This window comes from Carcharhinus amblyrhynchos, chromosome 10 (genome assembly GCF_965287045.1).
Source record: "Carcharhinus amblyrhynchos chromosome 10, sCarAmb.v2.hapA, whole genome shotgun sequence".
Lineage (NCBI taxonomy): Eukaryota > Metazoa > Chordata > Chondrichthyes > Carcharhiniformes > Carcharhinidae > Carcharhinus > Carcharhinus amblyrhynchos.
The window spans coordinates 13,057,484-13,179,379 of NC_137333.1; the positions used below are offsets into that span (position 1 = coordinate 13,057,484).

General features: G+C 40.2%; 1 protein-coding gene, 1 long non-coding RNA gene and 1 other non-coding gene across 3 annotated transcripts; 1 reads left to right on the forward strand and 2 right to left on the reverse strand.

The window, feature by feature from the left end:
- The first annotated feature begins 37,423 nt into the window (after positions 1-37,423).
- LOC145349542 (uncharacterized) lies at positions 37,424-43,378 on the forward strand. Its single transcript, XR_013888084.1, has 2 exons — positions 37,424-42,084; positions 42,195-43,378. It is a non-coding gene; the product is annotated as an uncharacterized LOC145349542 (long non-coding RNA).
- A 4,744-nt stretch (positions 43,379-48,122) lies between these two features.
- Positions 48,123-120,822, reverse strand: rbm26 (RNA binding motif protein 26). The gene is made up of 22 exons (XM_080198133.1): positions 120,702-120,822; positions 108,243-108,361; positions 97,857-97,993; positions 97,650-97,741; positions 95,113-95,303; positions 92,563-92,820; positions 91,873-92,112; positions 89,929-90,072; positions 87,434-87,574; positions 81,951-82,095; positions 77,931-78,090; positions 74,464-74,628; positions 72,494-72,634; positions 71,323-71,397; positions 70,835-70,954; positions 68,066-68,140; positions 65,959-66,126; positions 63,967-64,071; positions 62,653-62,856; positions 60,649-60,735; positions 57,489-57,602; positions 48,123-49,761 (listed from the first exon to the last, which is right to left on the reverse strand). Exons 1-22 carry the CDS (start codon positions 120,758-120,760, stop codon positions 49,672-49,674), a joined length of 3,030 nt encoding a protein of 1,009 aa, XP_080054259.1. The 5' UTR covers positions 120,761-120,822; the 3' UTR covers positions 48,123-49,671.
- Positions 65,397-65,502, reverse strand: LOC145349570 (U6 spliceosomal RNA). The gene has a single exon (XR_013888094.1). It is a non-coding gene; the product is annotated as a U6 spliceosomal RNA (small nuclear RNA).
- Positions 120,823-121,896: the final 1,074 nt, after the last annotated feature.

Sequence of the window (121,896 nt, forward strand, 5' to 3'; positions counted from 1 at the left end):
TTCATTCTGATACTCTCGAGGAGAAAAAGAGGTGCCCACCAATTGACGTAGGCAGGAGAAGAGGATGCTTTGGGCCTGGTTAAATGCAAAGAAAAGGATGAATTAATCAGAGGCAAAGGGACTCAGCTTTGGCAGTCATGGGGAAAAAAAACAATCGTGGAGAATGTCACAGCACTGTGCCAAAGCACCGACTTGCAAATCAATCACTGCTGATTGTAAATCTGGTTTCAGCTATCCAGAAATGCCCTCTGGTAAATAGTTTCTTATCCTGAATGTGTAAGGACAGTTAGAGAGGGGGTAAGGAAGGAAAGGATTGTGTCACTAAGAGGTGTGGAGGCTCGTCTGGTTGAACAGACATTGGTGACCCCGAACTACATGCATGCCTACATGGGTGCTGTCTCCATGCTGGCTCCTCCCAGACTCCCCTATGTACAGTCTATCACCATGTGACTCTCTACGTCATACTGTGGACAGCACTGTTCACCAGTCCCATATTAACTCTTGCTCTGCTGAAACTCTCATACCACATTTTTCTTCCAGGCCTTACCAAGATATATTTACAATACAACTGGGACTTGCTACGCAAGGAGGAGCCGTGGACACCCACATCGTGCCCTCTGTCCAAACCAAGCTCCAGCTAAGGCGCAGGCATGTTGGTGGGCAGGGCACGTTAGCTCAGTTTGGAGTGCACTGTGTTGAGAGCACCACACATTTTTGAGGAGCTGGTGAAGGCAGAGAATGCCTAGGCTGCTGGCAGTCAGAGGGTTGCTGGAGACCAGGACCATGCGGAATCCAAAGTCATCCATCGGATGCTGCAGCATGATGCGTGGGAAGATCTGGCCGAGATCCTTGAGGGTCAGCGTATCATGTTCTCTGTCTTGGAGGAGCCCACACAGAACTTGAGCACTGCATTGACCCTGAGCATGTCGTGCACAGCCTCCTCTGTAGACACAGTGGCAACTGTCATGGACAGGCAGTTCCAGAAACAGAATCAGGGATTTCCTGGGGCTGCTCTTGGACCTGCAAACATTAGTGGTGACCTCAGCAGCTCACTTCCAGTGTGAGAGTTGAAACCATCTCCTTCTCTTCAGGAGATGTCCCTCAGCAAGGTAGACAATCCTCATTTGCTGGAATACAGATGGCACAGGATAGCGGACAGAAGGCTGCATTCGACAGAAAACCTTTGGACAATGCTGGTAAGCCAAAGAGTCCTCCAGAAAACACAGGACATGCAATGAATTGCCAGAAAAACATCTAGAACCAACTCTCACCTACGCACCCACCGACACACAATGCCATAGCTCTGGTCAACTTTTATCCCGTCCTGGATTGAGTTTTAATTGTAAAGGGGATGGTGTGCATAGCATGGCTCATGTATCAACCACTAAATTGTAAATTTCGTACATTTGCTTTTTTAATGGGCTTAATTGCCCACTTAATTGTCATAGTAAGAAGTCTCGCAACTCCAGGTTAAAGTCCAACAGGTTTATTCGGTAGCACAAGCTCTCAGAGTGTTGTCCTTCTTCAGGAGGGTGAGGAATTGTATTCACAAACAGGGCATATATAGATACAAACTCATCATCTTGTAAATTGAGTTTGTGTCTATATATGCCCTGTCGATGAATTTAATTCCTCACTCACCTGAAGAAGGACCGACACTCCAAAAGTTTGTGCTACCAAATAGACTTGTTGGACTTTAACCTGGTGTTGCAAGACTTCTTACTGTGCTTACCCCAGTCCAACCCCAGCATCTCCACATCATTTAATTGTCAGCAGGTGCACTTCTGACACCCGTGTGGGTCCTCAGACAGTAATATGGCATGAAGGTATGATGAAAGCAGGGAAAGCATGGCCAATATTTTCTTGCCCAATTTCACGTGAGTGCTGGCTGACTGTGTGCCCTCTCCCAAAATGTAAAATTCTGGCATGGTCCCCCTATCTAGCAATCATTCGTCAAATGGGGAGACAATGGTCTAGTGGTATTATTGCTGGACTATTAATGCAGAAACTCAGCTAATGTTCTGGGGATCCAGGTTCCAATCCCACCATGGCAGATGGTGGAATTTGAATTCAATAAAAAACACTGAAATTAAGAATCTACTGATGACCATGAAACCATTGTTAGAAAAACCCATCTGGTTCACTGATGGCTTTAGAGAAGGAAATCTGCCACCCTTACTTTGTGTGGCCTACATGTGACTCCAGAGCCACAGAAATGTTGTTGACTCTCAACTGCCCACTGAACAAGGGCAACTAGAGATGAGAAATCAATGCTAGCCAACCAATGATGCCCAAATCCCATGAATAAATAAAAAGTCGTACAGAGCGCCATCACCAGGAAGGACCAACTAAAGCAAGCGCCTTAGTCTTAAGCATTCGCTTTTGGCAGAAATTTGGACAAAGATCTATTTTTATGGGACATTTGTGTCCCAGTTGGTAGCATTCTCACCCCCGAGTCAGAAATTTGCAGGTTCAAGATGTCATGCCTCAACAAGGGCAGGTAATGAATGGACCATTGGCCTACTCAAGATGGAGCTCCATTGCTTGGATCGACTTGGGGGGGGCGGGGGGGGGCACAATTCACAGAAAATCAGTGCTGATGCTCCAGGGCAGTATTGAGGGAGTGCAGCACAGTTGAAAGTTCTGCTCTTCAGATGAGCTGTTAAAGTAACGTTAAACTAATTTGCCATCCACATGGATGCAAAGGATCCTTGGGACACATTTTTGAAGGAGAGCATGGAATTATAGAATCCCTACAGAGCAGAAGGAGGCCATTCAGCCCATCAAGTCTGCACCGACCACAATCCCACCCAGGCCCTATTCCTGTAATCCCATGTATTTCCCCTGCTAATCCCCCTGACACTAGGGTCAATTTATCATGGCCAATCAACCTAATCCGCACATCCTTGGACTCTGGGAGGAAACCAGAGCACCCAGACGAAACCCACGCAGACACAGGGAGAACGTGAAAACTCCACACAGGCAGTGACCTGAGGCCGGAATTGAACCCGAGGCCTCGGGTCACTGTCACAGTGGCATAGTAGTTAGCAGTGCCGCCAGGGGAGTTATCCCCAGTATCCTGGCCACTATTCAGCCCGGGTCATTATCACATTGCTGTTTGTGGGATCTTACTGTGTACAATTAACTGCTGCATTTCCTACATTACACTTCAAAACTACTTCATTGGCTGAAAAGCACTTTGGGATGGTCAGCGACCATTAAAGGCACTATATAAATGGAAGTTTCGAATGCAATAAGGAAGCAATTGCGTTTCTTCTGAGCAATCGTACTAGAATTGAATGTAATCATATTTGAACATGGCTGATATATGGAGTGTCAGACAGAACAACCAAAACAGAAAGAGAGGAAAACGTGGAATAAGTTCCACCTTATTTATCTGCGATATATTTTCATTCTAGAGTCTAGTTTATTATTCCCGAAAACATCAATCACTGGCATCACGCCCAGACTACAGCCTCTTGTACTTACCACAAGTGGGATTGTCTCTGTAGATTTTCCCCATGCTAACATGAAACTCCTTCATCACAAGAGATTACAACTCGCTGTACTTGGACTGTGTGAAGTTGTTGCAGAATAAATGTGGCTGCGGTTCAGAGAAAATAAAACAAAGTAAAAAAAAACACAACATTTGGCAGAAGGGATGGAAACTGACTTTCCACTGGCTGGTTGGCAATGCATGCTTGTGCTACAAGTAAAAGTTTCAAAGCTTATTATATTAATGTCACAAGTAGGCTTACATTAACACTGCAATGAAGTTACTGTGAAAATCCCCTTGTGCAATCTCCACACAGTGACGCAAACCGGGCACTGAACCCGGGTCCCTGGCACTATGAGGCAGCAGTGCTAACCACTGTGCCACCAAACCCACAAATAAAGGAAAAATAGTAAGGAGAAACCCTCACGTCAATGAAGTATGTGATTTAATTTAGATGCGTTGTTTGACAACAGAATATTCCGATCCTTCTGACATCTTTATAATATAAAAACATGCAAATTCATCAAGGGGGCTCTGAGTTGGTGCACGTCTCCATATTCCGAACATGCGGAATTTTCAGACTGCTGAACTGCTGCAGGGGAGAAGGGAGGGAATAGTTATCCAGGATAATTACACAGGCCTAGACATAAAGGTTCTGTGATTTCCTACTTAACGCACTGCTTCACAGATTGGTAATGGTAGCTTCAAATTAGCATTAAAAACGATTTGCCAATTTTTTTTTTCTGTGTGTGCACGCGTGTGGGGTGGATGGGGGCAGGGGGGCTGCTGGTTTATAAACGTTACTCATCGCCGACCACTTTCCTTGCACGTTGCTCTCAGTCTGCCAGGCAGCAGCCTCCCGCGGTGCGCTGGAAAGCAGTGAGAGAGTAATGGCAAGGCCACAAACAATGATTTATTGAACGTATCAAATTGAGAAGAAATAAGCAAAGGGCTAATCTGATTTATGGTTCTAATTTTGTTTGGCTACATGTATACATGGGATTTGTTGTACAGCTGAGAGCAATTGTATGAATTACCTAGAACTGTAAACTTCAGAGGAACCCAAGCAATCAGCACCTCTGTCAATAATAAGTATGTTAAAAACTGTGCACTTTGTCATGGGCTGTAGTGTGTTTACACAACTGCATTACATTCATCATGCGAGGAAAAAGGTCACCAGGAGTAGCAAAAAAAAATGTAAAATTCTATAACATTGGAGCCTTACAATATAAGGCTCGAGGCTAAAAGAGGACATTTTATCTCCTAATTTTCTGCCCTCCACTCTTGATTCTTGCCTGGGTATAATTCTACAGGTGCTGGGTGCCCTCTGGTGTCTTGGCTGTTCAGCGCGTGTGAGTTCAGGCATTTTGAGCATGAGCTGACCATTTGACCTTGGGCGACATCGCAGTTGGTTATGGTGCCATTCTCAGCTGGCAAGCCCGCATGCACACTTCCCTACTTATTGGTCAAGAAGAGATCTTGTTACTCCCCTCTACCTCACAGAGGTAAAGGAAATTGGCCATCACCGCTGTGTGAAAGAGATTTCTAAGGGGTGTCTATATTAATGAACTACCCGCGCCCCATTCTATAAATACTCTTGAGCTGTATACAGGAAAACCTGTCTGACCAAAAACTCCATGCAAACAATTATGCCTATCGACGAGATGTAAATTGGAAACATTTGGACATCGGGATAAATGTCTTTTGTTAATGAAAAATGGGAGAATGTTTTTATTTCTCTTTAATTATCTCACGAATGAAATCCATGACATTTTTATTCTGCACAATAAAATCAATTCAATTTTTATGCAAGTGCACTATTTAACTCCGAATTTTATCACTCTAACTAGCATAAAATGTACAGATTGTAGAAAGCATTATTCAGTCGAAGAATTGAATCATATGATGTCCATGACTCACTCCAGTGTCACATATTGGATTGCAATGTAGTCTCTCAACCTTTGCACATTGTTCCTTCTTTCCTGGACTAGGGCAACACGGTGGCACAGTGGTTAGCACTGCTATCTCATAGCGTCAGGGACCCAGGTTTGATCCCAGCCTCGGGTCACTGTCTGTGTGGAGTTTGCACACTCTGTGTGTCTATGTGGGTTTCCTCCGAGTGCTTCAGTTTCCTCCCATAGTCCAAAGATGTGTGGGTTAGGTTGATTGGCCATGTTAAATTCTCCCTAGTGTCTGAGGATTAGCAGGGTAAATAAGTGAGGTTACGGGAATAAGGATAAGATTGTTGTCAGTGCATACTTGATGGGCTGAATGGCCTCTTTCTGAACTGTTAAGATTCTATCTATTTTCAGAAATAGCCCCTTAAAAATCAAATGACTTTATTTGACAAAATAGGAAGTAAAAATCGAGTAATTTCACTGCTATTTAATCTCCAAGTTAGGATGGCAAATTAAACTTAGGATAGCTCTGACAGAGGGTCACCTGGATTCAAAATATCAGCTCTTTTCTCTCCTCACAGATGCTGCCACTCCTGCTGAGATTCTCCAGCATTTTCTCTTTTGGTTTCCAATTCCAGCATCTGCGGTAATTTGCTTTTATTTAGGACGGCGTGTTTGCTGCAAGATTGTGATGCCAATTGGCTCCTACAGACTAATGCCACAAATACCCACACATTGGAGATTAGTGTCATTGGTAATCTATTCCCTCATTATCATGGCTCATTTTACAACAACCACGAGATTTAATTCTGGCCATATGGAATGCCTGGATGCATTGAGCTTCCAGTGGTGCTCAGGGTAGCAGAATCCTTTAAAAAGGTCCATCACAGGAATCACATTAGTCAGGATTCCCCCTCTCTATAACAGTATCTCAGTCCCAGGACTCTGCTGCAGGAGTTCCTCAGGGTACTCTAATAGACCTAACCATCTTCAGCTGCTTTATCAATGACCTTTGGTCCATCATAAGATCATGGATTTTCACTGATGTTTGTACAATGTTCAGCATCATTCATAAAAAGCATTCCAGGCTCATAGGCAGCAAAGCATATTCAGACTTGGGGAGATAAGTGGTAAGTAACAGTCACACCATATGCGGCAGGCGATGACCATCTCCAATAAAACATAATCTGGCCACCTCCCCTAGACATTACCATCACAGAATACCCATTATCAACATCCTGGGAGTGAACATTGACCAAAAACTGAATGGGACCAGCCAATACCATGGCTGCAAGACTAGGTCAAAGGCTTGGAATTCTGTTGTGACTAATTCACGTCCTGACTCCCCAAACCCTGTTAATCATGTACAAGGCACAATTCAGGAATATTTTCTACTTGCCTGGAAGTGTACAGCTCCAACAACACTCAAGGAGTGCAACACCATCCAGGACAAAGAGCCCATTTGACTGGCACCCATGCACCACATTAAACATGCACTCTCTCCACCAACAAAGTACAGTGACAGCAGTGTGTGCCATACATAAGGTACACTTAGCAATTCACTAAGCCTCCTTCAACAGTACCTTCCAAACTTACAACCTCTACCAACTAGAAGGTCAAGGACAGCAGATATTTGGGAAGACCTTCACCTGAAGGTTTCTCTCTACACTATACGCCATTATTACTTGGAACTAAATTGCCATACTTTCACTGTTGATAGGTCGAAATCCTGGACTTCCTTGCCGAACAGCACCGCGGCACATGGACTACAGCAGTTCAAGACGGCAACTCACCACCACATTCTCAAGGGCAATTAGGGATGGGCAAAAATATTGGCCTCAGCAGTGACACCCATCTGAAAGGTTAAAAATAAACCTCAAACACATGAATCTCAGTAATCTCCAAAATGCATTAAATTGAGCTAAGCGGGGACAAATTGGCGGATCCACAGGAACACCTGAGTGGGTAGAGATCCCACTCTGTTGTGTTATGTTTACAGCTTATATCTGCTTCAATCTAAGGTTTGGGTCAAAACAAATATTTAAAGAATAAAAACCTCTGCACAAAATCTTTGTGCAATTGATCTTTTAAAGCCATCAAAATTTAAACGTATGCCTATTACTTGTCTGGCTTTGTAATTATCCATTTTTGGGGGCGGGGGGGGTGTTCCTTGAGTAAGCTGTTCATGAAATGGTGAGCAGCTGTGAAATGTAGCCAGTTGCATATTAAAAGCAGATCGCAGAATGAGCATATCCAGGTTTATGCTATCCTGCAGGCATTTTGTTCCAACCTATCATTTAGTTTATGCCAGAGTAAGGATTAATGAAGGTACAACTATTTATAATTAAGTCCTACTTAATTTTCATCCAAAGAGCAAAAAGATGTTTCTCGGTCATGATTTGCGATAATCATATACAATTTTGATAGTACCAACAAAACGACCCCAACCCCTTTGCATTGAGCGATGAGCAAATTATTTCTAAACATGAATGTACTGCAAACTATGGTGCGGACATGGTTGCCGGTGTTTACCGGTCTGTTTCCACCATTGTGGCAAAATTGGGCAATGTTTCTCTCTCCAAATTTGTGTAACAACCTTAGAGATTAATACCCTAAATACATCTGTATTACTGTTACTGAATTTGGCACTTTGTGTAAACTGAGGTTGCTTTTCATCATCTAACATTTGCAAGGTAAGTGCCTGAATCATTTTGGACTGGATTATGCTGAAGGATGTGGGATATTTATATTTTACAGTAAAACCTCAAAGATGCAAATATCTGGGAGATTGCAATTTTAAATATGTATTTAGCTTTTTAACTATATCATGAAAACAGATGTGCTGATTGTTTCATTATCCACGTTACTACATGTACTTATTCTAGAAAGCTACCTGATGAAAATTGAAAATGTTGTAAATAAGGTGCAGAAAACAGGGCTTTAATAAGGTGCACAAGATATTTAGTCGATCACTCATCAATAACTAAGAAGCTATACTTGAAGCATGATGTTAAGGCCATTTGTGAACAATGCAGTGGATTGTGCTCAAACTGGAGGATCTCTGCAGGCCATTGAGAATCATAAAATCATCAAATTCATCTATGCAGAAGGAGGCCATTCAGCCCATCAAGCCTGCACCGACAACAGTCCCACCCAGGCCCAATCTCCATAATCCCACCTATTTACCCTGACACTCCCCCTGACCCTAAGGGCAATTTTAGCATGACCAAATCAACCTAATCCACACACCTTTGAACTATGGGAGGAAACCCACGCAGACACAGAGAAAATGTGCAAACCCCACATAGTCACCCAAGGGAGGAATTGAACCAGGTTCGCTGGAGCTGTGAGGCAACAGTGCTAATGATTTGCCACCATGCTGCTCCATTCACACATTCATGAAGCATCATTCATTCCAAAATATGGATAAGTAAACATGTTTGATTCCTCATTCTCCTTCAACCTGCGATGTGAGTGAGTGTGAGATAATTAGTGGGCTAACATAGAACAGTACAGGCCCTTCGGCCCTCGATGTTGTGCCAAGCTTTGTCCAAAACCAAGATCAAGCTATCCCACTCCCTAACATTCTGGTGTGCTCCATGCACCTATCCAATAACCGCTGGAAAGTTCCTAAAGCTTCCAACTTCACTATCACAGCAGGCAGTGCATTCCACACCCCAACCAATCTCTGAGTAAAGAATCTACCTCAAATATCCCTCCTATATCTCCCACCATGAATCTTATAGTTATACCCCCTAGTAACAGTTACATCCACCCGAGGAAATAATCTCCAAACATCCACTCTATCTATCCCCTCATCATTTTATAAACTTCTATTAAGTCACCTCTCATCCTCCTCCTCTCTAATGAGAAAAGTCCCAGCTCCCTCAACATTTCCTCATAAGATCTACCCTCCAAACCAGGCAGCATCCTGGTAAATCTCCCCTGCACTCTCTCCAATGCTTCCACATCCTTCTTATAGTGGGTGACCAGAACTGCACACAATGTTCCAAATGTGGTCTCACCATGGTCCTGTGTAGTTGCAGCATAATCCCACGTCTCTTAACCTCAAACCACCTGTTAAATGGGGTTAAACGCTAACACACTATAAGCCTTCTTCATGGCTCTATCCACTTGAGTGGCAACCTTTAGGAGATCTGTGGATATGAACCCCAAGATCTCTCTGTTCCTCCACATTTCTCAGAACCCTGCCATTGACGCTGTAATTTGCATTCAACTTTGTCCTACCAAAATGAATCACCTGTAACATTTTTCCCATTACCATTCCCTTTGGATTTTGCACATGAAACCTTCTGTCATTTAATCTCTCCTGAGCTCCACCTTATCACAGACCTTTTCTGTTGTACTTCTTTCCATCGTCCCTCCATTCACTTGCCGAAAACCTATAACATATCATATTTCAACTCACTGACCTGAAACGTTAGCGCTGTTCCTCCATCCATGGATGCTGCCAGGCCTGCTGTGCATTTCCAGCTTATCCTGTTTTTATCACACAGAAGGAAAGGACAGATTTGAACAAATGATGCCAAAATAACAGCGCCATGAAATCTGGATTTTATATAAGAGGGAGAAGCTACTGAAATTAAGTTCAAGGTTGTAGAGATAAACATTATACAAATTAAACTGACAACAGAACACGTTCAGTAAGTAAAGATTGCGTACTCCAATTTAAAACCTGCTGCAGTTAAAACTGCCGCCATTAACACAGCTATTACTGTAGCTATTAATGTTATTACTGCAGCCATTAACATATTGTGAATATAGCAACCACATTATTGTAGCTTTGAATGGATTGTTGTGCATGGTAAATGTTTCTGTTCTATTTCAGTTTACCTTAATAATTTGGCATTGGTTGAAATTGTAATATGGTTTTGTTGTAATTTACCACAGGTATTTATGCTCTACACCTATGCTGTTGTTAAGGAAGACTAGCTTGGAACAGTAATATCAGAAAAGCTCACATATTTTGAGCATGCGACCTGAGCAGAAGGGGAATTTTTGGAACAAGAGACGATGGCAAGAAAAGAATACCTGGAAAACATGCACAAGGAATATCTGAAATAGCATGGATGGATCATACCAAAATATGGATTGGCCCCTCTATGGGATGGGCAGTGAGGGCAGCGGAGAATAAACATAAGTGGAGAAATAGTGCGGCCAACCCTCAGAACAATGATGGATGAAAGACGGACGGTTCCGCACCCTAATAAAAACATTACATAACTCTTCCTGGTCTTTCCTTCCAAGAGGAAAGGTTCGTAAATACTTTTCTTTGAATATGCCAGGATTACTAGGATGCTATCATGACTTGATCATTTGAGTTACAAGGAAAGGCTGGATAGACTGGGACTTTTTCCCTGAAGTGTAGGAAGCTTAGGTGTGATCTTATAGAGATCTATAAAATAATAAGGGGCATAGATAAGGTAGATGGTCAATATCTCTTCTCAAAGGTAGGGGAGTCTAAAACTAAAGGGCATAGGTTTAAGGTGTGAGGGGAGAGATACAAAATGGTCCAGAGGGACAATTTTTTCACTCAGAGGATGAGGAGTGTCTGGAACAAGCTGCCAGAGGTAGTAGTAAAGGCGGGTACAATTTTGACTTTGAAAAAGCATTTAGACGGTTACATGGGTAAGATAGGTGTGAGGGATATGGACTAATTGTGGGCAATTGGAACTAACTTAGTGATAAAAACTGGGTGGCATGAACAAGTTGGGCTGAAGGGGATGTTTCCATGCTGTAAACCTTTATGACTCTATGCACCTTTTAAATCCAAATCCTGTTTTTTTTTGCAATGTAATACTAAACAATCTTATTCATGCACAAACAAGTCTAACAAATGACAGACGTGTTAGGTGCCCTGCTGTAGCAAAACCTATTTTTTTAGCAAAAGTAAAAATAAGTGCTAAGTGTGACAAATGGTTCCTGTTAATATTTTAGAGGTAATATTTAGTTCTGGGAAGAATGTAGTCGTGAAGGAAAATTCTGAGTTTTAGAGATTGCCAGAACACCCAATTCAGCAGGCTACCTATATTTGTTTCAGACAGTCAGAATAGCAGAGATGGATCCAGTAAACAGCAGGTGAGCTTACTTATCTGGAGAACTGGAGATATGGAGCAGGATTTTCCGGCTATGCTCGCCCCACGGCCACCGGTGGTCAATGGATCTTCTCCTGATCCAAGTCCCGCCCACTACAATTCCCATGGTGAGCAGGATGGTAAAATTCTGCTTATGATGTCCCCACTGCTTGCAAAGAAGTGCAGTCCAGAGAAAGGTTTTAAGTTGGGAATTACAGCTAAATTAATTTAAAAACCTTTAGTGAACCCTGAAACAATGTTTGGAACCTCAGAAGGTTCTCTGGTTTCAATGCATCAGTGTGTTTGCTGGGAGAGTCATTCCATTGTAGTTTAGAGCAAGTCTCCTTTGCAGCTGACAGAGAAGCCCTGGGAGCTGTTTCATGCAGTTAGGGCTCAGAAGTAGTCCTGGGGAGCTAAGAATGTGGCAGAAAGTCATTGATAAAGTGTTGGAGACCATTAGGACTTGGAGAAGTCTGGGAGGCATTTACACCTGGTTGCAAAGAACAAAGAACAAAACAGCACAGGAAACAGGCCCTTTGGCCCTCCAAGCCTGCGCCACTCATGGGTCCAACTAGACCATTCTTCTGCTCATGTGACTATCCAGATAAGCCTTAAATGATCCCAGCGTGTCTGCTTCCACCACAGTGCCTGGCAGTGCATTCCAGGCCCCAGGAGACTGGAGCTTGGAGAAACTCAAGGGCAGTGCCAGTTTAGTGAAGCTAAAGATCAGTGAAAGAGTTGGAAGTGAGCTAGTCATTATAGGCAAAAATGTAGCTTTGTGGACCCCACAGGTCAGGAGGAAAGATCGAACCATTAGTGAGCAGTCATTCAGAAAGTCTGAATCAGAGCAGCTTTTAAGGGAAGTCAGAGGTTAGATCTTTGATAGTGAAGAGCTGAATTTCTTTTTGAGAGTGTTTTAATGAATCACAGTGGTCACTGACACCTGGGTGGGTTTCTGAGAAATCCAGGCAATCTATCTTGGTTGCATCTACTATTTAATTGGCAGTACAGTGTATTTCAGCTCATTTTATCTCATGTTAATTTTGAATATTAGAGTACACAATAGATATTCTAAATTGTCGGATTTTTCTGACTTAGTAACATTTGTTTTGTGTTTTTTAAAACCCTGGAATATTGTATTTTTATTGGATTTCAAGCTTTGCCTATTTTAAACAAAGAGTTACTAGTCACTAACCAGATCATAACAGCCTTCTTTTTATTTTATTCATTTATTAGTGTCACAAGTAGGCTTACATAAACACAGCAACAAAGTTACTGAGAAAACACCTTAGTCGCCACACTCCGGCACCTGTTCGGGTACACTGAGGGAGAATTTAGCATGGCCAATGTATCTAACCAGCCCGTATTTGGATTTTAGGAGGAAACCGGAGCACCCGGAGGAAACTCATGCAGACGCGGAGAGAATGAGCAGATAGTGACCTGAGCCGGGAATCGAACCCAGGTCCTTGGCATTGTGAGGCAGCAGTGCTAACCACTGTGCAACCATGTTTTAAGCACGGACCTTACTTATCATGAGACTATGGACACCTACATGTTCTTTAAAAAATAATTGTACATTTAAACCTTTCTGCTCACATATAAGTATGCATATAAAAAGGGCCGGAATTCTATGATATCATACACCCTGCCACTGCTACCAGCAAGAACGGAGCACTCAGCCAAAACTCCATTCACAGCAGCGGGGCCGGAGAATCCCAGCTGCAGGAGAATCCTGGTGATGATGTATCTGGTGAAGCTCAATGAAGCTCACCTAGGTAAACAGGAGTCAGCGACCACCAGAGTGGGTTTTCTTTGATATTTACTTCTATTGGTCTAAAATTTTAAAATTTTGTAATTAATTCTTACATGTTAAGTTGCGATTGAAAAAGACCAATGTAAAGCATTGCCCACAAAATGTGTCTTTCAGAAGTGATTCTTAAATAAACTGAAATATTTACAAGAATGTAAGTGTGTCCTGCTTTTAGTTGAGGACTTATCTAACAATCAATGCAGCCTGAGATGTTCAACCTGAGCTAAAGATTCATTCTGCGGCAGGCTTTTGAAAGAAAATACACCGACCAAATACATTCTCCAAAAATCAGCCTTCATCATTCCATCCACAAAATATTCAGGATTTTTATTTAAAGGGGAAGCATCCAATTATTAACAACTGTTGTCAATATGTGAGGGAGAATAGGAAAAGCTAATATTCAGTTTCATTACCACGCGAGCATATTTCGAGGTAATTTAGATCCACACGTTGCATCTTTGGGAACAAAGGGCAAAAAGTGTGACAACTGGCCTGGAAGGTGGGGGTGGGGAGGACAGAAAAACTAGGTCACAAGGATTTCCCTTTTTGATTGTTACCCACTTTCCTCCACCCTGGCTGCCGGCTGAGAAAGGATCAGCCTCAGCTGTGGTCAACAGTGAAATGGCACGTCAATATTTGCAATCTAGGCTAATGCATGAAGGGTAGCCACTGGTGTATTGGAGGGTGGCCATGCCTCTGGCACTGCACAGCACTGTACTGCAGCAAGTCCTTGCGTCCTCGAGAGAGGATGGGAGTGGAGGGAATTTGGTAGGGAATTGAAAAACTCTCTCGATAAAGCAGAAGTCCATTTATAAAGAAATAATTTATAAATAAAACTTATTCCATGAGGGGGATAGATAGAGTGGACGTTCAGAGACTATTTCCTTGGGTGGATGTAGCAGTTACTAGAGGGCATAACTATAAGGTTCAGGTGGGAGATATAGGAGGGATGTCCGAGGTAGGTTCTTTACTCAGAGAGTGGTTGGAGTGTGGAAAGCACTGCCTGCTGTGATAGTGGAGTCGGGCACTTTAGGAACTTTCAAGCGGTTATTGGATAGGCACATGGAGCACACCAGAATGATAGGGATCGGGATAACTTGATCTTGGGTTCGGGTATAGCTCAGCACAACATCGAGGGCCAAAAGGCCTGAACTGTGCTGCACTGTTAAGAAAAATCTGATCAAAAGATGCAGCAAGCAGCACCAATCACCTGTTGTAATTTTTTATTCATTCTTGGGACTTTGACATCGCTGGATGGACAGCATTTATTGTCCATCCCTTGAGGTGATGATTGTGAGCTACCTTTTGAATCACTGCAGTCCAAGTGCTGTGGGTTGACCCACAATGCTGCTAGGGAGAGAATTCCAGCATTTTGACCTAGCGATTGTGAAGAAACAATGATATATTTCCAAGTCAGGGTTGGAGGGGAACTTCCTGTACCTGCTGCCCTTGTTCTTCTATATGGAAGTAGTCGTAAGTTCAGAAGGTGCTGTCTAAGGGTCTTTGGCGAATTATTGCAGTGTATCTTGTAGATGGTACACACTATCATCTTCAGATTCTCACCGTCCAATGCTCTTATCACCACCAAAATTCAATTCCTTTTCCGAGATTTTGCGCTGACCTCCTTCTTTTATTCCAGCTTGCGATATCTAGACTTAGGTGTTAATCTTCAATGTCCAACAGAGTTGGGTTGTACTGCAGGCAGGCAACCTGCTTCATCAGATTACCATCCATTCAGTTGAGAAGAAAATTTACCCTCTTGCCTTCCTAAATCATCAGGATTTTCATAACAATTCAACTTATTGGCGTGGTGAAGGAAAACTGAAGAGAGAGAGAAAACCATGATACTCCTTATAATTATCGGTGGTATCACAAATAAAGTCACTTCAAATTTTTTTGGTGGAGGGTGCAGAATTTCAAAGCATAAAGAACAAAACAGAGTTGCTTTTTAGCAAAATAACTCTAGTCAGGCTCTAAATGCACATATGCTTGATCCACTATAACAGATAAAATGTAAAATATACTAAGCAATTACCAGTTAATCTTGATGTGTAGAAATCTTTATTCAGGTGCAACACTTAGATGTACAATCCAAATTTAAGCAGAAGTAGTCTTTTTAATTACTAGTATTTTTATTACTCAACATACCGAATATTGTCAGCCCAGTAGATATCAGTCATCACTTGTCCACTGAAGATCAGATTGCGGATAATAAAGCATTTTAATTTAAATTCTACTACAGCATGACTGATTAAACAAATGTTGCAGCTAGGTCCATTTTTAAAAGTAAAGAGATACATTAATTTCCTAACAATGTGCAGAAGTTCTGATCTGCATAAACACATTTCTCAGCAATCTTGCTATTTAACAGGATAGAAATATATTCTTACACAATATTCACAAGCCCTGAGGAATCCAGGAGAAAATACACGCCTTCATTAGCCAAATGTATGAGGCAAGACCCTGAGGCGTATAATTTGTTCCTTGTAATTGCTCATTCTAGTCATTAACAATAACGATTTGGCTCTACCCCTTAGTTGCAAATTGTGCTAACTTCACAGTGTTCGCCTTATTGTCCAATAGCCTATTATTGATAGTGGTTTAACAATGAGATATAAACAATTACTCACAATGAATTATTGCATTTAAAAAGTTTAATTATTAGTGACACAAGTAGGCTTACATTAACACTGCAACGAAGCTATTGTGAAAATCCCCCTGTCATCACACCGCGGTGCCTGTTCGGGTACACCGAGGGAAAATTTACCAAGGCCGGTGCACCTAACCAGCACATCCCTCAGACTGTGGGAGGAAACTGGAGCAACCCCATGGGGAGAATGAGAAAACTCCACACCGACAGTGACCCAAGCCAGGAACCGAACCCTGGACCTTGGAGCTGTGAGGCAGCAGTGCTAACCACTGTGCCACCCTATTATTATTTGGCTGTTTAAAAGGTGGAGGGAAATGAATACACAATGACTCTATGAAGATTTTAGCTAATATTTCTAGCAAAGGTTGGGGGAGGGGTGTTCCCAGAATTTTGTCCATGAGTGCATCTTTCCACCAACCGTTAATTCACTTCAGTAGGGATTATGATGGAGCTGCTTGTCCTGAAAGAAGATGGGTGAATTTCACTAAAATGCAGAAAAAGAAAATATATGATGTCGAATTAATCATTTAGCAGCCTGAGTCTTCCATTCTTCTCGAGTCGCTCAAGACCACATGTAATATTCAGGGCTGACTTTGGGTAGCCATGGAGGGAAAGTTGTGACTGCGCAAAGTATATTTGGCCTCTCACAACAACGAAGACCCAGGAATTTACACGGAAACAGGGACTTTAGCATCAGTGGAATGAATACAAACAGCACAAGGCCCTGTTAGAGATAGCTTATATTGTTGTATCCAGCAGACACATATTACTTTAGCCCAAACAAGTAACAGAAAGAAACTGCACATTCACAATCTGAATTGGAGTTTATCAACCGTCGCTTGTTCTATTTACAGAACTCTGTTTTTGTTTCTATTTGTGTACCTGAGAGCTGACAAGGACATCATGAAAGCCCACTTTGGTCTGCATCATCATTTCAAACATACTGGTTTCGTGAGCAATTATTTAAAACAGTTCTCTGGTACGACTGCTAAAAGATGCCCAGATTTATTGTGCTGAAAAGCTTGTCCATCACTGGCTCTTAGCATTGTTGTGTTGGTTACAAGGCAGCTTTGGAGTCTACCATCTAAGCACAATTGCAAATCACTCCATATCTTTAACTTAGATTCCACCCCCCCACCCCTCATTTGTCCCTTGCTCCTTTCCCACACCATTCCCACCCAAAGGGGGAATGTGGGCATTAAGCAGCAAGGACTTTGCCAACCCTATTGTAATCAACCCTACTTTAAGATTTACACATATTTGTTATGGTGGTGCATAATTTGGATTCCCACCGCCCCCCTCCATTCTCCCTCCCCGTACTTCATCCCATCAAAATCTCATCTAAATTTCCCACGTTCGCAGCCGTTAATCAGTCAAGAATGTAAATTAGGAATTTGATCTGTGTGCAGTTTAAGGAAAGATTTTCATTGTAATGAAAATTACAATGTAAAGGAGCTCTTTTCATGCTCCTTGCTAAATCAATGTTTTAAAGTTAAAGTTTATTTATTACCACAAGTAAGCTTAAGTGAATACTGCAGTGAAGTTACTGTGAAAATCCCCCAGTCGCCACACTCCGACAGCTGCTCGGGTACACTGAGGGAAAATTTAGCATGGCCAATGTACCTACCCAGCACATGTTTTGGACTATGGGAGGAACATGCAAACTCCACATAGACAGCATGGTACTTCTATGAAGTTAGTTACAACTTTCAAAATTGTGCAAATTAAGACTGTCCTAATAATGTAACAATCATCCTCTCCGAGGGAGCAGATCAATGGATTTAAGCATTTTATTCAGATTGCACTTGCCATGATTTCAAAACTGGACTCTCCAGTTAGGTTTGGGATAATCTGAGAGTGTACTGTACAAATTCAAGGTGTCTTTTCAACACTTGCAAGCTCCAAATCTATTGAATGCGCCCATGCCCCAAACCACCCAATCTGCAGCCAAATAAGAAACAAAGGCCATCCCTCTATCTTCATCCCCATTATCTTTTCCACCATAACCAACACTCCATCCCATCCACCATTCCCAACCCACACACTTCATCCCATCTTCCACCCGCAGCCACAACATCCTAGTTTCTCTTCCATCCGCGTTTATAGGTCGAGTTTGCAAATAAAATGGAGCATCGCATGCAAAGCACCATCTCTGACCCAGCGTAAGTTGGCTGCGACCTTGCTGTGCATGCAGTTTTTACAACGTTAAGATATTGGAAGTCAGTCCAAAGATGAATAAGTAGCGTGTGGGGGAGGAGAATGAGCTGAAATAAAAGTGATAGAGGTGGACAACACTTTGAACCAAGTGTGAAGCATACAGAGACCATTAAATCCTTCAACCCACAATGAGGAATACCGTAGGAAATCAACTAGTATTTTATTAATATTGCATTACAATAAAACTACTGCATCCCAGTGGTATTATTACTGTAATAGTGGGTGAAGTTTTTAAACGATAAAGTACGTGAGCTGAAAGGTTGGAAAAAATATAGTTGTCCCAGAAAGTACATAATTCCTGAAATTGTCAGCCCTGTTAAGGGCTGAATTAAATAATTGCCAGGCTATGAAATGTTCGCGATTATTGATTTTAATTAGTTGTATGCTGGTAAATTATAGAAGCAATAGAAATCGTATAATTTATTCAAAAGTGACTGTGCAATTTTGACTGTAACCATAGCAAGAATTTACAATGTGAACAATGTTAACAGACACAGACACTAGGAAAGCAATGTTTTGACACAATTCCTCTGTTAATTGAAGATATTCTCCACTAAGAGGATTTAACAGAAAACCAGTTTCAATGCACTGACCTGTTTATATTCACTTCCAGTTCAGCATCATGGAATTATAGAATCCCCACATGCAGAGGAGGCCATTCAGCCCATCTTGCCTGCACTGACTACATCCCAACCAGGCCCTATCCCCAAACCCCACACATTTACACTGCTAATCCCTCTGATACTAGGGTCAATTTAGCATGGCCAATCAGCCTAACCCACACATCTTTGGACTGCGGGGGAAACCGGAGCACTTGGAGGAAACGCACACAGGCATGGGGAGAACGTGCGGACTCCACACAGTTAGTGACCTGAAGCCGGAATTGAACCCAGGTCCCTGCTAACCACTGTGAAGATTGCAATGACATTGCATCAAATACTTTAATACCATTGCAGTTGCATAGTCAATGCAAACTCTTCCCATAGTGAACATGCAGCAATTATTCACAGTACTAGTCATGCATGTACCATTGTGTCAGTGCAGAGTATAAAGTGGGTCATCAGATTTTGGTCTGATTTCAGAATGTAATGGTAGAAAGAAGTTAGCCATTCCACGATGGGGGAGAAAGGGGGCCTAGGGTGTGTGCTATGAAAGCATGGTAGACATCATGTAGTCTAATTCAAGTTTCTGCAACCTCAGTGCAATACTACGGCAGCCAGAGAGATTATTATTGTAATAGTGGGTGAAGTTTTCATAGCCTGGCAATTATTTAATTCAGCCCTGAACAGGACTGACAATTTCAGGAATTATGTACTTCCAGGGACAACTATATTTTTTCCAACCTTTCAGCTCACATGCTTTGTTTTAAAACTTCACCCACTATTACAATAATAATGATGACTGTAACTACTGCACCTAGGTAGTGATCTAGGTGTGACCCCACGGCAGCCAGAGAGATTCTTCAATAGCTAATTTTCCACAAGGAAGAATCCAGCTCCAACTATTCAAACAATCCCAATATATTTAAAAAAAACTGCTTTCTCTACAAACAATAGAATTTAAAGCTATGGACGTGATTGAATAGGTCATTGAGATAGGGCATTAATATTACTTTTAGGTTGAGGCTTCAAAAGTTGTTCCAATAACAAAAAAGAGAGAGATTTGCATTTAGTCAGCATCTTTTAGGCCCAGAGGTGGGCCGCTGGAAACCGAGAAAGGATCTCTGGGTAAATTCTCACTGTCCAACAAACTGATCCTGTTCAAAAAAAAACACAGGATGTTCTGTTTATAGCACACATTTTGTAAAAGACAGTATGACAATGACACTTGATTTGATTTGATATTGTCACATGTATGAGTATACAGTGAAAAGTATTGTTTCCTGCGTGCTCTGCAGATAAAACATACCGCTCATAGAGAAAGAAACGAGAGAGTGCAGAATGTACTGAAGTCATAGCCAGGGTGTAGAGAACGATTAACTTAACGCAAGGTAAGTCCATTCAAATTCCATTCATAGCCAGCATAAGGACTTTACATATGGAGGAAAAGCTTAGTATTACCTGATACAATTCAAGTTACTTGCACTTTATGAAAGGAAAGGGTAAGAATTAGGAGAGAGGTGCAGTTTTAAATGTACAGTAAATCCCATTCAAATTGTGACTGTAGCAGCAGTATCGCAGCCCACCTGATCATGGACTCTGCCTGAGTCTCGGATTTCCCGCCACGAAAGCAGGCTCTAACCTCAGAGTTTGACAAGAATCATCATTATTTCACAATCCAATGGGGAGACAATGGCCTAGTGGTATTATTTCTAGGCTTGGTGGCACAGTGGTTAGAACTGCTGCCTCCCCACGCCAAGGACCTGGTTCGATTCCCGACTTGGCTGACTATCTGGATGGAGTTTGCATGTTCTCCTTGTGTCTGCATGGGTTTCCTCCGGGTGTTCTGGTTTCCTCCCAAGTCTGGAAGACATGCTGGTGAGGTGCATCGGCTATGCTAAATTCGCCCTCAATGCACTCAAACAGACACCAGATTTTAGTGTCTTGGGGACTTTCACAGTAACTTCATTGTAATGTTAATGTAAACCTACTTGTGGCCAATAAATAAACTTTAACTTTTAACCCAAAAACTCAGCTAATGTTCCAGCTTCAAATCCTGCCGCTGACGCTTAGTGGAACTTGAATCCGATTTTAAAAATCTAGAATTAAGAATCTACTGATGACCATGAAACTGTTTTCAGAAAAAAAGTATTAAAAACCCATCTGGTTCACTAATGTCCTTGAGGGAAGGAAATCTGCCATCCTTACCTGGTCTGGCCTACATGTGACTCCAAAGCCACAGCAATGTGGTTCACTCTCAACTGTCCTCAGACAATTTGAGATGGGCAATAAATTCTGGCCAACCAGCGACACCCATGTCCCACGGATGAATAATTTTAAAAAAACTCTGTTTTCTCATCTACAGAAAAACATTTTACTGTTGAGTCAATTTTAAAATGAGATGATGTCTGAAAAACAGGAAAACCATTGAGACATTTTATTTATTTAAAATTACAGCAGTACGTGAGAAAGCATAATCGACACATTAACCACAGACTCCAATGGATGCAGCAGAATGTAGTTATTGATGTGACATGTCCCACCTATCTGGGAGGTTTATTGATGGGATGGTAACAGAGAGGGATAATTGGTGACTGCCCTATTCAGTTTCCACCTAAAAGCAGCACATTATCTGGCTAGCACTGCATTCCAAAAGGTGCATCTTAAATGAAAAACCTGTCACAAATAAATGGCAAGTCCATTATCTATGGCAGGCTGACGCACAGTAAATGAGGGCATTGCTTGATTTTGAACATTTGATTTGAACGTATATGTTGACAACAGGAGTTTGCAAAATACTGACACCGATTTCTTTTGTGCAGGAATATGCCTGCGTGTTTAGTTTGGCTCAGGAATAGCATTGCTACCTCTCCAGATGAAATGTTTTGCATACAAGCCCCATCTGTACAACAGGAGCACGAAACCTAGGGTGAAACTTTGATAGAAGTCTGGTGGGGGTTGGAAGCATTATTAAACCCTGTGTGCCCTCTTGTGTGACGGTTGAATGTCCACACAGCACTGCTTTCAGAATGGGGAGCTACCCCAAGGTATTTAGGACTCAATCAACACCATTTAAACAAAAAAAACTAACTAGTCATTTATCTCAATGCTGCTTCATTGTGGGAAGTTGAATAAATTGGAAAATGGATCTGGAATGGACCCCCTTACATTTAATATACTGTGTAATGTTAATACACAGCGGAAAGATTGTACTTCATTAACATTCCATGTGATGCAAGTTGCAAGGGACAGCCAGTTGGTAAAAGTGGGTCGCAAGAAAAGAAAGTTTGAAAAACATTTTGTTAGGCACGAGCAGCACTCCAGAGTGCTTCACAGTAATTAATTACTTTTTGAAATATAATTATGCAGGCCAACAAGTCAACATCCCACAGTTAGTTTTTTTTTGTTTAAAATGGTGTTGTTTGAGTCATAAATACCTGTTAGGGTAACTCCCCATTCTGAAAGCAGTGCTGTGTAGGCATCTAACATTCACACAAGAGGGCATATGGGGTGTAATGATTCTTCCAACTACCAGATCCGTATTAAAGTTTCACCATAGATTACATTCTCCCATTGTGCAGATGGGACTTGAATGCAGAGCCCTTCATCTAGAGAGTTAATAGTGCTATTCCTGAGACAAGCTAAACACACACACAAAATCATAGCCTGCTGCCTGTTAGAGCACCTGTCAACTTTCTCCATTGGAAATCACAATTAATTTGATGCATTCTATGGTGATCCGTGAACCTGTTATAAAAGGAAACAAAAAAAAGGGCCATAGCTTTGGAGGTCCCCAGCATTGAATTTGGGAGGGGGGGGGGATACCCCAAAGACCCCAAATCCCTTGGGGAACTTTGTGGGTAAGCAGTTTGCACTGCAATTGCCCAGAAGAGCAAACATCTCCTGAATAATTGCCCAGTGCCGCAAAACATCCAAAAATGTGATTTAAATCACAAATTTCAAATGATTGAGGATTCATTGCTTCATTCACAAACCTTTATGGGAATGTCTGCCTAGCTGCAATCTACGTAAAACTTTCTGAAAGCTTGGCCAAATTATAGTTGACAGGAGGTGACTATTGGCAACCTTTTGCGTCTAAAAGAAAGATTAGTTTTATCCTAAAATAAAAACAGAAAATGGTGATAAAAAAACAGGAAATGTTAAAAATTCTCAGCAGATCTGGCAGTACATATGGAGAGAGAAACAGAACTAACATTTCAGACTGGCGGCCTCTTATCTCGCAATACTTATGAGTGCATTCAGTATTGTCTGTCTATATTTCATACTTTCAACATCTGCAGAATTTAGCCTTCATGTTGAGTAGTATTCATCCAGTTTCCAATGTGTAAATCTAACACTGAGCACCCATGATTTGTAATCGCACCCAGCAATGCGGGTTTGGAAATGAAAAAGTCCTCCTGAGTTTATTAAGTGGGCTGCTCTTTCAAGATTCAGGCAAACCCATTTGTCAGCACAACTCACCACAAGAGAATCATCAGAGGTCGTCACACCATTTATGTTTGTGGGCCCCGTGCGCCCTCTTGTGTGGATGTAAAATGTCCACACAGCACTGCTTTCAGAATGATACCCTAACAGACATTCATGGACTCAATCAACGCCATTTAAAAGAAACAAACTAACTGGTTGTTCGTCTCGATATCGATCTCCTATTTTTGAGGTGCTCGGCGTGTGATGACGTGACATTCATAAATGACCAAATAACCAAATCGTAAAGTGATCTGTTTGCACACCCCTCCCTGCACAACTGGATTGAACGTGATCTCTTGGCTATCTGAGACATCACAAACACATTCTGAATTCTTCAGATCGCCCCTGCAATGTGACATTCATTTTGGTTGCAATGTTAAAATTGTAAAGTAAAACAAACTAATATATATCAGATACAAATGTAAAATAAACTAATCCAACTACAAGTAAATGAAAAATGCAAATCCATTTAAAATAAATGTAGGATATTAAAAAAAACATATTAAAGTGTAGTTAGTCTTGTCTCAGCTAAGAAAAGATTTATTTTTCCTCTACTCTGTCAGCCATACAGATCTGACTTAGATGATTATCTAAGAAACTACTTTCAAGAAAATATTTTAAGAATAACATAGCCATTATCCAACATGCTCTTAGGGTTCTTTGTTTTCAAATTCTTGAAAGATCAGTTAATTTTTTTGCATATACAAGTGTCCTCAGTAGTCTGGAGGCCTTGCATTTTAAGGCATGGAATAAACCCTACAAATCTTTAAAAGGTGCATGAAGCAGTGACTTACACATAGCACTCAAGTGGTGAGAAGAATCAAAATGTCACTTTATTTTTGTCTGGTAATAGAATACATTTTTTCAGCTTATGTAACATATAAGAGAAATAAAAACTTTAAAAGCTTAACTCCAATTAAACAAAATGAAACAAAAGGATGTGAGGGGAGGGAAACTATCACAGAATCTTACAGGGCAGAAGGAGACCATTCAGTTCATGAGTCTGCACTGATAACAATTCCATCCAGACCCTATCCCAGTAACTCCACATATGTACCCTACAAATCCCCCAAACACCAAGGGGCAATGGAATGCCAATGGCTCATCATATATCAACCAAACAACATGAAAGTGGTGTGTAGAAATGATACAGGGACACATTTTGAAGAGAGTCTTACAAACTTTTGCAGTGCAGTACACCTTTCTTGGGAAAACATTGCAACTACCCAACCCACGTGGAGGCGAGCATTAAAATGTGGTTCAGCGTGTTTTAAGGACCATCAACTGCAACATCCAGCTTGCCCAGAGGAAGATCAGAAGGGGTTCAGCTGCATAAACTCTTTCCCTTCCCCCACTGTCACCCTGCTGCCCAAAGCACCAATGGGCCAGTTCTGTGGAAGCCTATTCCAATCTCTTCAGTCACAAGGCGACCCACAGAAGACAATGGAGTCACTTACAGCTTAGATGTAACAAGGAGTGTACAACTACTTCCACCCAATTAGAAGTGAATTACTGACCCCAGAGGTCTGAAACGGAGGAGGAAAATGCTGGGAGGACACTACAGGCAACTTTGCATCTGTGCAGAGAATAGACAAATAGATGCTTCAGGTATAGACTCATAACAGTATGGTGGCACAGTGGTTAGCACTGCTACCTCACAGTACCAGAGACCCAGGTTCAGTTACATCCTTGGGTGACTGTGTGTGGATTTTGCACAATCTCCCCATGTCTGCGTGGGTTTCTTCCCACAGTCCCAAGGATGTGCTGGTTTGGAACATTGGCCATGTTAAATTCTCCCTCAGTGTCGGACAGACACCGGAATGTGGCGACTAGGGGATTTTCACAGTAACTTCATTGCAGTGTGAATGAACTAATAAACTTAACTCAGAATTGGAATACAAGAACTGACAAACAGATTAAAACAATTAGAAAAAAGATTCAGTGAGCGAGACCATCTCAGTTCTCTAATGGGCAACAATATTAACATATTAAAGAAAATAATATAAATAAGTAATGAGTGGTTTTCATTATGGCAGGAGTTAAGGAACAATAGAAATATTTAATATGCTTGCAGTGTTAACTCTATAAATCTAAACTCATCTAAAGCACTGGTTCCTGCATCTCATCTCTCAGGTTTTGTTCAACTGTCACCTTTACGCTCAATAATCTATATTGGCTCCTAGTTGAGCAACATCTCAGTTTTAGAATTCTCATCCTTGGTTTTCAAATCCCTCCATAGCCTAGCCCCTCCCTATCTCTTTAATCTCCTTCAGCTCTGCAATCCTCAGAAGTATTGACACTCCTGTAATGTTGGTGACTTGTGAATGGGATTTCAATCACACCACAGTTGCTACCTGTGCCTTCAGCTGCTACAATCCCAAGTTCTGGAATTCTCTCTCTCAACCTTTCCACGATTTTCCTCCTTTCTAATGCTGCTTAAAAGCCTCCTCTCTGACCAGGTTTTTGATATCTGTCTAAATGTCTCCTTGCGTGTTTCGGTATCAAATTTTGTCAGATGTGACAAGTGGTTTGGAATTTCTTATCACCTTAAAAGGGGGTAGGTAAATACAAGTTTTTGAAACACAACAGCTATATGTTATTGAATATAAATCAAACCTGCTTGGACTTGGCTTCCTCGGTTCCATGCGAGACAATGAGCAGCAAGACTCTGCAATCTGGTACATCACATCTCTTTGACCCAGTTCAGGTGATGTCTCACATTTAGAAGGCCCCTCTTCAAATGTACTACATGAGCTTGTTGGCTGCCTTCCATTTGTGCCCATTCTACTGACAACGTGGTAGGGTGCATGTCCGAGAGGTGAACTACGTCCCTTGCTAGCTTCAGTCATCTCTCAGTCACAAATAAAACAAAGGACATTCACAAACAAAGAGAAAAGCTACTGGTATCCTTAAATAAGGGCAGCACGTTAGCGCAGTGGTTCGCACTGCTGCCCCACAGGTTCAATTCCAGCTTTGGGTGACTGTGAGTGGTCTTTGCATGTTCTCCCTGTGTCTGTGCGAGTTTCCTCCCACATTCCAAAGAAGTGCAGGTTAGGTTGATTGGCTATGCTATATTGCCCCTTAAATGTCACAGGAACTAGCAGGGTAAATAGATAGGGTGGGATGGGGGCCTGGGTGGGATTGTGGTTGGTGCAGACTCAGTGGGCTGAATGGCCTCCTTCTGCACTGTAGGGATTCTAAGATTAAATCTTATTGGATTAGGAGATAGCTATTGGTCCCATGGTTCACCAAGGTCTCAGATGTCCTGTTGACTTTGCCACACTATCTTGAGCTTGTACTCCAAGCAATTTGAGGTGGAAAAGATTTGAGGTGAAGAGTCAGGAAGAAATATCTAAATGGGGCATGCTGAGAGATGTCCTGTCCAGTGGATTTTGGACCAATATATACAGATATTAACACAATGAAAAATAAATTGGCATCTGATCACAGAAAAGATTATGTTTCATTCACATTTAAGTGTGTAAACTACTGTCTCCAATAACACAAATTAACCTTCCACATACTCCACTAAAGAAACCTCATCATTTCAGTACTTATTACAAATTATCATGCCATTCTTAACTCTAGTTAGAACCCTCTGCAGCTGCAAACACACAAGGGAATTCTCCAGCTAACACTATAGACAGGGAAAAGGTCATCCAGTGAACATTATACACTTACAGTAATGTTTATTTTTCAATTCCATTAACATTATGTAACAATTTACTACCATCATAAAATGGAAAATAAGTTAGACAACGTCTGATGAGACAACATTTAATTAATTTTATTTTATTTAAGTGCACATTAAAACAAACAAATCCTCTTAGCCCTAACAAGGAGATATATGGGCATGTAATTCTCCCAGCAAAAATGCGCTCATTATCCAAGACAGAAGTGATCTATGAGTTAATGACAGAACAGTCACTACTGATGCCTACCAGCACTTCATACTTCCAATTTCTGGTAATTAAGTCATGACATCCTTGTTAGGACCTCTAATTGCAGCTAGCTAATTAAACCAACTGACATTTTGTGCTGAATGAGGGCTGAGGGAAGTCAGAATAGTTGGGATTTTAAACAATCACTTTTAATTATGACCTCCCTGAACAATCAGATGGTACTAATCAAAGTCTATGCACAATATGCACTCAAGTACACCAAGAGCCTTTTAATAGGAACAACCTTGCAGTGAGAAAAACATTTCTTTTTTCCAACAGTTTCTATGGAAAAAACAGTACCACACAGCGAGTTTATTAAAGAGAAAGTGATGAAGAGTAATCTGGCCCATGTCTGTCACTTTATGTAAAATCACAAGAGGGTGTAAAGCACTTTGATATTATCAGGCGGCACAGTGGTCAGCACTGCTGACTCTCAGCACCAGGGATCCAGGTTCAATTTCAGCCTCGGGTCACTGTTTGTGTGAAGTTTGCGCATTTTCCCCACCTCTGCATGGGTTTCCTCCGGGACCTCCAGTTTTTTCCCCACAGTCCAAAGATATGCGGGTTAGGTTGATTAACCTATGCATTGTGGGACACCATGGGGCAATTAAGCATGGCCAGAGGGATTAGGGGGTAACTGTGGGGTTACAGGGAAAGGGCCTGGGTGGGATTGTTTTCGATGTAGACTTGATGGGATGAATGGCCTCTTTCTGCATTGTAAGGATTCTATCCTATGATTATCTATTGATAAAAATGTCCTAGTTAAATTGCCATCGTTGATAAGGAAAAAGTGCTATTAATTGTATCATCTTAAAAAGTCATACTCATTTGTTTCTCTAAAGGCAGAATGATTATTTAAAACTGAATAACACCCCTCTGGAAATTATTTTCATATACTACATGGCTATTTGCACAGAATTTATTCATGGGTAACTTACTGCATTTGCATGTACTAGCAAGCCTTCAAAAGATGACATAAGCAGCATTATGTTTGATTAATTCTGGTACCAGTGAAATCATTTTGGACACAGGTTAAATGAACTAAATTAGCAGCATTAACACTTGCAACCACTTCACAATGATCTCTTTGTGAAGCGACCTTTAAAAAAAATTATTATATAACGGAGTTTTAGTTTCACTTTTCTTGTTTGTAGTGTTATTTGCCCCGTTCTTGTGGAGGAAAATTAGTACAATTACTTGGCAAAATTTGACTTCATGAGTTTGTTTTATAATGAGAATATATTTACAATATAGGATTCATAATATCTGCAAGTAAACACAAAGGTCACAGAGATATCATTCTATATATTATAGTAATGAATGCTTTGTAGTAGTACCATTGGTATTTCTAATCAGAGCTTGGTGAGGTGCAGAACTTGGCTGAGCCACGATACTATAGCCCCCAGTAAAATCCTTATTTATTCAATCATAACCAGAGACTCTCTGACAATGGCTGCTCCTCTCCTGCCTGTTATCCCTGAAGGATGTATCCATAGCCCCCTCTTCATCTACATGTTGCCCAACAACAACACCATTCAAATGTACGTTACCCATTTCATTCAACAGCTGACAAGGCTGAGCTCTCCGACTCTACTTATAAAGCAATCTTTCCATTGCCTGTTGTCAAATTGCTTATCTCCAGTGTAAGCCACAGTTTTCCTCCAGTTAACCATTTGAGACCCCAAAACCATCATTTCTGACGGTAATAAATTTGGTACCCACATCATCAAATTTAACTTCCTCTTTCCACCCATTGTCAATGAAACTACATAGAAATCTGCAAAATCCAGTTGGCCCTGATGTGGGTGTCCAATCTGTGATATCTTACAGGATACGGAGAGAATGGTGCACACATGTGGGCCCTGATTTTACTGGCACGGCTGCCTGAGGGTCGTAAGATCGTGGCCGAGACAACGGGGATGCCATTCTGCGAGCCTTACCCACCCTGATTTTGGGGCAGCCATGCCGGTAAATTCAGGGCCATGGAGTTCAGTTACCCAGTTGATACTGGTTTATTCTGGTTTGCTTATATACACATATAGATAATCAAAAGACAGTGCCGCTACTCTCCTCCCTCCTTAATTAAATATTCAAATTTCCAATAGATCTTCCCTTGTTATTCATTTATTTAGAAACCTAACAACCAGTGATATCTGTTTCTAACTCTCAGAACTTGGAGAATGATGTTGACCTGCAATGGGCCCCAAGTCTGAGGAGACATTTTCTCTAACAAAGACCAATTTTCCCTTGACCTCTTATTGAAATTTCCATTACATCAGGCATGTCTGTCTGTCTCTCTGATTCAGTACTCAACTCGGTTCAGGTAGAATTAATGTTGAAGTAACCATTGCTGCATTTTTCGTATTCCAATTATTCAAATCATCTAACTCACTGATTCTTCCTAACTTCCTTCTTCATGAACCTAAGGAAAACATGATCAATACAAGCAATCCTAATTTGTCCACACAAAACAACTCCACCAAATATTTTTTCACAACTCTTTCTGATAGCCACTTTAACCATTTAAGAGAATGTTCTTTCACCTTTATGTTCTTGTTCAACTTTAGACTTCTTTCTCTATGCTTATCATGATTCTCTACCTGGTTTGTTTCTCTTTCACTGACTGTTCACAGGACCATGAGATACAAGAGCATAATTAGGCCATTCAGTCCATTAAGTCTGCTCCGCCATTCAATCATGGTTGATATGATACTCATCCCCATTCTCCTGCCTTTTCTCCACAACTCTTGATCCCCTTATTGATCAAGGACCTATCCAACTGTCTTAAAGACACTCAATGATCTGACCTCCACAGCAATGGCAGTGACAACAGATTCCACAGATTCATCACTCTCTGGCTGAAAAAATTCCTCATCTCAGTTTTAAAGGAGTGTCCCTTCACTCTGAGGATGTGTGCTCTTAAGTTCTAGTTTCTACTTCAGGCATCCTCTCCATGTCTATTCTATCAAGGCCTCTATATATTTTGTAAGTTTCAATTAAATCCTCCCTCATCCATCTAAACTCCATCAAGTATAGAAGTATAACTCCTCATATGACAAACACTCCATTCCTGGAATCATTTTTGTCTTAAATGCGACTTCAGCAATGTTAACCTCATTCTAGGCTGTCTAAGAAACAATTTCATTGCAGGAGTATCTCAACTATGTGTAGATGTGTTACAATGAACAAACAAACATTTTACCAATCTGCAATTCAATGACGATATCTCTTCCAATTAATATCTAGCGTTTATTTGACAAGAGCGTACAATTTGTACTAAGCATTATTCTGCTCCAATTAAAGCAAGAAGAAATAGTGAAACTCATGTATTTTATAGCATTCATCTTCATGAATTTTACAAACTCCTCAAAACAAAGCAGAGGTTCATCGTCAGACACAATTTCCTCCAGGAAGCCATAAGCAGCCAATAAACTACTCAAAATATCTGGAGTTATGCTGGCCGTTGCTTGAATCATTGGAAACACCTCAATCCACTTGAAATGACCATCCATCATAATGAATAGCTGTTGCCCTTTAAATTCTGTAAAATCTACCTGCAGCCTCTGCGAGGTATCTAGCCACTTCCATGGTTACAAAGGTATCTCCACTGTTTGACACACTCTACACTGGTTCAGTGTGCCCTCTCTGTCCTTATCTGTACACCAAAGTTGGCTTCTCACTAGACTCTGTCAAGGTAGGGGTGATCTTATAGAGGTCTATAGAATGAGGGGCATAGATAAGGTAGGTAGTCAACACCTTTTCCCAAAGGTAGGGGAGTCTAAAACTAGAGGGCATAGATTTAAGATGAAAGGGGAGAGATACAAAAGGGTCCAGAAGGGCAAATTTTTCACACAGAGGGCGGTGAGCGTCTGGATCGAGCTGCCAGAGGCAGTAGTAGAGGCAGCTACAATTTTTTGTCTTTTAAAAAGCATTTAGACACCTACAATGGTTAAGGTGGGTATGGAGGACTATGGGCCAAATGCAGGCAATTGGGACTCACTTATTGGTAAAAAGTGGGCAGCAAGGGGAAGTTAGGATGAAGGGCCAATTTCCATGCTGTAAATCTGTATGACTCTAATCTCATCCCCAAATTTTGATTGTGAAGATCACTTAGCAACTGCGATCCATATCTTTCAAGAAACAATCCCATCTCCCCACATAACACAACCATGACTAATTAATAACATATAAAAATAGCCTGATTTCTAAATCCATCATCCTGTTGGCCACACATTTGCAACATGGTTGACAATCTTGCCTCTACAGGGTTTCTGAGAGTTGTTTTACCAACGCCATCCTGTGTGTCTGGCAACTCATCCATGTGTGAAATAAAAAATATATCTTCACTGTTGTGCGCTACCTCTGCAGTGACAGTAATGTGGACAGTACAGTGATCATCTATATTAAATGCCAGACTGATAAGCATACAGAGGGTGAGTGGTCAGCAAACTGGTCTCCAGATCTGGGCTTGTTCACACACTGCCTTCTTTGAGATCCAACTAGCTATCGCACAGCCTTTTGTTTTTTTAGTCATATTCAATCAAAAACCAAAAACTGGTCCACAGAGAGAAATTACAGATCCAAGCTGACAAGACAGTTTCCCCACTTCTTGTCTTGGGCTCGGTCAATAAGATCCAAGCTGATGAGAGCAAGCATTGCACCCCCTCCAGTGCTTGATCTGAGCTCCATCTTAGCCAAAAGGCCTAGATGCTGTTTTTAAAAATTTCCTCAAATGAAGACTCAGCACAACCTCATCGACTTCTATCAAGTGTAGGAGCGGATACTATACTTAACCTCAGCAGAAGGCTGGCTGTCTCTTTGTTTTCTTAAATCTTTTTTCCCCTCTTTGATCTTGCCCTCTATTGGTTCCTACAATCCTTCAAAAGTTCCCTTCACCCAGATCAGTCCCTTTTTAGAAAAAAACTTTATGGCTGCTATGCATTAAAAGTATACTTACCCTATCTTTCCTCATCCATTTACAATCTATGAATTTGTACGTTTCCCAATTGCAAATCACTCGTTGCTATGTGTAAATTTTTTATTACACTATTAGATTTCCTCTGTCCATCAGCATACTAAGCTGGCTACTCTTCACGGTTAATTCTTGCAGTCTGATTCTAACCTGATTAAACAGGTACCCTCCCACAAGTTTGCTTTTCAGTGTATGAAAATATGACAGTGACATTACAAAAGGGAAAATGTTAAAATTTTTGTTTTCCCGACACCTGGAATTTCCCTTACACTCATCACCTGGCTGCAGAGGAAGAACATTGATTTTGATTTGAAACAATGTTTTATTAATAAAACACCAATGTACTGCTTTTTTCAAATCTTTGTGGAAGTTTTAACGCAACCTAAAAGTCTGTGACATTGATACTAGCAGAAATGAGATACATTTTTCATATCCTGTTGCAAAACTCAATCAAGATATTGGCGAAATTAGGAAAGGTCACTGTCTTTCTTGGACAGTTCCTGGGGCCACAAAATATATCTTTGTATGAGAAGTTAATCATTAATTGAATTCCACTATCCAAATCATTAAATCATGAACCTCTATGTAGCTTCAAGCTGCCTCGAGTGACCATTGCCAAAATTGCCCATCAACATTGTGCGCATATTGATGCCTTTTTTCAAAAACCAGAGCTGAAATCCACCACTTTCCACACAGAAATCTAACTGCAAAAGGCAAGGATTTTATTGTTTGGAGAAAAATAGTGGCCAAATTTGGAGAATGCAGAATTTCTCCAATGAAATTCTCATGGTAACATAAGTTCCTTTCCACAATTTATTGAACAGAAACAAGTGTTCTTCGGTTAATTTATGCCCACAGTAAAATGGATGACAGAACAAACTGCGACTCCAAAAGGGTGGAGAATAATTGGGGAAACCAATTTCTGCCTTGGAATGTGAGACTGCAGGATGCATAATGAACAATCTTAAGGGGGAATCTGAATGTGCACTTATATTCCCTATTAATGAGTCACCACATAAATATGGGTTTAGTCTGACACTGGTATACTTGCATCTTGTGCAGTCATCAGCAGGGCAGTAGTAGTTTGAGTATTCAGACAATTGATACAAACCAGGCAAAGGCTCCATGTTCCAAAAGACATCACAGAATAGCCTAGGCAGTATTGTCAAATGGTCTATGCATATAACGACTAAAAAGTTATATTTATAAAACAAAAATCGCTCATAAATATGAATGTATCTAAAGGAAGTGGTGAAGATCACTCGTTTGACTTGGGAACCAGCTTTATGGGTTATCTTCCTATCTTTATCTGTCACTTGTAAAACATTGACTGTAAAGTCTTGGGAGCAAAAATGAAATAACAATCACAAGTGAGGTTGATGGCCTTTCATCACTTCCATCTACTTGAATCATAAACCCGAGTTTCTTTCTCCAATACTGCCTGACCTGCTGAGCATTGCCAGCATTTGCCATTTTCATTTCAGATTTCCATCATTCATAGTGTGCTGCTTTTGGTTTGCTGTAACAAGCAAATACAAAATGAGTGTCAACAAACATTGAACTAAATTCAATTATAATTTTGACAGCGCATTTCTATTTCTGCATTTTGATTTGCCCATTTGTTTTAATGGATGGGAACCAACGAGAGAGTACATGGGTACATAATGTTCCCCACTGCGTGTGTGTCATGTGTTTCTAAAAGTTGATTTCTCGCTTGAGGTTTGGCAGTGAGCAGGCAAATTAACAGCTCCAAAAATACAACACTTACTGTAACCATGAAGCTAGCTCACATTTTCAGCCTTTAAATGCATTTATTATGAGAAGAAAAAGGAAAGCAAGGGAAAGATGGATGAACAAATGTATTTCCAGTTAGCTTGCAGCTTAAATCACAGAATAAGAAACTTACATTTGGTCAATAATTTGAAATTGTTGCATTTATAACAATTAAAAGAGGAACACATCAGAAACAAGGTCATGTTACCCTCCACAGAAATGACATGCATGTACTGGATTGTAGTGTACTAGCACACTTTTGACACTGAAATTCTCAATTTCATCATTGTGTATTTGATTGAGCTTTATAGGAGCAACTTGATGGGGTAAGGAAAGGCATTAATGTGCAGTATAGTTAGGCTTCCAGGTCAAAGCAGTGCAAATCCATGTCACTGATTTTGTATTTGTTTGGGTGTGGTGCTCCAGATAGAGATCATACTAACAATACATACTGGATACATTCTCAAGTTCCCACAATTGCATTTCAGAGCAAACAAATAATTCTTTGATTTTTGATTGAAAAAAAGGTTTCCATGCTTAACATGCACAGTAAAGTTAGTTTATTTATTAGTCACAAATAAGACTTACATTAACTCTGCCATGAAGTTATTGTGAAATTCCCCTAGTTGTCACAGTCCAGTGCCTGTTCGGGTCAATACACTTAACCAGCACGTCTTTCAGAATATGGGAGGAATCCCACGCAGACACGAGAACATGCAAACTCTACTCAGACAGTGACTCAAGCCAGGAATCAAACCCAGGTCCCTGATGCTGTGAAGCAGCTGTGCACCACTATGCTACCATGCCGCCCAGGTTTATTTGGAATCACAAGCTTTGAGTGCTGCTCCTTCATCAGGTGATTCCAAATAAGCCTGTTGGCTTTTAACCTGATATTGAGACTTCTTACTGTGCCCACCCCAGTCCAATAACGACATCTCCACCTAATGCTCCACATGCTGAACGGTGTTCAAGGGCTTCATTTTACAGTTATTTGTTGCATCACCATTAATAGAAGTATCAATAGGCAGTGGATTACTTAAAGAAACAACTCTCATCCACTCGCAATACCGTCCCCCTCCCCATAATGGGTGTCTTTTTTCCAAAGCTTTAACACAACAAACAAGGCAAAAGAAAACATACTTACTCATCCATCAATATTAATCTCACACATTACAAATACCTGATCCATTCATCTTGCAGACACAAATTAGCAATTCAAGAGTTTTAACAAATGAGCCTCTAAATGTAAACTTATTAGGTTATATATTTTTACTGCACACTGTGCTGTGCTCTCTACAGATCTGCTCTTGTCTGTACATGTTTTCTTGTTTCATGTTATTGATGAAAACGAGCTAATCACATTTTTAATGCTGTCTTTGGGGAAAATATTTTGAATCAATGTAGGAACTAAACTGTGGAATGAATCCATTCTATTAAATGCCAAAAAGCTGCTTTTATTTTTCAAATCACAATATTTTCACACTTAATATTGGCAACATTTCTTGCACACAATATGAAGAAACCGCAAGACAATTTTTCTGAATATTCCATAGGTTTGCTGATGGCACCACTGTAGTGGGTTGGATCTCAAACGATGAAGAGATAGAGGATTTGGTGAAATAGTGCAGCGACAATAATCTCTCCCTCAATGTCAGTAAAATGAAGGAGCTAGTCATCAACTTCAGGAAATGTACTGGAAGACATGCTGAAGTGCAGATAGTTGAGAACTTCAAGTTTCTCCAGATCACCAACAACCTGCCCTGGGCCTTCCATGTTGATACTATAGGGAAGCTCACCAATGCCTCCACTTTCTCAGAAGACTAAGGAAATTCAGTGTGCCCACTACAACTCGTATCAATTTTTACAGGTGCACCATAGAAAACGTCCTATCCAGATGTATCACAGCTTGGTACGGCTCCTGCTCTGACCAAGATTGCAAGAAACTACAAAAGGTTGCGAACGTATCTCAGTCCATCCATTGATTCTGTCTACACCTCTGCTGCCTTGGGAAAGCAACCAGCATACTCAAGGAGCCCCATACAGATCAGATATACTCTCTTCCACCTTCTTCCATTGGGAAAAAGATGCAAAAGTCTGAAAAATCATACCTACAGATTCAAGAATAGCTTCTTCCCTGTCATCAGACTTTTGAATGGTCCTATCATGTGTTAAGCTGATCTTCATCTTCACCCCATCTATAACTGCAACACTATATTCTGTACCCTATCCTTTTCCCCATGAACTTCTTGTACTCTATGAATGGTATGTTTTGCCGATATAGCACATAAGAAATAATACTTTTCACTGTATCCCAGTACATGTGACAGTAATAAATCAAATCCCAAAAATTCTGTCAAAGATGGAATGACAACTTAAGTTGGTCTGTAAGCAGTGTCAAAGTACGTGATCATATTTGATCCAATCCATGTATCAAAGTCCACTAGAAACAATGTGGGATTACAGACCTCCTAATCAATTGTCGTATTGTTAGTTACATTAATTATAGAGGCAGTTTATAATTGACCACTCCAGAAGCAAGTTAAGTGCCACTCACACGAAGTCAACCAATAGGTTTACACATTTCCAAAATTATTGCATGATTTCTCAGGGATAGCGGATAGACCAAACCCCAGGCTAGCCTGATGAGGAATGAACATTTCACTAAGACTTTCCTTCCAGCTTAACTCTTCTAAAGGTGTGTCTTAGGTGATATGCAGGTGTGTTCTGGCATAAAGCCTCAAAACACTGACGTCCCACCAGGCGTGCCTTCACGAGATCCTCCAAATCCAGTGGCAAGATATGCAGTCCAACTCTTCTCCTAAGCCACCTTGTCCAGCTAATCATTCAAACCCAGCTCCACTGGGTGGGACATGTAGTTTGCATGCTCAACACCAGACTCCCAAAGCAACAGCGCTACTTGAAACTCAGATGAGTCAGGAGACTCCCAGGACAGCAGAAACACTTCTACAAAGCAACTGTCAACTCTTGAGAGATCCTGGCTTGTGGCCAACCAAAATAGAAAAGACGCATTTGAGAAGGTGCTAATATGACAAAAAGTAGACAAATATGGTTTGATGCTTAATCTTCTTTACTTAGAAAAGTGCAAACAGCACATCATGAACACAGAACTTGGTGGTAGCTACGCACAGGTCTTTCGTGGCTACAATAATAATCCGCGCAAGCCCATGTCACTGACGGTTTGTACAGACGCACACTTAAAAGATTTCAGTATTCATTTTCAAATAGGGAGCTTAGTATGCCCACTATAACACACTAAAAGCGTCAGATGTTGGGAATGTGTATTGGCAAAGTCAAGGTGTTGAAGAAGGCGCACAAAACTCAAAAATACTTAATCTACCCAACCCTTCAAGCACCACCTACCCCACGTGTGGTAGAGTCTGCACATTGTGCACTGGATTCTCAGCCGTGTCAGAACCCACTGAAACGGGAGAGAAAGCAAGTCATCCTCGATCCCAAAGGATTGCCTAAGAGGAAAGATAAGGTACAGCTTTATTTCTAAAAATAGTATAATTCATTATAGCACTGTGAATTTGCATTTGTAAAGACAAAAAGCACAAGTTTATGAGTTTGTCAAAAATGCAAGTTTTTCCTCCCACTAGAAATATTTCATTGCCGTTCTCAGGAATTGCACTTGTGTGGATCTTGCTGCATTTTTTTAGTAATAATGTCCGCATCTGTAATTGAGGATAAAATGTTTTTGCTTTTGTCTGAATTACCTTTTTTTGCATTATTTTCTTCTTCATTTCTGCCTATATTCTAAAGAACATAATCTTTAAAAGGAAAAACAAAAATTTGTCAAGTACAATGTCACAAAGGTTTGTGGCAGGCTAGAAGATTGGGAAAAGTCAATAGATCAGCAAAGAATGAGAAAGAACAAATAAAAGGAGGAAGAAATTGAAGTACAAGGCAAAATAAAAAACATAGAAAAAAAGCTCAAAGAAGTCTGTTAAAAGGAAAAAGCACTTGAAGGGAGACTGGTGTTACGATCCCAGTAGAGACAGATAACTTTTAAAAAGAAAAATTAACTTTATTGCAAGCTGTTACTAACTTAAACATTTTTTAGGACATTTACTGTAACAACTGGTTAAAAACTCTAATCACTAAACAATACCTTGAAGGCAAATTGCACTTCAAAATGCATTAATCAAAATGGGTTATTTCGTTCTAATTCTTACAAGCAAACATACTTGACAGGTATATTTTAACACTGTCCTTTACGTAGATAATCCTTTTTCCAGAATGTTGATTCCGGTTCTTTTCCTTTCTCACCCTGGTAACATAAATAAGGTTTTTTCCAAACGTTCTCTTACTTATCATTGTTTTTCTCTCTTCCTCGCCTATTAGTAATTATAGAAATGTGGCATTAGAACATAGAACAGTACAGCACTGTACAGGCCCTTCGACCCTCGATGTTGTGCTGAGCTATGTCCCAACCCAATATCAAGCTATCCCAGTCCCTATCATTCTGGTGTGTTCCATGTCCCTATCCAATAACTGCTTGAAAATTCCTGAAGTGTCTGACTCCACTATCACCGCAGGGAGTACATTCCACACCCCATCCACTCTGAGTAAAGAATCTACCTCAGAAATCCCTCCTATATCTCCCAACGTAAACCTTATAGTTATGCCCCCCCACTAACAGCTACATCCACCTGAGGAAGTAGAGTGGATGTTCAGAGACTATCTATCCCCCTCATCATTTTATAAACTTCTATTAAGTCACCTCTCATCCTCCTCCGCTGTAAGAGAAAAGCCCCAGCTCCCTCAACTTTTCCTCATAAGGCCTACCCTCCAAATCAGGCAGCACCCTGGTAAATCTCCTCTGCATCCTCTCCAATGCTTCCACATCCTTCTTATAGTGAGGTGACCAGAACTGCATACAATATTCCAAATGTGGTCTCATCAAGGTCCTGTATAGTTGCAACATAGCCCCACGACTCAACCCCCTTGTTAAGTATTACACATACTTACAGCACAGAAGGAGGCAATCTCACCTGTCAGACCTTTGCTAGTTCTTTTGTCCATAACCATACAAGTTCCTCATTATCAGATATCTTCGTAAAATTTACGGAAAAGGTCACGTGGCCTAGTGGGCAGCAACCCTGCCCGAGTCAGAAATTCCAGGTTCGAGCCCCACTTTGGGACATGATGGCTCAGGAAGGTGGGTTCATAATGTGGCCAAAGAGATTGGTTATCAAGCTGTAATTCCTTTCTTATGGCAGGTGGTAAGTTAGGAGTGGGAGAGTCTCCTGGTCTGCCAAAACCTACAGAAAACAATGACAATGACAAACTACTGCAGAACCTTGCCAAGCATAATGATGGACCAACACATCCACCGTCGTCAATGCCCTACCAGGGCACGGTAGCCGGAGAGAATATAGCAGGACACTTAGCAAACCATATACAATATTCACTCCACCTGATTATGGGAAAGGGAGATAGTGTTTATCAAATTTATAAGGATGTAACAAGCAGGGTGAATAAAGGAGATTCAGTAGATGTATTCCCAAAAGGCAATTATAAGCTGCCACATAAAAAGTTATTGTGAAAGATGAGGGCTTATGGTGCTTGGGGTGATATATCAGCATGGATAGCGGATTGGCTAACAAACAGAAAACAATGAGTCAGGAGAAAAGATAATTTTTAGGTTGGAAAACCCTAGCTAGTGCAATACTGCTGGGCCTCAGCTATTTATGATCTATATTGTTGATTTGGATGAAGGGACAGGCAAGTTTGCTCATGGTACAAAGATAGGCAGGAAACAACTTGCATGGAAGATGCAGAATCTGCAAGGGAATTCAAATAAACTAAGTAACTAGGCAAAAAGTTAGCAGATGGAATATTATGCAGGGAAAAAAAAAGAGTGAGGTGACCACTTTAGCAAGAAGAATAGAAAAACAGATTATTAAATTTATAGAAATCACAGAATACTGCAGTACAGAGGTGTCCATGAATCACAAAATGTTACTGTACCTATAACAAGTGGGACAAGGTAGAACGGTCTTCATAGAGTCAGTGCACACTCAATAGACCGAATTGCCTCCTTCTGCAATGTAAGGGTTCAGCGATTCTGAGAACACTTTGGAACCCCCCAACAACATCCTCGTTATTAGAACAGTTATAATAAAATGTCTGAAAACTATGCATTCAGAAAGCCTGGCCACTGCAATAGAAAGCAATACCTATAAATCCTAGGGTATTTGCATCTAGTGCTCATTCCCAACTTGTGTTGTAGAGTTTTGCTAGTTCCACCCCACCTCTCCCCACTGTCCCTTATTTGCAGGACTTCCGCACATGGGCCCCATAAACCTACGCATTAATCATCCCCTATACAAGACAAAACCAAAAGCGGTGCTGATCACATTGCTAACACCCACTGAAATGTCATGGCAACTACAAACACAGAAATAACTCCATGTAGAAAATAAACACTTCTCAGAAAAACGCAAGGAAATTGAAGAGAAACCAATTTTATGTTGCCCTCCTACCCCTGCTCCATGAGTAATTAACTGGTTAACACGACACTTGGTTATTTGCTACACAGTAAATTGAATGTCTATGCATCTCCCTCTGGCTCTAGCCAATACTTCATACAGATAATGTCAAATTCATGAAAATGCTTATATATTTAGCGAATGCAATACACGTGCTTATATTAGCACTTGAACGTACAACTGTCATCATGGTTTTGAAGGAAGCTGGAGCCCCAGCATGCATAACCCAGTGACATTATAATATCAATATCATTGAATCTGCTTGCTATTTCTAACCAAGTTAATGCCACAAGCCTTAATACAAGAGCAGAAGAATATCAGAAAGTAAAGGCAAACAGGAACTGGTTAATGGATTGCAATCTCTTGCTGAAATTTATAAGTATTAATTTTCCACAAATGCATTTTTTAAAACAGCATATCAACTTCAGTCAGTTAAGTCACAATTCACCCCTCAACAGAGGGGTTCTATAATTGTTTTGTTGTAGAACGATTATCCATAGTCTGTGAAATAAAATGAAAAAACTATGGACTATGTATTTAGATATTTTTTCTAATTTTATTACTAAAAGTTAAGTGGAGACCTGTATTAAATCTTAAAATTGAACAATGTGGCAGAATTACACATCGTTACTATATAGAATGCATTACGACAAAAAAAATTGCACAAAGCAATTAGCATCCACTCCCTTCAAATTCAGGGATCATAGCAAGTTGAAAAATCTATTTCAGTTTTGTAAATACTGCCGATGCTCTGAATTCTGCCAAATTATGCCAATCTTGTTATTTTCACATGAGTCCTTCAGAAAATCAATTAGAAAAATGTGATTATTAACCACTAAGTGTTTTGATTAATACATGTGGCCTCCCAATCTTAGCCCAAGCATTTGAGTGTAAATGTGCAGATCTTTGCAGATTTTAATTGTGAGCAAGTCTATCGTGCGAGCATAATTTAGACAGAGAAGAACCAGCACTAAGGGTTAGACTGAAGTAAGTAATCCCTGGGGTAGGAAAGAGGGCAAAATAGCTGTTTTCCCTTTAAAGGCTACATGCAACCAAAGCAAATGAGAAGGGGGTTGTCATAATAAAGACTGAAAACAAAGCAAATCAAATTTTTCACAATTAACTTAAGAACAAAGCTGACAGGTTTGGTGCTGAGCATTTTCATTTCTTTGCTCAAATGTAGTTATCCGTCCTCTTTTATGCAAATGTGATGTGACAGGAGATGCTGGGAGCACTCAACCGAAGGTATCGTACACAACAGGGGCTGCAGGCTTGCAGGCAGAGTTACAGATTAAATGGAGTGAATACTGATGGATAAATGACTTGAGCAATGGTGAAGCGCTCATAAAGACATTTCCAAAAAATCCAAGAGAGGAGTGCAACAATCCAATTAACATTGCCCATACCTAGGCTCTCTCTAAACAGTGGAAAAGTGACACTTAAGTCGCTGAAGAAATATCTGCAGGATCTGGTATTAGCATACAAACTGAAAATTATCACTTACGAGTTTCTAAATTCATTCCCTGTGGAACGCAAAGTAAAAGACACTGCAAACTGTTTAGTATAGGATTAAGTAAAAAAAAAATTACATTAGACATGTATGGGCTTTGCAGTCTTCACTGTCAAACAGGTATGTCATTCACCTGACGAAGGGGCTAACCCGAAAGCTTGCGAGTATATTATCAAATAAATAGGTTGGACTAAAACCTGGTGTTGTCAGACTTTTTACTGTGTAAACAGGTATGTCACAGTATTCAGCTATTTAAGAGTTGCAACTATTGTCAACCACTTGGAGAGAGAAAAAAAAAGTGAACATCATAATTACAATGAACACTATCTATAAAAAGGTACAAGCCAAATGAGATTATAGGGAGAGTGGGAATGGGTGGCACAGTAGTTAGCACTGCTGTCTCTCAGTGCCAGGGACCCCAATTCTATTTCAGCCTTGAGTGACTGCATGTAGTTTCTCCCAGTGTCTGCATGGGTTTCCTCTGGGCGATCTGGTTTCTCCCCCCCCTCTCCCCCAACAGTCCAAAGATGTGCGGGTTAGCTTGATTAGCCATGGTAAATTGACCCTTAGTGTCAGGGGGATTGGCAAGATAAATGCATAGGTTACAGGGGTAGGGCCTGCAGCGGGGGAGGGGGAATGTTGTCAGTGCAAGCCCGATGGGCTTCGGCACTGTAGGAATTCTATTAAGGATAATTAAAGGAAGTTTATATGGATGTAAACATCAACATGGACCAAATGGACTGAATGTCCTGCTTCTATACCATAGTCTTCATGCAACTTTATCACAATGCAAAGACCTGTTATTTGGATAGGAATCATGTTTTTGGAGGATGCCTTCCTTTGTCCTGGAATGTGCCACTGGTCCAGCTATGCTCCAACAGAACATAGAGAATAATTCCATTAAAAAAAGGGCAGAAAAAGATAGCTTATGTTCTTAACTTTTCAAACCGAACGGTTAGATGGGCCAGATGTTGTATAGATTCCATACAGGTTTCCTGAATGTTACAAGCAAACGTAGAAAGAAGCCAGGTATACAAAGTGGATTGTCTGAAACTACAACACAAAATTATTTAAGTCATTTCTCAAAACCAGCAGTACCTTTGCTTGAACGCCAAAAGGGATACATTGTCCATATCCACAATTCTTAAACCAAGTACCTAAACTTATCTTTTAATCAGTTTTGTAGTTTCAGACTGCCCAGATTAAAATGCCTGCTTATGACATTCAGGCAACTGTACAGTCAAAGTCCTAGAATTACATAGAATCAAAATAATCCACCTGATTACTAAATTTGAAAAATGATGTTGACTCAAGTTCATAAACTCTCCTTTGCTGCCTTCGTTTAAAAAAGTTATCCCTCTCTCATACTACGGGAGCCAATACTGCACTCCATGAAAGTGAATGCATCAACAAAGTACTGTTTCAACATGACCCGGAGCTGAGCAACAAGATCTTTGGCCGATTCCCATGTCTCAACAAATTTTATGGAGGGGTGAGCGGGGACCGTTCTAGGTTTTGTTGGGAAAGGGAGGTCAGGCTGTGCCAGGGCCCCAGTCGTCTGTCCCAACATGCGCCCCGCGCCTCCAATAAGCAATATTAATTGCCAGTTATTAATGCCACTTCCTTCTCCCAAAGAGCCTGTTTTCACTTCCCACAAATTGGCTGATATTTCAACTCGTTCACCAGATTCTTGCTCTCCTAGTTTCATTCCTTCCCATTCCTGTCATGCAATTTGCTGTGAAAAGTCTGACAACACCAGGTTTTAGTCCAACCTATTTATTTGATAATAGACTCACAAGCTTTCGGGGTTAGCCCCTTCGTCAGGTGAATGGAGAGTTCTGGCCTCAGACAGAACATATAAAGCACAGACAGTTTAGAGATTACTGATTAGAATGCGAATCCTTACACCTAACCTGCTGTTCAAGACCAGAAGTGGCTGATAATGTGAGTGGAAGGAGCACTGATCACAGTTTAAAGAGATGTGTATTGTCTCCAGACAGTACAGTAAGTGAGGTTTTGCAAACCCAGGCAAGTCACGGGGGTTACAGATAGTGCGACATGAACCCAAGATCCCTGTTGAGACCGTCCTCATGTGTGCGGAACTTGGCTATCAGTCTCTGTTCAGCAACTCTGCGCCATCATGTGTCATGAAGGCCGCTACGCTATGCATGCAGACGCTACGACAACGGATGAATGAACATCGCTCGACAGTCACCAGGCAAGACTGTTCCTTCCTGTTGGCGAACACTTCAGTGGTCACGGGCATTCAGCCTCTGATCTTCGGGTAAGCATTCTCCAAGGCGGCCTTCACGACACACGACAGCGCAGAGTCGCTGAACAGAGACTGATAGCCAAGTTCCGCACACGAGGACGGTCTCAACAGGGATCTTGGGTTCATGTCGCACTATCTGTAACCCCCGTGACTTGCCTGGGTTTGCAAAACCTCACTTACTGTACTGTCTGGAGACAATACACATCTCTTTAAACTGTGATCAGTGCTCCTTCCACTCACATCATCAGCCACTTCAGGTCTTGAACAGCAGGTTAGGTGTAAGGATTCGCATTCTAATCAGTAATCTCTAAACTGTCTGTGCTTTATATGTTCTGTCTGAGGCCAGAACTCTCCATTCACCTGACGAAGGGGCTAACCCCGAAAGCTTGTGAGTATATTATCAAATAAATAGGTTGGACTAAAACCTGGTGTTGTCAGACTTTTCACTGTGTTTACGCCAGTCCAACGCCGGCATACCCACATCATGCAATTTGCTGTTCAGGGTTTGAGCCTCACTTCCCTTTTCCCACTCATGCAGGGTTACCTTGAATAGTGAAGTTAACCCCCAAATTCTTTTTGCCAATATTTCGTTAAAGCCCTCATTCCCTTCCCCCTCCACCTTGAGGTGTTGTTATGAGTATCTCATGTTTGATACCAGATATCAGAGCCTTGTTTGCTTGCACTAGAGTACTGAAGCCCCTGAGAGGGCCTTTCAATGCAATATATCAATTTTTAAAAGATTGTTTCAACAGGAAACTATTCACCAAATGAAAACGAGAGACCATGGCATCAAGCTCAGAAGCAGCAAAGTGATTGGACGAAACAGGTTCAACAGGACTGGGTAGAATGAACTGCCTGGAGTAGTGGTCAAGAGGGATAATATCTCATTTTAAGAAGAAGTTGGGATTAACATTTGCCAATAAAATCAGTTCACTGACAGTGTGTATTCAGTTTTGAACTCTGGGGCTGACCAAACAAAAAGGTCTCTTACATTCCTAGATACTATGCCATCACATTGCAAAATATCAGTCCACGAGAATTAGGTGACAAACATTTGCTAGTACACGAATTTACTCAGTGACAATAATAAGACTTCAAGATGTAGGAACAGGAAAAGGCCATTTGGCCCCTCAAGTTTGCTCTGCTTTTCAATAGGATCGTGGCTGATTCAATCGTCCTCACGTCCACTTCCCTGGCCTTTCCCTGTAACCGTTGATCCCCTTACTAATCAGAAATCTATGCACAAAGACTCAGCTCCCACAGCTCTCTATTGCAAATTTCAAAGAGACTCAATCCTCAGAAGAAATTCCTCCTTGTCTCAGTCTTAAATTGGCACCTCGTTATTCTGAGACCGTGCCCTCTGGTCCTAGACTCTCCTATGAGAGGAGACAGCCTCTCAGCGTTTATCCTGTCAAGCCCCAAAGAATCCTATGTTTCAATGAGATCACTTTTCATTCTTCTAAATGCCAATGAATAGAGTCCCAACCTGTTTAACCTTTCCTCAAGATAATCCCGCCATTCGGTGGATCATCCTAGTGAACCTTCACTGTACTGCCTCCAATGAAATAATATCTTTCCTTAAATAAACGAAAGAAACTGCTCACAGTATTCCAGATATGGTCTCACCAGTATCTTGCACAGTTGCTGCAAGATTTCCCTACTCTTCTACTCCAACCCCCTTGAAGGGCCAACATCCCATTAGCCTGCCTGATTACCTGCCACACTTCATGCAAATACTAAGCCCTTTTGTTTTCAACTTTATGTAGGTTTTCTCTATTTAAATAATATCGTTCTTTTGTTCCCCCTTCCAAAATGAACAACTTCACGTAATACTTTAGCTATGACAACTGTAAGCTATAATGGAAAAGATACAGCTTAAGATTATAGATAGGATGAAGGATTGGATGGCACTATATTTTTGAGGACAAGAAAGCAGAAAACTCAGGGTAAATGCAATGGATCACATCATGAGCAAATTGACCCAAGAGCCTAGAGATAGTGGTTTTTCATTTGAGAATCCAATTTTAAATCCACTACAGACTTCACCCGAATCAGTCACCTTTATGAAAGGCTCCTTTGCAGTAAGTTTGGATAATGAACACAATTCTACAGCACTAAACCTCTGCATTTGGTAGTGAACATGTTTGTTACTATGAAAGGTCAGCAGGATAATTGGAGCAAAGAATAAACATCCATGCCTGTGTAGGAGACATTTATTCATATCTCTCATGTTGACTCAAGGGAAAAAAAATCAGATAAGGATATTAATTTTAATAATGAAACTCTTACTTATCTGAGCAAACGACACATCCTGTCACCCCATCTGATCATCTAACATCCTGCAGCATGAAATACTCCTGTAGAAACAAAAAAGGAGTTATTCATATTTACATATAGGGCAGGTTTTCCAGACGCGCTGTTCTAAAACTGGAAACTCCTGCCGAGGTCAATGGACCTTCGCATGGTCCATCCCCTGCCTGCTACAATTCCCGTAGTGGCGGGATGGGGAAATTCCCCCCATAATCTCTTGAATACAAGGGGAGAAGGAATATTAAATGATTACTTCAAGAATTGTGTATAAGACTGTCATGGTAGTTCTTTCAGTGCCTTGAACAGGGACTGCAGAGGCATATTTATATCCAAAGTGGGCAAAAGGGGAAAGAGTCAAGATCTGTAAAAATTTTTAAAAATATCTCGTCATTTTCTAGCAAAGGCAGCACAGAAAAACCTGAGATAAAAGGACAAGCAACCAAAAGGGCAAGAAGGAAAATGTGACCTTAATCTGGTACCCAGTGCCAATCTACTCAAGATTATTTAATTAGTCATATTAATCTGGCAGTTTTGCAATACAAGAAATCTTTGATACATGAAAGGAATGAACGTATTATCCTGGAGATTTCCCTAAATGCTCAGTCATTAACAAGAACCATGCTGCAAGTATCTGCATACTAGAACACACCAAATGATTTCCCTTCCATTGACAACCAGCATCCAGTCACCCATGAAGATGACATCTGATTTAAGAAAAATATATTTTTCATTGATTATTTAACTCCCCTCATTAACAATTGCTTCTCTCCAAATCAAGGGGCTACAGATACACAAGCAGTATTCAAATTCCATGATCTCATCCAAGCAAAGATTATTAATTAAAGCACAGGACTCAGCAGTTAAGTTTTGGCAGGTTATCTGGCTATGGAGGGTATCACAGCTAAGCCAGGCATCCTTCTCACTGCCCCCCCCCCCCCCCCGCACCCCCCCCAACCCCAAACCCCCGCACGTGCATGGACTTCCAACAGGAATCACTCGATGATAAACAGGAGCTGGAAACTCAAGCTATTTTATCTCTCCAACAGGGAGACAGAAAATAAGTGTTACATCCCAGCAAAGATCAACTTCTACAGCAGAGACTGGAGATCCAAATTGGAATACTGGTTCACAGGCACACATTGGATAAACTGATACCACTGATTGCTTTCCAATCATTTAAGATGTTTCAATCTGTGAAAATAGCCTTGTCACTTTAACCCATAACAGCAATGACTTGTTTGTCATTTGGTAAATTTTCCATTGTTTCTCATGATATGGTAAAAAGTGTCTTCCTCCAAGTATTTGTTGGATCTTCCTTCCAGTCGCATGGCTTCATATTACTTCTCCTTGTTATTTTTTCTAAAAAGAGAGGAAAAACTTGTCTGACTTTTCTACTCACCCAATTCTAGCACATTGGCAAACAGCCAATTCTAGCACATCATAACCAAACAAGCAGCAGAGGAAGAACCTTACTTCTCATAGGCTGCAACAGAATGAAAATTGTTCTTAAGGGCCTGTTCTGCGCTGTAATGTTCTATGTTCTATGTTCTATTCTTATCCGGTCTGTCCTACTTGCGACTCCAGACCCAGAGCAATATGATTCACTGTTAACTGACCTTTGCAATGGCCTAGCAAACCACTCAGCTGTCAGGCATAGCTCAACACCATCTACCCAAAGATAACTAGATCTATAACATGGCAACTTGGTCAATAAATGGTGGTAGCCTTGCAAGTAATGCTTACATCCTGGGAGTGAAGAAATGAGCTCTCTCTTCCCCACTTAGTGACAAACTTCAAATTGCACTAATTCTATCAGGTGGGCTTGTCCAAGAGATGTGCTTGGGTCCGGTCAGGTCAGGATGGATAATCAGGTGGAGAGACAGGGCAGTTGATTTGGTAGTCACCTGCATATTGCCTCAGTTTTAATCTAACAAACATTTCCTGGGTAAATATTCAAGTAATTATTGTGGAACTCAAGAGTCAGAGATACTTGCGAAGGGTCCCAGGGAAATTGCCCGTCAGAAGTTGAAACTTCCCCAGGGGTTCCCACATAGGCCCAGGGCCCAAGTCTTCCACTGGGTCCTAGCATGCAACTCAGTCATATGTCTGATCTCTGATGACCCAGAATCAAGTAGCCTTGCCCACTGTCGTGGAATGGCCACCAGCATTAGCCAAATCCTGAGAGAGATAAAATTCCAAACGGCAAAATTTAAAAATATGATATAATACAGTAGAATTTACTTACCATCATTCCTTTGCTGCAAAGGAAACTCTTAAGTTAATGAGAACGCAGAATTGGTTAATGCTCTTTTGTGATTCGTTTTGGTGGGGATTTGGAATGGTCTCTTTGTTTTTACATGTAACCAATTCTCTTTTATATTACATACGTTTTTTTTCTTTTTTATATATATTAGACCATTCCATTTCTTTATTTTTTTTAAACATATCTCAAAAGTCAAAAAGACTTTGACAGAGCTGTTGTACAATGAATGTTTAAAATCAACCCTCAAGTAAAATACATACACAAGTTGGAACAGAAGAAAACCAAGGCTAATACATAGTAAAGCCTAAAGCAAACTATGCAAAATAAAGGTATACATAACTTTTAACAAACAAGAGCACTTTTCAGTACTTCCCAAGTTCTCTGCTTTATCACAAAGCTTAGAATGTCTCAGTTTTTCAAAACATCCATAAAGAGATTCAATGTCAACCTTCATTCCATAACAACATGGAACCATTTATAATAGTTACATTGAAATTTTCTTAGTTTGGTCAGATCATATGACCAAATCAGTAAATTACATGTAAAACCTTGGTATCTCTCTTTTAGGCCAAAGTTCAATGAACATTTGCATACCAAGTTTCACAAAATGAATTTTAAAAAATGAATTACATACATGCCTCCTGCTGAACTAAAGCTGTAATTTCATTTCACTTCTTCCATATGGGTACAGTAGCAACTCATTACAGGGCTAACCCTCTACCCCAAACAGTGCTTCTGGACTAATACAGGCAATTCACTACAATCTTTAGTACATTAGTTTTTTTTAAAAAAAACAAATCACATTATGATTTCAAATGCAGACAGCATAGCTTTCTGTAAGTAAACATTGGTCGCTCTCTGATCATCTTCGCCATGAACGCGATTCGTTATCATCTTCTTCATCGTCGTCATCTTGGAGCAATAAGTCATCAATCAAAGACTCTTCCTGAAACTAAGCAGACAGTCTCCCATTAGAGTGCGTTCATTTACAAGAGTACTTACCAATGAACTTCCAACAACAATTGAGATGCACTGTGTAATATATAGCACCACTTATGTGAGCCCTCTGCCAACTACAAGGCGCAGGTCAGGAGTGCAATGGAACACTCTTCATTTACAATCACCTCAAATGTTCCCCTTCAAATCAACTTGACATATGCTGTCATTCCTGCGTCAAAATCCTGAATCCCACAAGTACTGCAGCCCGCCATCCCTCCAAAGAAACCCAAAAAGGCTCGACAACGGTGAAGCAAGCTACAGTGTTAGAACTAAGGCAATGGAAGCAAATCCCCACATGCAAATCAAGCCAAAGAGCCTGCTAAATTGTTCCCTCTCTTGATATATAAACCATTATTTCTCTTCAGTTACAAAAACATGGAACAGTTCATATGCCAGGCACATAGCTACATTCGCCATGTTCAGGCTAAATTGAAGTAATTGTCTGCACTGTGAATCAAAGATTTTTTTAAATAATTCATTATCTTGTGCAACAGTACTGTGGTTCTCAAAGGTTATGCTAGCTTCATTTAAGAAAGGAATATGGCCAAATATTGAACAATCTGACGATGCCTGACATTTCAATTAGATCCTGCAAAATAAGTGGTTTGTTAACGTAAAAACTATTGCAGTCCAAAGCCTGCATAATTTACTTCATGCAACAACTATTTCTATTTTTTGGCAAAGATCATGAAGTCACAGCCTCTTTTAAACTAAATTGAATATTAGCCGAACCATCTCTAAAAATTACTATTGGCTCTTAAAATTAATACTTAAATGATCACACCTCCATTTCATACAGAATTACATTTTCAGTTAATTTGATGCCACTGTCTAAATACTAGTTAATGCAATCATTTAAAAAGATAAGAACTGTATTCTTGTTTTAATATGCATGATCCATAAGGATACAAGAAATAGTCTAAAAATAAAATGACATACCACTAAACTGACAGCAGCTAGCAGCATCAAGGTTGCAATCAATTCCACGTGGTACCAAGGAGCCCTAGCAAAACTGAGTTAATTGGGGATTTGAAAGGAAACCCATAGCTGAATCAAACGCAACAGCTCACCTGAGATTTGATGACGGGCAAGCAATCTCACAACAATGGAGAGATCGAAAGATTAAGGAAAGATACAATAGTGTGCCACTGGAGACATGTGGAAATTGATCCCAGGTCTACAGATGATACTGCCAAGTGACAGCTTGCAGAGGGCAGGGACGTGGGCGGTAAGAATGAATCCTCACATACTGGCAGCATGGAATGGGAAATGAAACATTGGTCCAGATCATCTGCTGACGATGGAATAGATTAAGATTGGAACCAAGTCAGGGCAGACCCAATAAATTGTATAATGCATCAGGGGCACTGGAAGTTGTGAATGCAATCAAGCATGTCAAAGAATGAAAGGATAATAGACTACAATCTTCTGCAGAGAAGCATTCGTGCCAGTGGGATCTTACAGTTCCGCTTAGAACACAACCCTAAAATCCCACCACTTGTTTGACTTTGGCCAAAGCCATTTCAGTTCCATGGAAGAGGCAGAAGACAAGTTGGAAAGTTCAAAATATGGAATTACAGAAGAGATTACAGTATTCTGAAATGTGATATTCAAGAGTGTTTATCTACTTCAGTTGCATACCCTGTGAAATATTTTGCCTCAGGTTGAGTATAAATGCATGGAAACTGAGTTGGAATCACCACTGACCAGGAGAAGCACAATCAAAAGAAACAGCAATAGGTTACTAAATCAGCAATCTCTCAGGCTTAGTTACTCCTCCATGTTAGGCAATTAAAAATTCTAGTAAAGTCCAGTAATTAAACTGCATATGAAAACAGGCAAATATTAGTTGACTTCTTTCCTCAAAATGGAGCACAAAAAAATCAAAATGTCAATTTGTAGTACGCACTGCTCATATTGTATTTTACAAGCAATAACTCAAGAGTTATGTCAACATGAAAACACAGCTGAAAATTCTGATGCCAAGTACTGATGACAGTTGCAACCTCAACAAAATTGAACTCACACTTGTGATCTGTAAGTTTATTTAAATTTGGAGTTTTGCACTAGTACAACTCTTTCAGGATTTGATCAGTTACATCCACTGTACACACAGTGACAGGACTTAAGCTTATACTGGAACTGGCCTTCTGATTTTAAAACAAAATATTTTGCGCCCAGACTTTCGTTTAACAAGTGTTTCAAAAGCTCCAAAATACTCAGCACAAACATTTCAACTGAGTATAAATCAAAATCTTTAATACATGCAACATCCCCAGCATCTTGATACAACTGTTTTGCTTAATTCTTTTCCAAGTTTAACTAACAACCTTACACGTGCCAAATGACCTAGGTAGAACAATAAGCCCCTGACCATTACTAGTTATAGAGATATGAGTATCATGAATCCCTAAAGCAATATATGTAGCCTAGAAAATCAAGTTTGGCTGGTGCAAAACAATGGCTAACAGGTGCAAACAATTCTTTCAACAAGTACTGCTGGTTTCATCACAAAAACAAAACTGCAATATGGTTTGCATCCAAAACCAGACTGATCAGCACAGAACAGTTATGTTCAATGATCTGGCTTACACAAGCTCCATGTTAATTTATCACACTTCTATGTGCTTCAAAAATTTACACAAGAATGCTTTTATTGGGATCACCTAGTTAATCTCCCACGGGATTGCTGCTCATAAAATAAAAACACTTGCTCAGTTAGTCTTTGTTTGTCAGATTCTACTTTCATCATCCCTTTTACCCTGCTCTCGAATGCTTCAAACATTCTGATCTTCTCCATAAAGTCACCCCTCTATCGCAACCCTCTTTCATGATACTTCTTCACACCGATCTTTCCAACCAAACTTTTGGTCATCTGTTCTAACATCTCCTTCTTAGTTCAATGTAATTTTAATTTTTTTTTTGTTTATATCCAATTCAATCCAATCAAAGTCCAATACAAAGTGTTTAACAAGTGAGACATTCCAGATCCAAGCTGACAAGACAGACAAGCCTTTTCTTGTCTTGGGCTTGATCTACATGATCCAAGCGATTGAAGTAGGCATTGCACTTCCTCCAAGGCTTGATCTCATTCGCATCTTAGCCAAAAGGCCTAGATGCTGCTTTAAAAAATTGCTTCAAACGAAGCCTCAGTGTAACCTCATGACTTCATCCCACTGGAGGACATTGATACAACATGTGATCTTAGCAAAAAGGCCATTTTTTACTGATAATACACTAGTTAAACAACTTGAGATGTTTTCTACACTAAGGATTTGCTACATTAAAATGTGCAACAGATAGGCAAATTGTTGTATTTCTCTCAAAGTGAGATTCTATTGGCAAATTTCTCCACCATGAACCTTTTCTGTACATCTTCCATTGGGTGAGAAGGCAAATGTACAATCAGCAGGTAGCAGAACAGGAAATTTCACAAAATTAGCAAAGCTGTGAGGGCTGGATAAATGAAAGCAACATTTGGGCCAGGGAAATTTGCAATAAAACACTGCTAACTTGCAATTAAGCTCTCTATATAAATATTGAATGGCTCTGAAAAAACTTCCCAAAGTAGCTTGCAGAAGGAAAAATAACAAAAAAAGGAACAAATGTTTGACTATGGTCATGAATGAGGAGAGGCGAGTGAAAGATTGGTTAAGTGGAGAGACAGAAGAGAAAATGAACAGAGTGCGGAAGTTGGGTGCAGAAGTAAAACTTAGGCAAAGTAGGACAGAAGTGGAAACAGATTAGGCGAGAATATGAAGTTCAATTGGTTGCATGTTAGCCAGGAAATGCAGATCCGATCATTGACTTGAGAAGCATTGAGGGAAGTGGGACTTAATGCGACACAATTTGGTGAAGTTTAGCTTCAAAACCATATAGTATAAACGGAAACATTCACACAGTCATGTCTGTAGTAGTTTGTTGTGAAGCCAATCAAATACTAAATCCATTGCCTATACATTAGAAATTCTGAAGCTAAGGTAGGATGTTAACTGGTTAAATTAAAAAATAATGTTGACTGGTGACAAAAACAGATTAAAGGTTTTGGCAGCACTGGATGAAGGCAGGCAGACTCAATGGAAGTAAGCAGTCTTTGACGGACGGGATGTCAGAAAAGGGATTGTGCAAATAAAGTCACATGATGAAAATGGCTTGTTTGAAACAGACAGGATAGGGTACCAATTTGCAGGTGATTTCAATATTAGAGATAAAGCAAATTTCATCTACTAGGGAGGAGCTGAGCATCACAGGTGGGACTGATTTACAAAATGCGAATTGTGACATTGTTTTCTGCATCAGGCTGACATGAGAATTCAATACATCGCCAGGAAACAGACCAGTGAGAGGGAAAGAACAGTGAGCATTGGTGGGAGGGAAGCGAGAAAAGTAGTGGAAATGAAGAGATTTAAAAATAAAGGACTGACAATAATCACACAATGAAGTTTTGTGCATGTGAACTGAGATGATGAACAGTCTACTACTAAAACAATTTGTCTACTTTAAGTTGTCAGTATTACAAGTAAAACTTGCTATTTCTAAAGTCTATTAATCTGATATATTGTTCCAAAATGTTGTCATCCTCTCTAACCCTTACTACATGCACTTTACTGGCATTATTCCACAGGCAATAATACTGACTGACATGAGCTTTCTTTTGTACTATTACAGTCTGATGCAATTCACCCAAAATTGCTGCTTGCTGAAAAAGCGGGCAGGCAATAATGGAAAGTGCTTTGCCAAAAACAGCATTTTATCTAGTCATGTTTGGGAATCAAGCCCCGAGCATTTTACAGATATGAAAATGCATCTTAACTTTCCTTGATAGCTTTCACTGAACATTGTTAATGCAGCAAAAACGGTATTTTGCACTATAGGAAACACCAACACTAAAAACATGCTTTTACACATGCATGGTATCTATTCATATTCACCCAACAGCAGTTTAAACACGACCTGACCGTTCAAACCTTTCTTCTTCATTTAAAATTAAGGAAATTAATTTGTCAAAGAAAAAAGTCATGGAACAGTCACACAAAATAAAATTCACAAAGTTCAGTGTTGACAGAAAGAACAGACACAAGAGGATGGCACAGTGGTTAGCACTGCTGTCTTGCAGCTCCAGGGACCCAGTTTAGATTCCTGGCTTGGGTCACTGTCTGTGTGGAGTTTGCACATTCTCCATGTGTCTGCATGGGTTTCCTCCAGGTGCTGCAGTTTCCTTTCACAGTCCAAAGATTTTGCAGATTAGATGGATTGGCTACGCTATAAATTGCCTCTTGGTGTCCGCAAGTTAGAGAGCTAAGGTGGATTAGTCATGGTAAACGTGTGGGGTTACGGGATAGATTGAGGGAGTGGACTCAGGTATGATACTCCGTCAGAGAGTTGGTGCAGACTTGATGGGCCAAATGTACTGTCGGGGTTCTATGAAGCAAAGCAGCATCTCTGGTTTCTGATAGCTACTGCCAAGTAGATACACACAGATAAAAGACAAAAGAACTGGATGAAGAAAAGACATGGGAATGTGATTTTTTTTGAAAATCACTACCCAGATTAACAGAGCATCAAGGGATATGACTTGCTAAGGCACAGAATTGGTTTTGTGAATACAACATGTACTTAGCTGTCCCAAAAGCATAAATCACACACGTGCATTGGACTTAGTAGTTCACTTGGAGAAAAACCAACATACACTCAATTGGAAGAAGTCTTTTTTTTATAGTTACTTTGTGTAACTCATAACACCATGGCAAAACATTAGTTATTAATTATATTGCAATATTTCAAATAACGAGGTCCTTCTTTATAGCTGTAGATACTTTGCACCAGTCAGAGTTAACCTGTTGCCAAGAACAGCTTCTTGACTTTCCTGTCCCATTTCAGTGGAGTTCCACACATACAGGAGAGGCAAGGAATATTTGATGCACATCTCTAAAGAGGGTCAGGATATTGTCCAGAACATGGTAGAATTCAGAAGTTCGACACCAAGGAACAGCAGGGGCTATGTTGGTTCACTGACTGAACTTGGAGCCCCGATTTCTACATTAGCAGCGCATAATCCCTCCTGTGAGGGTGACACCTCATGAGAAACTTTGGCCAAGCAGAATCAGGCATGTGCAAGTAGGGTTGGATTCAACAAAAGACGACAAAACTGTAAACTATTGCTCAGCCTCAACTGTTTCCATTTCTGGGTGGCACACTTTCACAAGGGACTAGAATACATACAGAAAAGATTCATGAGAATATTCCAGGGATGAGGAACTGCAATCACATGCATAAATTGGAGAAACTGGAGCTGTTCTCCTTGAAGAGAAGAGGGGATTTGGCAGAGATGTTCAAAATCATGAAAGGTCTGGACACGAGCAATAGCAAGAAACTGTTCCAATTTGCATAAGCTTCTACAACCATACCCGAGTTATTGAAGATGATTAGCAAATGAAGCAACAAGGTCATGTGCAGCAAGAGTTAGGATATGGAATGCACTGCCTGAAGGTGTGGTGCAGGCAGATTCAGTTGTGGGTTTCAAAAAAGAAGTGGGTAAACGTCTGAAAAATAATTTGCAAGGTTACAGGAAATAGATGGAGGGAGGACTACGTGAGTTGTTCTTGCAAAGAGCTGTCATGGGCACAAAGGGCTGAATGACCTCCTGTGCTGTGACTATTACGTGTTTCTATTACTCTGAGATAGTATGCCCCCAAAACATCTGAGTCAGTATACAACTGAAGGCATCAGTTAAAATCTGTAGTCAGAGTTTATCAGCTACCAACTGGTCCTCAGTCCCAGGAGTTGATGCACAACATGATTCCAACTCTGACAAGAGAAATTACAATGCTTAACAATTAGGAAACGAATGCCTGCATTCGGTGTTCTAAATGCAACACTGGACTCCAGATCTCTCAATTAACGTAAACAGAATCACTCCCCAGCTTGTCAAGTCTGCCTCTTCAAATCCTCTTCAAAACCCTGTCAATTATGCAGTATGGATAGACAATGCATGCTCCAGTAAAAGGCAATTAGAAAGATACGGTAGCAAGATGAACTTAAGAATTAAGTTTCTGACATGGACATCAGTGCTGTAGGTCAGTTAACCTGAGACTCCGTTCAAAGCAACAATGACAAACTGTTGCACAAATCTAACAATTTTACAGGAAAAAGTGTACAAAAAACTTAAAGAAGAATTTATTTTATACTTAAAACATCCACAAGAACACTCTAGCTGCTAAAGTAAACTGAGTTCTTGGATTGATGCAGAAGAAAAATCTAAAATCAAAATGCAAGTTGGCTTCGCACATGCACTATAAAGCCACTCAGCAATCATATAGAGGCATTCTGAATTTTACTTGAGGTTTAGTTTATTCATTTATTAGTCACAGGTAGGCTTACATTAACACTGCAATGAAGTTACTATGAAATTCCCCTAGTCACCACACTACAGCACCTGTTCCGGTTAATGCACCTAACCAACATGCCTTTCTGACTGTTGGAGGAAACCAGAGCATCCAAAGGAAACCCATGCAGACTCTGTATGGACAGTGACCCAAGCTGGGAATCGAACCCGAATCCCTAGTGCTGCGAGGCAACAGTGCTAACCACTGTGCAGCCCGTACTAAGTGTGGAGTTTTCAGCAAACTCACAACATTGCCTCCAAAACTGAAAGTAGAATCATTTTAGGGGAACACATACCTCCTCTTCATCAGCCTCCACATCCTCAGGTTCAGCAGCTGCAGTGGTAGCTCCAGGCTTGAACCATGCAAGTTGAAGGTCCTGCCCTTTGAAATGAATCCCATGTAACGCAGCCTAAAATTCACATCAAATGGAGAAAAATCACGTCCTTAACAAAAACTATTTCCAAGAGACTAGATTAATCATTTCAATTGCACAATTTACATAGCAAGCTCTTCAAATAAACATTCCAAGTTAATTCAGGTCTTCAAAATATCAATAATGAGGGCAGCCTAACCAAATGGCACACTGATTAAACATGCAAAGTATACTGCACAATACACACCTATAGTAAATTGTTTAATATTCTAACCACCTACTGTATTACAATCCGAGTGTAATAGCAATTGAAGTTGTTTGCGAAAGCAGTGGATGCGTGAGGAGGAAAACTTAGGGAAAGCAAGCAAAGGCATTCTATTATTTTTAAAATCACTAATATTTAGGAAGTACATTACCCTCAACTTTTAAACTAAAATTCACTAAAATATTTAAAGAGTTCCACCAATACACAAAAACCCACTTTCTCCATCCAATGTCTTATTCAGTTCCAGGGAGAGACCCACTGAAGAAAACAAAAGCATTCAGTTGTTCATTATAGAAGCAGAATGATTATCCCAAAAACATCTAACCTTCCCTTTGTGGAAAGAAATGTTACCTCTATATCTAAAAAATTTCTAATGGCGTTCCAGACATCCAAATACAAAATAACTGGGACATTGAGGGAGAAAAGTTCAAATACAGCAGAGTCTGGGGAGAGAGGGTGATACTGTCAATTCAGGTCAACGATCTGTCTTCTGATCTGCAAGATGTTACAGATGAACAATTTGTAAGGTGGAACAGAGCCAGGGAAAATGAAGCAAGAGAAAGAACAGTCTGTGATTAAGTGCAGGACAGAGAAATTAGGGGAATGAATTCTTTTTCAAGAGCCAGAGGGTGTGCAAATAATTACAGCAGAACAACCAGGGGTGGCGAGGTTGCGAACGGAGGAACTATCTTGGGGGATGAAAGAGGGAGGCTGAAGCGTGGAAAATCTAGTAAAGCGGAGAAAGCAACAGTGATCTGAGATTTCATTAGCTTAGATAGTCAATCCACACCCCTCTTATACTCCAAACTCTTAAGGTTCAACCCAAATTGCTTTTAAATGTTGGCTGTTTTCCAAGTTGAATGTCTTCTTGCTGAAGGACCAACTACACTTAAAGGCAAGAGGCATCAGGTCCAACCCTTCCGCTGGTTTACAATTAACAGGATAAATCAAACCCCAAGCACAAGCCCACAATGTCTCAAGTGCTCAAAGCATTCATCCCACACTGCCAACATCTGCTATCTGGAAGAACATGGGAGCCGTGGCCAAGGTATTTCACTCAATTATCTGAACTATTCCCACCTCTCAGTCTTTGGTTTTCTGCACAGGTGCAATATGCCTTATACAAGTTCAAGGAAGAGAACACCTTTCCATTCTGGGAGCAGGGGTTCAGGTGTAACTTGCAGCAGTTTTTTTGAACTGTTCCTTCAATCTCATTTGCACAATCACCAAAATGCAGATGATCATGTGAGGAACACTGTTTTCTGAAAAAGTAATACTTCTCGAGAACAAACTGAATTGAACAAACAGAGGAATCTAAAAAAGCTAGTGCTCAATTCCCATTCCTGAATAGTACATCAGGATAAACTAAACCAATTTGCAATGGGCAGCTTATGAAATTAAGTGAATGCACAAAAATTTAGTGGAAACACGTAAACAAACTGAGTTATTTTAAGAGGAATGAAATAATACACCGTTGCCTCTTTCCTCTCAGTAAGGGAGCTGAACACCGATGGCTTATTTATAAAATCAATCCATGCAACCGTGAAATCTTATTTTGCTGCAACTAGGAAAGATACAGCAGTGAGTGAACATTAAAAATCTGCACTAAGAGTAATCACTGAACCAACCACAGTGCAAAATCAAAACCTTAAATTAAAACACAAAGCAAAACCAGTGTTAACGCATTAGCAGCATAAGAGAATAACTAGCATAGTCGTAAGATTTATTGTGCAATCTGAAACTACAGCATAATGTGAAATGTAAAAACAATCACACCTTCAATGACATTTTTACATAAATTGACCAATATCACAGTCCCTGGGTATAAATTCTGCATTTTCATATTTAAATTTGTAATAAATTTCATGGGATCCATGCAGCTATGCTTTCAACAGACGATTGAACTTGGCTTTGCAGAGAACTGGTATTTTTGTATTATAAAGAAGCCCCTACATACTGTCTGCACTATAATACAACTAAACAGAAAAGTAATAAATATGAATCAATAAATAATTGATTCCAAGACTCAAGAAACCATCCATATACAATTCTAATCTCATCTACAAAATAAGCTAATCTCCTCTTACCCCAACACAACACTTTTAATTTGATCAAAATGTTCACAAATATACAACATACTGGCCAATCAACAGATTCTAAGACCTTAATGAAAACATGTTTATGATATTTAACTTCAAATTTCAAGCTTAAGGCTCCACCATCTTTTCCAAACTGAAATGAGGCCACGGCTATAAAGGTTCAGCAGATTTTAGGCTACGAACCGCAAAACACTTCACTTTGAAAAAGCAGGTCACAGGGTGGCACAGTGGTTAACACTGCTGCCTCACAGCGCCAGGGACCCAGATTCAATTTCAGCCATGGCCAATTGCACACATTCTCCCCAGGTCTACGTGGGTTTCCTCCAGGTCTCTAGTTTCCTCCCACAGTCCAAAGATGTGCAGGTTAGATAGACTGGCCATGCTAATTTCTCCCTCAGTGACCCAAGATATGTAGGTTAGGGGGGTTAGTGGGGCAAATACTTCGGATTACGGGAAAGGACATGGGTAGGATGTTCTGTCAGAGAGTTGGTGCAGATTTGATGGGCCGAATGGCCTCCTTCTGCACTGTAGGGATTCTGTGGAACAATGGATTAAACAATGGAAACATTACTGAAATTGGATTAGTTCCCTAAATTGGCACGCAAATGTTTGCACTGTCTGGGATCCCAACCATAAAAAGAATGTTCAAAGGTGTTAGTGCTCATTTTAATACTTGAAGTAATCTTGTATTTACATTATAAGAAAACCATATACTCACAGCCTCAGCTTCTGCTCTTGTCTTGTAAGTAATGACTGCATGGTGAGAGCGATCATCAATCTGACAATCCTCAATTTCGCCAAATTGCTTAAAAGAGAAATACAGTAAAATCTTTTAAACACTAAAATTTCAAATGCTGTTTTTATAGTCAAATTTCAGCCTTCTGTTTACTGAAGATAATTAATTAGAGGAGAAAATGTACTCACTATAAATAATGAAGCTGTTGGACATCGCTTGAAACAAACCTTCTAAATTATAAAATATGGCACAGTGGCAAGCACTGCTGTCTCACAGCTCCAAGGACTTGGGTTCAATTCTGGCCTTGATTAATTGCCTGTGTGTCCATGTGGCTTCCTTCCGGATGCTCCAGTTTCCTTCCACAGTCCAAAGGTGTGAAGGTTAAGTGGACTGGCCATGCTACCTTGCCCCTTAGTGGCTAAAGATGTGTAGGTTAGGGGGTAGTGGGATAAATATGCAGTAAGATGCTCTGATGGGGGAGTCAGTGCAGACTCAATGAACTGAATTGTCTCCTTGGGCTCTGTAGAGATTTTATGAGATTCTTTAAACTACTGCACTTGAATGAGGAGAATTTAAAATAACAGAACCAAAAGAGCATGAGAAAAATATTTAATTCCAAATAGCCCAGACTTTGCAATATTGAGTTATTCCACCACAAACATCTGTGGCATGCACATGCACTAGATTTTGTGACATTGTCTGCATGGCTCCAGGGCTACTGGCGAAGAAAACACCTGGCAGAAAGGTTGGCCTGCAGTGCATTAGACTGGGGAATGCAAAATTGGACAGGGAGGCAACTCTCAAAAAGACTGCAGCTTGTCATGAAATGTTTAGATTGTAGAGGTGGCACTGAAGGTTTCTACAATAACACTTCACACTTAGATATCACAAAGTAGCATTCAGCTACAAGATGCTTCATAGGAACATTATCAAACAAAATTTGACACCAAGTTACATAAGGAAATGATAGGGAAAATGAAAAACAAAGCTTAGTCAAAAAATAGATTTTAAGGAAAGGAGGGGGAAAAAAGGTATGAGATTTAGGGATGGCATTCTAGAACTTAGGGCCCAGGTAACTGAGGGTAGGGACAGAGTGAAGATCAGCAAATTGTTCCATTTGATCTCTTTCTGTAGAACTACAAAAGTTGGGAGACAATTTGTCTCTCATATGGACTGCCTCCACTAGAGCAGAACTGAAACTAATTGCGTCGTCCTGCTCCCATTTCATAGCCATGCATACAGCTCTGCTTTAAATGGTTAACAGAAGTCACTGAAGTGAGATAATGTACTATGTGTGGTACCACTGAAAGATCCAGAGTACACTATAGAAATTTCATTTGTAAAATAAGATTGACTATCACGTGTTATTGGCATGCCAATGTTAAAATTTAAATTTTATTGACTCATTTGCCACAACCAAATGTACTGAAAAGGTGATAATGCAGGCAATACACCCAGGGAAAATGTTCCCATTGGAGGGACTGGCACCCACCTTGCAGTAAAAGCATTGATACCAGCTGCACAGGAGGCAGTTGACTATTCATGACATCATCTAGAACCCTGATCTTGGCATTAATGCTTTAAAACCACCTCCTTCTACAACTAACCTTGTGCACAAGAGCCTCCTAATACAAGGGCTTGTTCTTGCCAGATGAAGGTAAGGAAACAGTGTGGTGTGGTGGGCTAACCATTGTCCTGTCGCTTTGGGGACATGGGTTCAGTCTGCAGACTGTGTGAAATCAGTTTTGGGGGCCCCTATTTCACTCCTAACAAGTTTTACCTAATCCAATGGTGATTTTGCCAACCTTACTCAAAGATGGTTGGAAGGGGAAAATTGTCTGAGTAATGCAAGTAACAGGTGAGCAGCGCATTGCAATATCAATGCTCTACGGGTCCTTCTAATCTCTCTTGGCTGTGATCAAACAATGTGGCTTGGAACGACATCTAACACAATGACCGAAGTAAAATACATCGAAAAATACTTACTGCAAAATGTGGCAGGACTTCATCTTGGTCACTTTCAGAAAAGCCAGATATATTCAATGATTTGGGACGATGGTCTACCACAGAATGAAAAGGCACGCCTCGACCTCGCCCTCTGTGACCTCTGCCTCTACCTCTGTGTCCTCCTCGCCCCCTGGAGTGGTGCCCTCTTCCACGAACATTGGAAAGGATACCGCGTTTGGCAGCCTGCAGCACAAGTGTTTAACACGTAACACTAATCAGATACATTGAGCAGGTTTAATGTTGGGTATGAAAACTATGTTAATTTTGTTTTGTCAACAAGCAAACTCTCCATAGCTGCTTGGAGTTCAGACAGAATTCGGAAGCCAATAGCAACAAAAAAAGCTTGATCTAACTGAATAGAAGAGTGCAAAAAAATTTATCTTTCATAGCAACATAACAGGGATGTTGTTACTTGCACTAATTCCTCTAACTTGTTTGCACATGGACACTCTTCTTCTAAATGAAATAATTTACTTATGAAGTAGGTAAGAAACATCACATGCGAGCCATTTTGTGAGGAAAAAGCTCTCACGTTTATGCATCACTAATGAGGTACAACTACTGCAAAACTGCACTCTCATGTCAAGCTTCATAGCGATGTTACTTTGGCAGATTTGCAGTACATATCTTTGAGCAAGACCATCAGAAAATATGCAACAGAAATGAAGCATTACATGGTTTTCTGATGATTATCTTAAACTGGCAGACAATGCTGCCATCTGCTGTAAACCTCTATTATTGCAGAAACATCCTTCGTTTTTATTGTTTTACCAGGTAATGATTTGAGGGAGCCGATAAGCTGATAATTGAAATCAGCAGAAATATAATGAAAGTTTAGTATCTAGCTAAGCAAACAGAGGTTTCAGTGGAAATGTTAAGGGAAATGTGAGGTCTCAGCTTAGAAATATCAACTTGGCTACAACCCAGAAGCTTACAATCTACATAAACTCATTTTATGCAAAAAAATTGGGCATGCATTCAATTCTATAAATTTGCACACTATTCCTTTGACCAGGAATTCTGCTGGATACACAAGAAGCAAAAGGATTCCCAAAATAATCAGTACGGTGGTCAGCAAATGAACCAGATCAAGAAGTTTTGTGTTTTTCGAAAAGGTCAAAATTAATTTTAGAAGGACCTCAAAAATAGTTGAGAAATGCAAACTTCAGATCTGAAAGAATGAAGAATGGAAAACTTTATAATTAGTTAATAGAGCAAATACTTGTTCATCAATATGAAAATGAATGCATGCATTTTCTTAATATCCTGAATTACTGCAGCCAACATTCCTACCTCTAGCTGAAGCTCATTGTACTTTTTCCGAAGTCCAGTGATATCTTCTCCAGCCTGTACTTTCTTATACAAGTCCAACTCTGTATCTAGTAATTCTCTCTGCATCTATAAAAAGAAAAATTCAGTATTTGCTTATATTTGAACAACTACCAAATTACATACATTGCGGAAATCAAAATAAAAGACCCAAAACTAAGGTTACACATGGCTGTCTGATTTCCTCTAAACACGTGGACCTTTTGGTTCCTGCGTAATGTTTGCCAGCCTTAAAACACAGAGGAGGGACATTTCAATATCATGGTTTGTGGTCAACCGCTTGGATTGTTGGAAATTCACAGACACCGTGAATTTCACTAAAGGCGCATGAGCTAGCAGTAGTTCCAAGTTAGCACCGACCAGAAAAATCCATGATTTGAAGTCGAATTGAATGATCTGAACTAGAATAGCAACTGGAGCAAAGAATGTCATTAAGAATTAGTCAGGTAGCAGAAGCACCATCTGAAAAGAAAAGTAGCAATAACTTGGGATGGTTTATTTATCAGTATCACAAATAGGCTTACCTTAACACTGCAAATGAAGTTACTAAGAACACCCCCTGATTGCCACACTCCAGTGCCTGTTCCGGTACACTGAGGGAGAATTCAGTAAGGCCACTGCACTGACTAGCAGATCATTCAGGCTGTGGGAGGAAACTGGAGCAACCAGAGGAAACTCACGCAGACACAGGCAGAACGTGCGGCCTCCACACAGACAGTGACCCAAGGTGGGAATTGAACCCAGATCTTTGGCACTGTGAAGCAGCAGTGCTAACCATTATGCCACCTTGCCATTCCACGCTTGCAGCACAGTGGCAAGCACTGCTGCCTCACAGCACCAGAGACCCAGGTTCAATTCTGGCCTTGCAACAGTGTGTGGAGTTTGCACATTCTCCCCGTGTCTGCGTGGGTTTCCTCCCACAGTCCAAAGACGTGCAGGTTAGGTTGATTGACCATGCTAAATTAACCCAAGCATCAGGGGGTTAGCAGGTTAAATATGAGTTATGGGAATAAAACCTGGGTAGGATTGTGGTCAGTGTAGACTTGATGAACCGAAAGGCCTCCTTCTATACTGCAGGGATGCTATGACTTTGATTATTTATTGGCCCAAATTTTCCAATAAAGGAGAGGCCGCTTGACTCAAATGCAGTCACAGTCTTGGGATCCTGAGGAAGTCCCGATGTACGCACATCCAGTGCTTAAATGAAAAGTTTAAAGTTCCAATTGCTGGTTTCACCCCGTCTGGAATGCTCCATGGTTTCAATGATAGTGGAGTTAAATGGCCAGAACCGCGCAGGCTTGGGTTGTTTGCACCATCTCTGCAATTGAATACTATTGGGGCGATGCGTACGGTGGCGAACTTTGTTGGGAGGATGGGTGAGAAGGGTAGCACCAGAGACTACGCTATGCTTCACAAATTTGTGCGTCATCCTTGTGCAGGGGCCATACTAATCTTTGCTGTATCGTTCCAATTTTGCAGTTTCAGAGGCTGACAGCTCCATTTAAAACAACACAAATCAACAAACTGAAGACAGACCTCAAAGGCTTGGAATCACTTTAGGCAACTTACTTCTTCGCTATGCTTGCTCCTGCATTGGAAAATGCAAAGGCTCCAACGTAAAATGCTAAGTGGGCAGTTTCAGATCGGAGTCAGCGTCGGACACCTCTCTGACACTAATGAAATCTCCGGGTCAACATCTACAGACTTACTAGTTTAAAAACAGTTGCGTTTTGTGCAGTCCCTACTGGAATTATTTCTGGTGGATTTACTACAGGCTTCTGTGGAAGTGTTCAATAAATGCATCTACTTTAATTCAAATTCTCAACTTTGTTCAGAAACATAAAAAAAAACAGAAAACAAACAAGATTAAATATTTTGCGCTCACTTCTTTTAATGTTTAAAATGGAAACGCTCTGTTTTCAGAACATTAAGAAAGCCACAAATTGAATACAATACCTGAGCTTTGGTTTTCACTGTTTTGGGAGCAGTCGAGCCTGTTCCACTTCCTTTCAGTTCATCTTGCAGTTTGGTTATACTCTTGGTTAAGGCCTGCAGCGTTTTCATAATTTCTGTCTTATCTTCTGATTTCATTTTTTTATTTTTCTCCAGCTTTGATATCAAGATCTAAACAGTGGTTCAGAAAAAGTTAAGACGACAAGGCACGCTGGATCCAACTTTCTCAGACAAGACTATTCATTTGCCCAAAAGCAAAAACATAATCACATCATACTGAAACAACTTTTGTATAGAGGCAGAGAGATATATAGCATGGAAATAGGCCCTTTGGCCCAAGTATAGTGAGTTTTAGACCAGAGTTTGGTGAGCAAATGGAGAAAAAAAAACGATTGGACCAGAATCTGAAGAATCTTTTAATTTGATTCTCCAACCTGTGTTTCTCCTCAAATTAGGGGGATTACATTTGAGTCAAAGTGGCCCCAGGACTTTCAGCACAGCATAAGTAATTTAGTGATTCAAATCATTAATGTTAATTCTGACTTTCCAAGTTTAGGTGACTAAAGTGGTGTTTGTGTGAGGATCAAATCCCAACCGATATGTCAGAAAAATCAAGGTTAAGGGGGCCTTTGCAATTCCTTTTGCCAATATTGCACTGAACCGGATGGAAATGCTTCATTTCATAGCTCTGAACAGGGTCAAGAGCGACACTATGAAATTTAAAAAACCTTGCCGATAGATTTTCCTTGCAAACTGATTATCTGACAATATAAGATGTTGCAGTCACTTAACCAAAGCAAAAAACATCATAGGACTTTTGTCCATTTCTCTCCTTCTACCTTGAATTCTTGGCAGAAAAGGCTACACTCTACTGGTACTTCTTAGAATTTACTCTAGCTGCTTTCATATTACTTTTGATAAGCAGACCTTGCATGCCAACACCAGCGAGCTAAAATCAAAATTATACTTGAAATTAATTACAAAAGGCCAAATCTTTCTAACTGACTGCAGCTTTCCTGAGATTGATAATTCCAGCCCACCATTATCTCTAACAGTGTAAAGATACCCGAGTTGCTGAAGTGTATATAAAAAGTGTGGCCATAGCAATTATTAATGGCTTTGACCTGTTTACACAATGGTGATGAACAGAGGTGTCTCCCACAGCTCATCATTCAGACTTTTAGTCTTTCCTTTCTATAGCAATGGTCTGAATGCAGGTCAAGGTTGTTGGAGCAAAGAAAATTTTGTCATGGCTTGCAATCAGAGGAGTTTCCAACATAAAATAAAATGGATCATTTCCACAAAAATTATTTCAATAAGTCTGTGGAGCACCTAGGATCTTGCATATACATTATTCAAGAAGAAATAGGATCAATTAAGTGGTTCTTTTTCCAGAAACAGCAGACCAAGTTGCTAGCTAATTCAATGGGGCTCATTTAATATATAATTTCAGGGACACGGAGGGTTTCCTGGCTGCGGTAATGGAGGAAACAAACACTAAGTTAGGTCAATGTGCTATACTGGATTAGTTTTGATTGCCTGGAGAGATTCCCACCAATTAATTCTGGTTTCCAATCCAGTCTTTCACAAGTGTACTGGTCACCTGGGTGCTTGGCACAGGGGGCAGGGGTGGAAAAGAGAGAGACAGACAGACAGAGAGAGAGAGACAGAGACAAAGTCTCCTGATATAACACGTATGAGGTAACATCAATGGAATAGGTTAGATGGACCATCTGGCTTAATCCTAGTATTTTTGTATGTTCATCTGATGTCTGAGAGGTGCAATTCAAGTGCTTTACATGAATCGTCTCAGCCAGCCTTGCACATTTGTCACATACAGGGAGACGGATTCCACAGCAATGGAAGGAAACTGTACAATTTTATCTACATACAAATAAACAAAAAGGGACTACCTGCATTTTCACAAATGAGTATTTGCCTGTGAAAGTGGAAGATTATCCTGTTACACACATTCATAAAGAAACAGATCCGCAATGTTAGGATTAAATATCGCAACGCTGATCAGTGTGCGTAAAGGAATGACCAAGAGCAAATCGGAAGGCAGGGATTTCAACAGACTGATTTCAGAAAATAGATGCCTACTAAATACCTTTTGGGTTTCTATGTGTTTTTCTAAAATTTCTCGCTTCTTTTTCCTTACGTCTTGCTGAAGTCGAAGCGTATCCTGAAAAATCATACAATAGGCTTAAAACAATGACCAATAGGACATAACCAAAAGGAAAGCAAAAGACCAAAGTGTAGGGAGAGAAAAAAACGTTTGCAAGCATTTTATCTAAAGGTTTGCTTCAACTCTAAGTTACTAGACAATATATAGGCCCTCAGGTTTTAGGTTAGGCTGCTACTGAACATTATAAAACTAAAGTCATCTTCAGGAAAAATGCCCAGCTGTTCGAGCTAGCAGTGCGCCTCCAGAATGCAGGTCCTACAGCCAAGTGTGTTATTTCTCAGTTGGTTTCCTAGCCAAAGGAAACTAGTGTTCTTTTTGAGCCACTGGAATGAGATTTGGATGATACTTTACTCCACCAATCCAATCAACCTGTGTATATTTAATTCTAACAGAAAATGCTGGGAAGCCTCAGCAGATCTGATGACATTTGTGGAGGGAAAATGGAGCTAACATTGAGTCTGGGTGACCCTTTGTCACAGCTCTGACAAAGGGTCACCCTGACTCAAAACGTTGGCTCTATTCTTTCTCCACAGATGCTCTCACACCTGCTGAGATTTCCCAGCATTTCCTGATTCTGTTAGCAATGCCAGCATCCACAGTACTTTGCCTTTACACTTAATTCTAAATTGGTGAAAGCCAAAAAGAAAACAAACCAAATTAAGTTACAATTTTATTTAGATAAATTATACAATCGGGATTGCTCAGTGAACATTTAGGGAAAGGATACCATAGTTTATGGTGCACAAGTCAACCTGACATACAAGATGATATCATCTTTCCAGTGCCAAAGATCAAGCTTACACACATACTCAGCATACAAATCAAGTCTCCTTGTCAGCTACGAAAGGCTGCGCTCAAATCAGCAGTCAGACTCAAATCACCCCAGAAATGCACGTTTTACTTGTACTGTAGGTCAGTGCATGGGATCAAGCAGACAATAAGGGCTGTATTGCAAAGAACATGCACATGAGTTTAAGACACACTCACATAGATCACGCATGCATGGCGAGTGAACAGAAATGGATCCTCCAACCAAAGGAATGAAGTGTGAAGCAGACTTCAAGGTAAAAGTTGTAAGATTTGCCAAATCATCAAATAATTGTCCCGCAGCAAGGGAATTTGGTGCTATCGAGAAAAACCAGGTGCGACAATGGAACAAGGAGGAATTCTTCCTGAAGATGATATCAACCAAATGCGGCACAAGAACGTGGACTAGCCACCGGTCTAGTTTTGAGATGTATGTATCGGAACAGATTCTCAAAACTTGTTAAAATGGTTACAATTACCAGACAGCTTTTTACCCACTTAAGTGGACTAAATCAAACCAAGTCTAAAAATTATACCAGCTAGTTGGCATGGTCACTCTATGGAAAGAAACTGTCTAGTGTTCCGGCAGAAGACCAAGATTGTTCAGAAGCTACCAAAAGACCTTGTTGTAAAAGCTTTCACATCAGACAGCAGCAAAAAAAAGTATCCATCAAGTCAAATGGCAACATGGACAAAAGGCCCATGAATTTCAAAATGTTTTATGAGCAAACCGAGGAATGAAAGTTCTAATGAAAATGACATAACAGAAGCAAACAAGATTCACAGCCATGGTAATTTTCAACTATAAAGCCATGCTGAAAATTAAGTTCCCTGAAGGACCTTTTGTGCATGTCCTTAACATGTTGGACATGAACCATGTTGGATGAATGAGCATGGAGTGGAGTTGTGGAGTAATGTGTGGAATAGGCATACTGGTGGTCTACATAAAGAATGCAGCTTATTAATGTGGGACATATTCAGATCCAATATAAGCCATGAGAACAAGAGGTGCCTACAAAGAAATAACACCCAAAACGCAGTTATGCAGGGGATCTAATTTCTATCTTTGGACATGTCCCTCAACAAGCAATTCAAGGATCATGTTCAGGCCAAATTGAACATTGAATGCTTGTTGAGGATGAAACCTTCATTGATCAGAAATGTACACGCCGTCTGCTAACTATTTTGTGTGGTTTCATTATTAAATTGTGAGATGTTGTTAGTACATCAAGTCATCAGATTGCTCAAAAAATTGGAATATCAATGGATGGAGGGGATGATGATATTCTGGAGGGTTGGTTCAGAAGCCACATGACCCAAAGTGGGACCCTTACAATGAGGCCATAGCCAAGTGATATGAATAAAATTGATGAACGGTTTGCACTGGATGGTGAGGTCAATGAGTTTGATATTTTTAAATGCTTCTTTATTGGTTAAAGGTATCTTTCCATGAATCACCATTTTTAAAAAAAATCACATTTCAAAATGGCGACCATTCACATTTTACTTACAGCATGAGTCAACCTCAATTTGAGACAGAAATTTTGGAGTCTTCAAAGATCAGCCAATATGCCATGACCTATGCTATTTAACCTGTTACTATGCAACCGGTTCATCAACTAAAGAATGGAACAATTGCATTAAACAGGAGTCAGATCTAAAAATGAAAGTGAATGAATTTTGATTTAATATCTAATGTTGCAGATTTTTTTTAGAAGAATTTAAAACTATGATTCGGCGGCCACTTTACAAAGTCCAAATTCTTTACTGTTGTGGATACATATGAATTTCCCACCGAGACACTCATCTGTCATGTTCAAATGAACATGTTCAACAGTATGTACATATATTACAAAGCATACAACTTGCTTAAACCCAACAAACCTGTTTTTTTTTGGGCGTCTCTGTGGAATCTGATGAAACAGTACCTAATGTTTTTTGTGCTGCCTTTAGGGCAGCAGGATTGTAGACGGTTTTTGTAAGGCCCGTTGTAGTTGATAACACCTGCAGCACAAATACAGTTTTATTTTCCACCATAAAAAGAAATAAGGTGAAGAAAAATAAAACATTTTTACAAGTACAGCAATTTATTGCAACCAGGGTCACATAAAATGTCAGACTAAAGACACATAACTTTGGTGTGTTAACTTTTAAGACAGAATATTTCAAGTGATATTTGTAACCATGCAGCATTTCCACATGTCAGTTAAAATTGCCAGTGGACATCAACTTTGTTTTTGGGAGACACAAAGAACAAGAATTAACCTCCAGTGGGAATTCTGTCAGTCAGAGTGTAGTGGGACCCAATCATGCACTGCATTGGTTTTGAGTGACACAAATATGTTTGTTATTACTGTCAAGTGAACTCTTACCTTTTCAGTAGGAGCAGGTTCCAAGCGTTTAGTCACAAAGCCAAGCCGATCTCTAACCGACAGCTTATTTGCATTCTGACAGGTAAAGGAAACAATACATTACAAACTATATCTCGCTCACTTGTCAACATAGACTTTTAAGCTCTGTTTACAGTCTGATTCTTTCACGCAGAGGAATCGTATCTAGGGACAGCTCCCTTTAGAAAACCTAGTTCCTCTTGGGTTCCCACGAAAGCTCAAAATGGTTCAGGACGAGGCTGAAATAGGATTTTCCTCCCTTCCAAGACTTACAGATTTTTGAGCAGGGTATTGGAGGATGCTCAGCATCCTATTTATTTTCTGATGGGATATGGGTGGCACTGGCTACACCAGCATGTGTTGTCCATTCTTAATTGCCCTTCAGCTGTTGAGCAGTGTTCTTGAACTGTTGCTATCTATGTGGTGCCAAGGGCTGTTTCAAAGGGATTTCCAGGATTTTGACCCAGCAAAAGTGAAGACTGTGATACAATTCCAAGTGAGAATGGTGTGTGGGCTTAAAAGGGAACTTGCAAGTAGTGTTGCTCCTATGCATCTGTGCCCATGTACTTCCAGGTTGCAGATTTGGAAGGGGCTATCGCTGAAGACTTGGCAAGATGATCTAGTAGACCTTGCAGATAGCACACACTGCCACCACTGTACATCCACAGTCACGGGAATAAGTGTTTATAGATGGCGTGCCAATCAAGGGGGCTGCTTTGCCCTGGATGATGTCAAGCTCCTCGAATGTTGCTGGAGCTGAACACATTCAGGCAAGTGGGGAGTATTCCATCATACTCTTGGCACGTGCTCTGTTGATGGCGGAGAGGCTTTGGGGCATTGGGAGATGAGTTACTCACTGTAGAATTGCCAGATTCTGACCACTCTTGTAGCCACAATATTTATACAATTGATTTTGTTCAGTTTTTGGATACGCACCACAGGAAGGGAAGAGCGGGTCAAGAAATAATGGCAGAGGAAATGAGCAAAACTTGCATCTGACTCAAGAAGTGTCATCAACCTAAACTCCCATCACAGATGCTGCCTGACCTGCTGACTACTTCCAGCAATTTGTTTTTATTTCAGATTTCAAGGATCTCTGCATGTGGTATTTTACCTTTGTATTACCAACTAGCTCTATCTGAACTGTACATACCTGAATGCTGGCTATAGGAATGACCTGAGTTTGTGCGGGTTCCACATTTCCTTGTGGTAGGGGCCCCAATCGGTCCTTCACAGATTGTTTGACAGCTGTGAAAGAGGGTGGTGTAACTGGCTGCTGCAGCCCACAAATCACCTTAAAAAAAGTGAAAATAAATAACAGCCAAGGAAATAGAAGATCAAAATGCACACTTGAATGCCAAGCCACACTTCAAATTTAATTATAATGGTACCTTAATGATTGGACTATGTAGACTATTTGTTGTTATACCAGGGGGAAAAAAAGCTGACATTTAATCATTGGAAAAGGCACTTAGAAGGTATGAAGTCTATTAATGAACATTAAGCCAGATCATCAGGTCGACATCCAATAACTGTAGCTATGCAGTTGGACACAAACACATCTGGCCTCCTAGTATATTCTATTATTTTATGATTCTAAGGAGGCACTAAAGTGTTTAAAAAGCTTAAATAAAAACGTGAAACACAGGAAATATTCAGCAGATCCAGCAAGATACGTGGTGAGAGAAACAGTGTTAATATTTCAGGCTATGACCTGCTGAGTATTTCTAACACTTTCCAGCATTTGTTGTTTGTGATTAAAAATATCTCTTCTAGTAATTCTTCCGAGAAATCACTCTTTTTGGACTTACTAAGTTAAAAGATCTCACAAATGAAGCAAACAGGGCCACAAACGATATTTATACATTACCTTCATTGTAATAAATTGTCCCAAAGCGCTTCACCGAAGCATCATAGGTATGACACCAAACTACATAAGGTTAATGACCAAAATGTTTTAAAGGAGGCAAGCAAGTAACGATGTAAAGAGGAAAGCCTGGGGCCTGGACAAGTGAAACATGGCCAATGGTTGAGGAATTATATTGGGAATGCATAAGAAGCCAGGATTTGAGAAACAAATGATATCTTGGGGGTCATGGGATCAGTTGAGCCAAACAACATAGGTCCAAATCATGCAAACAATGTTGCCATTTCATACAAGGAGAAATAACCAACTATTATCTTCCTGGGATGAATTTTCATAGCCTTGTTTTCATGATTTCATCACATTGTGAAGGATAAATCCTATGGGGCACATCTTCTCAGTTACTTGCGTAAATCTTAAGCTACAGGTACTAACTGATCCTGAGGCTCTGATTTACTCATGAAATTTGACAATCAGCTCTCTATGAATAGGAAAAACTAATTGGATAAATACAGACATAGTTGGATTGAGTTGCCTGGATTTGAAGGATACAGGTTTGACAACTGATGTACAAGGCTGAATGCAAGCAATGTTGTCTCATTCTTCCAAGATTTAAAGATCACTTTCTATGGAACAATTTAAGTTTGCAGCACAAGAGGCAACCATTTGGCTAGTCTTTTCAGGAGAAATCCAAATCTCATTCCATTACTTTTCTCTCTTTATAACAGTGTTACACATCTGGCTACTGGGTCACAACCTACTAGGCGTCCATACTTCTGCTACAGACACCTGCAAGCGAAGTATGAAGATGGCGGACACTGACACAGACAATTGGGACGCAGTTACCAAAGCCAACGGAAGCGGCTTGTTCAGAGGGGGAAACTGGAAGAGGCATGGAGAAACAGAAAGGTCAGCTGTGATAAGAGGGTACCGTCATGGTCCAATGCTTTCATTTGCAGCAAATGTGACAGAGGTTGTCATGCCACAGTTGGGCTCCTGAATCACTGCAAGTGACGTTTAACACAGTTGACCATCAGAGTGCCAACTTATTACAAGATGGAAGGCTGCTACAACTAAAAAAATGCTTATCACGAAAGGTAATCAAGGTCAGTATCGTGTATATGGCGATCCACTGGGCATGCTACAAACATGTAAACTCCAAATTTAATTTAACATTACATTATCATATTAAATCCTAACAATTGTACTGCCTCACTCACAACAACCAAACTAAACCACACATAGCAAAACGTAGTTACCTTTTGATTTGCAGTCGTCTTTTGCTGAGAATTACTTTCTCTATGCCAGTATACTTTGATGAATCGATTATTAAGAACTGCTTCTGTACTTGAGATTGCTCTCTTTGCTTCTTCATGCACAGCAAACTGAATTAGGGCACCCTCTAGATCACCTTGGTAAGCAACCTTGGAAAAAGTCAATCAATAATTTAAAATGAGATTTAATTTCCACATATATCACAATACAGCGATCAGAAGTCACAGGTTTTCTCTCATTCAAAAATCAGCAGATGCTTGCATAATCAAGCAGGTAGCTAGACTACCTGGGCACATCAATCGATAGAGATTTCTTTCCCTCTTCTGGCTACAACTCCATATGTGCTCCCCTGTTGTCCTAGCATTGCAGCGATGAAATCAAGAATCACAACTAGTAGAGAAGGACTGTCTATGCTTTCCCCCACTTCAAAAGCAGTCTACAAGAGAGAGGAGGGGGACAAGGGAAATGAGAAGCAAAAAGTTTTCAAAACATAGTTGACATTAAACCTTAGGCATATTTACAAATTCAAATGGATATTGAAGATCATAAGGCGTTCAAAAGGTAGGCTATCTACTGTCCTTGCCAACATTCTTCTCATCGATACTACCAAAACTTGATTCATTAGTCACACATTTCATTAATGCCTATGGAATTCCACTATGTTGTGTCTACAAACTAACAACTCTTGGATTTAAAAATAATTCTTACTGGTCGTGACAATATTTATTACACATCTTCTCTTTTTAAGATGGATATGATTGCATTGCTCCCACAGTCATAAACTTTAGTGAATATCATTAGTGCTGATTTTGAAATTGGTTTTAAACTACTGTAGACATAAAACAAAAGTTGAATCAGTTTGTGAGATGTTCCTGCATTTGGCAATGGAGCAAAAGTTTTCATTAACTCAAGTTAATACTGGATTAAAAATATCAGACAAATTAATATCAAACATATTAAACACTAGTTAGCTTGCAGAAACAATGCATAACTTAATATTGCCTCAGGGTGCTCTGGTTCTTCCTATCGTCTGAAGCGTGCAGGTTAGGTGGATCGGTTTTGTTAACTTGTCCCAAATGTATTAGCCACGGTAAATGTGTGGGCTTACAGGTATAGGGTGGTGGAGAGGGCCTGGGTAAGATACTCTGTAGAGAGAGTTGGTGCAGACTCAGTGGGTGGAATGGTCTCTTTTGCATTGTAGGGATTCTATTCTTTTCTAATTTGTTGAATGCTACATGCTGTATTATATTTTGCCACATGGAGGAGACTGCTTTCAGTGACAACAAGGTTACAGTGGCACCTGCTGGCAGACAGAATAGCTCAGACAATACAAGTGACTAAATGACTAATTCTGGAAAAATATTTACAAATTAAAGACAAAAGAAAATTATGTCAAGTTAACAAAGGTTAGAGTCCAGACAGGTTCCAAAGGTTAGGCAGTTATGAATGAGAGAAATACTGTTATGCTAAATATTCTGGACTTGAGATTCTGGAAAAGCTGCATGTTTTTTCCTGCTGTGTGGCGCGTACAAATTATCTTGCATCAACCGTATTTTTTTCTCAAATAAAACGTCAACTTTCAAAGTTTGCAGATAGTTATGCCGATGCAAACTGATCTCACAACACACCCTTAACCAACAGTAAGTAGCACCCTGGAATGAGCGCGATTGGGTGTAAAGCACAATCTTATCGCAATTTCAAGCACACGACTTGCAACATTCAGTGAAGGGGTTAAAAAAACATATTTTAAGATTCCTATGTATTCCAAGAGCCTTAACGAACATTATGAAAACAAAATCAGAAGCTCACGACTCAAGCAGACTTTATTTCCACTTTACACACATCAATTTAAATACTCTTTGGGAATTGGGATCGCTTTTTACTTTTAGAGAAATCACTTGCGAGTCCACACATGAAACTATTGTTAATTAAGGTATGTTTTGAAACCTATTGTAAAACCTGGAGTAGGACCCAGTTATAAATTCAAGCATGACACAATTACGTGTATATCCCTTAAAAAAACCATTCGCCCATCGAGTCTGCACCAGATCACAGCATCTTAACCAGGCCCCCTCCTCCACTCTATACCTGTAAGCCCACACTATCATGGCTAATCATCTAACATTTGTCATCATGATGACTATTTTATTTATGATTAGTTTAAGCTGAATTCAAAATGATCCAAGAACAAATCACAAGCTGGAATGGGTTGTCAGGAGAGCTGGTTAGGCCAAGACACTAGATTTGTTAAAATAAAAACTCAGACTGTAATGCAAAGTCATTGGATTTATAAAGTGAAAGAAAAGTGGAACGTCCCCAAGCATCTCCTTTATATAAACCGATCTCCATTCCTCATTGCAAAGTGCATTTAAATAATACAGTTCAAAATGATTTAACACTGAGATCACTGCCAAATGAAAACTCAACTCTAAAAAGTACAGAATGCTCGTAGAAAAACTTTTGTAGTTTTTCCATAAACTCAGATTTGACAGCTGTTGTACCAGGGTTGGGCGATTCATAAAGTGAATCATTAGCTAGCTTAGTCGTGGCAATGTACTTAAGCTTAGCTAGCTTAGTCGTGGCAATGTACTACCCTTTATGAAGGGAGATAGCTAATCTAAGTAATCTTTAGGCCAGTTTGCTTAAATTCCAAACCTACCATAGAAATTATGGATCATTATTTCCTTATATAAGAATGAAATTACATCAGAGACAAAAAGAAAATAGAGATAGCCAGCACTAAATGGACAATAGTACTAGATGCACCTCAGCTTTGGGTAAAGCTGGCAAAATTGCATTGTAAATAGTGCAAATGGACTTCAGGAATGTCTTGACAGATTACTACATGAGATTACCAGAAGGTAAAAACAGAAATAGAAGTGGAGAAAGATAGGCTAACTAAATTAAAAGTTGGTTAGAAGGGAGAAAACTTATGGGGAACTTTTATGTAATAACTGTTAGTGGATACTGATCTGGCTCAATTCAGGTTTTCATATTCAAAAGGCAGCTACAATTGCAAATACCTTTTTGTAAGGAAAGAAATAACCCCTAGGTTTAAGGGCTCATTTTGGGATTGATTGTATGCCATTGGACACAACCAAACAGCACTCAGTTATATAATTTGATGTTCGTTACACCATCTATAGATATAACAGAAAAAAACTTGCTAACTTTGCATCATTCAAAGATCTTCCCCAAAGGCCAAGACCGATAAACAAAACCCACAGATCAAAAAAGTCTCAATTTGTTGAGTTAGGTAATTAAGCAAGTCAGCAGCTGACATGCTTCATTTGGATCAAGTACCCCTGAGCCTAAGAAGGGAACAATTAACCAGCTTGTTCTTTGCCAGTGGTCTGTGACACCAAATGCACAGAGACACACTGGGTGAAAACAGGACTAGTCTTGGCTGTGAAGTCCTCTAGAATTGTTTTCTTCTCTCCCAAATTCCCACCTGCAAGTTCACGATTGTTCCAAATTTGCTGAAGTGTTCATTGAGCTTGCTGATGTTATTTAACTCCTGTGGAACCTTTCGAAGCTCAAGCTTGGTATTTTCAATCCCGTACTGTAATTTCTTTTGAAATCCTTGATTGTTTGCTTTGTTGAAATTTGACCTGTTGAAGTAAGCAGATCATGTTAATCTATATACTTATTAAAGAGTTAACCACATAAAACTACTACCTCCATATTTGATATAAATTCTAATGGAAGAAGACTGTCCATACGTTTGATAAGGCAACCATGGTTTTAGCAGTTCGGTAAACTGCTCATTTGGGTATCCAGATCCACTTGATTACCAGCATGGAATTAGCTCCCCAAAAGGTCAGATCTTTGTAGCATTCCTTTTATATAGAACCAGTGACTTTTTAAATTAATAAACAATTTTAGAAAAGCTGAAGGAAACGGATTCCACTGCTGACACACACTAAGGATTCACTCCAATAAAACCTTCAATTTGAGAACTGGTCTTGGCCCAAAAGAGACTGTAAAATTCCTCCAACTTGCAACTGTATTTTTCAGACTATCACATGAGCCTTTTAAAAACAAGAATGATGATTAGTCATCAATCATTCTGAAAAATGCATTGTGCCTTGGAAAGAACTGGAAACCATGAAAATAAAAACCACCACAAAATTCAGTAACAAATGGTTTCAGACAATGACTGCTCCCAGTACAAATTCATGGCCTGGGTGTTTATAATGACCACATTTTTGAAACAATCATAAAATCCCTACAGTGCAGGAGGTGGTCATTCTGCCCTTCGAGTCTGCACCAACTCCGAAAGAGTATTTTACCCAGGTCCCCACCCTATCCCCATAACCCCATGTATTTATCCCACTAATCCTCCAAACCAATACATCTTGGGACTCTAAGGGGCAATTTAGCATGGTCAATCCATTTACCCTGCACATCAATCTGGTGGTAAATAGACAATTGCAAGTTATGACAATTCTTCCAGTGAAATCCCACTGAAGTTAGAATGAATAACATACTGGCACAGTTCTACACTTACGGTGCCAAGTTTTTTTGTTACTGAAACTGAAGACCACATTATGTAGAAATGAAAACTCAGAGCACGACTCCCAGTCCAAACAGTATTTATCAGAAATCTCAAAACAAAAAAATGAATATCTTCCTACAAATTAGAATTTCTGAAACAGGGTCACCTAGCCACAGTTTTTTGATTTATCTCATCTTTCCCAACTCTTTACTGCCAATTTTCTTTTCCATTTTGGTGCTGTACTATACAATGGCACCACCTGTTCCCTTTTACTTCTGGTAGACAAAAGTTATTTCTGCTGGTTGTTCAACATGGGCACAATCTCACAGTAAGGTGATGCTCAAACAGGACTGAAATGAGGAGAAATTTCCTTCGCTCAAAGTGTTGTGAATCTCTGGAACTCTCTAGCCTAGAGGATTGTAGATGCTTCATCATTGACTATACTTAAGTTAGAATGAGCAGAATTTTGGTTTCAGAATCAAGCGACATAGGGAGAAGACAGGAAAATGGAGTTGAAACCTAAGGTCAGCCATAATCATACTGAATGGCAGAACAGATTCAATGAACCATATGGTCTACTCCAGCTCCAAACTCGTTTGGTACCTTTGCTTTTCTCCCTTTTCTTGAAGGCAGAAATACCCCTTGCTGGGGAACAATTTAATGGAAACTCACCACTTATGTGGGCATCACTCATTTGGGAGCTGGAAGAAATGACTGGCAGGAAAACAATCGAACTCGACAGACCTCAACGCAGTACCAGAACTAGCTTTTGTCTTGGTGTTAGCATTCCCACCAATACAAAAGGAGCAGGGTTCAACCTCTGATCCATAAAGGATAGAGGACTGGTTGAGAAACAGAAAATAGATGGTAAGCACAAGTTGGCAAGATGTAACAGGGGGCATACCAGAGAGATGAGTGCTGGGGCCTTGATTATTTACAAGTTACTGCAAAAATTCCCTTGTCACCACACTCCTGTTAGGGTACACTCCAGGAGAATTTAGCATGGCCAAAACACCTAATCAGAACGTCTTTTGGACTGTTGGAGGAAACCTGAGCACCCAGAGGAAACACACAGTCACAGGGAGTGTGTGTAGACTTTGTGTAGACAGTGACCCAAGCCGGGAATTGAACGTGTGTCCTTGGCACTGTGAGGTAGCAGTGCTAACCACACTGCCACTATAATCTACATCAATTACTTGGACAAAAAAATGTATGGTAGCTAAACTTGCCAATGACATCAAGATAAGCATGAAAATAAGTTGGCAAGAGGAGATAAGGAGTTTACAGTGGAACATACATATATTAAACGAGGCAGCAAAAATTTGGTAGATGGAGTGTAATGTGGGAAAATGTGTTTGTCCACTTTGGCAGGAAGGTAGAAACCAGATTATTATTTAAATAGAGATTTCACAAGTCTATGGTATAGAGGAATCTAGGTGCCCCGGTAAATTAATCACAAAATGTTAATATGTACGTACAGCAAATGACCAGGAAGGTAAATGGAATGTTGGGTGCTTATTGCAAGGGGAGCGGAATATAAAATTTGGGGAGTTTTACTACATGTTGGCGAGACTACATCTGGAGCATGATGTATAGTTTTGGTCTCCTTATTTGAAAAAGGATACAATTTTATGAGCAGAGAAGGTTCACTTGACTCATTCTTGGAACGACTAGCTCATCTTATGAAGTTACCCAGGTTGGGTCTATACTCACTGGAGTTTAGAAGAATGAGAGGGGATCTTATTGCAACACAAGATCCTGAAGAGACTTAACGGGGGAGGGGGGTTTTCTTTTAAATCGGAGAACAGGAGAATATCTCCTGCCTTAAGAGGATCCTTAATCTTTGGAATTATTTCTCCTAGAAAGCAGTAGGAGCTGGGTCATTGAATTTATTCGGGCAGAGTGAGAATTTTTGATAGACCAAGGAATCAAGAGTTGTGAAGGGCAGAGAGGAAGATAGATTTGAGGTCACAAGATGAAGCATGATCTTATCAAATGGAAGAGCAAGCTCAAAGGGCTAAATAGCCTACTCCTGCTCCCAAATCCTATGTTTTTAGTACTGGTGAATGGAGAACGAGGTTCGAACAATGAGTCTGTGTCCAATGGGATACTTAACTAATGGGTGTTGATATGGGTACACTCTATCCTCCCAAGTTGTTGGGAAGCCTGTAATCTGGCCTATCAGCTGATTATAAAAAAAGGTTGCAACTATAGGAGGAGTTTTCTCAACCTATCAAATGATTAAACTGTCAACAAATCTTCCCATTCCTTCACATTATTCTCTATGGGATTTGAAAAAGCACCTGTAGTGCTCAATCCAAATTTGTAGAGTTCAAGTGAAGGTCAATGGGCAGTGTACTATTCTGTGAACCTTGGCCAAGATTCCCCATCGTACTTCAGGGTGTGTGAACCATAGTACGCTTATTGCAATTAAGCGGAACTACCTAATTCAACTGAGACTAGTGATTACACCAGGGACCTTGCCAATCCTTGTGGCTCAGCTGTTGTGTGAAACCATTAAACCATCAGGAGAAAAGGGGTCAAATTTTCAATCCTTTTCTTTTTGAATGAAAGCACATCTCAGGCATATGACATCACCTAAATTAATATGGGAGCAGTGAAGTTTAACTTCAGCCAACAAATATAGGAATCAACAATAAAGACACTATGGCTAGCAACTGAAACTTGCAAATATCTTAACGGTTACAAAACCCATGTTTTTAAATAAGATGTAACTAAATATGTGGAATGGTTGCCAACAATGGGAGAGGAAAATAACCAAGAAACGGTGAGATTCATAAAGGGCCTACTACACAAAATAAAATTGATGCATCATATTCTTAAAGGTCACCATATATTTTATTGGCGAATCACTGACAAAATTTTACTTTGCCATCCTAAACTTATAGCACTCTTATTGAAAAGGTCAATGAGAATAAGGTTAGAGTTAATTTGTAAAGTTCAAGAAATTACTTGTCAAACCAGGATTTCTTTGCAGACACTCCTTCAGCAATCGCAGCAGCACCTATCGTACGTTTCCGGGACTCAGAATCCACCACTATTCTCATGTTGTTGCTGTTCGCAGCCGGTTTTTCGGTTTTCACAGTTATGTTTACAGCTAAATGTGAACAGATGGAACGTAGTCATTTTCAAGACCAGAGCATAGTTCAGTGAAAACCTATTGCCTGCTGCTCTCTCTTGCAATTCATGTATCAAATATATGGAAGGTAGTTATTAAAGATGAAAACTTACATTTATACCATATATTTTAAATACAGAAGAAAAAAATCTCAAAGTACTTCAGAGAAACGTAATCAGACCAAAATTGTTACTGAGCAAAGAGACACATCAGGAGGATCAGAGGTAGGTTTTAATTAGCAACTTGAATGAGGAAAGAAAAGGTGACTTAGCAGAGGCTCAGAAATAAAATTCTAGAGCTGACATCATGACCAACATGGTAGAGTGAAGGGAGTGGGGAAAACTGAAGAGGCCTGGGTTGGAGGAATATAGTTCTCCAGTGATTTATAGAGCTGGGGAAGGGACAAGGACATGATGAGATTTGAAAACAAGAATAAGGGTTTAAGAATGGAGAAAATGGAGGAGCCAATATAGATCATAAGAACTAGGAGCAGGAGTAGGCCAGCTAGCCCCTCGAGCCTACTCCGGCATTCAGTAAAATCACGCGTAATCTTTTCAAAGACTCAGCTCCACTTACCCGCCCGTTCACTATAACTCTCAATTCCTTTAGTGTTCAAAAACGTATCTACCCTTGCCTTAAAAACATTCAATGAGGTAGCCTCAACTGCTTCACTGGGCAGGGAATTCCACAGATTCGCAACACTGTGTGAAGAAGGTCCTCCTCAGCTCAGTCCTAAATCTGTTACCCCTTATTCTTGAAGCTATGCCCCCAGTTCTAGTTTCACCTGCCAGTGGAAACAGCTTCCACCTTATCTATTCCCTTCAGTATATGTTTCCACAAGATCTCCCCTTATTCTTCTGAATTCCAATGAGTATAGCCCAGTCTACAAAGTCTCTCCTCATAAGCCAACCCTTTCAACTCCAGAATCAACCTAGTAAATCTCCTCTGCACCCCCTCCAGTGCCAGTATATCCTTTCTCAAGTAAGGAGATCAAAACTGTACCCAGTATTCCAGGTGTGGCCTCACCAGCACCTTGTATTTGCAACATAACCTGTTTTTAAACTCCATCCCTCTAGCAATGAAGGACAAAATTCCATTTGCCTTCTTAATTACCTGCTGCACCTGCAAACTAACTCCGAGATTCTTGGACAAGGACACCCAGGTCCCTCTGCACAGAAGCATGCTACAATTTTTTACCATTTAAATAACTGTCCATTTTGCAGTTATTCCTACCAAAATGGATGACCTCAAGTTTACCAACATTGCACTCCATCTGCCAGACCCTCACTCATTCACATAGCCTACCTATATTCCTTTGCAGACTTTCAGCGTCCTCTGCACACTTTGCTCTGCCACTCATCTTAGTATCATCTGTGAATTTTGACACAATACACTTGGTCCCCAACTCCAAATCATCTAAATAAATTGTAAACAACTGCGGTCCCAACACTGACCTCTGAAGCACACCATTAGTCACTGATCACCAACAAGACAAACAACCGTTCACCTCCACCCTTTGCTTTCTGTTAGTTAACCAATCCTCTAGCCATGCTAATACATTATCTGTAACACGGTGCACCTTTATCTTATGTAGCAGTCTTTGGTGCGTCACCTTGTCAAATGCTTTCTGGAAATCCAGATACACCAGATCCACAGGAATCCCACTGACCACTGCACATGTAATGCTCTCAAAGAATTCCACCAAATTAGTCAAACATGACCTTCCCTTCATGAACTCATGTGCATCTTACCAATGGGACAATTTATATCCAGATGTCTCGCTATTTCTTGCTTATTGACAGATTCAAGCATTTTCCTCACTACGGAAGTTAAGCTAACTAGCCTATAGTTACCAGCCTTTTGTCTACCTTCTTCTTTAAACAGTGGGGTCACATTTGCTGTTTTCCAATTTGCAGGAACCATCCCAGAGTCCAGCGAATTTTGGTAAATTACCACTAGTGCATTTGCTATTTCTCCCATCATCTCTTTTAGCATCCTGGAATGCATTCCATCAGGACCAGGAGACTTGTCTATCTTTAGCCCCATTAACTTGCCCAATACTACCTCCTTCGTGCAAATGATAATTTCTAGGTCCTCGCATGCCATAGCCTTCCTGTCATCAATTTTTGGCATGTCATTTGTATCTTCCACTGTGAAGACCGACAAAATGCCTGTTCAATGCCTCAGCCATTTTCTCATTTCCAGTCATTACATCCCCCTTCTCATCCTCCAAAGGATCGTCAAGCACAGAAATGATGGGTGAACAGAAGTTACTACATGTTAGAGTTCAGACAGATATTAAGGACCAATTTAAACCACTTTATGATGGAGCAGATACAGGGTCAAATAGAATGTCAAGGTTAGGATCAGCCTTAAAGAGATAGAGGCCAACATACTGTAGGGGAAAAGAGCATATCTTCACTTTCAGACTTAACCAAAGTAAACTATAGCTCATCCAGGATGCAAGTTGGACAAATAGGGATCAGTGCTGGGCCCACCGTTATTTGTCATTTATATTAATGATCTAAATGAGAATATAGGAGGCATGGTTAGTAAGTTTGCAGATGACACTAAGATTGGTGGCATAGTGGACAGTGAAGGAAGTTATCTTCAATTGCAATGGGATCTTGATCAATTGGGCCAGTGGGCTGACAAATGGCAGATGGCGTTTAATTTAGACAAATGCGAAGTGATGTATTTTGGTGGACTGAACCAGGGCAGGACCTACTCAGTTAATGGTAGGGCACTGGGGAGAGTTATAGAACAAAGAGATCTAGGGGCACATGTTCATAGCTCCTTGAAAGTGGAGTCACAGGTGGACAGAGTGGTAAAGAAGGCATTCGACATGCTTGGTTTCATCAGTCTGAACATTGAATACAGCTGTTGGAGCGCCTTGCTGAAGTTGTACAAGACATTGGTACAGCTACACTTGGAATACTGTGTGCAATTCTAGTCACCCTATTATAGGAAGGATATTATTAAACTAGAAAAAGAGTGCAGAAAAGATTTACTAGGATGCTACTGGGGCTTGATGAATTGAGTTATAAGAAGAGGCTGAAAAGACAGGAACTTTTTTTCTTTGCAGCATAGGAGGCTGAAGGGTAACCTTATAGAGGTCTATAAAATAATGAGGGGCGTAGACAAGGTAGATAGTCAATATCTTTTCCCGAAGATAGGGGAGTTTAAAACTGGGGGCATAGGTTTAAGGTGAGAGGGGAGAGATACAAAAGAGTCTAGTGGGGCAATTTTTTCCACAGAGGGTGATGAGTGTCTGGAACAAGCTGCCAGAGGTAGTAGTAGAGGCGGGTACAATTCTGTCTTTAGATAATTACATGGGTACGATAGGTATAGAGGGATATGGGCCAAATGTGGGCAATTGGGATTAGTTTAGGGGTTTCAAAAAAAAAAGAACGGCATGGACAAGTTAGGTCAGAGTCCCTGACTCCTCTAAATATGATTAAAGCACATGAACACTGAAGGGGTCATGGTGGACATTTAGAGTTGGGAGTTGTCAATGAACATGTGGAATCCAATCCCATGTATTTCAATGTCCTTGAGAAATAGGAAACTGACCCAGGATAAATACTTGTCTCCTGAGGTGATACTGCATGCATGAGAAGAAATCATTGTTTGAAATATTTTGATGACAATTTGACAAACACGAGCAAAGTCAAATGAAGGCAGTTTCACTTTGCTGGACAATGCTGCAACAAAATTCAAAATTCAAGGACTTGAGAGACAAAGGCAGAATCAAGAAGGGGATGTAAATTGCAAGGACAATAAAGGTCAAAGGACGTTCAGTCGAAGATGACTGGAACAATGGATCTGAAAACGGAGGATAGTACCAAAAGCAAAAGGAACTGTTTGCAACTTTAGCAAGAGTTAAGGACAGGAAGAGAGGCTGATAATCAACAGTTCTGTCTTAATGGAATCAAGAGAATAGTAGGGAAATCTTGTGGATAAACTCAGCTCAGAGATGGCTTATGGGGAGAAAGGAAAGAAGTTTGAGAAATATGTATGTTCATGGTTAGTGCAGATGGGCAAACAGAAGCAGGAATGATGTAAAAGATAGCCAAACAGAGTGTTTTGGGAACATACAGCAAAAAGGCAAGCAAGATTTGGTGAACCTTAAAAAAGGTTCAGCTTCAACTGCAGTATTGTGCCAGTTTTGAACACCACACTTCAGGAAGGGTATAAAAATATTGGAGAAGGTGCAGTAGGATTTCCTGAGCATGAGGAGCTTTGGTTATGAAGACAGATTGTGGAAGCTGGGGTTGCCTACCTTAGAGAAGGTTGACAGCAGATTTGATAAGTGACATTCAAAAGGGGTCTGGACCAAATAGATTGGGAAAAAGCAGTTCTCGTTGCAGAATAATCAAGAACCAAAGGACATTGATTTCAAGTGAATTCCAAAAGCAAAAGCAGAGATGACATGAGGAAAAAGTTTATGCAGCAAGTAGTTAGGAACTGAAATGCATTACCCAGGTGTGTGACGGGGCAAATTCAATCATGGCTTTCAAAAGACATCTTGGTGTCTTCCCCCAATTTATCTATGTTCTTGGGTACCTTATTTTGTTTTATCCTACCTCTTGGCTGCAATCACAAAAGGATAAGTACTTTGTTTAGTGTAGTGACTAAGTTCAGAAAGGAGAAGACAATGCAGCAAGAAACTCAAGTCAAGGGGTGGGGGGATGGTTAGTCAAGAATGACAATTTTAAAATGGAGCTAAGAGGTTGGATAAAACAAAATAAAGTACTCAAGAACATAGATAAATTGGGGGAAGACACCAAGATGTCATTTGGTGCTTATAGCAACACTCTAGCATAACAGTTTGGCAGAGCAGGTAGTGAAAAGTAGTCATGCAGGGAGGCTCCAGCAAGGAGCAAGGTATCACCAACCACAAGCCAATCTTCAGTAAAAGCCATGATGTTAATGCAATCTATCATACATAAGGTCATAGATCAGTCAACAAATGCATCAATTTTAAAACATCAATTAATTTTCCTCTTGTCACCTCCAGTCTCAGAGGAAATAATCCTAGCATAGTACCTCAAGTCTCTTATCATAACCTTGTTACATCATATATTTTCAATAGCTTTAATGCACCTTCCAAAGTAAGCGCCCAAACCACATACAAAACTTAAACTGGAATAACATTTCCTTGCAGTACCTCTAATTCTGTGTTCTTAAGTATAAAGTTCAAACTACTAAAATGCATTACATTCTAATAATAGAAGTTCCACTTTTACAAGGAGTAAAGTTGCTAAGTTTTTACCTACTATAGAGCAGATTTTGTATCTAAATTTTAGTACTGTACCTCGTGGTGGTAGATCCATATCTCCAGACGTAAGTCCTATCAAGTTAGGTCTTTGGCTGTGTACCCTGTGTCTGTAAACAGGTCTTGAAGTACTGGTCATACTTGGTGCTTCAGGATTATATCCATCAGTTTCATAGGGCTCTACAGACAAAAAGAAACGTGTGACCTGCAGACTCAGTATCATTGTCCTGTTGTGAATCAAAACCTACCAAGTTACTTTACAAAGATAAGAAAATAACATTAATTAGGAAATGGACATTGAGTTGTGTACAAGGTAGAAGAGGTAATCAGAAAGGTAGGCAGAAGTCGGGTGGAAAAGGTTCCAGTGAGTTAGGCTGAGGCAGCTGAATTTCTGTCACAAATACTGAGCAGGCGCTGCACAAAATTTCACTCTAAAGAGAAAGAGAAGATCCATATTGATGTTTTAGAAAGTTGAAGCAGGCTTCATGCAGCACCATATGCAACTGGCAGATTCCATTATCCTATACTATAGTTCATTATTTTTCCTTTCCTTTAGAATTTATAGGTGGGGGAAACAGCAAATATGATGTTGGTGAAGTTTAGAAATAACAAAAATTGGGTTAAAAGCCAAGACACCAAAGTAGAAACAGTCCAAGAATAAACGCGGTGCTTTGAAGGAAAAGTAATCTGTCACAAGCAGCAAGAGAACCTAGCTATTCTCACTTATAAACTCCCCAGATTGTTGTTTACAGATACTGATCAACACATTAGCACATCTTAATGAAGGCCCAAGACCCAAATTTTAGGTCAGTGTTGTCATCAGCAACAGGCTCAGCCAGTTGATTGACTCTATTCAAACGTCGCGTGATACTGCAGAGCAGGGATACGGATGGACGGGCACACATGCATGCGCTTTATATACAGAAATAATGATAACACTATGCTTTAATAAGTTAGGTGTCAAGTCGAAAAATATTTTACAGATGGATTTAAAGCTGCTCTTTAAAGGATGTTCTGGGGTGGGGGAGATATAAAAAGTCTCATGCTCTTAGGTTATGGCATCAAAAGAAAAGTTCAAAGTTTATTTGTGTCACAAGTAGGTTTACAGTAACACTGCAATTCAGTTTGCATGAAAACCCCCTTGTCGCCACACTCTAGCACCTGTTCGGGTACACTGAGGGAGAATTTAGCATGGCCAATGCATCTAACCAGTACATCTTTTGGACTGTGGCAGGAGACTGGAGCACCTGGAGAAAACCCATGCAAACACAGGGAGAACAATGCAGACTCCGCACAGACAGTGACCCAAGCCAGAAATCGAACCCAGGTCCCTGGCACTATAAGACAGCAGTGCTAACCACCGGGCTGCTCAAAAGGAGCAGCATCTGTCTTTTGGCAACTTTGGATAGGGACTGCATGAATCATTGCTTTCTACACTATATGCCAACAGAAATTTCCAAACAAACTAAAAGATTTGGTATACATTTTTTGAAAAAACAACCCCAAGTTACATGTATGCATTTAATATTTCAATTGCTTGCCATCTTAAATATTGTCTAACCCGCCTTGCTTTCTTACTGCAAACATCATATCACATCATGGTGCACTTATGGCCTTGGGGTCCAAAACTATGCTACTCCTCACTTCCATCAACTCTTTATGCCTTTGAAATCCATGCTTGATTTCTATGTTTCTACGAGTCACCACTAAAAAAATGTCCTGTGCAACAAATCAAGTCTCAGCCATGATATCTATGTATAGTATGAATCATTTCAAACAAGCATCACAAAAGCATATCAATCATCCTAGTCACTGAAGTGCTGCAGGTTTCCAAATACAAGACAGCAGACATGTCAACAGGTAAACAATGGCCACTTTTAAAATATAGTGGTAAATTGGGCAAGAAGCAACATTTTAATTTAGCACAGAAGTCTTAGAAAAATTTACCTGTAATTCATTTCCTCATTTCTTCTTACAGACAGAAGAAACGGTTAGTAAGTAATAAAAATTGCCAGAATTTTATGCCAGAGGAATAATGAATATTAAAAATATGCAATCAGCTGCTCCCTTTTGTATACATCATAAATCAGATGATTTAGGTGAAGGCAACTACTGGTCTTAGTCTTCCAAAATAACCTACGCAAAAATCCAATTTGTACAACATCTAGCTATTGGTTAAAAGTTCCATGCCCTGTCCACAGCCATTATTGCCAATCATCTGCTGCATAAATCTCTGTTTGACATCTGCCCTTCATGTCCACAAATTTCTAGTTTACTTTCTGTAGGGTGTAGAGCACTGGGCATCCCACCCATTATGCTCTTACCATTTCCATCTAGCTCCAATTCCCATGGCTTTAGCTGGTCACAAACCTACATCCATTGCCTAGATATATCGTCATACCACGTTCCTGTGCGCTTGATCCGGCTCAAAAGAAACTTTCACCAATGTTAATCCAGGTCAGCAATTTCAAATGCCTTATTTAAAAAGCAAACAAAATGTCTTACTTGAATTGGCCTAAAGCCAAAAAAATTACCTGCTGTATATGGAGGAGGCTGTGCTGGAGGAGGCTGGTGATGAATCACTGATGTGACAACAGGAGGCACTGAACTAGTAATTGAGTTTGGGGGTACATCTAATCCCGGAGGCTGAAGTGGTGGCAAAGGTGGTGGGGGGCCAACTAAAAGAAAAACACAACAAATTTGTAATGCCAACCATTCTTTTAAAAAGACTGTGAATGCACTGGCTTTTGGAAACAAAATATTTCAAAGTCTTGAGACCAAAACTAACTTCAAAGGAAAAGCAAGCCTGCATTTATATAGCACCTTTCAGAGCCCTCTGGTCCCTCAAGCACTTCACCATCAGTGATGTGAGATCACTGTTATTGGAGGCACAAACAGCGGCCAAGTTTCATATTACCTCGTCCTTCAAGTAACACGAATTAAAGTATCAGGCAATCTGTTTTTTGTTAAAAGCAAATTACTGCAGATGCTGGAATCTGAAACTAAGAGAAAAATGCTGGAAAATCGCAGCAGGTCTAGCAGCATTTGTGAGGAGAAGAAAGAGATGACGTTGAATCCAGATGACTCTTTGTCAGAGCTCTGTTTTTGGTGATGTCTGTTGAAGGATAACTGATGGCCATTTGACATCAGGAGAATTTGCTTGGGACCTTTTCCCTATACCCGAGTAGAAGGGAAAAATAGCTGTGATTTAATCTCTCATTTGAAAGATGGTGCCACAAACAGTGCAGACCTCCACACTGGTATTTCGGACAAAACTATGCACTAAAGTCTCTGAAGCAGAGCTTGACATACAACACTGTGACTCAGGTAAGACTACTGCCACTGATTCAAAGCTGAAACACAGAAACAAACACATTTTTTATTTCAAAAACAGATTTTGGCTGACATTCAATATGTGAGACACCTGGCACAACAAATTAAGCCAAAAAAAGATTTCTTGGCCAGACAGCAGTCCTTTTTTGTAAAAGGAATGGTCACAACGCATCCAAATACAATGGCCATGCCTTATCTAGCATGGACAAGGGAAGATCATGATCCTTAAAGCTGTAAACAAGACAGATCTTGGAGGAGTACAGGCTTGAGCCTGTTCTGCTACTGGATAACAGTCCCACTTTCATCTGCTACAAAGACAACTGTGAAAGAAGTCCATTCTTTGCTCTTCCATCCCACTCCCCTTCCCGCAGACATCAACTCTTTCATGTGATGCTTGCAAGAGCTTTTGTCACCTCCTTCTATCGTGTCCAAGTGGCCATCATTGGAAGCCTAGACAAGTCTATTAATGGGCTAGTTAAATGAGAAGGTCTTGAAACTGTGCCTGATTTTGTTCTCAATTGCGATCCATAGGAAATTCACAAACATAAATAGAAAATGCCATGGAAACTCAACAGGTCTGACTGCATCTACGGAGAAAGAATAGAGCCACCATTTCAAGTCAGGGTAACTCTTCGTCAGAGCTCATGTTTACAAAAGTAGTTTTGTAACAAGAAGAAGAAATGTTGATTAATTTTCTTGCTCTTATCTCAAGGATTCTGAACTTGATTATCAAGCCATTGCAGCAACAGGGATCAAGCAACCTAATTAGAATTTCCCTTGACGAGCAATAATGTCATATTCTAAAGGGAGACCGAGTAATTGCAAACAATTTGATATAGATTGAGTGAGGAAACTCAAGTAAATCTGAATATAGGAAGCAAAGACATCCTGAGAACATTATAACATGCCAATATGATTACTTTTACACACAATGACTGGAATCGGCCATTCAAGTCCTGCCACTGCTCCAGAGAGGATGGAGAGTTCGGCACTCCGCCGAATGTCTGTTTACTGCAGTGAGGTAGGAGAATCCCGCCAGATATCTCGAATGGCTTGATAAACTACAATATATTCTCTTCCAAGCGTCCTGTGCATATGCTGTCATTTTTAAAAAGTAATGGCTAAACAGAAAGCTTATACTTTACCTGCAACAGGAGGCAGACTGGGTGGTAGTGGTCCTGGAGGAGGGACCGGAGGCCTGAGATTAACAGGTGGAGGAGTCAGAATGGGTGGCGGTGGAGGAAGGGCGGGAGGATTTGGTCCCTCAACTATTGGAGGCTGCGAGGGAAAAGGCAGCATGCCTGGAAGATTCACATCTTCTACCACTACTGGATCACTTCCGTGGTCAAATGGACACATGTCACCTCTCATACAGAAACCCTTTTCTGTAAAACACAAAAAAAAGCAATATAAATCACATATAATTAAAATGATCTGCAACACAACAAAAGAAAGTTTTGTGCCAATGTATAATGCATAGTTGTTTCAACAATACAGTACAGTAGAAGCCTCTTAATGGGACACCACTGCTGTGAGCGAAACATTCCCTTTATCCAGCCGTTCCTGTTAAGCAAACACAGTAGAATGCAGGGAATAAATGGATGCCTGTGCCAAGTGTTGTGCTTTAGTGAACATTCCTATTATTAAGTATCCATTAACTAGTATGTACCGTATTTCCAAACTGGTTCAATTTCCATTCCCTGTATAAATTATTCTGCTTTTGGTCTCCCCCAAGATCAAATCGAGTTAGCAACATAATTACAGCATTTGAATTTAATAGTGTGTGCTTAATTTGGGTGACAATTTGGTTTAACTTTGTAATAGCTCTGTCTTACCATCATAGTCTCTACAACGCTTCTTTGGAAGTGGCCCTCTTCCATACGAGTTATGATCTATCTGATCTTCATGGTACTCTGACCAACTTTCTGTAGTAGTGTTGCCATGATGAGCTGGTGCTATAACTGTGATTGCACTACTCAGTGAAGGAACAGGATAATGGCCAGATGTCAAGTTTGGCACAGTATTGGGAGTGTAGCCACTTTCTGATGATTCTGTCCTGTCAAGGTCATACTTTGATTTCCCTGAATCTCGCTCTTTAAAAAAAAAGAGGATCCAATGTTAATATTTCAATCCCGTCATCATTTTCAAGAACTTACTGAAAAACACAGCTATAGAAATTTTTCATGCTTTAGATTTACAATCCTAAAATTATCTACAAATCACAAAGATGTGCAAAACCAAACACTGAATTAAAAATTGACAAATTGAATGGACTTCTGTGTAGTGCCACTTGCAGCAGAGACAATAAACCATACAATTAACATGTTCCAAAATGAATAGAATTATTTAAAATTAATATTTGCTTAGTACATGACTTGAATTTTGCTGAAAAAGAAAATGTTGCTCAAGCTTTTGATCAGTACAAAAGCAAGATTTCCAAATTTCAGACAACCTTTTATATTACACAACGAAAAGGGGTTCCATATCAGCCAAGCTTAGAACATGACTTATTTATGCTCGCTGGGAGTAAACTTAGATTCATATGCAGCTCTCCGTTCTTGACGAACAAAAGGAATTTGTTCAAGCCTCGCACTTTTTTCTTCAATTATCTGCAAGGGATGGGAAGGAGAAATTCCCCATTGCTTTCTCCATGACAGCAGCTCACCTGACTTGTCAACCAATCAGAATTCCTTTTCTCCTGTGGTATAAATTGTTGCAATTGTTTGAAATTTGGCATTCCTGCATTTGTCCTGCTGGGTGCAAGACAGAAAAACTTTGGCAATACGTTTATCTTTTCAGCAAATATGAAAACTAATTGCTGGAAATCAAGGCGCTCACTTCAAGTAAGCGTTATAAAGCTTCAGTTCTCAATTCACAGATCAACTCAAAGTCTACCTTTTTAAAAATATTGTCCAGCTCAAAAGAATTTTAATAAAGGAGCATGCACTAAGTCAGCAACAAATGCTGTCCGACTTTGAGCCATGGAAAATCAATCAACAGTACACACCCTGTACATAACACACATTATATCACACTTTAGTATAGTAAAATATCCCACGATACTTCACAGAAGAATACTGGGACAAATTATGACAATGAAGCAAACAAGGACAAATGGCCAAAAGCTTGGTTAAACACAGAATTTTAAAGTGGGACTTTAGAGTTTAGGGCCTAGGAGATGAAGCCAGAGTCACCAACAGTGGAGCTATAAAAATCTGGGAACACACAAGTGCAAGATTTGGACGGCTGCAGAGATCTTCAAGGATTGTTGGGTTGGAGAAAGTTAGAAATGAGGAGGAGCCAGGTTATATGCAAGGATCTGAGCATGAGAACTTTAAAATAGAAACCAATGTAGGTCAGCAAGCAAAGAGTAATGTTTGGTGCTAGTTAGGACTTCAGCAGAGTTTTGAATGAGCTCAAGTTCACAGAGGACAGAAGATAGAAGGTCACTCATTGTCAAGCCTGGCATTATCAGCCGTAGGATTGTGACACTGCAAGCCTCTCTAAAATAAAGCCACATATGCACAATACAACATTGAGAAAAAGACTGCCTAGGACATTTCTGCAGCTTGTTTGTGGCAAACATCACTATATCACAGGAAAAAAAAGTTATACTATTTGGGAAATTGGATAACATTCTTGTGCAAACCTTTAGTTGAAAGTTTGGGCTACGTATAGCAATTAAGTGATTAAATGAAGTTCAATGAAAAGCTTTTTGAAGATATAGTATGTCATGCCAGTCTGAAAAGAAGATTCAAAACATCCCATATCAGTGAAACCCATCCTTAACCACACAATTGGAGACACGCTTCCTGCTTATTCTTCTACACTGCAAGCACCTCATCAACTGATCTAGTAGTATATACTGTGTCCAGGAATTTATAAAGAACAAATGTATATTCTACCCTTCGATTATGCACAAATGCACTATGCCATCAAGCTACTGAATAAAAGTTTCAGGCTGAGAAAGCAAATAATTTCAGAATAACAAAGCTAGAAATAATAGGCAGGTTTCCATAAAAACAGATGCTTTGTGCACATGGATGGAAAACAGGTTCATGCTACTCAAACTCGTAATACAAAAGGGACCTTGAGGCTGCTGACTCATTTTAAAAAGACCCTATGCATCCAGAGAAAGAATATATTAATCAAATAAAAGCAACAGTATCGATACTCAATATACCAAATCCCATCAGATTTTGTTTTTATTTCAATAGAATACTCAAAAGGCCCAAATTATAAAAAAAATTATCCTGCAGTATCCCTTTAAGTGATCACAAACTTACTCACCACCAGCATTCAAGACCACAAGTTAACATAAAATGCTGACCCAAGGTGTTTTTAAGTACAAAGCTCAAGACTTATTTACATCTGAATGTAACTACCTCTGCTTCTACTCCTGCTTCTGCTCCTGTCCCTGTTTCTTTCCTTACTCCAACTGCGACTCCGACTCCTACTGTAGCTTCGGCTTCTTCCTCTTCTTCTGTTGTATCTGTCCCTGTATGAATCTCTCCTTGAAGGATATCGGTCGTACTCCCTTTTACGAGAACGATCATTTTTTCTGTCATCGCGGTTTCTAAAAGTTAACAGAAACTGTAACATTACTGAATGATTATCTGACTGCTCCCCTGACCTTAACTGAAACCCATGTACTCAGTAGGCAACTATTTGAATCCAGCTGATTTTGCACTTTTCTAATCCAGCTACAGACTAACATTCCTCCTGCTGAATAGGAACTCCATTTAGGTTTCAAAACAATGCTGTTTCAAGGTTAATATATTATGTGGCACACATAATCAATACAACATAGTGTTCTCATAGTTAACCATCCTAAGGATATTTTTGGCATCCAAAATTTGATAAAACAGTAGCATAATAAAATTTCCCTCAGATTTACCAATTCAGTCCTAAGGTAAATGTACAATGAGTGCTGAGTCACAGGCAGCAGAAATGATCCAGGTTTGAGCCAATCTCAACCAAGGTGACAGTAGCCACACTATAACTGGGTTAATGTCATCAGGTCTTTGGATGGTGGGGGTGGGGAAAAGAGAACACTTCTGGGAGTTAGGGGAGGAAGACAATGCAAGATACAGATCCCCCTATCCCAATCTAGCCATTCATTCCTTTGGGTAGAACCATAGATGTCATTGGTCTTGGATTTGGTGCCTATTTAGGAGAAAATAGCTCGACACTTGACATTTATACAGTTACAATGGCAGGACATATGCCCAATTGTAGCTGAGACACTGCTGTGAATTTCCAGTATTTTCTGTTTTTCCTCCTGGCTGTACCAATATCTCTTTTTACAGGTGATGATTGGCTTCAGATAAATTAAGAATTTTAAATGATTTGGAACACTTAGTTTGCACAACATTTAAAGTTTGGATGCACTTCCTGTCTGCTATCAAATTATCTGGAGTATTGCTAGCATGAACGTAATCATAGCCACAAATCAGTAGTTTACAGAAAGAGGGGTTACTAAATTAGCAGGGTAAAAATATTACTGCCTCATATTTAAGCAAGTAAAAAAACTTGGTCAAACGCTTTCTGAAGCCCTGCCCACTATAAGCATAAAGTCCTGGTATGGGTTGGGGTTAATGAAAGACACATGGATGTTGAAATCAGGCTTAAAAAGCCAATGCCTGTGATTTGGAAGCACGTGGCTACCATCTGGAAATTAGTGATGGAAATAAGAGAGGTCTCATGACTGATTTGTGGTCAGTTTCCAGTATATTTTATATAATTGACAGTAAACAATACAATACTGAACAACTGACCAGTACTACTGCAAACTTTAGGGCACTATTAAAGAAACAATATAATTAATGTTGAACAGAGAAACATTACCACATCCCAGCCGTGATTAGTGAGATGTGTCATGGACCAGGCTGTGAAACATCAATAGTACCAAGATGAAATATGGGCTTGTGTCACTGAGCAAAAAAAAAAATTTAAAAATTTAATAAGATCATGTCAGCAGGTCTAGTCTGCTGGATATTCCATATATACAGCCTATACATATATATAGGCCCAGACAATCTACTCCTCGGTAGCCCAAGAGCATTGAAACTGTTTCTGTGCATACTTTTACTTAGGCTCTATCTGGATTACTGTTTTCTTCATTAATACAATTTCAAGGAGGACGCTGCTACCCTTGAGGAAGCAAGTCTTGAACATTATTTCAACTGACTTTTGAATATTGTATAAAAAGAATTTAGAAAACTACACAATTATTCGGACTGGTCACTGAGCAAAACAAAGAGAGGAAGGCTTACATATGCACATTACAATTGCCAATCTGTTATACTAGTTATTGCATATAGCAAGTAAATCACATTCACAGAAACATTTGCTATAAGTGGTGGGATCATTACTTACAACTGGTCTCCATTAAAAATAAAACCCATAAATTCTCCTCTGCCTGCATTTTTTGGCATACTTCTACACTTCAGGTTGTAGAGATGCTATTGTTTCCTTAACAATTCAAAAATCAATCTTTGGCTATTTTTCCAACAGCATTCAGAACTTCATCCATACCAAGAAGCTTATGCCAACTACGTCTACTGTTTAGTTTCTAATTGGAGTAGCACGCTTAGCAGTGACCTCTTGAAGCAATGAAAATTTGACATGTTAAATGGGAGCAGCCATATGGTGAAAAGTCAAAACTTGCAAAGAGAATAAGCCTTTCAGAAGCATGTGGAAGGTGATTGAGAAACAAAAAAAAAGTTGAAATGAAAAACAGATCATGCAAAAACCACAGGGGTAACTCACTTGGTGCCTGATAGGTAGTGTCTTACGGGATGAATGAAGTCAAGTCAAAACAGTGACACAGTTAATTTTCCAAGGATAAGACAATTTTAAAAATAGCTGATAGTTACTCAAGTTTTTTTTAAAATTACAAACTTCAAAACAGCACAATTACCGGTTATCTCTGTGTCGTGATCCTGACTGCAATGGACTGTGATTCAACCTCCTTGTAAACTTTTTATCTCGATCATCTTCATCTTTGCTTCCCTATTTTTAAGAGTGGGAAATTAACAAATTTGAAGGTGAGCATCAGAAAAAGTTTTCAATTACGTAACATCATTAACAAAAAATCAAGACATACAATCATGATTGTTAAACATACCTCATCTTTTCTATCCTCTCTTTCCTGCCGTTGTGCAGGCTCAGATTTTACATTCACGGATGGCAATTGCTCAGAGTGAGGTAGATAACTCTTTGCAGTTATAGCTTCAAAAAGCTTTTCTACAAACGTATGGGTGTCTGTAAAGAAATAGTATTATTGTAATATAGTTAAGATACAATGGTCCGCAAAATACAACAATATTACAGTACAATTTAAACTACAAGACAAATAAGCTAAGTTATCAAGTGATTTTTCACTCAATTCAAACTGCTCTTCCATGAAAAAGACAAAATGCTTAATCGAGTTCTTAAGTGTTAATATTTGCAATAATGGTCTTCAAAGCCTCTGACAATTTGTACAAGTGTAAAATTAAAATTTTTTCCTTCAACTTCAATTCTTTTGTTTTGAACTATATATTAACAAACCATGTTTTTTTAAAAAAAAGAATCAATGGATAACAGCTCAAGTGCTTGAATCGTCTTGAGTCTGAAGGTTGTGCATTCCAGTTTCACTCCAGAAACGTCAGCACATCTCCAGGCTAGCACTCACACTGCAGGGAATGCAGTAGTTTTGGAGGTGTTGTCTCTTCAATGATAGATGGATGCAAAAGATCCCATGACACTATTTTAAACAAAGATTTCTCTGATATCTGTCCAACTCTACAGCCCAGCTAGTATCATCACAAAGATTATCTGGTCAACATCACATGGCTGTTTGTGGGGCCTTGAGACCTTGCTGCGTGCAAAATAGCTGCCTCATCTCCTGCATTGCAACATTTGTTGCGAAGCACTTCTCAAAGGTGGTACATAAATGCAAATCTTTCCTCTTTCTTTCAACTTAACCAATTCAAATTCACGTAGTCCATTACAGTGAACGGGAAACTAAAAGCAAACCTAAACCTGGCTAGAACCAGCTTAATTCATAGTCTGAATTCAGAGTCTACTTCCAGGCAAACGTTTATTTTGTTCACAATGAAAGGAATTCAGCAGCCTCATTTGAAATTCTTGTTTCGGCCAATTTTTTTTTAGGCCAGAGGAAATATAGGTGTTAAAATGATGTGTATCTAGGGTATAAGCAGATTATTGAGTGGTTGAGCAGCTTAGAATAAAGGGACATAATCATAGAGTCCTTACACGGCTGAGAGGGTACCAATGATCTCACCCAGGCTCTATCCCTGTAACCCCATATATTTACTCTACTAATCCTTCTGACACTAGTAGGCAATTTATCACGATTAATCCATCTAACCCGCAGATCTTTGGACTGTAGGAGGAAACCAGAGCCTCTGAAGAAAACCCATGCAGACATGGGGAGAACACGCAAACTCTAAACAGTGACCCAAACCGGAAATCGAATTCAGATCCCTGGTGCTGAGAGGCAGCAGTGCTCACCACTGTGCCATCCTAAATCAAAGCGGAGAATAAAGCCAAGAGTTAATTCTAGATTTCGGACAGAGAGCAGGACAAAAAACTTCAGTAGAGTTCGGCACAATCAGGAAATTGTGCCTGAAATTAAGCTGAAAGACCACAGTTCAAATACCTGCTAGGAAGAATCTGCATAATCACAAATGCAATATGTTCGTTCAACAAACAAGCACAATTTTTTTCCCCATTCCATTACAATATTTTACTTGATGTACTTCAAATGATCAACCTGAAGATGCACTTACTAAAGATACTTATCTACCTGTGAATGAATTGCCTAATTAAAAATTACTGAAAATGATTATAAAACCTACATGCAATTATTTACTACTTTGAGTACATTAGTCAGCTTCGTTGCTGCAAATGCTACAATTTTTGACATCAGAATTGTGGAATTACTGAACTGTTATGACAGAGGCCATTCAGCCTATTGTTTCTGTGCTAGCCCTCTAGCAGTAATTTACCTTGCAGTACTCTTACGCTCCCTACAATACATTCCTCCTTTCTGGATGCTTCAATTGAACCGGCCTCAACCAGACTCTTTAAACCACATGTAAAAAAGGTTCCCTCATGTTTGAGTTGCTTACTTTGGTAATTGCCTTACATTTGTACTTTGTTATCCATCGTTCTACCAATAGAAATAGTTCCCCCCTACCTACATTGTCTTGACCCTTCATGATTTCGATTATCTCTATCAAATCTCTGCTCAGTCTTTTCTTATCCAATCTTCCTACATAATGAAGTTCCTCATCCCTGGGGCCATTCTCATGAATCTTATCTGCACTCTAATGCCTTCATATCTTTAATTTAAAAAAAAAGTGGCACTCAGATCTGTACACTCTAGTTGAGGTCGAATCAATCTTCTATACAAGTTAAAAATAGCTTCTTTGCTTCTATACTTTATACACCTATTAATGAAGGCTCAAATGCTGCAAGCTTTACTAACCCCAATTCCAAACTGTCCTGCCACCTTCAACAAGTGATGCATGTATATAGCTCTGCTCTTGCACCCCATTTAGAACTTCATCTTATATTGTCTCTCTCATTCCATGTTTGCAGGGGGAGGGGGGAGTGAGAGGCTGTAAGAGGGGTGAAAATATTTCTTTAAAATTCTCAACAAAAAAGATACAAAACTAATTTGGAACCAGGAAGGAAAACTTGGAATTCACTGAGGTAATGAATTCCTGGCAAATTAACGTGAAATCTCCAGCTTAAAGCTGCAGAAGTTCAGGAACTACTATATGGAATGTCGTGGATGCTCTTGCAACAAACACTGTTAATCGGACAATTTAAGTTTTATTTCATAAGATTTACATTTATTATCACATCCCAAAACATTTCACATACTGAATTTCTTGCGTAGCAACTGTGTTGGAGACAAACATTCAACCATTTTGCATGTACCAGGACCCCAAACAATAATGAATGACTTGTATTGCATAGTGCTTTTTATGCATTTATAACATCCCTAAATACTTAATGCAATGAACAAGGAGGAAATGGGTTAAATCTAGGGTGGTCTAGGATGAGGAAGCATAATCTAAAAATCAAAACCAGATTTTTCAGGAGTGAGGTTGACATTTCCACACAAAGGGTCAAGAAGCTTGGAGCTCCTCTGCAGACTATAATTGATAACAAATCAATATTAAAATTCAATTGCTAATTTTAAATTTCAGATTAAGATCTGAGGTGCATTAAAAAGGGCAGCAACTGCCTGGTTAAAATCTTCAGCTGTGTGTTTACACAACGGAAATGCTTAGCTGTAACCTCACTAATTTTCAGAAAGTGTGCTTAGGGTAAAAGCTTGCTGCGTGTAGAAGTGTGTTTAAAAAAAACTTTTGTTGCAAACTCGTTCCTGTTGTCTTGTGTCAACTTCAATACCAGTGTGTCCAGGAAACTCATGCTCTCTTTGTCCGTTATGGCTTTAGATTTAATGAAGGAGTGATTATATTTGTGGAGACTGATGAATTTTTGTAATTCTGCTTTTATGGGAGTCCAACTATCACACGTCAAGACAATGTTACTGTGTAATTACATTACCTTAAGGAATTAGTAACAATGAAAACAGAAACCCTGAAAACCAAAAAGGTAGCCCTTCAGAAATTGAGGGCTTTTGGAAAAAAGGTTTAACCACTGGTTCTCGTTGTGTGTTAAATATCACTGTTGCTTGTTCACCTATTCCACTAACCTGTGTGTGCATTTGAAGTTCCATACTATCCTTTCCACAGTTCAAAAGGTAAATGCAAAATATTTTAAAACTTACTAGTGGCTGTATGTCAAAAGAGAAAAAGAGTGCAAGCTTGTGCCTGCATAAATATATCCTTCCTTACCAGTGCTTCAGCAGAAACTTGTAATGTCAATCAACTACTGAGCAATGTCATGGACACAGCTTAATCAGTCATGCGGATTTCAAACCATAAAAAGGTCAGGGAAACCTAAAACCAAGTGGTTGTGTGTGTAAATTGTATTTAAATTTTTTCCACTTTTGCATTGGTTTTGCCAATTACTTGGACTGAAAAATTAGTGAAAAGTTTGATCTGCATATAAGCTACAGTATGCACCACCAGAGTTTCAAATTCAAGCAGAAACGATGTGGGCCAGATGGATGGTTGTAGAATGCATCAGCTAACATTTTGCTACAACCAAAGATATAGCCACTGCTGTAACGTTAACCAACTTGAAATATAATTACAAATCGTTCCATTGACCACATAAGATCTAGTTTTCAATTAAGAAATTAGATTGTCAGAAACTTGCTTAGAGTTATTGAGTGTCATTTTGAGTAGTTTTCTTACAAGCTTTTACTCCGATTAAAATCTTTTACCAGCATCTGTTGAGAGTTCTGAGTATCTGGGTTTTAGAGGACTTTTGCCCGTTTTACCCATGCTCCTGTTTTCATTGTCATTACTGTTCTGCTGAGTTGCTGAACATCATATTGATCATAATTCTTTAAACAATGCATTTGACCACCTTATTTCTGATCTTCCGTTACCACATATTTTTGGCAACAAGGAGAAAATGGAAAGAGGAGAAAATAAACCTCTTCAATGTTTAGCATGGCAACACGAGGTTGCATACAGCAAGTAGTTAGTTTACATTATGAATCTGCGTGCAGATGGCTGTTTCGGGCAGTCGGAGAATTTGATGAGCTAAGCGAGGACCGGGTTGAATACATGCAGAGGGTGCAGCATCACATTTTAGCAAACTGAATAGAAGATGGGGCAAAGTAGCGCTCGATTCTGCTCAGTGTTTAAATTGGAGGAATCTGGCCAAGCCACAGGAATAGAGGACATTCCACCTGCAGGTTTAGTTGCACCTGTGCAAAAATCACCATAGTTCAAAGCCTTGGTAACTGTCCAAAGATTCAAGTTTCATAGTCACTTTCAGAAGACAGGTCAATCAATGCTAGCTTTGTGATAAAATTACTGCCGCTCTCCAAACATGCGAGTTCAGAGCAGTATTGGAAGATATGCTCAGAGATATATTCGTCTGCGGCATTAATGAAGACAACATTCAGCATTGTTATTGGGTGAACCTTTTAAGGTTCTAGAAATTTCTCAGAACATGGAAATGGCTGCCAGTAATACTAGAGATACTCAGCAAGCAAATGGTAGTGCCCAAGCTTGGTGGTGGTGTGGGGAAGATGAAAGCAGTGGAGTGCCGAGCTATGCCAATCATTCCAAGTTTATGGACGCTGTATCATCACTACAGCAAGAAAGGGCATTTAGTGAAGAAACAGAAGAGCAAGTTAAGGGCTGAGCAAGGAAATGTTTAATTCAAAGAAATCTCAGCGTTACACCACACTTGGAAAGCTCAGAGCAAGCTGTTAAATCTGCAAATTCAGAAGACGCTGACCAAGTTGACCTATTCCTCCAGAGTTTAATTAATATAGTTCCAACACACACAAAATGTATCGCTGTCCATAAATAGTAGGTTTAATATCAATAAGGTACAAGCAGAGCCTATTTTTGCTTCACAGTTGCAGTTGATGGTAAGCAGATCAAGTTGGAGGTATACACAGGAGCCTCCACTTCTGTAGTTAGTGAGGAAACCCAAGCACCGGTCCTTATTCTGTTGGAGCTTGATCTTCAGATGTACACCCGAAAGTCCATACCTTTGCGTGGGGTAATGGAAGTCCATATTGCATATAATAGTCAAGAAGAAGGGCATGGCTCCTTGTGGTCAAAGGGGCTAACTTGGCTAGGGCGTGATTGGCTCAGCAAAATTCCACTAAACTGGGGTGAGATGAAGCTTACAGGAGTGACTGAGAACGTTAAGATGTATCCAGATATGTTCAAGGATGAACTGGGTATATTGCATGGTACTGCTGTGAAGTTGTATGCTGATCGTCACTTTTCACTTTTTCAAGGCCAGAACAATTCCCTACATTGTGAGAGGGAAAGTGGAGGAGTTAGAACAACTGCAAAGTCTTGTAATTATTCAGTCTATTCTGTTTTCTCATTCTGCAGCTCCAATCACTCCTGCCCTTCAAATTTATGGTTGGTGCACATATGTGGTGACTATAAGCTCATCATGAAGCAGGTTTCCCAAGTTAGATGCTTATCCATTACTTAGGGTGAAAAATTTGTTTTCAACTTTTGCCGGAGGCAAAATTGGACATGAGCCAGGCAAATCAACAACTTTAGCTCATGGGAGATTTGAAACAATACATGACCATCAACACACAAAGAGGCGCTCAAGTACAATCGTTTGGCGTAAACTCCAGTTGGGTGATCTTTCAAATGGATGATGGACAACCTGTCGCAAGGCATTCCACTCTCCTTGGATGACATCTTAATTACAAGGAAAACCGAGGAGGAGCACATCAGCAATCTACATCAAATTTTTAAAAAGATTTTCAGAGACAGGACTGCATTTGAAAAGGAACCAGTGTCTTTTCCAGGCATAAAATGGGGAGTACTACCCACAGAATCACTGCACAAGACTCATCTCCTGCGGAGCGGAAAATATGAGCGACATACACACTACGCTGTTTCATGTGGTTTCAAATGGTCTACCAGAAAGAACTGTTCAAATTTTGAGAACAGAGCTCTCTAGATTTTTTATTCCAATATTATAACGTGCCACAAGCCACAACCAGGCTCAGATGGTCCAGAATGTTGGGTTGTGAGACTGTGAAACAGAAATTGTTTGCAGGCACCAATATCATAGTCATTTACGGTAAGACCTAGGGTCAGAAAACATTTTGTAGTCAGTAGCCATTATGGATAACATGGCAAAAGGTAACACTGCTGTGGACGTTCACCAGGAAGCTGTTCTTAAGGTTCAAGGTTTGCCAGTGGGAGTGGAAGAGGAACATTCATTTACAGATTCTCAGCCTCTTATGCCTACAATTCCAATTCACCGATATAACATTCAACAATGTTATTGCGTAAATCACAACCACAAAGTTCCTGAAAGAAATTCATATAACTGAGATATCACTTGTTATATTTCTGTCCTGATTGGGGTGGGGGGAGGAGGGGGAAGAGAGGTGAGGGGGATTTGAAAGTTCACGGAGAAGTAGTGTCATTTTGGAGTAGTGTTATGGGCCTTTTCTCCGAATTAATTCTTGTAGTGGCATCTCGAGGGTTTAGAGCATGCAAGAGTTTTGGCAGGCTTTTCAGTCTATAAAAGAGTGTTCTGCGAGCATGACGCACTTTACTCATACTCCTACTTTTACAGTTATTACTGCTCTGCTGAGTTGCTGTTATTGTTAAACTTCATTATTTATTTATATAAAGATCATCATTCTTTAAACAATGCATTCAACTACATTATTTGTGGTCTCAAGTTACCACATTTAGTTTATCAAACATAGACCTGCTGCCAAGTCTCACACCTGGGGCTGTGAACACATCTGCTTGGTGGTAGCTAGCTCCTGCAAAGCAAAAAATTCTCACGTCATAAGTTGGTGATATATTCATTTGTTTGAATGGATCAAAGTACAAGAAAGGACCATCAAGGCTTAAGCCCACCATCCAAGCACAGCGAAAATGTGACGAATCCCTCAACCACGCAATTACCTGGAACATGCAACAGCAGAAGTAATCCAGCAGCAAACTTGGACGTAGCTCTGGGAAATTTCTTTCCAACTCCCCAAGGCGATTAAAAAGGCTTCACAAGACCTAGCCAATATACAGATTCAAAACAAAACTACGAACAATTCATCTTCTGTAACTGGAAATCTGCTATTCACTCAAGAATCTCTCCAAGCTTCTTTGTAAACCACTGCAGAAAACCACACTTCTGGGCATCTGCCTGTCCATTTTGTATCTATGACCTTTCATCTTTTCATCCAAACTCAATCTATCCAAACCTGACTAAATTCAAATCCTCTATTTTGAAAGCTTCTCCAATGTAGTGGGAATATATGGGAAAGCAATCTGTGAAAAAACAGCGCCTTTGGATTACATTTTAAATGAAGACAATAAAGCTCCAAATAGATTTACAGGAAAACTAAACAGGCTCCTAAAAAAAATGATAGGGAAGCAAGAAAATTATACTCTTTTGGTAACAGAAGATAAATGCTGAGCCACAATACTTAGGATATGAAAATATAGCTGAAGGCATAATCGTAAGAAACAACTACTGAAATCTGGAGAGCTGCATAGGTAAATGGCGTATTATGATAAAATAAATGCTCCATCAATTTAGATGACAAAGTATGCAGTGAATCCAGACTACAGATGTCAGGATTAAAACAAAACTTGAAATTAAATTGAATAAATCAAAAAATGCAAAGTAAAAGTTGGGAGTAGCAACATATACAGCGAGTCTGATTGTGCTTAAAGGCAAAGGGTGGCAGTGCTCAAAAACGGAACAATTCTGTTTTAGGTACTCCATCTCAGGAACATATTAGATAAAACATTCAAGAGATTAGAATCAATCTCTTGCTATTCTATTCAAATATACTGCCTTAAACCCAACCACAGGCACACACACCAGACTGATATCTCCGGTCTTTTAATTGAAAAAATGGCTCAAGGTTCCCATTAGGGCACTTTTCAGTTTGGATTCATTGAGACTATGACATTGACGAGACAAGGACAGTCACGCTGATGTATCAAACTTCCTCATTAAAGTGACAAAAATCCCAAGAGTTAGTTGCTTGAATGCACAACTTTACCACTGGATTAAAAGAGCCCTGTGTTCGCAGTGCAAACACAGGAAATTGGCTCTGAGAGCTAGAAATAAACAAGCAGCAATGTAAAAGTGCCTTTACTCAAATCTGATTACTGAGGGGGAAAAAAGTTGCTAATGAGAGCTGAATTTGATCCCAGGTCAAAGGAAGAGATTATGTACCTCTCTAATTAACTAGTTCCTTGGACAACAGGCAAACTTATATTCAAATATAAATGCAGGAAATCCTAGAAATACTCAGCAGGTCTGGCAGCAGTTGGGGAGACAGAATCAGAGTTAACATTTTAGGTCAAAGTCCTTTCATCAGAACTGGAAAAGGTTTGAGATGGAACATGTCTTAAACCAATAGGGAGGCAGGGAAAAGCTGTGGGATGGGTGGGTGAAGAACACTTTTGTAATTATGTGAGAGGTTGGAGAGATTACTTGATTAAAAAAGGATGACAGTACAGACAAAAAGAGAGAGGCAATGAGAGAAGTGAAAAAAAAAATGAGGTGTCTGGAAGAGGTTTAAATGAGAAAAGCAGAATCATCAAAAACAAACACCAAAGAAATATAAAAAAGGACAGTTAATTGAAATGCTTTACTTAATTCTTCAACAAATTTATATATTTTTTAAAATTTTCTAGCTCCTTGGACTGATTTCCTAACTTCTGGAAAGAGGGAAGCAAAGCTACAATACTCACCAGCCAATTAACTGATAACCTTCCTGCGATATCAGTTTTTTTTTCCCCCTCTTGCTTCAGTGATCCTGATCTGCTGCACAACTATCCCAACTTCCAGTAACCAGAAAGTACTCCGCAAAAAGACCATTCAACCTTTCTGGGACCTGCCCGTTGTAGAGGGAATTGCACCAGAAGTGAGACACTGTCCCACCCAGCTTTGTTTGTGGAGCTGGATGGTGAGAACAGAGGAGGTAAAAGAGGTATTCTATATCCACTACCTGAATGGGAAAGCACAAGAGCAATGGAGAAGTGAATCAAAACGTTACACGGAGAACTATGCCTTAGAAATGCTGAAAGGGGAAGGTTTGGCATAGATGTGCTCGCTGGAAATGGCAGCAGATGATATGATGAAGATGGAGGCAGGTGGAAGGCAAGGATATGGGCACCTCTTATCATGTTTCTGTAATGGGGTGGAAAAGGCAGAGAACATAGATTTGAGGGATGGAACATCCACAGTTGTCAACCATAGTGCCAGGAAATCCTCAGTTGAAGAAGAAGACATACATACCATAAGTGTTGGTATGGAAAATTGCATCATACGAACAGATGATTCTTTGCAGAAAGCAGGGTGTGAGAAAACAGTCAAGATAATTTATGGTGAATAATATCTTATTCTCTGATTGCATTGTTTCCAAACGCTGGTTGTTGGTGCTGATTCTGCTAGTCTCAATTATACCCCCGAGACACAGATTTAATTTCTTCACTTCTCCCATTACCTAACACACAACCCCTACCCGGCTGTTACGTCTTGCACCATCAGCCCTTTTGTCATTTAATCTCTTCTACCTTACAACCCATCATGACCTACCCTTTTCTTTCTCCTGTCTTACTTATACATTTTTAAATGATCTTAGCTCTGCTGAAAGGTCACTGATTGGAGGCTTTACTTGTTTCTCCTTCCATAGATGCTCCCAGACCTGCCGAGTATTTCCAGTGTTTTCTGTTGTTACTTTGGATTTTTGCATGCACTTTGCTTTTGTATACATGGATACAAAACCACATATCTCTGGGTATACTGCCCAGCTCTACAAGATCGAACGCTAATATTTTCCTTTATTGCTAAGATGTATGTGAACATAGGATGTTCTTTACTATACCTTTCTGTAGGAAGACATCTAATTGGTCAACACACAGTGCCTTCAATTCCTTCTCAGTTTTATCCTTCTTTACTAAAGCAACCACATATTTAGCAAGTGCGGATGGATCTGCATCACATCTGTAACAGAACACATGCAAAAAAAAAAACTGAAGTCCAATAATACTAATACCTTTTTCAACAATAATGTATTGAATTATATTGAGTACACATTTTTAAAGATTATGAATGACTCATTTTAAAAATGATAAAAGGTTTCAATTTTGAAAGGATAAATTTTTTTTACAAAGATGCCAGCTTCCCGTGATCCTCTCTCCTGGAGTACATAGGTCATTCTTAATTTCTTGTAAAAATGTAGTAACTGAGAGTCAATGTAAGCCAAGAACCTTTTACAAAATCAGATTTGTCTCTTCCCAGCACAACAGTCTTACAGCCACTTCAGTAAATTTTAAAATTAGTTGTATTTTAAAAGGTAAGTCATTGCCACATTTATTTGCATACATTCTCTTGTTGCATGATGACAAGAATCAGTATTGGAAACTATGACTAAAGCTTTTGTCCACATAACTAACTCAGTTTCACAAAGATGAAAGGTACCTCAATGCAAGTTTGCTTACTCTTAACGTCTCATTTTACCCTAATCACAACTAAAATGAGCAAGCACATGAAGAAAGTGCAAATCAATGAATCACAATGCAGAAAGGTTCAACTGTGTGTTGATCATGTCTAGATAGCTGCAAAATCAAGCCAGTTTGCAGATTATCCAGATAAAAACATACATGAATGTAACATACACGATGTGCAATGCCACAATCGAGGGAATGAGGTATGTATGGATGTGCAGAAATAAAGAATGGTTACAGCATAGGAGGTGAGCACAAACTCCATGTCCATGCCAACCCTCTAACAGCCAACTCAACTAGTCTCACTCCCCATGTTTTACCCCAAGCCACTGTAAAAAAAAGTGCACATACAAACCTTTGGAGTTGAAGCCAGGTAACAGAATGGGATAAATAGTTGCAGAGCAACAGGAGTCAACGGTTTTTGCAGTGACATTAACAGCACACAAGTGGAAGTTCTCATTAATTCAGCTGGTTTCTATTCAAGTCTGGGAGGGGTTGCCTCTTAGCAAGTATAAAACCATCACTGACACAAACCTTTACATTATTCTTATGCATACTGACTTCCACATTGCTCTTGGTTTTAGTGAGTAATGACTGCAAAAATGGAAAATTCAGGCTGACACGAAGTGCAGAGAGGATGTTAACCTAATTGATGGGACATAAACTATTCAACAGAAGATGATGGAGGGAAACTAGTAAAGATTCTTAATATTATGAGGAATTTGAATGGAGCAAATGGCTTCCATTTGAGGACAGAATCAAAAGCAATAAATATGGGATAACGTAGCCAACTAAAGATCAACAATGAGTTTCCAGCAAATTTCTGTATAGAAAATGGCAAGAACGTGGAACTCTCAGTTATATGGATTGACTGACTCATTTCCAAATAGCTTTAACATATACATGAAAGAGAATGAAAAACGGATATGGGGACAGAGTGGGAAGAGGCTTCTGTGGAGTATAAACACTGGCATAGACCAAGCAGGCCAAATCACTTGTGATTGTGCTGCAGATTCTACTTAACAGCAATATAGACTAGTGGACTGGATCAGCTCAAAGTTCATACAAAAAGCATTTTACTTGGAGTAGAGAGACACAGCACCTTCAGCAACTCAGTAACCATAACCTCACATGCCCCCATAACTCCCAAAATTTTCTTTCTACTCTGCACAGATGAAGAATTGCATCTAACCACAAACATAATGCTCTAATTTACCTCGTGGTGGGGATCACAGTGATAGCGCTACTACTGATCATCATCACTGATTAAGAAGTATCCATCATCTTGCATTAGGATTCGGTTGGCAAAGAGGTAACTGAGGAAGAGGACAATGACAGTGTGTGTGCAATCAGAAAAACTGGGAGTGAAAATGGACAGCAGGAAATTGCCCTTCTGCAAATAATAGCACCTGGGCAGCAAATTGTTTGCATCTTTAGAAATGCATCTGCTCTCGAGTTATCTGCATCTGCCTCCCTTTCACTCCCACCATCTTTAGCTACTGCAGTAGGCACTAGCAGACCAAACAATTCAGACTACATAGTCAGCTGCACTCCCTAGTCATTTTGTCAACGATTAGTGCAAGCACCACCAAAATGCTACCCTGTGTTTCAAGAATTTTCTCAAGTCCATCTCAGCATAACAGTCATAAGATCTAAGTCAACTATTAAAGTAACCTGAAATAAGCAAAAATGCTGCAGATGCTGGAATCTGAAACAAGAACGAAGGATGCCGGAAAAGCTCAGCCAGACATCTGTGGAAAGAAAAACAGACTTGACGTTTAGAGTCCGTTTGAGTCTTCATCATATAGCTGAGTTAAAATAGCAAGCAACAGGAAGGTTGGGGTCATGCTTGTGGCCTTTAATGAGGGTGGACGAGGTGAATGGCAGATGTTGCATCTTCTGTGATTGAAAAAGCAAAAGGTGCAACACCTGAGCCTTTATTTCCTCACCCTTCAGTCCCCAAACACTACTTTCAGGTTAAGCAGCACTTGTACGTCCTTAACTGAAGGCAACATACACAATGATGTACAATGTCACAATCTAGTGAATGTGATATGTATGGATGTGCAGAAGTATAGAATTAAAGAGTGGTTACAGCATAGGTGAGCACAATTGTGCAATGCCACAATCTAGTGAATTACTGTATCAATTATTGTAGTCACTGCTCCCAGTGCAGTCTCCTCTACATCGAGAGGGTTAAATGCAAGCTGGGTACCTGCTTTGTAGAACACCTTGGCTCAGTCCGCAACCTTTCTGTTGCTTGCTATTTTAACTCAGCACTTTTCTCTTATGCTCACATGTCCATCTTCGGCCTGGTGCAAAGCAGGTGTGAAGCCCAACATAAGGCGGAGGAACAGCATCTCACCTTCTGATTATGCATGTTACAGATCTCAAGACTCAAAATCAAGTTCAACAACTTTAGACTGTGACTTTTCTCCTCCATCTTAATATCCCATACATTTATCACCGCAGCGCAATACCACCCCCCCTTCGGACCTTTGTTCTCAAGATTGCTACATTGTGCTGCAATTTTTCACGACTACACTTTAATGTCTAATACATTTCTCCCTCTCTTTAGGTCTGATGAAGAGCCAAACAGAATCAAAACATTAACTCTTGTTTTCTCTCCCCACAGGTGCAACTAGACATGTCGAGATTTTCCAGCATTTTCTGTTCTTGATTCTTGATCATATGGTTTTGTTACCATTTTAGACCCTGAAGGATGAATTAAGAGATTTAGAATAGATGAATTTCAAATCTTAGGAAAAACGATAGCTCATGTGATTCACAGCTTTGCCACAAGTATAAGGCAAAAAAGGATAAGCAGACAAAAACAAACAAGAATGAAACATGCTCTGGATTAATATAAATGAAAATATGTTTCGGTATTTTCCATTTAAGGGTGTGGTATCGCACAGATATTCTTAACATGAGAAATTCCATAATAAAAATACCATCCTAAGCTGTTCTTTTCAAAATGGAAGAAATTCAATAAGGGTAAACTATTAGACACAAAACTATTCTTTTTTAACCTAATGAAATATTTTTTCTAGTTGAGAAAGATGATGTTTTCTGACTTCCAGAGGCAAAAGTTCTTTTGTAGCATTTTGGACCAGAGATAACTCAATAGCTGAAGTGACATAAACACAACAGGTGAATGTGGTTGGGCAAAGGAAACTTACGGGCAGTCTCTACTAATAAGGGGAAAACCAAAACCAATAATGAGCTATGCACTGCCATAGCTGGGCATCCAACAACATATCTTTAGTTTGAGAATTACCCCGCACTCTTCAGAATTACAAAAATGTTACAGCGCAGAAGGCAATTCAACCCAGTGTGACTGAGGTTCTCCAAATATGTAACTCGAGCACCCAGAAATAGGTTAAACGAATGCACTTATAGGAATCAGATGTAACCTGCTCTATGACGCTATTAATAAAGCTTAAGATACTATACGCTATATTAACTACTCTCAGCCTGTTCTGCCACTTTCAATGATATATGCGTACTTAGACCCAGGTCCTCTGCTCCTGCATCCCTGCAGAATTGTGATCATTATATACTGATTCTCCATTTCTTCCTACCAAAATAAATAATTTCACATTTCTAATGCATTGAAATTAATCTGTCACCTCTCTGCTGATCTCACCAATTTATGTCCTTTTGAAGTTCTACAATATCCTCCTGGTTCATAATGCTTTCAAGTTTTGATTCATTTGCAAACTTTGAAATTATGCCCTCCAAAACAAGACCTAGGCAATTATACACCAGGAAGACGAGGTGTCTTAACACTAGTCCCAACATTGATACCTGGGAAATTCCAGCCTGAAAAAGATCCATTAACCTTACCCCGTTTCCTTTCACTTAGGCAATTTCTTATCCATGGTCGTAATGTTTCTTTCACCCTAGAGTTACAATTTTGCTCAGAAGTCTGTTGTATGGCACTGTATCAAATGCCTTTTGGAGGTCCATGTACTGCATTACTCACACCAATCCTTTCTCTTATCTCCAGCAAGTTAAACTTTTAACTTGGGTAAATATGATTTTCAACTCAAAACAATTTTGTCCACAAGGCTATTGAAGTTGATAATGACAGGAACCAGGGTGTATGAGTTTCACAGATAGAATAGAATTCATAGTATCCCTACAGGGAGACCATTTGGCCCATCAAGCCTGCACCAACAACAATCCTATCCAGGTCCCATCCCCATGTATTTACTGTACTACTCCCCCGACACAAAAGGGGCAATTTTGCATGGTCAATCAATCTAACCCACATACCTATGGACTGTGGGAGGAAACTGGAGCACCTGGAGGAAACCCATGCAGACACAGGGAGAATATGCGAACTCCACACTGAGTCAGCCAAGGCCAGAATTGAATCAGAGTCCCTGGCATTGTGAGGCAGCAGTACTAACCACTCGACCACTGTGTCGTCCTGGACATTGTCATGACAAAAGAACGTGGATTTGAGGATTGCGAAATAAACAGCAGAATGACCAAAATGGTACACTAAAGCTAGTGAGATCAAATGTTAAATGGAGTAAAGAAATTGAAAGAGAGGGAAAGAAAGATTGAATTGAGGAGAGAGAAAATATTTAATTTTAGGATCTCTTGGAAAGATTCACAACCCAAAGAAATGAAAAGTCACACGAACCTTAGTTAACCTTCAATTACCTTTGGACAATGATCAGTTTTAAAAGAGTACTCTGCACCTATAATTACTGACCCTAAATATCTACCATACAAGTACTGCAACTTTAATATCAATAGAGAGGGAGGCACAAAATGCAACTTTTCTGAAACTAACAGCAGAGCACACAACTTGGACAGCAACATTTGGATATCACTATCTGCCCTATGGCAATTGGTGGCCATTTAGGCATAAATAACAGCAAGCACCTTTAGCTTCAACATTACATCAGTTAAAGCAGCTGACCCAATGTTTCTATTGGGTTGCATGGTCTAAAAGATATCACAATAACTCCCTCATGCCACATTAGGATGATAACACTTATCAAGTTGAACAAACAAGGAAAAGTTGCCAGTTTTATCCAGGAAAGACATTAAATATTGTTTTACCTATAGATTTGCCACAGTTGACATACCCATCACTAATATAAACAAACATGACAAACATATTCCAAGTAACATTTGTAAATTAATGTTACTTAAACATTTTTAATAAATACAATTGAAATACTTGCACCTTGTTTGCATGTACAGGCAGTGAACCAGTTGCTGCCCCACTTTCTAATGCTATACATGCAAAATGTCCTAGCCATCTGCTCCTGCCCCAAATTCTCTCTCTTCAGTACACATATTTCTGTCCTCTACAAAAGCCTCTCCTAACTAATCCCAGATCTTCCCTCCAACATGTTACAACAGTTAAAGTGAATGGGAGAGAGACAGAGACCGAAGGAAGAGTTTCAAGACAGAAACAATGAGCAGATCAAGCATAATAGCAACATGCTGAGCTGCAAATAAAAGCCAATGAGAAGAGAGGCAGCAAAGGACAGAGAGGCCACGAAGATTAGAGGGAAAGCAGTTCATTCACAAAGTTATAATTCCGATTCCAGAGGAAAATCAACTGTGTTGCATTGCTTCTGTAGGAGATCTAACACCTCAAGAGGAATGCGAAATAAAAAGCTAATTAACTTTCTGCCTTTGTGCAATCTGAATAGACCATGAGCTGCATTCAAAACATTTAATAATTATTTCTCATGGTCTAATACTTTCCTTAAGCTAAAATGTCACTTGATTAATTGCAAAGACTAAAATGGTTTGCAAAACATCACAGGCTACATCATGTATAGAAACCAATCCACCACTTTGACCAAGGAAGATCAGGTTTTCCATGTCCTTTTGTTTAGGAAAAGTATGGATGGATGGGTGGATGGATGCGAGGGGGGGAAGGAATTGCATATTCAAGGATATTGCTATAACACAAAACAAATCTCCTGCTGAAGATTACAAAAAACTAATGTCTCAAGGAGATGGGTGAGTTTGGAACCCAGACATCCACAGGTGACGTTAGGAATCAAAACAAGCCAGTTCAATTCTGCTAACATTAATCTAAAGGAAACAGTTCTTGCAACTGATGGCAGGTGGTACAGCGATAGCATCAGGAATCCACCATGGTGGATGCAGGGAAGTGTGCAAGCGATCTGCTTAAAATTACAAAAGCATGTTAAAAATAAAAGCAAGCGAAGCTTCAGAAAAACACAGATAGAAAGGAGGGAAATAGGTTAAGTGAACAGATTTCTTTTTGATCATCACTCATCAATGGAAAGAAGAAGTGGGAGGATAGATCATAGTAATTATGGAGCAAGGAGTGGAAGATACAGGCATTCAGCAGGTAGACTGAAAAGATAGGGGTACCAAGAAAGAACAATGACCTCAGGAATATGAAAAGTATGTGTGATGGGAGGAAGGAACAGTTACGTTTTTTGTTTTTCTTGACACATGCAAGTTGGCAAAGCTAATTTATTGCCCATTACTCAGTTACCTTGCAAAAATGTTAATGTACCCATTCCGTGAACAGCTGCAGACCTTGCAGCAATGGTCATGGAAACACAGAAAATAGATAAGAACATAAGAAATAGGAGGAGTAGGCCATCTAGCCCTTCGAGCCTGCCCCACCATTCAATAAGATCATGGCTGATCTGAAGTGGCTCAGTTCCACTTTCCCGCTTTCTCCCCATAACCCTTAATTCCCTTGTCTGTCAAAAACCTATCTACCCATGACTTAAATATATTTAGCGAGGTAGCCTCCACCACTTCAACGGGCAGAGAATTCCAGAGATTTACCACCCTTTGAGTGAAGAAGTTCCTCCTCAACTTCATTCTGAACTGCCCCCCCCCCCCCCCCCCCCTTATCTTGAGGCTGTGCCCTCTAGTCCTGCTGTCCTTTCTGAACGGGAAGAATCTCTCTACCTCTACCCGATCCATCCCCTTCATTATCTTATACGTCTCTATAAGATCCCCCCTCATCCTTCTAAACTCCAACGAGTACAGACCCAGTCTGTTTAGTCTCTCTTCATGGTCTAACCCCCTCATCTCCGGTATCAGCCTAGTGAACCACCTCTGCACTCCCTCCATGGCCAAAATATCCTTGCGCAAGTGCGGCGACCAAAACTGCACACAGTACTCCAGCTGCGGCCTCACCAGTGCCCTGTACAGTTGCAGCAAGACCTCCCTGCTTTTATATTCTATCCCCCTCGCTATAAAGGCCAGCATACCATTTGCCTTCTTGATCACCTGCTGCTCCTGCAGACTGGGTTTTGGCGACTCATGCACAAGGACCCCCAGGTCCTCTGCACCGTAGCATGCTGCAGCTTTTCGCCCTTTAAACAGTAATCCCTCCTACTAATATTTCTGCCAAGGTGGATAACTTCACACTTGCTAACATTGTACTCCATCTGCCAGGTCCTCGCTCACTTGCTCAGCCTATCCAGATCCCTCTGCAGACTTCCCACACCCTCTGCTCAATTTGCTTTTCCACTCATCTTCGTGTCATCAGCAAATTTCATCAACCTACACTCAGCCCCCTCCTCCAGATCATCTATATAAATGGTAAATAGCTGAGGCCCCAGCACTGATCCCTGCAGCACCACTAGTCACCAACCGCCAATCAGAATAGCACCCGTTGATACCAACTCTCTGCCTCCTATTAGACAACTAATCCTCTATCCACACTAATACCTTACCCCCAACTCCATGCCCCCTAACCTTCTGAAGCAACCTTTTGTGCGGCACCTTATCAAACACCTTTTGAAAATCAAGAAACACTACATCCACCGGTTCCCCTCTGTCTACCGCACTAGTCACATCCTCATAGAATTCCAATAAATTCGTCAAACACGACTTCCCCTTAATGAATCTGTGCTGCGTCTGCTCTATCAAACAATTCTTTTCTAGGTGCCTCGCTATTTCTTCTTTGATGACACATTCAAGCATTTTTCCAACAACAGACGTTAAACTAAGCGGCCTATAATTCCCTGCCTTTTGCCTGCTACCTTTTTTAAACAGCGGCATAACATTAGCCGTTTTCCAATCTTCCGGCACTTGAAGCAGGCCACTTGGTCCATCGAGCCTGCTCCATTATTATGATCGTGACTGATCGTCAAACTCAACATCCTGATCATGCCTTCCCCACGTATCCCATGATCCCTTTACCCTTTAAGCTTTATCTAATTTCTTCTTGAAATCACACAACGTTTTGACCTCAACTATATTCTGTGGTAGTGAATTCCACAGATTCACTCTTTGGTGAAATTTTTCCTCACCTTAGTCCTAAAAGATTTACCCCTTATCCTCAAACTATGACCCCTAGATCTGGGCTCCCCCACCATCGGGGACATTCTTTTTGAATCTCCCGTCTAATCCTATTAGAAACTTATAAGTTTCTACGAGATGCCCTCTCACTCTTCTAAACTCCAATTGATATAATCCTAACCAACTTAGCCTCTCCTCAAATGACATACCTCCTATCCCAGGAATCAGCCTGGTAAACCTTTGCTGCACTCCCTCTATAGCAAGGACATCCTTCCTCAGATAAGGACACCAAAACTGCACACACTACTCCAGGCATGGCCTCACCAACATCTTATACAATTGTAGTAAAACATCACTATTCCTATTGTCAAATCTTTTCACTATGAAGGCCAACATACCATTTACCTTCTTTATTGCCTCTTGTACCTGTGTACTTACCTTCAGTGACTGATGCACACCAAGGTCTCGCTGAGTAGCCATAACTCTTAATTTACATCCATTCAAATAATAATCTGCCTGTCCATTATTCCTACCAAAGTGGATAACCTCACATTTATCCATGTTATACTACATCTTCCATGCATATACCTACTCATTCAGCCCGTCACACTGAAGCATTGCTGCCTCCCCTTACAGCTGGTCCTTCAGCAATGGGAATTATGCATGGCATGCTGGTGATGGCAAAGGAATAGCAATCTATATCCTAACAAGGATGGTGCGAGATCTGAAGAATGTGGAAGGGGATGGCACCCCCACAACATTACCACCCTTGTGCTACTTACTGGTAGCAATCACAAGGGAAGTAGGTACTGCCAAAGTAACGTTGCTGCAGTACACATCATGATTCATCACTAATAGCTATCGTGTGCAGAGTGGTAAGCAAGTAAGGCCCATGCCCATGACAATACTACATCGATGTAGCCACTGCTGGGTCATTTCTCTACAACTCCTTTCACGTTATTACTAAGCATAATTTTTTTTTAAAACCTCAAAATAGAAAACAAAATAAGAAAAAAGATTAGAAAATAACTGTTCAAGAGAGCAGAAAAGGCAAGACAGAAACACAAAGACAGCAGAATTAAGAAAGAAAAACCATATTCTCTAACTTACCACGTGTGGTAAAATTATCCAGCACGCACTGGAAATCCTCAGTTGGTGCCAGATAATCAAAGACACTGGTTAATAGGTTTCCATTTACTCATGGAATACAGCACAATAATTGTAGCAGGATGGGGCCATACAGTAGTTAACACTGCTGCCTCACAGCACCAGGGACCCGGGTTCGATTCCCAGCTTGGGTCACTCACTGTGTAGAGTTTGCAGATTCTCCATATGTCTTCATGGGTTTCCTTCAGGTGCTCCAGTTTCCTCCCACAGTCCAAAGATGTGCGGGTTAGGTAGATTGGCCAAGTTAAATTGCCCCTTAATGTCGGGAACTAGCTGGCTAAGTGCATGAGGTTGAGGGTATGGCAACGATGGGATCATGGGTTGGTGCAGACTCGATGGGCAGAATGTGCTATGCTGTAGGATTCTATGAACTAATATCTCAGTATTCAGGAAATGGAGAACAGTATTCTATTTACTTCCAAATCTTCCGAAGTATATTAAAACACAAATTAAAGTATATAATGTAGTATATATGTACAGACTCCAGGTTACATTGTAAATGCTGCTGGTTGGTGGAGTGACAATTTGTATTCGTGGAACACCAGAAATTCTGGTTAATAGCGATTACTCGAGTGACAGATAACAAAGTTTACTATGCAATGCCATGGGAGATCAAACAGGTTTATTAATAATCTTATATTTGCATGAACTTGTTTTTCCCATCCCAAGTATCAATTTGGTCATCTGTTATGATAAAATGAATTTAGAAACTTTTTAATCCAGGTGTAATACATTGCCTCATTGGAATGCACTAAACTTTTGAGGAAAGCAAGTAGGCAATTGGCTTTGCCAGCATCAGCTGACTTGTAAATGTAAACAATCTGATCTTCATTACTGCAGAAACAACCCATGTCTTTTTGTAGATCTTGGCAGCTCTCATTGGATTAACTGCTTCTGCATACTACCCAGTAAGTGCAAAGAGAAGTAATATTAGTTTTACAATCTGCCCATTTCAAGTACACGGATCCTACTGACAGTTTTGCTGTTAAGCATGAGCAGAAACATGGAGTGGAGTTTGTGTTCCATGGACCTAAAGAACCACAGAAGAAAACAAAATAAAAGGGTAGGACAAAGAGGAAAAAAACTGGAGGGGAACGTACTGCATTCTTTTTCTGCAATTCCTTTGTAGAATAAAAATATATGTTTGGTGAAGATATGGGAGACCTGTTACATTCATTACAGCAGGTACTTCAAAAAAGATAAACTTACCAATCAAAGTACTAAAAATGCATGAACACTCAGTTTTTGGAATGGCTGTAAAATTGTGTTAACAAAAATATATTTACTGTTTGATTTCTGCAAATTATAATGCAGAAATTTAATTTATGCTGTGTGCTTCAGCAGCCACAGGAAGGAAATATAAAAGTAAATATTGAAAATAGTGCATTTAATACTTACCTGCAGTCAATTAACATTTTAAAAAGTAAGCCTTCTATAAAATGAATTGTTGGGGGTGGTGGGATTGGGTGTTCAAAGGGAAAGAAAAGGGAAGGCATTATCATGCAAATGATCGTTTTTCTATTTAACTATTACTCTGCACTTTAAAATAGCGTGGCTACGTTTTGACAAATAACTAAAGAACTTGATTTTAAAAAAAAAACAGGAGGTACTCGATTAAGATTTTAAATAGCAATAAGGAATGGTACGCCATCTATGAGTTTTAGTAGGTAGGCCTTCAATATCACAAGTGCAAATTACAGTAGTAACTTAGTGCATTGAAGTTTTATGGAAGACAACTGTCACTTGCAGCACAAGTAAAGCCAACTTCTTTGCTAAGCCCACAAGTGTTGTTTAGTTTCTGGACTAACTGCATCGCAACCCAATCATTTTATTGCCCTTCAGCACTTGCAGTGCTTTTGATACAGCAGTACCATTTTTTAAACAAAAAATCATGGTCTTCCAAGTATCAACATACATCTAGTAAGATTGTAAACCCCTCTAAGAATGGATGATGTGCAGAATGTCCACCTAAAACACTCACCATGTGTTATCCATGGTGAAAATTAGGTACATACAACACATCGTCCTTCATTTGGGGGGGGGGGGGGGATGGAAAATCAGAATATCTGCCATGATCAAAATGAATGGCGGAGCAGGTGCGAAGGGCCGAATGGTCTACTCCTGTTTCTCGTTTCTGTGTTTAAGAGAAGGACCTAGAGACAGATCGCTGAAATGTTTAAGGACCAAAAGCCATTTTGCAGAAGTGCAGGGGACGAGAGAGATAGCACTGCCGAATTATGGAGTTAAGCTAGTTTGAGGATGGCCCTCACCACCAACCCAGCCAAACAACCAATCATCCCTTGCACTCCTACAGCAGCAACCTGGCCAGATCATGAAACATCTGCAACGGGGGGGGGGGGGGGGAAGGCGCAAACTCTTGCACGGTTACTTACATGGGTTCCAAGGTCTTGGTGAGCCACGACTTGAGGGCATCGAGGTTTTCTATCATCATCGTGAGCGATCATGGGGAGGGGGGTCGAGACGCCCTCGTCAAACACCAAACGGAGGGAGACGGGGTTGGCGGGGGGGAAATAGGGTGTGGGGGGAGGCAGGGGCAATAATTGGAGCCGGGGGTGGCTATCAGAGCTCTGTAGGGGGAAGGGGAAGAGGAATTCCGGTCGAGAAAAAGGGAGCTAAAATTGTTCTCCTTCCCCCTGGGGAAAGACCGGGGGGGGGGGGGTGTGATTAAAGTCGGAGCATAGAAGGAAAAGCCCCCCCCTCTCCACCACAAATAAGCAGCAGCAGCAGCTCCCGGGGCTGCTCAACGTGTCCCAGGGACACAGGGCCTGCACAAATAATATCTCCAACAACAACAAGAGGCCGCAGAAGGGGGGCAGAGAGAGAAACTGTCCTCGGGAGCCGGTGTCGACCTTTTTTTCTGTTCTCGCTTTCTCTCCCTCTTCAGACCTAAATGCAAGCCCAGCCGGTGTCCGGCAGTGTTTCAGGAGCCTGGCCCTCAGCGCCGGCTGCACACTAACATTTCACACACACTCTCTCTCTCTCTCCCCTCGCTGAGTTTGTTCAGAAAATGGCGGCTCCCTACTCTCGCCCGGCCCCAGGCCTCGCGAGATTCCCCCCCCTCCAGTGGGCGTGGCTACACTCCCCCGCCCCCAACAAAAATGTGTATCCATTCGGTGCCGAGTCCCAAACACGTGTTGGGATAACTCAGAACGGCCAGTCCACCCAACCTGCACATCTTGGGACACTCGAGGACAACTTAGCATGGCCAGTCCACCTAACCTGCACATCTTGGGACATGATGTAGAGATGCCGGCGTTGGACTGCGGTAAACACAGTAAGAAGTCTCACAACACCAGGTTTAAGTCCAACCCGTTTATTTGACAGTAATCCCACAAGCCTTCGGAAACGGTGTTCCTTCGTCAGGTGTGTGGAAGGTTCTGATCAGAGAAAGGCATATAAAGACACACAGAGTTTACAGAATACTGATTAGAATGCAAGTCTTTACAGCTAACCTGCTATTCAAGTCTTAAAGATGCAGACAATGTGAGTGGAGATAGCATTAGCATAGGTTAAAGAGATGCGTATCGTCTCCAGACAGGACAGTAAGTGAGATTTTACAAGCCCAGG

Bases quoted from the DNA above. Each gene is read 5' to 3' on its own strand.
- rbm26 (XM_080198133.1), bottom strand. From the start codon at position 120,760: ATGATGATAGAAAACCTCGATGCCCTCAAGTCGTGGCTCACCAAGACC. The intron at 97,742-97,856 runs GTATGTTTAACA...TCTTAAAAATAG, and splicing joins GAGAGGATAGAAAAGATGAG to GGAAGCAAAGATGAAGATGA. The intron at 90,073-91,872 runs GTAAAGTATAAG...TTTTTCTTTTAG, and splicing joins CAGTCTGCCTCCTGTTGCAG to TTGGCCCCCCACCACCTTTG.